Raw genomic sequence first — 118740 nt, 5'->3', positions numbered from 1 at the left:
ATAATTTGCACTAACAAAGGAAGTATAGTCAATTTTTCCTTTCATGACAATTAATCTTTTTCAATAGCACTGATAAAACTACCAAATAATCTTTAAGGCCATAAAGACACTTTTTGCCCATTTTTAAACAATATATATTTTTAAGCTTTGAAAGGTTAAATTAAATTATATGGTAAAAAGATTTCAATTTAGCCTTTTATTTACATATTTTACACTATTTTCTTTACAATATGGCAAATTTGTTTCTTAAATAGCTGTACATCACATGTAGATTTTATTTTACACTTGATCTTAATCTAAAATAGAAACGTAAAAAAATACAAGTACACTGTCAGTAAAAAAATAAAACAAATGAATTCATTTTACTTGAGGTATTTAAAATATGACGACACTACATTTATCAAAGCAGTGCTTTAAGAGCCTTATTGTAAATTGTGATAAACAATAAGTAGGCTAACAATGGATTGCTTTGACCTGTAATGCTTTAGGACAGATCAGAATACAGCTAAATGTATAAATCACACAAATACCTCATCCAGAAACATTTCCAGCATAATTCTTTTGTCGTAAAGAAATAAAAAATGTTCCACCTTTGCTAAAAGTAAGTTTCACTTCACAACACAGCCAAATAAGAAGACCATTAGCATTGTCATCGATCATGTATCAATCTATTTCTAAATATTTGATAACTTTGAATACTTTTGACTAAATTTAGTTAAGGAGCAAAGATAAATAATGTTCTACTTTAATAGTGGAAAGATCGCGATTGTATTCTATCTGAGCAAAGATAAATAATGTCTACTTTAATAGTGGAAAGATCGCGATTGTATTCTATCTGAGCACACAGGCGATCATGAGAGCACTGCAGTTCATTTGAAAAAAAAGCCTATTTAAAAGCTCACATATCTGTTTTAGCGATTTGCGTACATGAATGCGCTCTCGTGTTAAAATAAAGCACTCGCCGCATTTGCAGAAATGCGTAATTGCGCAATACCTCCATTCCCGCGCCGCCATTCAGAATGTATTAGAGGAGTGACAGGTCAGAGGCGAGTCGACTGGCTGTCGGAGAGCGAAACGTGTATGAAGATCATCAAATAGGCAGGAAATATGTCCGCGGTTTAATTACTCTGCTAGACATCTCTGTAGTGAAAACATCCGAGAAGCATTATTCCAACAAAACATTTGTTTTTAAGTTGTTTTTTCTGTCTCTGCGACACAGAAAGCCTTTGTCCCGCCCTTACGTTTCACGCAACTAGACAAGGTCGACTGTGATTGGCCACTTTTCATGTCAGTCAAATCACGCTTCAGAATCAATTCTTAAACTTCGGAAACTGATTTTCAGCAGCTTATGACACAATGCACTAAAATAAACATTCTAAGCACAGCGTTGTGATCGTACGCTTCACAAAACAGCCAATGCTGATCACATCAATGTTATATTACGCATTAAAGGATTAAAAGTGTTAATTGTTTCTTTCATTATTCAGCGATTCCTCCGCGTACCACTAGGAGGAAGCCCGCGTACCACTAGTGGTACGCGTACCACAGTTTGAGAACCACTGATCTATTTAATAGGTAGAAGAACATATTAAATAGATACTAATTCTTATTTATTAGATACTAGTACTTATTTATTAGATACTAGTGCTTATTTTAATAGTGAACTATAGTAACAATTATGTTGTTTCTAGTAACAAATTAAAACACTTTCCATTGATTTTCTATTGGGATATGTCATTGTGATATCAACTATTCACTTTTGACTAGTATGTATTCCAGCTGGGACTAGTACATATTTTTATGAATTAGTCCTTATTAATTAGATACTAGTTAAGTATTAGATACTATTACTTATGTATTAGGTACTAGTACTTTTTCCATTAGATACTAGTAGTACTTTTTAAATAGATACTGGTACCAATTCATTAGATACCAGTAACTAATAAACAATTACTATTACTAATCAATAACTACCAGTATCTATTTATTAGACACTAGTATCTTTCAAGGGTGTAGAATAAGCATGGACGGAGGGGACATGATGCCACCAATATCCACAGATTAAAATTTCCCCACCAATAATTTAATCACCTCCAAAATAAAATAATGCTTTGTAGAATTTTTCCAGTCAGGCTAACTGTGCAAGACTCAGGTGAGACGTGGACACAAGCAGCTACATTTCAAAGAAAATTGTCAGGTCAAGTTTGTTACTAGCTCTCTATAATAGTAACCAATTAATGAAAGGCTTATTTTGATTTTGGTCTCCACGGCGATTATGAAAAAACAACAATCGAGATAAAATGGTGTCAAATTAGGTCACCATCAAAAACAAAAGCAAATCTATACGCCCTTAGTGTCTTTTATAACTATTACTAGTAACAATTCATATTTTACTAGTCAGTTCTGCTTTTTAACAGTCTTATGTTATGACTAGTCTAAATGGAAAAGCAGAGTTCAATTAAACATTTTACTAGTAACATTTCAAACAAGTACTAGTATCTAATAAATGTGTACTAGTATCTTTTAAATAAGTTGTAGTATCTATTTCATAAGTATCTGTTTAATAAGTACTAGTATTTAATTAATAAGAACTATATCTATTAAATAGACACTAGTATCTTATGAATAAGTACTAGTATTTAATAGGTAGTAAAATCTAATGAATGAGTACTAGTATCTAATAAAAAGAACTAGTGTTTACTGCGTAAGCACTAGTGTATTTTTAAAAAGCACGAGTAACTAAAGAATAGGCACTACTAGTAAAATGAATAAGCACTAGTACTTATTGGAAAAGATATTAGTATCTAAAAATAAGTAGTAACGTGACAGTAGATACTAGTACGAGTTATAGATTAAATGTCAAAACGGCTTGCCATAAGCTGTTTTATCATTCGATATGTAAACCGTATGGCATCAGTTTTCAAGCTAGCATCTTTTTTTTAGATACTAATATCTTTTTTTTTATACTTAATCAGTATATACAGTGCTCAGCATATTTGAGTACACACCACATCTCTAATTTCAATTCACATATTCTATATGAAGCTTTACAACATTATATTTGTGCATTAGTCAGTGCTGAAGCCAAATCTGGAGCTAATCTAACAAAAATAACTTGCGATAATGATTAGGGGAAAAAATTAAATTAAATTTTGAAAAATAGCAAAAATCAGGAGAAACAAAAAAATATAAATAATTTGGTTGAAATATTTTGCATGAATGTAAATGTTTTATGTTTCCATTACTAAAGATGTTCTGTGACTAAAATTTTATTTTAATATACATATCTGTTTGATAAATCTGTTTTGTTTAAATGCACCAATATATATTATCCATATTTACTGAGAAATAAATAAAAATATTCATTTTCAAAATGGGCTGTACTCTTATATGCTGAGCACTGTTTTTATCACATACTAGTTCCTATTAAAGAGCCCATATTATGGGTTTTTGAAAATTCCCCTCCATGTAGTGTGTAACACAGCTCTAAGTGAAGTGAAGTATCCAGCTAAGGCTTAAATCTGTAAGAATACAGTGTTTAAAACTGTTGATTCATCTATAAAAGAGTCGAATCATAGTGCTTCAAACGAGTCGCCTTGATACCGACTCATTAGGTGTTTCGCCATGACGTACGAACGAAACAAAGTTTTTCACGTGCACGCGCAAACCCGGGAGATTTCAAACCTGAGGCCCCGCCCTCTGACGCAGTAACCCAGACACACACACACACACACACACCCACAAACACACGCACACCCACAAACACACGCACACAAACATGCCGGTCGATTGAAGTCACACTGCAGATGGATATTATATTGAGTCTCTACCCAAAGATGAAACATCAGCATTATAACCAAGCAGTTGGAAACTTCTGGAAGCTACATGCTACAAAGAATACTTCATCTGAGTTTGTTAAAGGAAGGATCAGTAAAGAGTAACTGATGGACGTCAGGATGGGTTTCTTCCTACATTTATCAAGTGTAAGTACGTGCGGTTAAAGTTGTTTCCTCGTTTACTCTAGCTTGCAAATGTATTTAGTTGTGATTTGTTACTTGTAACCGCGTGTACTGTATCAGGTTAACTGGATATTTTATCTTATCGCGTGCAAAGTCACGTTAAAAACGCGACGCGTGCTGTTTGTTTATGGAGCTCCGTGCTAGAGTTCTGCTCCCGCGATTTATTCGGAAATGTATTCCCGCGCCGCAGAAATCTGGCGCGGGGAGAGAGAGAGAGAGAGAGCGAACGAACGAACGAACGAGCTTTGTGTACTTTGTGCTGTGTGTGTTTTTTTATACAGACAGCTTGGCTGTCTGGACTGTATACTGGGTGATATTTGGTTGTGTTCTCCGCTCTAGCGGGACCGGGCGCGGCGGGCAGAAAACGGAGCGGGTTCTCAGGCTAAAACCTGGCGGGTGCGGGCTGAAGCGGGAGCGTTGTCATCCGGAGGTGTGTGTGTGTTTTTGTGTGTGTGTGGTATGGCGAGTACACGACTGTCTCCTTCGTTCGGTTATCCGTGGCACTATCCACTCGCCATAGTGTGGCAGCTAAAGTCCACGCCTACACTATCGAGCGTGTATGAACTGTGATTACTTTTTAAATTGCTGATTAGCTATTGGCCATTTCCCTCTCTGACTGAAGGCAGTCGACCAATCGCGACAGACTGTCATCGGCCCAATCAGCGCAGATTAGCTTCGCGCTAAGGAGGGGTTTGGGAACAAATGAATCACTGGACGATTCATACAGGAGTCGCTGGGATAATTAGATAAAAATAAATGCAGATTATAAGACCATGAAAGTGTTTTTTGACCTTGCATGCATATTAGACTGTTGTTGGAGACCCTTACAACCAAGATATGACCTTATTTCATGTATAATATGGGCTCTTTAAATAATGGCAAATTAAATATTAAACACTAGTACACCTATTCATCAGTTAAAGAATACTAAGTACATATTAATTATCTTCAAGTCTTGCAGATCAAATCTTCAAGGAATTGCCCTAATAGATGAGCTAACCACATCTAGTTTCAGTACACCAACCACAAACCTCTGAAAGGAGTATTAAAAGCTTTGAGACACATCCCATTATATTTATAGTCATTTTGTTGAAAATGCTGCTTTGACATAATTGACACAGTTAAAACAATATAGAATAAAAAAAATGACCTGACTAGCCTAAAACTGTGGTTATACAAATGCTAATCAATGCAACAAAAACACAACAACATGGTTACACTTTATAGGGTCATGATTATGACATATTATTTAAACTCAAACAATTGTTTAGTTGGATTGTGTGTTATAAAATCTAAAGTTGATAAGACATAATTTTATTACACTCTTGTAAATATCATCTGGCACATTGAAGACGTCAGCATAGATTAGAAGTCATTTTGGTGGCTTGAGAAAGCCAACATACTGTTTTACTACACAAACTTAATATTCTTCTTCTTCTGAGAATAATTTTTATATGCATCTCCTACTAGACTGTTCATACTACAATTACCAAACTCACTCCAAACCTCCAAACTGGTCGGACTCAGGTGGCTATGTCTTTTCCAACTGATCCGACTTCCGAAAACTGACCTGGAAAATTCAGGAAAGTCCCATTGACTTAACATTGGACCAAACTTTGAGACCTCATAACTTTGCGCCAGACTGCCATACAGACTTGGGGTTACACTCATTTAACTCAGACTACTCATCTGCCAATCACTGATGACATTTCAACTTACTAGTCTTACCCTAGCAACCACTTACAGCACCCTAGCAACTATCCCATAGACGTACATTGTAAAAAAAAAAACTGCCATTGACTACATTGGACATACTAACAACACACCAAATGACACTAACAATATACTAATCCATACTAAAAACATACTAATACTAGCATCATGCTAATTCATACTAAATTCATAGAAACAACATGCCAAGTTAAACTAAAACCTTGCTAACAATATGCTTATGTATGCTAAAAAAACATGTGAAAACGTATATGCTAACGTATATGTACTTGTCTATGCCAGCTGTTTCAAACTTCTTAAAAACCACTTCAATTATTTAAACTTTAAAACTACTTCAAACTTTCAGACTAGGCTCTCTCAACCCATCATACAGTTTGTCTACGAACTTTTCTTTTCTAGTTCAGTTTATTCTTTCTTGTATTACAAACACACAGTGTGATGTTTTATTGCTACATTGCCATGGTTTGATAAATTAACTTAATAATAAACCAGTGGAATGAATTAAATGCTCCACAAACATCTAGAGGAGGCTAAGATGTATTAAGGTTTGTTTTTCTCCAATTTCTCTAAAAATAACATTGACATTATAATCTGAAAAACATCATTAGCATGATGTAATTTCAATTCCAGGGGAATTCTACTCATGTCTGCACAAGTACCTGTTTAGAATCCATTTTGTACACTTTATTTTCCTGTTTTTACATCCAAGAGTGGAAAAAATATGAATGAATGAAAGCATTGAGAAGGGAAACAATGTGTTTTTCCAATACTTTCTTATTCGTTTATTTCTGGAAGTCACATTATAAATTTAATGACACATGCAATTTGAATGAACATGCCACTGCTTATTTAACCACCTGTATTTACAGTCTGATCATCATCAGCAAATGAATATAAATGTTTCGTCACATTTCAAAACAGGATCTTCTGCATGAAATACTTTGTTGATACGAGCAAAAATTCATACTGAACTTCTTGTTTTTACTTCCTGTTCATGAACCAACAATTATTTCTCGTAAAATATGTCAGACCACCATTATTTTCCTGTCACATTTTGGATACGTGGTCTTCATTTACTGGCCATTTAAAATATGAATAATAAAATCTTAGGCATTATCAGATCAAAAAAAAGAAAAGTTGCTCCCTTTTATTTAGGACATTTTCCATTTTAGCCACATGCTCTCCCATACTGGCCACTTTATTAGGTACAACTGTCCAACTGCTCATTAACGCAAAGTTCTAATCAGTCAATCACATGGCACCAACTCAATGCATTTAGTCAGGAAACTGAAGATACAATTTGCAAAGGCTCGCCAAAATTGGACAATGGAAGATTGGAAAAATGTTGCTTGGCCGATTGAGTCTTGACTTCTGCTGTGACATTAGGATGGCAGGGTCAGATTTTGGCGTCTACAACATGAAGCATGGATCTATCCTGCCTTGTATTAATAGTTCAGCGTGGTGGTGGTGTAATAGTGTGGAGGATATTTTCTTGGCACACTTTAGGCCCAATAGTACCAATTGAGCATTGTGTCAACGCCTAAGCCTACCTATCTTCCGATGGCTACTTTCAGCAGTATAATGCACCATGTCATGCAGAGCAAATCATCTTAGACTGTTTTTTTGAACATGACAATGAGTTCACTGTACTCAAATGGTCCTCACAGTCACCAGATCACAATCCAACTGAGCACCTGTCGGATGTGGTGGAACGTGAGATTCGCATCATGGATGCACAGCAAACTAAACTGCAGCAACTGTGTGCTGCTATCACTTCAATATGGACTAAAATCTCAGGAATATTTCCGGTACCCTGTTGAATCTATGCCACAAAGGATTAAGGCAGTTCTGAAGCCAAAAGGGGGTCCAACCCTGTACTAGTAAGGTGTACCCAATAAAGTGGCCGGTGAGTGTTTATAGCTATACGTTTAATTTATGAATGCTTGAAACAATATACAAGATATATATGTATTGTATAAATAAATGGTTCTTGCACATTATAGATTTGTGTGGTTTACCAATGCAATTAAAATCAGCAGCCAGTCAAACTTCAGAGGTGAAAGGTGATTTGCAGTGCGGCACAGCAATACAAAGACATGACCTGTGTATTATAAGAGTTTGAACATACTCAGATTCCAAGTGAGGTCAAGGAACCTGAACTTCCAATCTTCTTGAACCTATTTGCTGCAGCGATAGCTATGTAGTTTTTCTGTATAGAAGGAGAGCAAGAGAGCATTTAGTACTTTAAAACTGAGGACACAATGATCTGCCACTTTCTAAACACAGTGTTTTACCTTCCACAATCGCCTGGCCATGTATTTCTTGAGGAGAACCTGTGACTTGAGCACGATGTTACTGCTTTTGGCTTTCTCAAAGATGTTGTTGAGCCATGGGTGTTTGAGACACTGTGTGGCACTCATACGACCACTAAAAAGATGATGAATTAAAAACAAACACCTATAATCTTTCGAATATACAAAAGTCATACAAAATACAGTTGTTGTTTTAACTTGAGTGCCACTATATAGTCACTGTATGCGAATATTGTGTTCAACTAAACACAATTATGTGATTTTGGAGTGGCCAAGCGTTAAAATATGATGATGATGAACTTGTATTTTCATTTTACGTTACCTTCTTTCTCTGATCAGTAGGTTGGAAACAAAGTCCCGCGCGTCAGCAGACACGTGCTCAAAAGCGTCCTCGTCGAAGTACCTACATACATCCAAAAGGGGGCGCTGCTTCATAACACATTTTTAGATTGAAAGTTTTTCACATTTTTCATGAACACAAAAGATTTCAGATTAGATATTTCTTTGGCAGCACATTTCTCTCAAAGATAAAAAATATATATATTATAGTTCTGACTTTTCATTTCACAGTTATGAGGGGTTGTTTTAACTTGCATTTCTCAAGTAACCTTAATCGTAACCTACCAGTTCCCCATGAGCACATTATTGAGGGTCTGGCCGTCATCATCACCCAGAAAAGGAGAGAGGCCACTTAAACTAGAACAGAAAAAGAATATATACAGTTGAAGTAAGAATTATTAAATCCCCTTTGATTTTTCTTTACATATATATATATATACATATATATATATATATATATATATATATATATATATATATATATATATATATATATATATATATATATATATATATATATGTATATATATATATATATATATATATATACACCCAGTGATGTTAGGAGTTGCATAGGAGTTTTCACAGTGTCTGATAATATTCGTCTAGAATAAAAAGGGTTTTACATTTTTTTTTAAAACCATTTCAAGGTCAATATTATTAGCCCCTTTAAGCTATATATTTATTTTTTTGATAGTCTACAGAACAAACCATCATTATACAATAATTCGCCCAATTACCCTATTCTGCCTAGTTAACCTAATTAACCTAGTTACGCCTTTAAATGTCAATTTAAGCTGTATAGAAGTGTCTTGAAAAATATATAGTAAAATATTATTTACTGTCATCATGGCAAAGATAAAATAAATCAGTTATCAGAGATGAGTTATTAAAACTACTATGTTTCGAAATGTGTTGAAAAAAAAACTTCTCTCCCTTAAACAGAAATTGAGGAAAAAATATAAACAAGGCGGCTAATAATTCAGGGGGGGGGCTAATAATTCTGGCTTCAACTGTATATATTAGAAATTCAACAGTTTAGCTGACATGAATCTAACAGTGTAGCCCAAGTTTCAGTTTTGGTGGCTACCCAAATACTCCATTACACTGGTAATGCTTTAATTAGACAACACAGATGACAGAGTGACCCTGGATGCTGTTTAACTGCCCTTGTTTGATGTTATTGGACTCACTCCCAGTTCTTTTACCACACGTTACCACTGTTGGCCAATGTTTTTAACTAATTTGTATGACGTCATTGATAAAAATAACTGTACTTATAATGGGGATTTACTTTTGTATTTATTTGCAGAAAGCGATGTTGAATTAAAATGCAGTTAATGTTTAAAAAGTGTTAATTCCAGTACAGAATATTTTCATTAAAATCCTGACTTTTCCCCCTCACAATTGACTTGTTCTCCTTCACAATTTTGACTTTATCTCACAATTCTTACTTTTTGCTCACAATTGTGAATTTGTATCTCACAAATATTTCTCTTTCTTACTTTTTTCCTCACAATTATTTTTTCTCAAAATTCTTACTTTTCCCCCTTCACAATTCTAACTTTGCAAGGAAAAAGGGTGAGATACAATTATGTATTTGCATCTCACAATTCTACCTCTTACAATTCTTTTACCTCTCACAATTCTGACTTTGTATCTCACAAACCTTTTTATTTGCATTCTATCTTAAAATTCTGACTTGTTTCATTAAAAATTTGACTCTTACAATCAGGGGTACTGCTCGCCGATATGGGCCTTATGACATTTGGTGGGCTTGGGTGGTGCGTTTTGAGGACAAAAGTGAAGAGTCTTACTTTTCTCCTCACAATTCTTACTTTTTCCCCTTTGTGAGATACAATTTCATAATCGTATCTCACATTTGTACTTTTTCTCACAATTCTTACTTTCCATTCTTAAAATTCTTACTTTTTCTCAAACAATGGTTCCCCCTCAAAATTAAGACTATTTTCCCCTACAGTTCTGACTTTTTCCCCTCACAATTTTTACCTCTCACATTGCTTACTTTTTTCCCCTTACAACTCTTACTTTCTCTTCACAATTCTTACCTCTTTCTCACAATTCTGACAATTTTCCTTACAATTCTTACCCCTTTACTCACAATCCTAACCCCTTTCTGACACAATTTTTACCTTTTTTACAATCCTTACCTTTTTCTCTCACAATACTTACATTTTCCCTCAATTTTTACCCTTTTCCTCACCATTATTACTCCCCCCCCCCCTTAATAATTACCTTTTTTTCACAATTCTTGCTTTTTTCCCTAAAATTCTTACCTCTTTCTGTCAATTCTTACACCCCCCATCCCCCCCCCCCCCACACACACACACACTACTCTGACTATATCTTCAGTTTTGACTTTCTATCTTCTATCTGAAATTCTGACTTTTCCCCATACCAATTCTGACTTTGTATATCGCAACTTTGACCATATATTGAAATTACAACACAGAACGATGCAACATGAATTTGGTGTGATTTACAGCATGTAAGTGACGACTCCCAAAGTCCACATATCCGTAGGGAAGGAGACAAAATCAAAGTTCACAACCTCTGGAGCTAAAAACTCAGGCGTTCCAAATGAAACTTTGAGCTTCTCTCGTGGTTTATATCTGAAGAGGGACAAAGAGAAAAGTTAGTCAAAGCATAAAAATAAGCCTCGGCTATAATATTTGACTCCCAAGGGATTAACACATGCAAAAATACACGCTTGTCACTGGAAAAGTATGTAAGGCAAATGTCAGGCCAGTTAAAATGGCTGATGACAACACTAATCTTTGTTCGAACACATAAACCTGCACGGGTAAGAACAATATCATGGTATAAATCCCACCTCCTGGCTAGTCCAAAGTCGATAATTTTCACCTGATGGCTAGAGCGATTAACAAGGAGGATGTTCTCTGGCTGAAAAAGAAAGTGATAAACTGTTGGATCATCACCGCGTTTTAAAGCTGTCAGACAAAAAACAACTCTATGCAAACCATATTAGAGGTTTAAAGGTTCCATGAAATTAAAATAATGTTTTTTAGACGTTAGTATCATTAGTATTGTTAGTTTTTAAGGATATCTATTAGGTAGTGTGCTCCAAAACATTGACAAAATTTGCGTTCAGAAGATATAACACTGATATAAGCATGTAAAGTTTGTAGTTTGACACGTCTGCCTAAATGGATAAACAGTTTTATTTAAGTCACCTCATAGTTTAGTTTCTAATCAAATCTTGACCAATCAAATGCTCTCTCTGACATGCCCCGCCCACTTCAAGACGCTTCTCATTTGCGTTTCATTTGATGCACTTGATTTCAATCACTTTCACTGGCAAAAGAATTGATAAAACCAAAAGGCTATTGGCTGTTTTTTTAAGGGGAGGGGCTACATTGAGTCCCACCCTCTTTTCATGTTGTGGTTGAGATTATGTCAAACATCGAATAAAAGTGCATATTTCAAGGCACTTCACAGGACCTTTAAGGGTGTCCGAAAGGATGACTAATATGTGAGAAATATTTGAAAAGAAGCTGCAATCTGACAATCAAAGTACAAAAGTACAAAATAAAATCTACAAAACAGATTACCTAAAAGTGTTTATATAAATCATCAAATCTTCTGTCCAATCAAATGCTCTCTACTTTCTACTATTTGTCCCACCCCCTTCAAGATGCTATTGCTATATTAGCTTGAGCTCAACCACTCTCCCACATGCAGAGTGGTGATAAAAAAATAAATGCTATTGGCTGTTTCTTAAAAAGGAGGAGGAGCTACGTCCCACCCTGTCTTCATGTTTTTGTTCAAATTAAGTCAAACGTCAAACAAAAATGCAACTCAAAGCGCTTCCTGAGAACTTTAATAGAATTTTTTTGCACACCAATAGTGCGTTAAAATTGCGATATATTGACCTCCGAATTGCACTTTGAAAACAAAAATGACCACCTTATTAAGGTGTTGTTCCAAACTGAAGTGCTCAAAACTGGTCACTATTATGGGCCCTCCAGAATAAAGGATTTTGAAGGGTACAGCCGATGGACACTTGATCTTTTGCATAAGGACTTTTTTTTGCAATTTGTTTAAAAATGTACTTAAAGAGCCCCTTTTGTGGGTTTTTGAAAATGGCCTTCTATGCAGTGTGTAACACAGCTCTAAGTGAAAGATAACATCCAGCTGAGGCCAAATCTGAAAGTGCACCGTTTAAAACGATTGACTCTTTAACGAAATAGTCAACTTGGAGTTGAATAAATTAATCGGGTTCGGATCTTTTGCTTGAGCGCATTAATATGGTACATCACCAAATATGTGCCGGATCCGATAAAACATTCAGGCACTAGCAGAGCGCGGGGGTTCACAGGACTAATCATGACACGAAGATGACAATCACTGACAGATGGAGACTTAGCTGCTGGAAATAAACGGTTAAAGTACATTTTCACAACAACACCACAGTATAGCCAACCTATGCTGTGTTTGTTCCTGTCATCCAGCTGGAACTGTTTGGATTAATACTGAATGTGTGTCATTGTTATTACTTGGGGTTCGTGTTACGAATAGAGGAATAACCTGTTTAACTGCATTGCTTTATTGCACTCCTGCATTGGGCTCTCGCATATTCTGTGCTACTTCATACCTATGGTGGGCCTTTCTCTCTGTCTCGCACTGAACCCAGTCGACCAAACACAACAGACTGGGTCATAAGACACAGCAGATTAGCCTCACGCAAAGGAGAGGCACAAATGTTTTGCTGAACGAATCATATGGGAATCTTTAGGATAATTAGGCAAAAATAAATGCATATTTTTAGACAATGAAAGTATTTTTTTGACCTTGCATGCATATCAGACTGTTGTGGGAGACCCCTAAAACCAATATATAACCTTTTATAATGCACAAAAAGGGCTCTTTAAAAGGACAATAACAGGAAAAAAAAGATTATACACAGCGAACGAAATGAAAAAAAATAGAAAAGCAGTAAGACAAATCCATTTTAGGTGCAAATCAAAACAAATTACTCAGAAAATAAATTTCGGCTTTAAATTATGTTTTCTTTTACATTTTATTATTTATTAATGTTTTTTAATGCATAAACATTGTGACTCATTTTTATCCTAAAATGAGTAAAGCGCAGCAAAGTTATATGATAGAATAACAACTGGAGTTTGACTGTATAAATAAGTGCGTTCCAAAGAGAAGCTTTTTTTGTCTCCTACACCCTTCATAGCTGTCACTTCAGAGGGTAAACCCTTTAAAGGGATTAGGGCATAGAAATGAGCCCTTATGAATGGAACATAGCGTAAATCAAGCCAAGTTTAATTTAGAAATTATACTCTTAACGGAAAAATATACATATTGGTTAATTTACAACAGCTGAAAATGTGCTGTTTAGTCAAGTATATGATCTTCTTTTAATGGAAAATTAAACGGTTGTTCCAAAAATCACTGAACAACAAATTTCAAGACAATAAACATAATGGCTGCCCTAAATTTGCCTTGAGGTCTATTTATGACTGACATTTCCCTTCAACGTTATTGTCTAAAACAGCATATACCATAACTGCTTACTCTATAATCCCAGACAATCTGCATGAGAACAGAAGTCTAAATCTGACCCTTCCTGCTTTGCCTGTTACCTTAAGGTCCAGATGAAGCACGTACATCTGATGCATGTACTGAACGCCCTCACAGATCTGCTTCACAAACACCATCGCATCCACCTCCGTCAGCGGACTGCTTTCATCCACAATCCTCTCGAACAGCTCGCCTCCCTCCACACTACAGAAAACAAGACTATCAATAGGTTCATACTCCATGTAACGCTTGTATAAAGGGTTGCTTCTACTCACTATTCCAGGATGAGCACGACTTGATTCTTGACCTCGAAGGCCTCATAAAGCTGGAGGATGTTGGGGTGGCTCAGCTGGTTCATGACCTGCATCTCATTCAGTGCCATGTCCTGGTAAAAACAAGAGAACAGTCATATCATGTCCTGATCAGAAACTCAAAATGGTCCTTTCTTACTTAAAAGGATATATTTGGTCTTTTGTAATGGCTGTATATAAGAATAATGGCCATCAAATTACTGAAATATCTCAATTTAAATTATTTTTTCTATGTGTGATTTGATTGGATGGAAATCAAAAGACTGATTATTCTACTCAGCCAATCACCATAGAAAAGAAAAAATAAGGTAGTGACTGCAGGTGGAGTAAAGGGGTCAATACAGCACTAAAAATGTACTGGATTGAAAGTAAAAATACACATTCGTAAAACTACATGGTAAAGCACAATGCCTAAGAAATATTACTCAGTTACAGTAATTTCAGTATTTGTAATTTGTTACTTTACACTAGGGCTGCACAATATGTTGTTTCAGCATTGATATCGCACTGTATAAATCTGCAATGGTCACATCACAGTATTAGCAAAAGTTGGGATCATAGTTGATCAGCACCGCTGTTCAGAATATGTAATTTGTGGGCATCACAGTTTAATCTTAAAAAACATGGATTTTTAAGACCTGTGACTGTGCAAGATTTTAGCGAACATAAACCAAGTTGTTATGAAACGTATATAATGCAAAATTAATTAGGTTTCATTATATAGACTACAAATACTACACACTATACAGTGTTATTTTATTTATCACTAATGCATTATTGCACAAGGGTCACACCCGTACTCTTTATGAGAAGTGCCATGGGATTTGTAATGACCACCTAGAGTCAGGACCTCGGTTTAACATCTCATCTGAAAGATGGCGCTCACTGACAGTACAGTGTCCCTTTCACTATACTGGGGAATGAGGACTCAGCAGCTGCTCAGCCCGGCTAAGCCTCAGTGAGTAATCGGTCTTGGGCTGAAGGGTGATATGGCTGTGCTAATCTAATAATTAATTACTTGTGACTCTGGATCACAAAACCCATTTTATTTTGGAGTCGTATTTTTAGGGAATAACCACAACTACACGATATGGGTAAAAAATATTGATATTTGTGTATAGTAAAAATCTTTACAATATTAAATAAAGATTATGCTCCATGAAGAACTGTAAATTGATTGTGTGAACTGAATTGTAAAGATCATGTAAATGTCCTACTGTACATTAATTACAATTATTTTATGGTCAGTTATACAATATGAAGTACATTTTTGGTTGGTTACATGCATTAAGCACTTCACTTAGTCCAATTTAAAAGTTTTTAACTCTCGGATGTTCTATCCTAAGTAAACATACTTCAATGAAAAGCTTTAGTCACACTGGGCTTTTCCTCCCATAGCCTTCCATTTATACCCACGCGAATGCATCAGACCGGAAACGCAGGGTCATGCGTCAAGTTTCGCAGGTTGAAGCTTGGTGAACTCTGACCTGCGAAATCGCATCACTTGACTGCGTGAGACCAATCGAGGATCAAAACATGACCTCTCTGGACAAAAATTTAAAGCATGGAGCAATCGCTCACTTTTCTTAAATGTCTAATCAGCTAGTTTAATCCCGCCCCTTTTCGCAGCGCTGCACGACAGAAAATCGCATGCTCAAACTCTAATGTGACCGCAGCTTTATTCATTCAGCTCAATGATATATTAATCTCCATTTAGGCCCAGTCCCAATTCTATTTTTGTACCCCTACCCCTTGTCCCTTGAAACAGAGTGTGAAGGGGAAGGGCTTCAAAATTTACCCCTAAGCAATGGGACACCACTACAACACCTGCACACGTCATCATATGCCGTCGTGAGCTCTTGCTTCATATGAGATCGATGATGGCGACTACTGTAGTTATTCCAGTTGCGTTATTTTTTTAGAATTTAACTTCAGGAAATCACTGTAATATAATGTGTATATAACGACATAATGAAGCAACAAGATTGTAACTGTACTGTGAATTTACACCGTGGCCATATTCATCAATGTAAATACACGAAAACAACATTAACATTATAGCAGACACTGAAAATGTCATTCTCAGCCACTAGACTTTTATTTATTTTTTATTTTTTTAGGGGTTTTCACCTTTTTGGATAGGTCAATGAAGATTCATAGACAGGAAAGTGTGGAGAGCAGAGATAGGGGAAGGATCGGCAAAGGACCTCGAGCTGGGAATCGAACTTGGGTTGCCGCGAGCACCTGGGTGCTATGTGTTGACTCAGTAACCACTAGGCTATCAGTGCCAACAGCCACTATACTTTTCTGATAGGGGACTCGAGTGTTATTGAGTGTCAGATGTGAAAGTATGTTGTGGGACTGCAGAAGTTATTAGGATGATTATAGATAGCGAAATTTAGTGGTTTTTATTTTAGCGTTTTTTTTTTTTTTTACATTGACAGTAAAACATAAACGTGGTTATGAATGTACTAAAACATATGATTGTTTGTTGTAAAAATACATAATAATAACAAAAAATACTAATTTGTGCATCGCCTGACTTCTGTGTGCAGACATGCTGCCGTTGTAGATGGTGTATTTTGGGAAATTTTCTTACCCCTTGGTTTTGAGTGTGGTCCTAAAAAATCTTTGTTTTGAGGGCTATCTAGCCCTTCCCCTTAGCCCTACGCCTTCAAAATAAAGAAAATTGGGACACTCCTACCAGTCACGTGAACGGTAAGAGCTAAGGGGTAGAATTGGGATCGGGCTTTAAACACTTTGGCTTTGTGATCCAGTGTCGCATACACATTATGGTCTTGTTAGAAGATGAAAAACAATATTTGCTTCACTTTTAAATGGCCATAATGTTTTAGCTTATCAAAACATCACTAATGAAACTAGTGTACTCACTCTTTCTTTGGAATTTCTTGTGTTGATGATTTTGGCAGCGAGCCTCATCCCCGTTCTAGTCTCCGTACATTTATGCACCTTACCAAAGCGGCCACTAACAAAACAGATTATTAAAAGTTAAAAGATGCTAAATAAGTCATCTGAACTGACAAACGACTTATCAAAAGCTTTCATTATCTCACCCTCCAAGCACTTCTCTGGTGTGGATACTGAAGGTGTCACAGGGCGGAGGGCTAGACTTCAGCGCCACAAACCGGTGCGCAAAAGGAGCAGGCTGAGGTGAAACATCATCTGGAAAGAACCATAAGGACAATCATCTTACAGTGGGAATGTCGGGTCAGAGATGTTAATGGTGGTGAAATCAGAGCTTTAATGCTTGTGGTGCTGAACTGGAGCGGGAACAGCTGCAGGAGAGTGGACAGGACAGTAATGTGCCAGGGACAAAGGATTAGCGTATTCTAGATGCTTCAGATTTCTAAGGTCAGGCTATACTGGAGACATTGCTGTCACCTTTTTAACCTTTGAAAACAAATTTACACAACAGCAATTTGTCAATGTGTGCTTGTCTATTCTCTTATCTAGAAATACTTGACTGACATCAATTGACAAGTATTCTTCTGGGTTTTCCCACTTTAAGCTAAATATCAAATTCCCTGACTAAAAAATCTGAAAATCTAATGAATGGAAAAACAAGCTGCTGTTGTGCTTGTATATCAATAATGTAATATTAAAATGATATGGTAAAATATTCAAATTTTAGTTAATATTAACAATTTTGGTCTAGCTTGAAAATCATTTTGCATGACTTTAATACACACTCTGAGAACAACAATTGATCATTTACCTCAGATTGTGTTTTAACACAAGTTTTGGCTTCAAATCGACCACTTCAAACAGTGCAATAGAGTAAAGGAGAAAATGTTTTTGATAAGTAGGAACTCAAATTTAAAGCGACAAAAAATAATAATAATTCCTTATATTTATATAGCGCTTTTCTAGACATTGGCGATTTACACGTTGTTTTGGGGCAGAATCTCCTCATCCTCCACCAGTGTGTAGCATCCACCTGCAGGACGTGACAGCAGCCGTATTGCGCCAGACCGCACACCACACACCAACAGATTGGTGGAGAAGAGTGATGAAGCCAATTATAATATGGGGATGGTAAGGAGGCCATGATGGACAGAGGCCAGTGGGCAAATTTGGCCAGGATGCCGGGATTAACCACTATTCTTTTTTTTGAAGGACATTCTGGCTTTTTTATTCAAGAGAGTCAGGAACTCAGTCAGGTTTGATGCCTCATCCAAAGGACGGCGCTCACTGAGAAGTATAGAGTCCCCATCCCAATACTGGGGCATTAGGACCCACATAGACCCCAGGTTGAACACCCCCTGCTGGTCACACTAATACCACTTCCAGCAGCAAACTAGCTTTCCCTTGTGGTCTCCCATATTCCTGATATTCCATGATTAGGAATAAATAAATAAATAAATAAATAAATAAAATTAAGTCGCAAAAGTCAAAATAGGAGTAAAATGTTTAATTCAGTGTATAAGACATATTTATACAAGTTAAACAGCATATCTTGACTTTTACTCTGCTTCGCCGAATTAACTCATTTCTGGGATTTTGGAAAACTATGTTGAAATAACCAGGAATAAAAGACAATTGACTTGCTTTACAAATAATTTTATGACATTATATATACTGTATATATATCTGTATATATCTGATCATATTTTTTCTTCTGGAAAAAGTCTTATTTGTTTTATTTCGGCTAGAATACAAGCAGTTATTAATTTTTTAAACACCATTTTAAGGACAAAATTATTAGCCCTTTTAAGCTATTTTTTTTCTAGAGTCTACAGAACAAATCATCGTTATACAATAACTTGCCTATTTATCCTAACCTGCCTAGTTAACCTAATTAACCTAGTTAAGCCTTTAAGTGTCACTTGAAGCTGTATAGAAGTGTCTTGAAAAATATCTGTCATTATGGCAAAGATAAAATAAATCAGTTATTAGAGATGGGTTATTAAAACTATTATGTTTAAAAATGTGTTAAACAAATCTTCTCTCCGTCAAACAGAAATTGGGGGAAAAAATAAACAGGGGGTATAATAATTCTGACTTCAACTGTATATGTATAGATATTAATACCTCAAGGGTAGAAATTAGTACCTAAAAAGTTCAAAAGGGTTCCTCTTAAAATTTGAAGGTAGTTACGAATATTTACTTTTGAGGTACCAATATGGACCCTTCAAGTACAAATGTGTACCACCACCCCAGTGACAGCTCGAATACTTTATTTCTCAGAGTGTATGTATATGTGTGTGTGTGTGTGTGTGTGTGTGTATATATATATAATTTATTTATGTATTTTTTTACTATTATTTATTTACTTATTTTCAGTGTCATTCCATGATATTCCAGTGGAAACCCTCATCCTTGAACCTAAATTAATTTTCAAAATAGAGAGATCTGTTTTTCTTACTTACCTATAACTTTAAAACAGAGTTTAGGAGGGTTGCAGCTCTTTGTCTGTGCTGAATTCTTGTCTGTAGCTGGACTTATTTTAATCTGTATTCCACCTGATGTTAGCTTTGCTGCTCCAACAGTTTCAGTTGCTCTTTTTTTACTAGTCAGTGTTGATGTTACAGTGTGGACCAAATCTGCCTTTAATCCAGGGACCTGTAATCTGTACAAGATAAACAGGCAAGGGTCTACATTAAGGTTTCAAATATTGTCATTAAGAAAGCACAAGTTGGAATAAGAGCCAAAATGATTCATTCAGTGTGTCAGACATATTTATGTAAATATAAACTAACATACTTTGACTTATTGACATTATTCTGCTATGCAGAATTATCTTATTCTTGTGATTGTTTTAGTACTTCTGATTAATTTGCCTATGTGGAAATGACTAGGAATAACAAACGAGGGTAAACGATCAAACTACTTGCTTTGCAAACTATTTTATGATAATACATAAAAATAGAATATTATAATAAGAAAATACAAGTTTGTAAAATTACAGCTAAAAATCTGTGGAAATATACAAGACTGAAACTAATAACCCAGCAGGCACACAACAGATGTTAACATTAAGTTAGATTTACGCCATGACGTGACCAAAATTTGCATGACAAAAATTCAATGACTAGCCAGCATCTAAGGACAACGTTATTTTGACGTCCAATAATGACTTCAAATGAAGTTGATATTTGGTTCATTTTAGGTTGTGTTGGAATATTACAAAAACCCAAACAAACATCATAAACCAACACCATATTGACATCAAATACTGACATTTATCTGTCAGGTATGGAAACCAAAATACAATGTCTGATAGACGGAAACGTCCACACAACGTCAAGTTGTAACATCTTTAGACGTTAATATTTGCTTAATTTTAGATTGGATATTGAACACTGACATCGACCTGACGACAACCCAATATTCATTTCTAAACAAAATGCAACGTCGCCACAACGTTTGGGTAACAACATCAATTTGACATGCCTGCTGGAAAGCTTCCATTGGCTGCATCCCCTCTTATGTAAAAGAAAAAGGTCGATACACAAAGCAAGATATAAATTAATAAGTCCAATTCATTACTTTGCTCAGAAAATAATGCAGTTAAACAGGAAATTAAAGCATTATAGTTAACTTTTGTTTCGGCCAATTATTTTTAAGCACACTTGTACTATTATTGCTTAAAATAAATGCTATTTAGTTTTTCTTTTAGTTTTTAATAGTGTGCATATGCAAAATGGATGTTTTGTATATGTACAAGTGACAGTTTCATTTTTTTATGGCAATAAACATCTCTTAAATGATAAACAATATAATTCAATAACATTTACCAGTGTGTTCTGCCAAGGTAAATAAATGGACAATAATTGGACCATTGCTGGTTTTACCTCTGTAAAGAATTGGGGCAGCTGTGCACTTGTCTGAGGGAGGACGCCTCTTTTGTTGCAGTGGTAACACTCAAACCCACTGTTTTAGGTGGTTTGTGGGTTGGAGGAAACAATGCTGCATCTTGTGGTGTTGTTGTTTTTGTTGTGGGCATATTTACTGGTGTTTGTTCAGAGCGCTGTGCAGCAACTGATGGTGGCAGACTTGTTTGTGGATTTTTATGGGATGGTTTGAAGTCTTTAGGCACTTCCGATACAGTGAGTTTGGGGGTATTGTTGTTTACTAATGGTGGCGCTGCAGGAGTGACGGTTGTCTTGGGTAAGATATGATTTGCTGGGGTTACATTCACAAATTCAGTGCACGTCTGTCCAGTTGTGTTGGGAATAATCACAGCTGCTGCTACAGGAACTTTAATATTTGGTGGCGGCACTTTCCTGATTTCTTGGGCTTCTGTTTTTTGGGAAGCAACAGCTGGAGTTCTGATCGGTATCAGGACATGATTGTGGGTTGGTGGCATGCTCTTATTTTCAATCTTATTCATTTTCTGTGTTGGCTCGGACCTTTGGGTTATGCTGGATGTGCCGTTTTCCCTTTTAATTGGCAATGTAGGTTCAACTTTCACCTCTGTTGAATCTTTCTTGGCTTGATAGTCCTCTCTTCTTGTTCCATTGTTCTCGTTGACCTCTAGTAAAATACCTGCACAACAAAGACGCGTTTACCACAAACCTGTGAGTGAAATATTGTGGATGAAAACCAGTCAAGCAGTAGGAACTAAAGTCAGTGTATTTACATTCCACACACAGATGTTTTTAAAATGTAAGATGATCAGTGTTAAAAGTCTAAAAAAAACTTTAGAAATTTGATGTCAGCATGCTGTTTGATGATGTCAACATGAACAACAGAGAGTGAAAATGCCACATTTGAGACCACAATTATATATATGTAGATATGGTATGTTGGGATATACAGTTCAGGTAAAACAATTAGCCCTCCAATGAAATGTATATTCTTTTGCAAATATTTCCCAAGTGCTGTTTAATAAATACAAGATTCTCAAAGCATTTAAATAATGTAAGTTTTGATAACACATTTCTTTGTATTTGCCATGATGACAGTATATACCAGGGGTGGCCAACCCTGTTCCTGGAGAGCCAGCTTCCTGCAGATTTCAGTTGCTACCCATATTAAACACACCTAAACCAATTAATTAGGACCTGAACACCACGTGATAATTACAGGCAGGTGTGTTTGACATGGGTTGCAACTGAAATCTGCAGGAAGGTGGCTCTCCAGGAACAGGGTTGGCCACCCCTGGTATATACTGTGTTAATAGTAATGTTGCAATATAGTGGTATTCAGATTTAAGTGCGAGTTAAATGCTTAACAAGGCAAGTTAGGTTAATTAGGCAAGTAATTGGACAACAGTGGTTTCTTCTATAGCCAATCGAAAATAAATATTTCCTAAGGGGGCTAATAATATTGATTAATACCTAATTTTTTTTCTTTTATTGTAAAATCATTAAAAATATTGCAGTCAAACAGAAAACATATATTACTTAACATTTATATAATAGGAAATACTGGGAAAATGTCTTGCTCTGTTCAAGGAGCACTTGGAAAAAAGGAGAGCTAATAATTTTGTGCCAACTAGAATGCAAAATAATGTTTTTACATGAAGAATCTTGAAATTGTGTAAAAATGTAAATCTCTGTTGGCGCCGATATTCCAGTGGTTTGTTCCCATCCTGGCTTGTAAACCTTTGCTAATCCCATCCCCCTCTGTCTCCCATTTCATTTCCTGTCTCATCAAATAAAAGCAAAAAATTGAATCTTAAAAACATAAAGCTTCAAACCCTTTCCTTTAAACCCTCGTATTGACTATTGATTCTACATTCAGGTGATTTGTGCATCTCCCTGTCACTCAGCAACTCTTAACATGCTAACAAATGTTTCATTCAGATTTATCAAAATTGACCATGACAATCCTGTGGCAAAACCATGCAATCATTCATTTAAAATAATAGACTATTGTAATTACCTTTCTCTGAGGGCTTATTAAAAGCATGGGGCATCGTTTTACGGTCTCTGTCCAAACAAATGTAGACTTCCTCCTGTCAATAAGAAACAGTTGACAAACATATGAAGTACATGATAAATGTTAAAGCTATGAAAAAAAGAGAATCACAATGCTACGCAATTCTAACATGACAGGTAAGGTTTGCTAGGTGTTCAATATTATAGATACACATCAAATCAAGCATAGTTTTGGTATTTGTAGTTAAACTGTGGGTATTTAATTTGTGATAAATGCACAGATGAAATGTGGTTACTACACACTTAATAATAATAATAATAATAATAATAATAATAAAGCCTTGCATAAGGAAAAAACATGTAAAAAAAAACTATATATATATATATATATATATATATATATATATATATATATATATATATATATATGGGAAAATGCCTACACACAATTCCTTCATAATGTCACAAAACAAATCAGTTAACCTAACTTGCAAAATTAAGTGGACTGAAAGTAAAACAATCAAGTTGTCCTAATAAAAATGTTTTCAACTTATTTTAAGGAGAAAAAGTATATTTCTCCCAGTTGAAAAATATTATTATATCTTGGGAATATTGAAAATGAAACTCAAAATGAAAATTCACACACCACATGGGACAAAAAATACAGAATTTTTTCCAACAATCTTCAGTATTTCTTGCTTTGTGTTCAACTGAAGGTAAAAAAATAATTAAAATAGGTATGGAAAAAGTGGAGAACGAGTAAAAGATGACACAATTTTAGTTTTTTTTGCTTGAACGATCCAATTAAAAAAAAAAAAGAACTGACTTCTGTGTGGAGTTTGCATGTTCTACCCATGATGGTGTGGGTTTACTTCTGGTGCTCCAGTTTCCCCCACAAGTCCAAAGACAGGTGAATTGAGTAAGTTAAATATATTAGATAATAATAAGAAAATGAATTAATAACAGACAATGTAGTCAGAAAATTCTTATTTGGTTTAAAAAAATAACCAAGCAGTAACCATATAGAGGGCGAGGCAGTGGCGCAGTAGGTAGTGCTGTCGCCTCACAGCAAGAAGGTCACTTGTTCGAACCTCGGCTCAGTTGGCGTTTCTGTGTGGAGTTTGCATGTTCTCCCTGCCTTCGCATGGGTTTCCTCCGGGTGCTCCGGTTTCCCCCACAGTCCAAAGACATGCGGTACAGGTGAATTGGGTAGACTAAATTGTCTGTAGTGTATGAGTGTGTGTGTGAATGTTTCCCAGAGATGGGTTGCTGCTGGAAGGGCACCCACTGCGTGGCGACCCTGGATTAATAAAGGGACAAAGCCGACAAGAAAATGAATGAATGATAACCATATAGAAACACGGAGGTAACCTTTAATGTTTGCTTGGCAGTTTATAACCACCTGGCATAATGCATTAAGTACCACTGTTGATTTATTCTATATAGACCATTATAATATATTCATTTATTTTTCATCGGCTTAGTCCCTTTATTCACCACAGCAGAATGAACCGCCGACTTATCCAGCATATGTTTTACTCAGCAGTAGCCTTCTCATTTACGGCTTCTAAACTCTGGAATAGCCTTCCTGATAATGTATGAGGCTCAGACACACTCTCTCAATTCAAAACTAGATTAAAGACCTATCTTTTTAGTAAAGCATACATTCAGTGCATCACTTAGAGGTATGATACAGGAATGTGCTCCACACAGGTTTCTGCATCTTGTTTATATACACTATGAACAGCAACTACGCTAATCATTCTCTTTATTCTCTATTTCCACCTGGGGATAGTCATCCCGAGGCCCTCAGACCATGCAGCGCCACTGATTCGATCCAAGACCAGCAACAAGATGATCCCAAGGTTTCCATATCCTGGACCAGGCCGTATCCTGGGCAGCTGCTGTTGTGGTGATGGAGGAGTGGACAGCATGAGACTAATTCCTGTAACGCTCCAGGGACAGAAGAGTCTCCGCTGAGGTCCAGCTTCCAGCCTCCGGCGCTTAAACAGCAGCTCTGCACAAGACGTTTGGCCAGTGGAGAAATGGTCGTGCCAAACTGAGCCTGGTTTCTCTCAAGGTTTTTTAATTTTTCACTTTCGCCAATTGGTGAAATTTTTTCTTCGCCGCTGTCGCCACTGGCTTGCATGTTTCGGGATCTGTAGAGCTGCGCATTAATGGATTTGCTCTTCGGTGTTTGAACTCTTGGTAGTGATTATTAAACCACACTGAACTGAGCTAAACTGAACCGAACTTAAACTTTGAAAAATGAACTACAGTTTGTTTATGATGATCTTTTATGTGAAGTAAAAGCGCTATACAAATAAAGGTGAATTGAATAACCCTACTAGCTGTAACCCACTACTAGGAAACACACACGGACTCGTACACTATGGCCAATTAACCTTATTCAATTCTCTCATACTATGTCTTTGGACTTTGGGAGAAAGCCTTCACCATGCAAACATGGAAACTCCACACAGAAATGCCAATTGCCCCAGCCCGGCCTCAAACCAGCAACCTTCTTGTGTGAGGTGACAGTGCTAACCATTGAGCCACCCACTATTATGACATGTCAACCACATATGGTGTTAATTTCCAAACTTTCATGTAAACTAATGTAACACAAATAGTGATATGTGGTTGAGTAGACTTTAGTAGAAGTCTCTCTGCATCAGATTTGTCGCTTCTCACAGCTTTAATGGACATAATAGCTGTTAAAGGGAATTCACTAAAGTTTGAAATATACTCATTCGCCCACCCTTCATTTGTTACAAACCTGTTTAACTCACTTTCTTCTGTTGAACAGAAAATGTGACATTTTGAAAAGTGTTGGAAACCTGTAACCATTTTCCTCCGTGGTATTAATTTTTCCTGCTATGATAGTTAACAGTTTCTAACATTCTCTAACTTGTGTTAATTCTGAAGATAATTTGTGCCTCTGTTATAGACATAAGAGTTAATGCAACAGTTTCTAAGCAATCTTGGCTCTTGTCCCGGTTTCCACTGACCGCAGAGCTTCGAACAGGCAGTGATTTCCGTCTCTGAAGAGCCACTAAAGGCACAGACACTCTCTCGCACTGTCTGTCCTCCAGACCTTTCATATTTGAGAGAAAAGAACAGCATTTGGACACTTGAGACACTTTCAAATCATCTGAATGCAACTTGAATAATTCTCTCCTTCGTACCGCGTGTCAGATCCTCCAGAGCTACTCTCATTTCCATCACTTTCCTCTCTAGAGAGTCCAGGAGTCTGGTCTGGGTGGACAGCTGACTGGTCAGCGTCTCCTGCAGGGCACGGTGCTGTACACATGTCCCACACATGGAGCAACTTCTGGACGAGCCCAAAAGGAGCTGCTCCACCTTCAGCCGCAGGTCATCCACCTTGGCCTCCAGGGTTGTTGGGTTGGATGCAGGCACGGGGCATTTCATAGAGCCCTTGAGAGACATGAAAGTAAGGTTGTGCTAGAGAAAAAGAGAAAAATGAGCATTATCGACCAAAAAAAAAAAAAAAAAAAAAAAAAAAAAAGGACTTTTTGCTACATCTAAGCCATTTATTAGAAATATAAGTTGGTTTGGAGAGTTGCAGGCTAAAATGTGCATACCAGTTGAGGATAATTTAAACAGAAATTGAGCATTCACAGACAATAAGTTATGTAGACCTTCGAGCTTAAAGTTGTTAATATAAATCAATTAAAATTAAGAAATGGAGTAAAGACTTAAAAGTACTTAAAATTTAAGTAAACATATGAGCTTTTAAAAAGGTAATAAACTAATATAATGGACTATAATAACCTATAGTTGAATTAAAAAAATTGAGAAAACATTTTATTTTATTATTTTATTTGTCCTGCATAGTTTAGCTCCAACTTTCTTCAACACATTTACCTGGAAGTTTTAGTATACCTATAAAGACCTTGATTAGATGGCTCAGATGTGTTTAATTGGGGTTGGAACTAAAATATTCAGGACATCAGCCCTCCAGGACCAAGTTTGGGCAGCCCTGAATTAGACATTAGCCTCTTTAGCTTTTAAAGAAACATTTATTATTTAACATGATTTGAATTATAACACTGAATTAGTTATTATAATAATACATCTAACATTATTTAAAATGGACTGTACTATGTATTTAAAATAGTTGAGTACAAATGGATTAAACTTAAGCTAAAAGGCAACCATGAACTTTTGTAGTAGTATTAGTTACACTTTCTAAATTTGTGTCCATAAATTTGATAAACGGAATATTTCACACAAAAATCCTGTAGACTTCGTCTAACCAGGATGAATCCAACAAGTGTTGTTATATCACAAGCGAACGCAATAGAAAAATACTAAGACAATACAGACTTTGAAATGGAAACATTCTCTTATCCCTTACTCATGAAAACAAGTGTGGCTTGAATTCAGTCATAAGATTAGAACAATAGGGTCAAATGAAAAAAAAAAAAATAATAATAATAAATATATATATATATATATATATATATATATAGAGAGAGAGAGAGAGAGAGAGAGAGAATAAAATATGAAAAACGTCATAAAAATGAAAAAAAAAAAAACAAATAATTAACAAATGATCAATACAACATGATAATTATATAAATGACTAATGATCATGTGATAAAAAAAAATAATCAATACAAATGAAAAAACACAAATGAATTGTTTTCTTGAAACAGCACATGTTTTACTACATTGATTCTCAGATTCTTATATTTGTCCCTAAAAAATAAACACTGGTAGCTGGCACTTATTTTTTTTCCTAGTATGGAAAGTGATGGCTACTAGCAACCAACATTCTTCAAAGTATCTTCTTTTTCAGAAAATGAGGTGAATATCCCTTTAGAAGTACATTTATCTTGTGCAGCACAAACAATAACTAGCATGACACTATTTTCATGTCTTTCTCTAAACTCCAAAAACATTTTAAAATAAATTTGACACCCACCTGTAAAGATGTTGGTCCACACGGAGAATGCCAGCATAAACGTACGCGTTTTGTCTGCTAAGGATTTTGGACACGTTGATCTCTGGTGTTTTGTGGAAGCTCAGTAGCAGTCTGTCAGATTCCTCTTTTATCTCTGGTCACCAGAAATAGGCAGCACACAGAAGGGGACTCGCAAACAGTAAACTGATAATAGAGGCATGCAGAACTGTCCCAGGGGTGGAGAGCGGGCACAAAGTCTTTCCAAGACAAAAGCGTAGAGACGGCAATGCGTGAGCCGAATGAATGCGAGACAGACACGTCCCTCTAGCATCATCCATGCAGTGCCTTTAGTCATGTAGCTTTATTAGAACAAAAGTTGAGCCCTTTTAAGATGAAAACTCCAGGTGACTTGAAGTTCCCAATTATATCTTTATACAGGCTTTTGCTTCACAGGTCCACATCTATAGCTTTACATGGATACAAAGGGAGCAAAACAGAAAAGCTTTTCCCCGCATGATTATACAGTGTGGGAAATAAGTATTCAAGTTTTTCTCAAAAAAAAAAAAAAAAACTTCTCAGGGTGCTATTAACAATTTTCACCAGATGCTGATAACCAAAGATACAGTTGTGTAATAAAATGAAATGAGAGGACAAAAGTATTGAACACATGAAGGGAGGAATAGGAAGGCAGTGAATGCCCAACAGCAGCTGAAATATTTATGTAACTCTTCAGCAACCCACTGCCCTTGTCTTTGTAATTTAGTATTAGCTGCTTCAGTCCAATATCTATATTAGCAAGATGAAGATGAAACCAGGGTGGACATTTCAGCAAGACAATGATCCAAAAAAACAGTCAAGAAATCTGTCAAATACTTCCAGAGAAAGAAAATCAAGCTGAAGAATGACCCAGCCAAAACACCTGACTTGATTCCAACAGAAAACACAAACTAAGATCAGTTTGGATTGACAATGTATTTGAGATTTTTACACGTGCAATACTTATTTCCCCCACTGTATACATGACCATCACGTCCTCTCCTAGGGTCTGAAACAGTTAGGTCAAACAGCTGATCTCTCCCTGCATCTCCTTTTAAAAGCCAACTCTCCTCTAGGCAGAAAATAACCAACTACTTATTTCAGGCTTTTTTCTAGCACCTGCATGACTGATCTTAACTCGCATTCAGAAACTCATCATGCATAAGTGCACTTTAGAAAAACATTTGTCATTTTGTTGGACCACCATTACAAAAGTTATTCCATAGCAGTCATTTACTAAAGACATGATGTGTTTTCCAAGATTTATTCAGATAGGGAAGGGAAAGCTAAAAAGTACAAGGAAAGTTGAAAAGAAAGTTGAGCTGGGGCAGAAGTCTCACCCAACTATATAAAATGTTCACTGGAGCACTAAAAAGGTTTAATGCATTTGCCACAGACAGATAAAAACTCCTCTAAATATTCCCATAAAAAGACATTATAGAAAGATATAAAACAAGTCAAAACACAAGAAAACTGTACAATTAAGTCAACATAAGATGCATTTACATGCGGAAACGATCAGAAAAGTTTGGTGACTGGGGCACTGTGAGGGATACATCACTCTTTTTCAGCTCTACTGGTTTGTAGTGCCTGATTGGCTGGGCCTTGCACACCTTGTGGGGAAAAGAGAAATATTACATTTAAAAATAAATAAATTAAAACAAACAACAATAATAATAATAATAATAATAATTATCAATCGAATTTCTAATGCTCAACCTATTAATAACATTCATATTCTAGAATTTCAAATGTTCAACCTATGACTCTTCAGTGCTGGGAGAAAAAAAAATATAGAATTTCAAATTGTTCAAATTATTTTTGAATTTAAAATGTTCAACCCATGACTTTTCAGACCTGAGAAAAAATAATAATAATAAAATAAAATAAATAATAGAATTTCAAAATGTTCAACCTATGAATCTTCAGACCTGGTAAAAATAAAATAAATTTTTGAAATCAAATGTTAAACCTATAAAAAAATTTTAAATAATAGTAATTATTATTGATGAATTTCAGAATGTTCAAACTGTGACTATGGAAAAAAATATATATAATAAAAATTAAACATGGCTAAAAAGTTTCCAAAAGTGCTCATTCTGATTGAACACCCTTACCTGTTCCTGTCGCAGTCTTGCAATCTCCTCCTTTTCTTGCTGCTCTCGTTCTCTGGCACGCTCCTCCTCCATGCGAGCCCTAAGCGCTTCCCTCTCACTCAACTCCTTCTCAAACTCCAAGCGCTCCTTGGCTCTCCGCTCTGTTGCCAACTGAAAGCCCTCTGGGACTGCAGAATTAGTAGTATTGGCTTGAGAAAGTGCCAAATGTGAACAAAAGAGGACCATGTGAAATGGTCAGGTTGAGACAACAGTAGTGGTGAAAGTTGGAAGGAAGTGACAATTGTTTTTGCAGTTAGTTGTGTGCTTGGAGCAGGGGGGAAAAATAAGAGCCAGCAAGCCAGTTTCACACAGCAAGAAATTGTGGAAAAAAACAAAAAACAAAACCATACACCACATAAAACATGACATACCCAGGATGGAACGATTCTCCTTCTTTGGTACAAAAGGTTCTTTGTAGGATACAGTGTTTGGCCTCGCTTTAAAACATGCTGCTTCAGCCTGATGTTTCAACTCCTCTTTCATCTGAAGAAACAATGTAAAATAAGATCAAGTTAATACAGAGATTACAGTGTCAGGGTGCTTTCACAGCTAGACTTGTTTTGGAACCAGTCTCGTTTCCCCAGTTAGAGTGGTTTGTTTGGCATATGTGAATCCCGCAATTGCACTAGGATCTGCGCCAAAACAATCAGTCTGAGATCGCCTGAATGAGGTGGTTTCGGCACAATTGAAACAAACTCTGGAGCAGATAAATTGTAGTGAGAAAGCTATATGATCTAACGAACCAGGGTATAATCACAGTGCATTGTAGATGTTATAGGCATATATACAGCTATATGAAGAGAGAATTAAGAGTAGGGCGGGATGTCATTTCTATCGATAAATATGCACTTCATGTCAAATGCGAATGAAATGTGAAAGCAAGCTGAATTACCGAGCGCTGTTTATTAGTTAGGAAAGCGGACCGAAATGCAGTCTTGGTTTCTGTCATTTCTTTCTATAAATGTAAAGCCTATAATCCATAATTCTAGCCAATGTTTATGTATGATAAAGTCTTCTCTCAAATTTATATTTAGTGATAATGTCTGTGGGTGTGGGCGCAGCTTTTCGCTTATTTTAATTTATGGCAATAAGACTATATAAAGGATAGCGAGGAGTACTCCGTGAAATAAACCCTGAAACTCTGACTAATGTGAGGAGAGTTTACTCGCATGTCACTTGTTTTGGCTATTTGGTCTGTTTAGAAACTTTGCCGTGTAAAAGTGAACCGCACCAAGAACAAAAATAAGCATTGTAACAATTTTAATCCCCGTTTCAAAGCAAAAGAACATCGACCTACAGATGTGAAAGCACCATTAGAATAACTAGGAATGATTACAATTACTTTCCCCTTTTTCATTATTTTTTTAAATAGTTCTCCTTTCAAGTTGTTTAGGATCAGGGCCTACCAAGCGATTCAATGTAAATTTAAATGACCCCACTGGTCCTTCTATCAATTAAAGAAACGCTATGGACTAATGACAATCACCAAAACCAAACTTTCCTAAAAAGGTCACATTGGCAAGCGGTTTTGAACTTCTAAAACACTAAAATCAGTTTTGAAATTATTTTATACAAAAATCACATCACCAGTTTGTAGTTTGCATGATATTGGAAATGGTTTACATAGAAATATTTTTCCCCTTTGTGATATAAATTTCACCAGATGACTTAAATAGCTCTATTTGCAAAGTCATTATTTTAGATTGGTAAGATTTTAATGGAGTGAAATGTTTTTGTGCAACTTCCTAAATACATATAAGAAACAAACCAGTCATAAACATAAGAGCAAATATTAAAGTTAAAAGCAGTGCTTTATGGTTTTCTGGAGAGAGCAAAAGTATTCAGGTACAGAAATTGAATAATCAAATATAAAACATGGCATAGTTTATAAAAATAAATAATAATAATTTTACACAAGACTAAAAAGGCTTTAAACTCTCAAAATGCTCAGTCACAGGCTTTGAAAACAACATGCAATAATAACCTTTCACTCCATTATGGTTAAATTCTGCAGTTTCCACAAATTTCTTGCATTTTAACCTGTGATTTATTTCACACATAATATTGATATTCAAATGATATATTGTGCAGCTCTACTAATTTGCTTGAAGCACATTAAAGCCTTAGTTTTCTGCCATTGAGAAAGCTTGTTAATTAACAATAGGAGGGAAAAAAACAAAGGCTCGTTTCAACATTGATATAATATGGCTCGTCGTTCCTAGCAGAAAATATTATGAAGGCAATCAAATTTAGATGAAAAAAATCAAAACGCGGGGGGTGGCATTTGATTGATAATTACAAGTAAAAGCAATGCTAAAAAGCCACATGTCTGTGGTACAAGAGAGAGAAAAATAAATAAACACGCAACCAATAAAAATTACAATATACAAAGCAAAAAGGAAAGAAGGAAACCTTACCATCTGCTCCCAGCGTTCACTCCTTGCAGCCCCTCGTTCGTCAATCATCAGTTTAAAAGGAGCAGGTTTGGTGGCCTCCTGTACCTTTTTCTCAGGTAGATGCACTTCATGGAAGTCAGGAAGGGGTTGAGCCTTGAACTTTGGCACCTGAGGCAATAGGTGAGGCAGTGCAATTAGGCACAATTCAATTTCTGAAAGTCTTTATTGAACAGCCAATCCACAAAGAAAAATACCTCTTCGTTTCTCAGTTCCTCCAGTTTCTTTTCCTTCATCATCTTTCGTTCACGATCACGTTCCTCGAATGAGAACGGGCACATTTCTACCTGACTCTTGACTGGAGGTTTGGGCTGGAAGGGCAGGTAGTGGGGCACAGCTAAGGCCTTAATTGGAGCAGGAGGCTTTTCCTGAGGGTGCAAAAAAGTAATTAGACAAAAAGATTTCACCAAAGATGTGTGTTTTTGTTTTTTTAATAGCATGTTATTAACTTGCCTCTTCTTTTTTCTTTTCTATTCGCACACGATTTTTAAGAGCAAATGCTGGTGATTCTGGAACAGTTGGGTTTATCATTTTTTTCTCAGGGACTCCCTGCAAGTATTAAGAGGAACATGACAATCATAAAAAAGGGGACTCAAAACCTTAATACATCAAGAATGTTGAAACAACTGATACAAACCACAACTTCCTCCAGAATCCGGGTTGGCAGTGGTCGGGAATGGAATGTGTGGTCCTCTTTTTCCTCAGGTTTCTTACTGGTCTGTCTTTCCTGAAGTCTCTTCTCAATCTCCAAATGGAAGCCCTCAGGCTTAGTCTTTTCTTTACAAGCTGGCTTTTTAGGAACCAAAGCCCCTTCCAGTATCTTTCTGTTAAGTTCTAGAGCTTTGAACTTAAACCTAAGAGGAAATACGACAAGTTTGAACCATATTTATATTAAACATTTTACACAAAAGCCTCAGAGCAAAGCTTACTGCTGCAGTTTTTCCACTTCCTCGGCCTCCAGCTCTGCAGTGCTTTTCACCGTTGTGGGACGATGTCTCTGCTGAGTGAGTAGCTGTGGTGTTTTGGGATGTGTGATTTTTGACTTATCTGCCTTCAGAGGTGATGGCCCTGTATTACAAAAAAAAATAAAAAAATAAATAATACTAATAATAATAAAAAGACGCAAATATTGCCCATTTGAGTGAATAAAATAATGATCTGTAATCTAAAAAGTTTACCATTTTTATTACTGTCAAAACCTGTTAAAGCATGGAAGACCTACTGTAAAAAACGTTTCGTGTTACTACTCTGAAAAATAGATTCTACTGTACTGTAATTTGAAGACACGAGTTTCTATGCATACAAGATTATACTATTACTCTCCAGACAACTTTGCAGTTTAAATTATTCCGTAAAGAGACATTTTACAGCATCACAAGAAAGCAGTGCTGATATTCAAAGCCTCCAGAAACAAAATTTGAGAGTAGGCACACCTCTCTCCTGGCTCTGCCGACTGCGCAGATGATAGCGGGTGGGTGTGCGCTTCTGGAACTGCTCGACCTGTTGGGCCATTGGCACATAGACTCCAGTTTCATCATGCTTCCTCTTGCCTCTGGAGAGATTGAAGGGTTTGGGAATGGTGGTTCCCTTTGGAGCCTTCAACTACAGAACAACACAGAATTCACTTAAAATCATTAAGGAGATTTATAGAGAATCCAACATCCTAGTGATGCTACTTACCGGAGAAGATGGGTGCTTGCGAAGCTGAGAGGTGAAGGTGGTCTCCTTGTAAGAGTTGTCTACGGCTGAGACTCCATCCTTGTAGTTCTTCAGCCGGCTATCTGTGCGGAAGTTGAACTCTTTGGGAATGGTGGTAGAGAGCACTTGCTTCTTTACAAGCTGACCTTTATACAATTAGAAAAAAAAAACATTATTATTAATAACAATGACAATAATAAAACTTCAGTGTCGCAGTCCACAAAGTAGATCATTACTTGTGACTTACTTCCTGCCAGTGCGGCTCTGTAACTGGCCTCATTCTTGCGCCGTTGTTCAGCCACCTCTTTTTGCAGAGCTTCAATGCGCTCTAGCTCCTGCTGCTCTGTGCTTTTATGACTGAAATATAAAATGACAAGGATGTAATTCAAGAAAATCATATACACATACATACATTATATACAGTTGAAGTTAGAATTATTAGCTCCCCTGAATTATTAGCGCCCCTGTTTATTTTTTCCCCAATTTCTGTTTAATGGAGGGAAGATTGTTTCAGCACATTTCTAAGCATAATAGTTAATAACTCATCTCTAATAACAGATTTATTTTATCTTTGCCATAAAGACAGTAAATAATATTTTACTTGATATTTTTCAAGACACTTCTATACAGCTTAAAGTGACATTTAAAGGCTTAACAAGGTTAATAAGGTAAACTCGGCAGGTTGGGGTAATTAGTCAAGTTATTGTATAATGATGGTTTGTTCTGTAGACTATCGAAAAAAAATAGCTTAAAGGGGCTAAAACTGTCCCAAAAATGTTTTTTTTTTTAAATTACCTGCATTAATTCTAGCTGAAATAAAACAAACAAGACTTTCTCCAGAAGAAAAAAATATTATCAGACATACTGTGAACATTTCATTGCTCTGTTAAACATAATTTGGGAAATATTTAAAAAAGAAAATCAAAAGGGGCTAATAATTCTGACTTCAACCGTGTGTGTGTAGATAGACAGATAGAGAGACAGACAGATAAAGTCAATTTAGAATACACAAATTGACAGCAATGTATTAATGGCTACAGTGAATACATACACATCACCATAAAATATACATCAATATAGATCTAACACTAACGTTAAATAACTTAATTCCATGAATTCATTAGTCTTCATTGTCAGACTATTTATCAAATTATTGCAAATGGAGTTGGAGCTCAAGAAAAACTTTATATTATTGTTAAACCGTTGTGTGGTTAAATTGGATATAATTATTTTCAGGATCCTTTGATGAAGGGACCATTTAAAAAGCAAGACTTATTTGAAAAATGTACACAAATGTTAATACAATTACTGTAACTTTTGAACAACGTACTGAGTAGTATTGGAAGCAATATCAGTGGTCTTTGAAATGGCTGGTTTTGCCTTAAGTCGGACACTGCTTCTCACTCCAGCACCACTGCGTCGCATCGTTCTGGACGTAGAGCTTCTGTGAAGATTACCAACAACAAAAATATAAATATAAATACACATATACACACACACACACAAACAAACAGAGTTCAACCAATAATGAAAATTCTTCCATGATTCACTCAGTGTCAACTTGCTGCAAACCCATTTTAGTTTCTTCTGTTCAACACAAAGATATACTGAAAAATGTTGCAAAAAATAAAATAAGCAATGGAGTTCCATGTTAAGAAAATAAATAATAATGTCAATGCCTGCTTTGATAAAAATCATTTAAAAAATGCTAAAATGTAACCACTTGAGTAAATGGTAAAGAACTTTTCATTTTTGGAAGAGATACCCCTTTGGACTCGTTTCTGGTCTCTTGAGCAAGACCCCACATTAGCGTTTCACCGTGAACTCCAATAAATCACCAACTAGGTGGCCCCACTTCTTAGCAAATACTTTTCAGTTCATTTTACCTTCGGCGCTGATCAAATACTCTCCTTGAAGATGCAGCCAGTAAAACTCTATTCAGCAGAATAAAATGGCTAACTTACCACCATTCATTGGCAAAAAGAAAAAAAAATCTAAAACTATTTTTAAAGTCATACCGTCTTTTCTTGACAGAAGGAGGTGTTGTGACAATGGTGGGCTTTTCGTTTTTGGGCAAAGGTCGTTTAGACACCCTGGTGGAAAAAAATAAAAATGTATCAATAGGAAAATATGTAAAATCTATCAGTGGAGCTAGAAGAGATTAAAAGGTGAAAAAATACACTTGTTTAATACATGTCTTATTCGTTTTACCTGCGTGGCTGTGCAGGAACAGACTTGGGGCCCTGACCAGGAGCTCCAGTAGTTCTGCTGTTTCCCCATGATGTGACTATATTAGACGGGATGTCTGTAGAGGTACTTTCTGTGACATTAGAAGCAGAGCATGCATGAAACAGTCATTAAAAAAAAAAAAAAAATAAGATGCTCATCTTGCATGTCTGACTGAAGAAGAAGAGAGGAGAAAAAAAAAAAGTTTTTCCTGACCCGAGCTTGTCGGCTCTTGTCTGACCAGGGGAGACACCATAGCTTTGGGCTTGTTGGTATCAACAGGTTCATCAAAAGGTTTAGTCCGTAAAGGGGTGGTGAGCTGTTCCATAACACCACTTTCACTAGCCGCCTGCAAACCTAAAACAACATTTAACAAATGAACTTATTTCCCATACCAATTTCAGTATTTAAGTATGTATAGTTTGCTTCACTCAGTACACAGCAATATTTGTGAATGAACTGCTACAGTAACGTAATTTATACAAAAAGTATTGATTTTATTTTTGCACAAAATGTAATACGAGTGAAAAGTAATACGAGTACACATTTACAATGGGTCTTATGTTGCATTGATACATTTTGGCAATAGCCAAAACTATTCTACCAAATAACCAAACGATCAATTATAGATTTCTTTTATGTACAGAAAAAATCATAACATTAAGATTAATCATTAAGATTTAATTTTTTTTTTGGCAAATCTCCTACTGTAAATGTATCAAATCTCTTAGCTGCAGCTGCAATATGCATTGCTAACCACTTTAGATACACACACACCCCTTTAAAAAAGGCAATTTTCTCAGTATTTCAACCCCAATATTCCAGATGTTCAAAAAGTTGCATCTTATAGCCAAATATTGTCCTAACAAAATACAAATCACCAGAAAGGTTACTTATTCAGCTTCTAATGGATATGTAAAAATTATTTAAACAAAAAGACACTTATGACCAGATTTGTAGTGCAGTTACACATGCATACATTAAATACCACCATGTATTTTTACGGTACATGTTTTTACTGTAAGCATGTATGGCTACTAGAGCAAAACGACTCCCTTCATCTGAGAGAGATCCTATATATACACACACACACACACACACACACAGATATACATGTATGCATGTATGTATACATACACACACACACACACACTCTATCTTCCATCTATTAAATCATTAGCTTTGTAATGAAATTTGTTTTATTAAACTATTTCACTTAAGTGAACTGACAAACGACTGAAAAACACAATTATTTAAAGTATAGGAGCAATTATCTCTGGGGTGTCAAAACTCAAACGCACAATCATTATAAATATTGTGAAAATACTGCTGAAGCATGTCGTCAAAGGAAAAATAGTTTATTAATAGAAAAAAAATCACGTTGAAGTTTCTGTATGTAAACACTTGCCTAGAACAGGCATTTTACCCTACATAATGAACAAACAGACTGACCAAACCACTTGTCCGCATTATCCTGAGGGTCCAGGGCGAAATCATCTATGGACTCCAAAACATGCGTAGGGGCATCCCATGCGTATGAATAAGTTGAGCCCCCGTCCATATTCACACCGGATTAGTCTGGAAAATCATAAATTCAAAACTACTATAAACAACACGGTGCACAAAACAGAGCAGGAAAAAATAACAGAGGCGTCAATGTAACTTAGCGTGACTCAAGCACTGAAGTGCGCAAAATGGCAGTTAATGGCGGATCTCAGACTCAAGAGCTGCTGGCCTGCAACATCATCACTCACTTTTGGCCATTCATTTTCGCATATCAGATTAGTTTATAAACGATGTGCAAATATAGCGCCATCTAACAAAACGTTACGCTTTAATCTGTAATTAGTGCAAGCACCAACAAATGACAAAAATGTAAACAAAGATCTTTTAATGCGGACTAATCATAACAACAACTTGTTTATCTTGAGAAAGCAACAATTAAACAATAGTCTTTGACATGATCATTACAAATAAAAATATTCCGTTTACTTTAACAGCTTAATTTAACGTTAGCGTACAACGATCACGGCCCGATACCACTAACATTAACGTCAAGTCACATCAAAATAGTCGTTTAAAATGCAGCAGTTACATTCCAAGGAAATAACAAACTCCGTAAAGGCAAACAAACATTACTTACACTTCAATTCAATGCCTCCAGTCACCTTAAAATGACAAATAAATACAATAAACCGTTTAACCAGCAGACGCTCGTATATCTTACATCCACAAACAGCCCGATGCAAATGCTAGTTTAAATCTGGGTGCCGTTAGAACTGACTTTACAAATAAGCCAATCAGACTGCGTAACGAGGCGCATCTCGTTTCCTATTCGTTACGTGTTTGTGACGTTACAAAAAAGCAGTCACGTGATCAGCAGAGGCACATTCTTGCTAAAACAATAAAAGACCGAGCAGCATACCATAGACTGTAGATGCATACCAAAAGGACATTATAAATATTACATATATATCAGTTTCATATATTAATTAGAGATTAATAATTGACAGACACGCATTGTAGTTTCCGATTTGCGGCTAAAGCTTTATAGAAAGTGGCTTATTACATATACCAGTTCATATATTAATTAAAGATTATTTATTCACAGACACATTGCCATTTCTGATTTGTGGCCAATGTTTTATAGACAGTGGCTTAATACATATATACCAGTTTAATATAATTAGAGATTATTTACTGACAGACACACATTGAAGTTTCTCTTTTGTGGCTAAAGTTTTATAGACAGTGGCTTATTACATTTTTACCAGTTTTATATATTATTCATTCATTCGTTTTCTTTTCGGCTTAGTCACTTTATTAATCCAGGGTCGCCACAGCAAAATGAACCGCCAACTTATTCAGCACTTTTGTATGCAGCGGGTGCCCTTCCAGCCGCAACCCATCTCTGGGAAGTTTATATATTAATTAGAGATTATTTTATTGACAGACACACATTGACTTTATGTTCTGCTGCTAAAGCTTTATAAACAGTGGCTTATTACATTTATACCAGTTTAATATAATAATTATAGATTATTTATTGACAGACAAACATTGCTGTTTCTTTTTTGCAGCTTAAGCTTTATAAAAAGTGGCTTATTGAATTTATACCAGTTTTATTTATCAATAAGAGACTATTTATTGACATTGCAGTTTCTTATTGAATTTATACCAGTTTTATTTATCAATAAGAGATTATTTATCGACATTGCAGTTTCTTATTGAATTTATACCAGTTTTATTTATCAATAAGAGACTATTTATTGACATTGCAGTTTCTTATTGAATTTATACTAGTTTTATTTATCAATAAGAGATTATTTATCGACATTGCAGTTTCTTATTGAATTTATACCATTTTTATTTATCAATAAGAGATTATTTATTGACATTGCAGTTTCTTATTTGCGGCAAAAGCTTTATAGAAAGCTTTTCATATATTAGAATATTATAGAATTTCATATATTAATTGGAGATTATTTATTCACAGACACAAGTTGAAGTTAAGTGGCTTATTAAATTTATACCAGTTTTATATTAATTAGAGATTGTTCATTGACAGACACGGACAAAGCTTTTTGTAAAGTAGCCTTTTGTGATTACTTAATATTAAAAACAAAAAATCTCACCTTTAAACACATATAATGCATTATTTACAATTTCCTATTTATTTACCAATAATCCTCACTTAAAAATGAAGCAAACCCATAGCAGGATTCTAGCTTTAATGCTATTAGTGCAAATGAATAATCAGAACAGTGAATATGGACAGATAATGAGTGTCAAAATACTAACAAAAAATACAGTACGTCAAAATACATTTAATGCCAGTAGTTTTCAAGTTACTGCAAATTAAAAAAAAAAAAAAAACTTCATAGTGATATAATTGATAAAATGTGCAGGCAATAAAAAAATGACAAGGCAATAAAACTAAGATGCACGTTGTGAACTATATGCTCCATTGTAGTGAATCACATCTTCTGGATCATCACCTGGAATTTACCTAAAAATAAACAAGGCAGAGAAGTGGAGGGATGGAGAGAGACAAAAAAGAAACCATTAGTTGCTATTACTTTACTGTTAATTAGTACTTCAGTGTTGCTCACTTATAGATTAAGGTTGAATAGTACAGCAAATATAGTAATTCATTATATGGGAAATTCTACCAGAAATGTAAATTTTTACTTATAAAAATGTGGAAGGGCCCGACTTAAGCTTGTTGTCCTCAAAAAAATCATACAAAACAAGCACAAAATCATATAATTCAATGATACAACGCATCCTTGATCGCTGTCAGCTTCTCCTCTGTCAAATGATGTCACTTTTGAGTCACAGCCTTAAACATGTTTAAGCTTCTGTAAAGTTTAATGCAAATAAAACAGAACTGACAGAAACATGGGGACAATTGTAATATATATTTGTAGTATTATTTTGTTAAATTTATTTATAATTTCATGTTTTTAATCAATTGATGTGAATGATAACAACTTAATCTTGCTCTTCTGGAGTATTTTTTTTAAATAACAGTTTTTAGCATAACAAAGCTATTAAAGCTGAAGGTTGAGGACAAGGACAATGATGGGTTTGTACATTTGTAAAGTGTTTTTAATAAAGAACAAAAATCTGAGAACCAAGTGAATGACGCATTCCGTTACAGAACAACTCGCATAAATCAAGCTTCAATCCATTCTGGATATTTTATGTTTTGATTTCAGGGACAGATAATGTACGTTTCTGGTAGAATGTCCTGCATAAGTTTGTATATTTTTGCATTTGTAAACATTTTATTTGTGTCTTACAGGCAGGCATGACTGACACTTCCGCCGTGACGATACTTTTCACACCAATGTTTGAAAGTGCTCCTCGGACCAGTCCACAAGTGAAGGCTAAAAACTGCAGTCAAGACAAAAAAAGAAACTGAGAATAACCAGGAAAACTGAATATAGAGTATACAGACACTGATCCTCATATCTTTAAAGGGATAGTTCAACTATATATGAACATTTTCTGGTAATTTACTCACCCTCAAAGATGTAGTTATTTTCCTTACACAATATTAAAGAAGACTTTAAGCTGAAACAGTGTTCCTTAGTTTCAACTAAAATGCAAATCAACGACTCCTGAGTCTTATAAAGTGAAATAATCGGTCTGTGCTATGAAATTGAACACTAATTACAGTATTATTATTATTATTATCCATTCATTCGGCTTAGTCCCTTTATTAATCGGGGGTTGCCACAGTGGTCTTATCCAGCATGTGTTTTACACAGCTGATGTCTTTCCAGCTGCAACCCCAGTCCTGGGAAACATTCAAACATATTCATTCACACACATACACTACGGACAATTTAGTTTATTCAATTCACCAATAGTGCATGTCTTTGGACTGTGGGGTAAACCGGAGCACCTGGAGGAAACCCCAGCCAACACTGGGAGAACATGTAAACCTCACACAGAAATGCCAACTGGCCCAGCTGGGACTCGAACCAGTGACTTTCTTGCTGTGAGACGACAGTGATAAACACTGAGCCACTGTGTTGCCATTATTATTATTATTATTATTAACATCGGGTGACGCAGTAGCGCAATAGGTAGTGCTGTCGCCTCACAGCAAGAAGGTCGCTGGTTCGAGCCTTGGCTGGGTCAGTTGGAGTTTCTGTGTTGAGTTTGCATGTTCTCCCTGTGTTCGTGTGGGTTTTCTCTGGGTGCTCCGGTTTCCCCCACTACGTAGAACATGTGATGGATAAGTTGGTGGTTCCGCTGTGGCGACCTTGGATTAATAAAGGGACTAAGCCAAAAAGAAAATGAATGAATGAATATTATTATTTTTATTATTATTATTATTAATCCACAGCACTTAGTCCTGAGTGCATTCAAAATTCTGAAACACACGTATCCTATTGCAAAATGAACTTCAGCTAGTAAGCAGATGCTATTTGTCTACACAGACTGATCGTTTTGCTTTAAAATGGCTTAATGTTTCATCATGACCCACTGAAGATACTTTTGTTTTACCTGTATCTGTTTTTGAATTGTTATTGACTGCATTTTTATTAACACAAAAACAGTCGTTTAAGCTAAAAAAAACTTCTTTAATGTTCAACTGCAAAAGTCAGCTACATTTTAAATGAATAAATTAAGAGCAAATTTTCATTTTTTGGTGAACTGCCCCTTTAAGGTGTTTTCATTCAAATAAAACAAAATGTTGAAGATACTAAGTGCGCTCAGATCACATACTTGTGCGCTATTCTACACCATCTTGTAGTATAAATAGTGTAAGCAGTGCATTCACACTGAAATATCTAAAAAGAACAAAAGCAATTTAAATACCCAGTTATTTCCACTTATTTAACTGATAAAAAGAAGAGATGTAGTGGAAGTGGTGGAGCTGTTGGCCCCTAAGGTTGGATTACTTTATTTAATTTGAATTGTGCAAGCAAAATTACACAATGCAAGCGATTATGCTGCCTCCCAATGGTGAATGAGGTTATACACGTCAGGTTTATTTGGTAGTTTGTACATTATATGACAATTTGGTAGTTTTGTCAAATGGTTTGACAAATAATGGTCAGTACAAATATGTTAGTGTTCTATTTGGGTCAACACTAAACTCATACATTACATGGCCGAGTGTATAAGTGTGTATAAGTTAGGGCTGCACAATATTGGAAAACTCTGACATTGTGATATTTTGTTTTTCTGCAATAAATATTATATGGATAGAGTTTCATCAGGTGCCTTGAATAACTCGATTTAGAAAGTGCTCATTAATTCCAGAGATGTATAGTAACGAAGTAGAACTGCTTCACTACTGTACTTAAGTACTAAAAGGCAGTATCTGTACTTTACTGGAGTATTATTTTTTTGTCCTACTTCCACTTTTACTTAAGTACATATTTTCCATGAGTTTAATACTTTTACTCCGATAGATTTTTTATGTGCTGCATCGTTACTCGTTACTAGGGGTGTCAAAATGATTGATATCAGTTCAGTAATAGGTAAACCGGTTATTACGTGATGACGTCATTTATCTCCTATGCGCGATGTCGCAATACTATGGTGAAGGACGGAAGCGCGAGGACGAGGCGGCACAGCATATCAGCCGCTAGTTTACTATTAGGGAGAAATGTTGTAAAACTTCACCTCTGCCTATCTCTCGCTCTCTCACTTTGGACATTTGACCCGCTAGCCAGTTTGTAAGGTAACTTTTCCCCTCTTCTTAGCTGTTAAAGCTGTGGATCAAGACATGAGCATGCCTAATGTGCAAGTTTTCTCCACTGTGTCTTATTACCTGTGAAAAATCACGTATTTTCCCCGCAATGGGTGAACAGCGCTTATATTTCTAAAGCCCTTTCCGTTGAGGACAATAATCAATCATAGCCGTGTAAGACCCGCCTGTCAGCGCTCAAAAAGCAGGCGGGATAATATTGACATGAGTTTATTAGCTGTAAATGCTCGTGCTGTCTTCTGTGCATGAGTTTTGTTTGATACATCCAGAAAGAGTGTTTTCTTTGAGCAGGTCAAATTGAGGGCACAGTTCGTATATCTGACTGCTGTATTAAAGGACAAAATTGTATTACAAAAAACCCTTTAACTGTCACACCAAGACAAAAGCAATAGAATTTTTTTGATTGCATTTCTTAACTCCTAATGTTAACACTCGCTAGTTAACACAATAAGTGCATTTTTATTCAACACATCACATTATTTCTAAAATATCAGCCTCTACCAAATGGTTGAGATGTTGGTTTATGGTAAATGTACCAGAATTAATAAACATACTACAGAAAATATGAACTGTAAGACCAATTTAATTAAAAACATAATAAAAATAAATAAAAATTCATACTAAATCATAGCCATAAGCCATGCAATATTTCAGATTTTCATTTAACACAGTAATATGCACGTTTTCCTGTTTTTTTTTTTTAAATAAAATCTAAATCAAGTGAATTAGTGAAGCAGGATTTAGTTTGCTTGTTTAGTTTAGTTTCACGAGTGCTTCCAGAAGACAGAACTCCTGTTCATTGTGGTATTAACCAATCAAACTTCAAAACTCCCAAAGTGTGAGTGTGTCTTTGTGTGTGTGTGAGTGAGAGTAAATAATGTGTGCGTAAGAGAGAACAAAAGTGTGTGCGTCTGTGTGTGTGTGTGTGTGTGTAAGAGAAAGAGAGAGAGAGTGTAAAAACAATTGCAACCTATGTAATGTCCCCACAATTCACAAAAATGTGTGTGAGAGAGAGAACTGTGTGTGTGAGAGTGTATGAATGTGTGAGAGTGTGTACATTTAGGTGTGTGCAGGGCAGTGTGTGTGTGTGTGTGTGTGTGTGTGTGTGTGTGTGTGTGTGTGTGTGTGTGTGTGTGTGTGTGTGTGTGAGAGAGAGAGAGAGAGAGAGAGTATGTATGTGAGTGAACATGCTGAATTATCTCATCAGTGAACGCATTTTCTGGTAAAAGGGCCTGACGATGTGAGCTCTTGTACCATAGAAACTATTTATAGAGAAAAACAGTATCATAAACCATGTTTCTTTTCGTTCTGCTAAATCAAGTACCCCAAAAAAGATATTTAAAATAAACAAAATAATTAGTGTAATAATAACTACATTACACAATACTTGTACTTTTACTTCCAGTACTTGAGTAGTAAATTTTGAAATAAACTACTTGCAATACTTAAGTACAAAAAATGTTGAATACTTTTGTACTTCCACTTAAGTATGGTGCTTAAAGAGCACTTCTACTTCTACTCAAGTCAATTTTTGATAAAGCACTTGTACTTTTACTTAAGTATGGGTCTCTAGTACTTTATACATCTCTGATTAATTCAGATTGATTGTGATAGAATCATGCATAAAAATAATTAACTTAGGAATGTTGCTTTATGGTTTTGTATAACAGTATTCAGTTACAGAAAAAGGAAATTCATCGTCTTCATTGTATGAATAATACAACTAAATGTATCCTTATAAAAGTTACAACTGGTACAATTGATTCTGCCTAAATGCTTTAAACTCTCTTGAAATGTTCATACATTTCAAAAACACACTATGACTCCTGGACAACTATGAACCCAAATAAACATTGCATATCCAGCAATGTGGCTAATGCACATTGCGATATCGATGCTGAAATGATATAGTTTGCAGCCCTGGTATAAGTGTGTAGTATGTGATTTAGTAGTGGTTTATTTTAAAAAGTACATCTCAGGTTATGTTTATGTTTTCATTCATTCAATTTCTTATCAGCTTAGCACCCTTATTAATCCGGGATCGCCGCAGCAGAATGAACCGCCAACTTATCCAGCATGTTTTTACACAGCGGATGCCCTTTAAGCTGCAACCCATCTCTGGGAAACATCCACACACTTATTCATACACACACTCATACACTACGGACAATTTAGCCTACCCAATTCACCTATACAGCATCTTTGGACTGTGGGGGAAACCAGAGCACCCAGAGGGGTGCTCGCGAACGCAGGGAGAACATGCAAACTCCACACAGAAACGCCAACTGAGCCGAGCCGAGGTTCGAACCAGCAACCCAGCGACCTTCTTGCTGTGAGGCAACAGCGCTACCTACTGCGCCACTGCGTCACCTGTTTATGTTTTCATTCAATGTATTATTAAAGTTTATTGAAGATGTTTGTGCTGGTTACCTTCGGCGCATGTTCCAGATACTGTTTGCCAGCAGACAGTTGGGTCAGTAGGCGGAACTTGTTATCTTGTAGTACATAAATACCCTACAAACAATTTGCACAATTGATTGTGTCTGTATTAATCATGTTAATAAGCATTGTCAATAAGCTTCATGAATGTACTTAAAATAAAAACAATCTGAATTCCAATACTGTGCAAACCTGGTGGTTTGTTCTCAGGTTGTCAATCTGCTTCTTAAAAACACTGGTCCAGAAATCTTTGCAGATGAACTTCATAACGTCAAGCTCATCTTTAAAGCGTGGCGTGTCTTTGGTAAACCTGTAAACGAAATGATATATCAATAATAAATAATTATATAAAATAAATACATAAAATAACCAATAAAACTACTTCAAGTGTAATATCACAATACATAAGACTTATCCTAATAAATAAATGAAAATAACTGGTCTATTACATTTTCAGTAAACCAATTACAAACAACTCACATATATGAATAGAATATTTCAGTGACAGTCTGCACAACTACTAATAAAATTGCTTCAAAAGTAACACTATACATATATATATATATATATATATATATATATATATATATATATATATATATATATATATATATATATATATATATATAATTGACTTAATGATAAGATTTATCCTAATAAATAATTAAAAATAACAATTCGATTACATGTTTAGTAAGCTAATTGCAAACAACTCGCATAGTTTAGTATTTAAATACAGTGCTCAGCATAAATGACTACAGCCCATTTTGAAAAATTAAGATTTTTATCCATTTCTCACTTAATATTGGTAAAATAGTTTGGTGCATTTGGAAAAAAAAATAGATTTATATACTGAAATATTTATTAAAATAATATTTTAGTCATAGAGCATCTTTAGAAATAGAAAGATAATACATTTAAAATCGTGAAATATTGAAACAAAATGTTATAATTTATTTTGTTTCTCTTAAATTATGCTCTTTTTAATTTTTGTATTTAATTTTTTCCCCTAATATAAATTTGGATGTACTATTATTTGACCATTAACATAAGTTATTTTGTTAGATTAGCCCCAGGTTTGGCTTCAGTACTGACTAATCTAATGTATATGCAGAAATGTAGTATTGTAAAGCATCCTATAGAAAATATTAATTTAAAGGAGATATTTGTGAGGGCTGTAGTTGAACATTTCAGTGACATTTTGCACAACTACCAATAGACCTGCTTCAAGAGTAACAGCACAACATATATAATAAATTGACTTGAGGATACAATTTAGACCTATGAATGAAAAGATGTACCTCTCAATAAGTCCTTGTCCCACACGAAAGCCCATGTTCTCAAGTTTAGAAACACATCGTCCATTCTCCTGTTCACAGCAGTATATTGTATTAATTCTACATCCCCACACTTACAGTAATTTGTTTCATTATTGCTTGACGTTTACAGTTATATCATTAGGCTATTCTGTTGCACAGGTCTTACCGATTCCCCAGTTTCTGCACTGTTGACATACTGAATGATTTCACTGTGTAGGAACTGAAAAAGAGCCTCATCTGCCATCTCGAGCCAGTCCAGCCGATGCCCCACTGAAACTGACCGGCGACGAACAACGGCAGAACCAACCAATCCGACTACAGGTATAAATCAACTGCTGCTTCAATAAACAGACAGCTATTCATTGTGCGAATGTCATTATAGGTGAAATATTTTGCTAGTGTTTTCGATTGAAAGGAATGGTCCTTCTTTACATTGGTTCCACTTCCTGTTTGGATGACAGTTAGCTGTCCTTTCATATGCCTGACTGCAAGTTTGTTTATTTGGAAACGGATTTCTTTCGACGCAACGTGGAGATAAACGATAATAAAATCTTGCCGTTTTGTAGATGTAATCACTTTTCTTAAGTCAGAATCTGTAGTTAAATTAAGATTTCAAGACATAGAAACATTTTAAGATAATTTCTACAGTAGACGACCACAAGTCCCCTGTGTGTTTTTTTAGAAAATATATATATTTTACACATTAGGCAATTGCTGTCAATTGCTCAGAATTGATCAATATATTACATAAGGGACGTAACCATAGCCTAAGCAGTGACGAGGGCTGCAAATTAGCTTTATGTTATCTTTGTATAACAATTTCAAGTGTATTTTCCCTGTAAAATAAAAAAATCTGATAAAAAAATAAAAATAATTAAAACTTTCCAGCAATTATTCAAGTCAGTCAGTTATGAGTTAGCAAGTAATGCGAAATGAGTAATAAAAGATAACCATAACCTTTCGTTAAATAAATATTGTCCTATGTTTTGTGCCTTAATAACTTATATAATAAGTTTAAATTTTATGTTTTTAGTCGTGGTGCAACTTCAACAAACATAATTACAGTTTACAGTTTGCATCTAACTTAGCTGTATGCGATCCAAAAGTTTACATTCATATATCTTGTATATGTTATTTTTCATAGCCTAACATCACTCAGTCTATGTCTTGTATTTATATTTTAAGTTTTTATATCTAAAAAAAGTTTTAATAGCTTATTCGATGTAGTGTAGTCAACATGACAATACTTTTTATATTTAAATTGAATGTAATGATTGTGTAATATTCATAAAACAAGAAGCGATTCCCGTTGAGTAACAAAATAGGTGTAAATAAATGTTTGAATAACTAAAGGAAATGTTGTGTGTGATTAGTTTGCATCACTGGCAGCTAGCGCTCTGCAACTCTCACATGGTTGCCCACTGAAGCTACCTGGATGTCAGTACCTGGATGGGAGACCACATGAGAAAGCTAGGTTGCCGCTGGAAGTGGCGTTAGTGAGAACAGCAGGGGCGCTCAACCTGCGGTCTGTTTGTGTCCTAATGCCCCAGTATAGTGAAGGGGACACTACACTATCAGTGGATGCCGTCTTTCGAATGAGATGTTAAAAGACGTTGAAAATACTAGGATGTCCTTGAAACTCTGCCAAATTTGCCCACTGGCCTCCTAACCATCCCTATATCATAATTGGCTTCATCACTCTTCTCTGCACCAATCAGCTTGTGTGCGGTCTGGCGCAATATAGCGGCCGTAGCATCATTTAGGTGGATGCTGCACACTAGGGAGGATGAGGAGATTCCCCCAAAAAGTGTAACACGCTTTGAGTTTTTAGAAAAAAAAAAAAAAAATTTCACTTTATAAAATGTAAGGAATTTTATTATTATCAATAATATTTTCTATTATTTATATCATTATTATATAAAAAAAAACATTCTGTAACATTAAATATAGCATGGTGATTTATATTTACTTGAATATTTCTTGTAATAGACACGATAACCAATAAATGTCATTTTAGTGACTATTTTACTGAGAGTAATTATTAAAGCATGAAACACACCATGACTCAAAATCTACAAGATACTTTATTTCTTAATTCATCCTCAACATTGTTTCTTTCTGCATACGCCATCTCGCACTCACCCACTTCTGCTTTCAGAATGAAAACAAACAGTCCTCGGAACACAAAAATGCCAATGCTTGGAAATTTTAAAGATGTAAAGCACCTGTTTACTCGCGCTAAACAGCCTCTGAAACTTTACATTTCTCACTAAAGGTACAGTACAGCTGTGCACAGAGTGCATCTCACTGAGGTAGATCAGTCTGAGTCCAATACATCACAGTTGAGTTGAGTTGCCAGCTTCATTTGAGTTCGGCCAAAGAGGGAAATGCTCATGAACAAAATGTGATGAACAGAACAAACTCATCAAGTGAATTCAGTCCTTCGTTTGGCTTAAACAAAACGGACTTGACAACATACACCGTCAGTCACCTTTTAGGTCACTGATGAATGTAACACCGAGTCAAAACAATAGTGAGGCAGTGCTAAAATGCCATTCAAATTTACATGATATAACACTTTTTTTTTTCTGACAGTGCTCCTGGGTTTTGCTTGGAGAAGTACATGAAGTGCTTCAGCAATAGCAGGGCTTGTGCTAAGCTTATTTAGCCTGAAACTCCAAAACAATGAGCAAATTTCATAGTGTGAAATTTTTGCAAGTAAAATTATTTGTCCACTATACTTTCTATAGAGATTTTCAGGGCACACATATGATCTTTATCATTAAACAAAAACAAAAAAGTAGTTATATTTTACTTAGTTCCCATAATGGGAATTTGTCAGGATGGGTTATGTAATTTTATACAAATATTCACTAATCATTATGATTTTTCAATTCCAGAATAATCAATACTTTCTCTTCTCACTTACAAAATACTCTGGAATGAACGGAGAGAGATGGGGGATTTACAGGAGACGAGCGAGTCCTTTCATTAGCATTAAGGATGTGAACAACCAAAGCACCTACAAATTTTACCTAAAGGCTAAAATCAACACAAGCTAATGAATTAAATGCTAATTAATCTCCTGATTCTACAAATTTTCTGTAGAACTAACCCTAACTAAACCTGTAGAGCAACCTATAAAGAAAGAAAAACATCAAAAATGAGATCATGTTCTTCATGCTATTCGCATGAGGATTTGCTTCATTTCTTGTCAAACCACTGAATCCTTTTCATGACAAGATTCAGCTTAAAGAGGTAGGTTTTTTGTGTTGTGTGACCGTGAGCTGAGAGGTACATCTAAGACCACAGTTCAACTTGACTGGGTGTGGTGTGGACACATTTTTCGGCAGGTTTTTGGGCTAAAAACAGTTAAGTGTTGAAAAGTGAAGACCAGCTTACGCAAAAGTCACTTTCAAAGTTTTCTGTCGTCTGGCATACAGGTTCAGGGATTCAGGGTTAACCTCAATATGAACACAATCACACTATATCAAGTAAGTCAGTTGCTATTGATAACATACGAGTTGGTCTAGCTTGTTTCTGGTTGCAAGTTGAATCTCTACTACCATCAGGATTTGTAGGTAAGCGGAGTGAAAAAACAGCCTCTCTTCTAGTTTCAATATCTATAACAGAAACGCTCTTGAAGTTTGGGGTTTCTGCACATTTCCGTGACTTCCTAAAAACTGCACTTAAAACAAATGTAGACACTGAAGTGGTGATCAGTTCAATAGTATCTGGATGCAGGCTTGGCTTTGCCAGCTGAGACTGCATATCTCTGACCTGCAATGTCAGACACAATGCACTCAATGGAGCTAGTGAAGTCACCATGAGGGGTAAGGTTAGGGGTTGGGTGAGCGCATTAAAAAGCATTCTATGCTTTTTACCTGGGAACTAACCATTCATTGATAATCACTGTAACCTTAAATTCTATTACCATTTTAGTCTTATTAATGTACTTGAACATTTAGTGGACCTGTGAAGATCTCTAATGTGAACACTGTTTAGAGGCAACAGGAAGCAATCAAACTTTGGTTCAGGTTTAAAACGGAGTCATGTATGAAAGCACCCTTGTCAAATTCATTCATTTTCCTTCAGCTTAGTCATTTAAGGGTCGCCATAGCGGGAACTTGATAACTATTCCAGCATATGCACATTCTAGCTATTTACACAGCAGATGCCCTTCCGGTCACTGGGTAACATCCGTAAACTCTAACATTAATACACGGACCAATTTTGTTCATCCAATTTACCTTGTTATGCCTGAGCATATTGGTGGGTTGTCTTTTCTGTGCTGCTGTGTTTCTCTCTCTCTCTCCTGTCCTCTTTCCAAGTCGCCCTACTTGACTGAACGTGCCACAGGCATGCACTGTGGTTGGTGCTTGGAGAACACAGCATCTTTTAAAACGGAGACTGACGGATTTAGATCTTGAGCAGTGGGAGAAGGACAACTTTATTTAAGGTACCCTCCATCTTTCTTCTCTCCCCTCTTTGTAGTGACTGTGGTAACACCAATTTTGTACTATGAAGCAGTAAACTGAACACTGTAGGGGCTGAGTGCCATTTATTTTCAAGTGATTTTTCTCCTGTTTCTTGGTTTAAGGAGGAAGGGAAGTATTTGTAATTTATTTTCTGCATTTTTTTAATTCTATTAGACAAGTTATCTTCAGGGTGGACCACATACCGCATGTCTTCAGACGTAGGGGAAACTGAAGCACTTGGAGGAAACCCACTCGAACACGGGGAGATCATGCAAACTCCACACAGAAATGCCAATTGACCCATCCAGGGCTCAAACCAGAGACCTCTTTGCTGTGAGGTGACAGTACTAACCACTGAGCCACCATGTCGCCTCTACCCTCAGCAAATGCTTTGCAACATTTGCATGGCCTATCTCAGACAATATTATCAAACAGCTGAAATTTCATAAGTGACGATAAATGTGACCACACCTTCAGTCATTGAAGTGCCGTTGATAAAAAAATAAAAAAAGTGCTTCATTATACAACGGAGAGAACACTGAAACAGCATTATTTTCCTTCTTGACAAAAAATATTGAGGTATTTCTTTTCTAACCTTTCAGTATATGTTTCTTTTATCACTACAAAACAGTTACTCGGAAGACCCTCTAGGAAAATCCACAAAGTTAAAACTACTCTAAAAGCAAACCTCCATCTATTCTAGCGATCATCTTGTCTATTTCTACATTTGAAGACCTCGCATCCACTTCACTTTACCGTCTCCAGTTCATTACCTATATGCTACTTGGCAATGATGCAACGGGGCTTTTGTTTCGGACAGGTTGTTGGTAGTGGATCATTGCTGGAAGGCCTGATGGAATCGAGGTAGAGTGGGAGAGAAACCAGAGAGCTGGTTTAAGTGCCCTGCAGCCTGAGGCTCATGCAGTGACTGTGGCTGAAATGAGGTAAGAGGCCCAGAGAGCTGCGAGGTAGGGCTCGGGGACACGGCAGGGGCAGCCGAGGTGGTGGAGTATCCCAAAGGAGTGCTGTAAGGAGGCAGACCGAACGGCAGGAAGCCCAGCAGATGTGAAAGGTCCATGTTGGCAGAGCTGGCGGGCGGCTCGGCGGAGGTGAACGCGGAGTTCCTGAGGGTGAAATGCGCACTCTGACCTCCCAAACTCTCAGGAAGGAGGTCCCCGGGCCGGGAGACGGCAGTCGCCACAGCTGCCTGCGGAGGCATTGGCCCACACTGGAGTTCAGTCAGGAAGTTCTCCATCTCTGCTTTCAGATATGAGGTAGTGGAGCTGGGCTGATATCTGGGTGTCTGCTGGTACTGCTGCGGCGGAGGCTTGTTTGGCTCGAGGTAGCAGCCCATACCCACTGGGCTGGACAGGGGGCCAGACACCATCCCGTGATGATGGTGACTGACCCCTGAGGTAGATGCGCTCTGAAGGCCTTGCGAGTTGAACATTGCCATCGGAAATGCCTCAGTGACGTCCTTTGGAGATCCGACAGAGCACATGGTGGGACTGGGCTCTTCTTTAATGGGCAATGTTGGCAGGGCATCCAACTCTTGCGCGTGGCTCTTCTTCAGGTGTCGGGTGAGGTGATCCCGACGGCCAAAGCGTTGAGCACAACGTGGACAAAGGAAGTCCCGTCTGCCAGTGTGTACCACAGCATGGCGCCTCACATCCTTGCGGGTAAAGAAGCGTCGGCCGCACCGCTCGCATTGATGCTTCCTTTCTCGTACCACAGTCCCCGGAGGGGGCCGACCAGTGTGTGTGCTCAAGTGCTCCAGTAACGCCGGCATGCTCTCAAACACCTGGCGGCAGACCTTACAGGTGAGGTCACTGGAGGCAGAGGTGGCGTGTGTGGCCACGTGGCGTCTCAGACCCAGGCGAGTGTTGTAATGCTTCCCGCATTCCTCGCAGCGCAGCTCCTGCTTGTTGGGGTCGTGGGTCTGCAGGTGGCCGTTTAGCTGGTCTTTGCCATGGTACATTTTCTCATATATATGGGTCGCTTTCTAGGATTGTATCACTGTACATCTGGGAGAAGCCAAACATAATTAGTGGCTACAAGGACAGAAATAGAGAACAACCACATATGAGTGAAAAGTATTTCACAGGTACCTGAGAAGAAGCTCCGACAGGTGATTTTTCTTGTGAGTGAAGGTTGTTTTTTTGCATGTTCAAACTTCTGCAGACAACAGCACACAAATGCAGCAGTTAAGAATTGGTTTCCCAAAACAATTCATATTGGATTCATAAAAGGGATCATCCTCTAATTTATTAAGATTAAAAAAGCAATCAATAAATGAACATGCTCAAATTACATACCTATGAAATGTACAAATTAAGGATGTTTAAAATAACCAATTAACCGTTAACCAAACCAAAATGTCTTTTAATCGTTTAACTGATGATATATATATCATTTTATATATATATATATATATATATATATATATATATATATATATATATATATATATATATATATATTTCATTCTTTAATCAAATGAAAGCAGAGGCGGAGTTTCTGTTGATTAAATACATATTTTCTGTGGAGCAATTGATTTGAGGTAGCCTGCTATTTTTATTTGAAGAAGAAAAAAACAAACATATGACTGGACAAACAGCATATGAAGGATTCAGTTAGTGTTTTTGTTTTGTAACCTAAACCTATTATTCAAGTGAAAAATATCAAGAGCATGACTATTTATTTGAATACCTGTCAACCCTCCTGTTTTTCCTGGTATTGTCTTGTATTTTACAATTATATCCCGCAATAATCCCGTAAAAGTATTTTCCCATATTTCTACTGTATTTTCAATCAAAGGGTGGCAATGAAGATTAAAGAGTCAATCCTTCCTATAAGTAACCCATACCGCTGAACCACCAGGGATTGCTGCTTGCTCTCAAATGTGAAATTATTCTGTGCTTCAAGTTCATCTTTTATTTATATATATATATATATATATATATATATATATATATATATATATATATATATATATATATATATATATATATATATTTATTTATTTATATATATTTATTTATATATATAAAATGACGAAATTTTGCGATCTTCAAAACAGTTCATGTAAGCAGAGCTTGACTGTCAGACGCATTCCATATTGATAAATAGATGCTAAACTGTTTATTTGCAGCTTTTACTAATTTAAACTTTTTATTACATCCTTTGTAAATATTAATAATAATAGCAACAATAACAATAATAATGAAACAAATTACTGATCGTGTCAACTATTTATTCATATTTAGTAATCTGGGGAAACTTTTTTTTTTTTCGGTGACGAGGGTGCAGAGAGGAGAGCTTGGGTAAGCTTAGGGTCAGGTTAGGGTGGGGGTTATCCCATATTTTCAAATCCAATTGTTGACAGGTATGTTTTTTTTATTCTTTTTATTTAGTTTATTCTGTTTTTTCTATGCTGTTGGAAATGATGCAGGTGCTTAAAGATGTGCAGTTGTTCACGTGTTAAAATTAATCAGGAATTTTTTTTTTTTTTTGTGTCAGACACAAAATAGACATGTCAATTATTTTTATAATTAAACAATTTTATATTAATCTGACCAGTTAACCATTAATATTTGGTAAACGAGTAGCAATTGTCGATTGGCAAAATTCATCGAAATGAACATCCTTAGAACAAATCCAAAAAAACAAACCTAACTTTGAAGCTCCAGAGCCATAAACAAGTTTTATCTAACAAATCCAGTAACATATTTATGTCACGGTTCATTCCTTACTTTCAAAAATTATAATTAGATATGTGGCATAATCATTTACAAAAGTAGACTAGCACAACTACTATTCCTGCTAAATTTTAGCTAGGTATTTTGGCTTTTGGTACACAAGAAACAGACAGAAATATTAACCACATCATAGAAATTGTTCAATTTTTTAGGAGAGAGTTCAACTGAAAATGAAAATGCTTTACTCATCCTTAACTTGTTCAGCTTCTTTCTTCTGTTGAACACAAATAAAGGTATATTGAAGAATTTTGGAACAAACAGCCACTGACATCCATAGGAATGTTTGTTTGAACTAAGGATGTCAACGGCTGTTGCTTTCCTGTATATTCTTAAGAATATCTTCTTTAATGTTCAACAGAAGAAAAATTCAAAAAAGTTTTGAACCACTTGGAAAATGTTGACAAACATATATTTAAAGACTTTATAATTGTTTAACAAATATATATATATATTTTTTTTTAAAACTTGTAACAAGTACTTAATGGAAGAGCAGCACAGTCCGTAAACATCCCTTCCTGCCTCTGAATGGTAATAGATTTCAACACAAGAAACTTAAAAACACCCTGAAGGGACATCAATGATGACTAGTTAGTGACATTTATAAAGGGTTTGTTTACCTGTTTCAAGTCTCACAAAAGCACATTCATTATCTTGACAGACCTCCGGAAAACACATCTTCTTTATTTTTCCCTCCCTTTTAGACAACAGATAGACATCACTCATGCAATCTTTTCACATTTTTAATAAGCTATTCAAAGAAACTTATTTTAACATAACTTTTTATTATTTTTATGAATGTGCTTGAGCTTTTAGTTGGGAAATGTGCTGCCTTATGTATTATCTTTAATAGGATAACATTGCTATTAGGCATGGGACGATAACCGTTTTTAAGGTTTGAAAAAGTCAAGGTTTTAAAACCATCAAAATTTTTAAAATAAAATATATTGTGTTTAATAGGGAAAAAAGTAGTTTTTTACCCAGACATTGAAAATTTTAATTTAACTAGCTTCAATTATTACATTATTATAAAGCAGAGTACATTTGTTAGCTTTAATGTACTGTCAACTATTTATTTACTAATGTTAAAGATTACTAACCACTATAAATATATTGCTGTTAGTTTGTTAGCTAATACATGACCTAATGTTCACAAACAAGCATTGTTGTAAAGTGCTACCTATAGCAAAAATTATGAACTCTTTAACGTGTTCAAGCGTTTTAAAATCCTTGAATTTTAAAATCCCAAATGGCTTTTAATCTAGTAACTGTCCTACTAATTACGTAGAAACAATACATTTCAATGTCAATAATATTCAAAAACAATATATTATAGTAATATGGCATGAAAATATGAGACAAAAGTAAATGGTACACATATTATAAAATGTCATTGAATAAGAAATAAGTCTAAATACACTAAAAGCACCTGTTGATTTAGTATTTAGCCTCAATATGTTTTAGGGTCTGAAAATCTCTAAAGAGACAGAACATTGTGATTCAATTGTGTCACTTTAATAGTATTATATGAGGGTTGAGCATTGAATTGTGCTTTATAGGATATGTAGGTGGGACAAAATGTGCCTCAACTGTGCATTAGCATTACTTTTATCCAGCTAGAAACGCACAATTATTTTAATAATTAAACTATATCAAATAGTACATATTAATACAACAATTACAGCACAATTTTAGATAAATAGATCTGCTTATTTTTAAGTTTTTAATATTCAAAATCCAAATAGCTAACAAAATATTTTAGCTAACGTTATATGCTACTAATTACAGAAATAGCACAACTCCACGTTTCAACTAACATGACATGTAAATATGGAAATACATTTGCATTATACATACAGAAGTTATTGTTGCGTAATATATGAACAAATAAAAACACAAAACACACTATGAAGCTTGAAACTAACCGTTTCTGGTATTTTCTCATAGTTATCTGACTTTAGAAAGCATGTTGGTTTTGTAACGTGTTTACTTCTGACACGTTTCGGCTTCAAAATTCTGGCTAAGTTACACGTTTCGCTTCAGCAAACTTGCTCTCAAATTAAAGAGCTGTAAAACATTGCGATTAAAATTATAGAACCGACATTATTCGTTATAAAATAGCAAAAACAATCCATCCAAATTCCCATAACGTTAAACGTAAGTTATATTTAAAACAAACAAACACACTGAATACACAAACAGTGTTGCGCGCAGCTAATGTGTTTGCTCATGCACGCAACATTTGAGCCTCTTATGAGGGTGAATGGCAGACATTTATCTTCCCAAAAGCCTAAAAATACCATCCACGAAACTCTATGAGGGTTTCTAACGCGCGAGCATACCCGCAAACAGTCCACGCGGTCCTAAATTAACAATATAACATTTGCATAAAACAGTCTTGTGCTCACCACAAACTTTTGATCCCCGCAAAAGTTGCATTCAACGCGCATTCCTCCATTTTACATCTCGCAACGGTGCAAACGAAAAATTCGTTTCTAGGCCATACCGCGGTAAATTCTCCCGAACTGTTGGCAGAGGACAACTTATTTTTTGTTCAATAATGTGTGTATTTTTCGGGCCTGCTGTTTCTTTCCCTCTAAACACAGCAGCAGTTCTCGAGCCGACGGGCTCGTGCATTGTGGGAACATGACGTCAGAGCACTTTGGCCAACTTTCAGGGTGGGATTTCACTCTTATTTTTCAGCATTTAAACTAATAACACTCACCGGTTCTAAATTATGCAAATACATTAAAATATCACGTAGAATTAACATAAAAATATAATGATTTCATTCGTTAAGCCCAGCCTACCTAAGAGAGAAAATTAGTTTTTTGTTAAATCGCGTATATAAATAGCGATTTTATTTACAATAATAGTGTATTTTAGGAGGTATATTTTTTATGTTATCATTCGGCTGTTTACGAGGCTCAGTTTGTTGCATTAAAATCCTTTAAACGCGGGTGCAATAAAGTGTCAAAACAGCAGAACCTTTTCTGCGCCTTTAAGTATATTTGCATGACTAAAGGTTATGTTTGGCACAATTTCGTTTTTAATTTTAATATACATCACGAGTCATGCGTTTGTAGTGTTGTTTTCAATAAACGAGTGAGTTTGCAGTAATATTTGCACATGCGACATTCACATCCCGGAAAGTCTCGTCAGAAACTGCATGTGAGAAAGCGACGAGCAGACAAAACGATTGACCAACTATCTGCGTCCTAAAATTGTTTGTTAATCACGGTTAATTTTCCATTATTACTATGACAGAACCAAATAAAAAATATCCAAGTATGTTTTAGAAAATTAGCCTACTTTAGGCTTAAATAGACTTAGGCTATTATAAACTGATATATTCATATTCATAATTTGGATTAAAGAAATTGTTACTGTTAAATTATGTGAAAAGCTTTTGCAAAAAAGCACAATACAGCCTGAGAGAACGACTGATTTTATTAACAACCCAAAAAAGATATCTCATTTAGCATAAAAACTGCTATTAAAAGCTTGAATTAGATGTTCAATCAAAATCAATAGCTGCAATTTGTTTTTAAATTTTAATATATGAATTCAACATGTTTACCATTAAAACGACATTAGCCTATACTTTTGATTAAATGGATTTAAAATATTCAATTATTATTGTCCCTGTGTTAAACTTCTCTTGCTCAACGGTTTTAGAAACAGAATCAATGACAATTCTCAAAATAGGACATGCAATTTTTATTTTTTTAAAGATGTGAAACTCAAGCTTTCTAATAATAAAAAAAGACCTCCAACATTGAAATGTCTTAAATATCCAAAAAGGTTTAAAAATAAATAACAAAAACTGTTTAATGAAAGTTCAATTCAGCACCTTTTTTTCAGGTAACCTCAAAAGCTTTTTATAAACACATTTATTATATTATTACTCTGCATTAATGATACACCATACAGGTGCTTGTTTCAAAAACAAAGGCTCAATTTTACATATTGTGAAATGTGTCTAAATGTTCAGTGCAACCTTCTTCTATGCAATTTTCCCCCTTGTTTTAAAAGTGCATACTGTCAAATCTATACCTGATAAAGCTATTAGAGAAAGTCGAGTGTAATTGCAATACCTGTTTTTATTGTAATGGAGAGCTAAAAATGAGGGTATAAGTATGTATGCATTTTTCAGTCAGTATAACAGAAATAATATATCATTGTTGCCATATCATACCAGCACACTTGGTCAAGGCCTAAAATTAGTTTGAATTGTTTCCATCTCCACAATGGCAAAGCAAATTTAAGTTTTAGATCATGATGGGGGTTAGACTAACAACAATGAACAATGCTAAAACATCAAATTAAATCTAACCCGCTATGGCATGGTGTTCCCCCTATCACAAAAAGTCTTAATAATAAGTTGGTCACCAATGAAATTTGAGGTGGGTGTGGATTTGACCTGTCTTCTGAGGGCATAGGAGCAATTTTTGGGACCATAGCCTGCTTGAGCACACTACTGACAGAAAGTAAGATAGATTTCCCTTTTTAACATATAATATCTTTATAATTAAAATGTGTGTGATATGCATGGATATATGAATTATCCATATACTAAAATGTTTTTCATTTGTTGCCTCGGCAACATTGTGCTGTTAGACCATCAAGAGAATGCCAAGATTGTGCAAAGCAGTAATCAAAGCAAAACGTGGCTATACTTTCAAAAACCTAGAATATGATATTTTTCCAGTTGTTTCACACTTTTTTTGTTATGTATATAATTCCACATGTTAATTCATAGTTTGATGCCTTCAGTGTGAATCTACAATTTTCAGTCATGAAAATAAAGAAACTTTTTGAATGAGAAGGTGTGTCCAAACTTTTGGTCTGTACTGTATATATACACAGTTGAAGTCAGAATTCAACCCCAGAGAACATGAGTTTATTTTTCTTTTTTTAATATTTTCCAAATGATGTTTAACAGAGCAGGGAAATCTTCACAGTATGTCTGATAATATATTTTTCTCTGGATAAAATCTTATTTGTTTTTATTTTGGCTAGAATAAAAGCAGTTTTTAATTTTTTTAAGCCATTTTAAGGTCAAAATTATTAGCCCCTTTAAGCTATTTTTTTCGATAATCTACAGAACAAACCCTCATTATGTAATAACTCGCCTAATTACCCTAACCTGCCTAGTTAACCTTATTAACCTAGTTAAGCCTTTAAATGTCACTTTAAGCTGTACAGAAGTGTCTTGAAAAATATCAAGTAAAATATTATTTACTGTCATCATGGCAAAGATAAAATAAATCAGTTATTAGAAATGAGTTATTAAAACTAATATGCTTAGAAATGTGCTGAAACAATCTTCCCTCCATTAAACAGAAATTGGTGAAAAAAATAAACAGGGGCGCTAATAATTCAGGGGGGCTAATAATTCTGACTTCAACTGTATTTATAAATATGTATATTTTTTTCTTTACGGTTTACTACTTATACAGGAAATGGATGTTGAAACATTTTTTGGAGGTAAAGAACAAGATTAAGCAGTGAGGCTTGAACATTCACTGTAGCTATGTTTCCATTCAAAGATGCAAATTAAACTTGCAAAAAGCCACAGTTCTGCACAGTTTATCTTTAAACCTGATTAAACAAACCTGATTAACTGAGTTATTCAAGCTTGTTTGAAACCTACTGGTAAGAGTGTTGAAGCGGGATAGGAACTAAACTCTGCAGGTCTGCAGCCCTCCAGGAGCTAAGTTTGATGTGCATCTGAATTAAGCCCACTTGATGGTCATGGATACTCAGAAAGGGAGATACAGAGTACCAGGATGCAAGGGTGGGTGCACAAACTCTGTCCTGGAGGGCCAGTGTCCTGCAGAGTTTAGTTGCCAATCTGCCAATACGTTTCTAGTATAGCTAGTTAGAGCTGAAGTAGCTGTTTCAGGTGTGTCTGACTGGGCTTAGAGCTATACTCTGCAGGACACTGGCCCACCAGGAGCGAGTTTTGGCACCCCTGACCTAAAGCCAAGTGAAAAAAACGTGGCACCCTCCTTTGCTTCACAACCACCAACAACTGCTTTCTGAGATTCCCCAGTGAATAATACCATTGGTAAATACATTTACTCAGCACAATACACCATTTGTGTCTAGTTTTTGATGAAACATTACTTGTAGATTTGTTTATGTTAAATTAAAACTTTTTCTAATGCATTTATGGTTTGTTTTCACTTATAATCATATATTAAAAACCTTGGTGTTTCAGTGCTCTTATAGCATGTTGTTGCCCCGAGGCAACAAACACAATCTGGTGGCAGACGAGGGGGTGGGTTATGTAAAAAAAAAAAAAAATCACACATTATGATTGATTTATTACAAGAGACCCACAAGCACCCAAAAATTAGGGTGAAATATATTTTTTCCTCCTGAAACATAAATTCATATATTTAATGAAGTATTTAAGGGCAGAGCATAACCAGAAGATGTGTATGAATTAATGAAGATGTTTAACTTTGTTAAATTTTTTCCTACTTCAAAATTAAAAGGAAAAATGAACTTTAAAATGGACTCAAAGATTTATCCAAAAGTTTTTTATTCAGCTGCCACATTATGAAAAAGTACAACATATTTTACAAAATAGAAAACAAGCCAGTAAATCCACAGACTGCGTGATCCATATTCATTTTCAGAATGAGAGCAATTTCCAACACAACATTAACAAGCAAGCATGAAACACTTGAACGAGCTCTTACAGGTGTTGAAATCATGATTTGTTTGTGTACTTTCTTCCTGACAGACCAGATATAGACTAGGAACTGGCATGGTGAATTGTTCATTGTTCAGTTTTCAAATGGCAGACTTTTTTCTAGCACAGAGAACATGCCTTATTTCAGATGTGCAACATGAAATATATGTATCAGGTGGCAATTTGGATGAAACAGTGTTGGAAGTGAACACCGAAAGTCTATACAAGAAGTGCTGGAGAGCTGGCATCTGTTTGGCAGGAATATATCCAACAGCTCCAATCATAAACCCATCACTGAGGGAAATACGGCTGTGCCTGCAGAGGGAAAACGCACCACAACTTCATTAAACGACATCTGGCAAAATCGTGGACACTTTTTTTGTTTAAATATTACTGAATAAACGATTATAATAAATAAATAAACTCATACATTTTTGTTTGTTGTTCAAACTACTTAATATAAGCTGAAACAACACGATTGCTGAGATTTCGTTGGGACAACTTAAAGTTTTTATGTTCAATCCACTTAAATTAGTTAAATCTGTGCAGTTAACTGAATCGATTGGTGTTGGGACAATATGAATGAATTGTGTAGAGCCCTGCATTTTTTTTACAGTGAACGACTCTCACAAATACAAAATGAAAACTGAATTGTTTCTTTATGGACAATGATTTTAGAATGCACACCTTGCAACCCAAAGATCGCCGCAAGTGAGTAAATAAAACCGTCTGATGGCTCACTTTTGAGAAAGGTGCTTATTTTGTAGACAAGCTAAAACATTGTCTTGTTTTAATAAATAATATGTCAAAATTAAGCGAGTATTTCCCTAAAACAAGCAAAATTATCTGCCAATGGGGTGAACAAAATAATCTTATGCCAGAAGGAAAAAGATTTTTTGCTCACCCCACTGGCAGATTATTTAACTTGTTTAATAGAAAAACTCACTTCATTTCGACATTATGTCTTAAAACAAGATTATATGTTCTGCTTGTCTAGAAAATGCTTCTTGATTTAATAATGTTTAGCTATTTGGACTAAAAACAAGACAAAACATTATCTGCAGTGTTACCATCATCTTTTATAATACAAAGCATTTACAAATATTACAACATTTCATTTCATTTTCAAATATTAATCTTTACGTAACATATTTAAAGTAAAACTAAAACTAGCATGTGTTAATTGCACTACACAAACACACTTACCGGTTCACTGATTCAGCTTTGCACATTTTTCTTGCTAGCTTTTAATTGTATAGCGCAAGTCACATTTTTTAAGATAAAAAATATGACCTCCTTATTCATATAATAATGATTATAAATAAACATGAGCAACAACTATCATTATGTAAAGAAATCTCACTGCCATGTCAGTGATTCATACTTTTTGGGCTACCTTGACCATCTGCAGAATCGATGTCTGGAACTTTCCAGTCTAGCTTGCGTCCTTTCTCATAGAGAGCCTTGAGAACCTTCCGGAACTCCTCCTGTCCTCCATTATGGCTCAGCTCTAGGTACTTCCTGTACAACTGCAAAGCAGTCCGCGCATCTTCAATACTGTCATGAGTTTCACCCTGGATGTTCAAATCTAAACAAACAACCAAAAAAGCCACAAAACACTGAGACGCAGAAACTTACACTTCAGGTCAGGAGTTGAGGGAAAGTTTATAAGAGAAACCTACCAAGAAAATACCATGCAAGGAACCGCAGAGAGATCATTCGTTTCCTAGGCATGTGAAAGAGGTAGACAGTGTCGATCACCTGGTCTTTTGGGACCTAAAAAGTGAAGGTTTCAACATTTGTTTTTGCTGTAAACATATTAAATGATACTCTCACCAAACACTTTATTAGGTAACCTCTAGTAGTCAGCTGATCATTAACAAGAATATTGAATTAGCCAATCATACAACAGAAACTCAATGCAAATAAGCATACAGAACTGTGTAAAGGCACTGTATGCAATTTTTACCACTAGAGGGCACATATTCACAACAAACAAAGGCATATTTTGATAAAGTCGTCAATGCTTGTGAAATCATGTAAGTTCTCATCTTTATTACATCTTATAGGATTCCTCTGACGTAGTTGCTGATGAGAGAAGAGATTATATGGGGAGTAAACAGTGCTGTTTTATAAAACTAAATATATATTTAAGGTTATGTTGTAATGCTGCTCTGTGCAGTCTAATAATACACAAAACATATTAAAGCATGTTTATATAAAACTAAACTGGATATCCAGAATGTATGATGTCATAAGCATGGCGAAACAGTACACAGTCTGTGTTACAAGTTAAAATTGCTTCATTTACTGGATTTAAAGGGCCATGAAACCCCCTCCTTTCAGCAGGGTGTTTTCACACCTCTACTTTGAAAAAAGTCAGAAAAGTGGGCGTGTCCAGCTCTGTTTAGGGGGGAGTGTCGGAGGAAGAAAAGAGGCTTGGTATAGGAGTGTCTATTTGGGCGCGCTGAATTTCAGAGTCAAAACACACACCCACAGCGGACAATGTGACTGTGTTTACATGGACATCTGTAGTCGAATTATTTGCCAAATTATTAAATGGTGGACTTTAACTGCAGTTTGGCTCTTTCATTCAGGGAATTCATTAATGTCCCTCCCGACAAACGTGATATTTGATTCGAGGAACTGCTCTAAGCGTGTATTTTTCATGCAATGTTTGATACCGCACGGCGAATGAGAGAAAAAAAACTCAGCATTTCCCGGAAACTTAGATGCACACGGCAGGTAGCGTCAGAAAGCCGCGTGTGTTATTCCGGTCACAAAATCCAACATGAGGTTATAGTTTGGTTGTAACTGTTAGTGCTAACGCAATAGTTTGTTTGATACGAATAAAATACGAACTGAATAAACAAAGAGCACTGGTCGCTCACTTACCAAATCTGTAGAGACAGGACAATCACCAGCAACTAGAGCCGCGTCTTTATTTAGAGGAGACTACAAGCGAATCCGGATCTTAGCGTTTGCAGATGAGAACAGCTCTCAGGTAAACAATAATCCTCCTTAGGCACGTAAGTTATTGTTGTCGAGCGTCGCGTACACTGTTAATCCACACGTGACTCTGAGCTCTCACAGACAGAAAATGAAAACGCAACTTAACTTCAGCAAACTATAAAAGCAACACTTCACGCTTGTTTTGCCAATACAACGTGGCGTCTTTGCCGTCGACACTCTGACAGTAATGAATATTAATGAAGTTGCACAATAGAGCGCGCTGATTGGTTTGAACCAAGCCTTACTCATGCATTAATGCATCACACTGTAAGACGTAATAAGACACACTCTGGCACAGACGCCCAGTCTGCATGCTGGAATACAACGATATTATGTCATGGCCGTGACGCAGCTTCAAAAATTCGTTTCAAACCGGAAGTACGAATTTGCTTGAAATAACGCAAAAACAACCAATTTACACTTTTTAGTGAAATATAGGTGTCCTAATAGTGTTTTTAGCAGTGTGGGACACATATATGTCAACAGCTCAAAAAATGTGTTTTGGTGTTTAGTGACCCTTTAAACATCATTTGAAATACTAGGGATGATGTAAATAGACAAATCAGCGAAATATTTAACACCATTCTAGTGACCTTTGGATATTTTACTGAAATAAATCATACATAATGCACTTTTAAGGTTAATCTGAGCATTAAAATGGGAAATAAAGGGGTTTCATAAATTGTTGGTGCCAGAGAAGAATTAAGGCATTTCTTATGGCAAAAAGGAGGCTCAGCTCAGCATGTATATTAATTCACACAAATTGAACTCACCATCAGGTTTATGACCCGGAAATCCTTCTGTAAGCCGTGCCCGACAAAGCGAACACCAGTGTCAATGAGAAACCGCAATTTAAGATATGTGGATTTCAGAGTAGTCAGGTGTTTCGAGGAAATCTTTGCATCCAAATCTCCAGGTTTGATACCAGAATACTGGGTCAGATAGTCTACCACCTGTACATGCAAAAGGATTAAACCAGTAAGAAGCAGAAAGGTTTTTTTTCCAACACCTCAACATGCTTTCATGTTTTGATGAAGAAAAAACAAGCAAAAGTATAGAACTCACTAGTACAGTAATAGTTGTTCCTTAGTGATTCACCCTGAGTATACAGTGTTTTTAAAATGTGATGCTAACAGATCCTCCTAATACGGTTCTCACTTTATGAGGTCATAAAAAAAAACCTTGTCATTTCAAAACGTAATTTCCCAAAAGGTAATTTCTTGACCTGTTCCTGTGTAGATATGTAGTCATCAATGAACGGCACTCCTTCATTTTGTCCCTGGCCTCTCACACATGTGATACGAGCAACAGACATCTGGCTGGGTTTAATAGTGGACTTAGTTCCATCGCTGCGCAGTTCTGCCTCTTCCTGATTAGTTCAATGGTGAAATCATATGTCAAATGATGTCGAAGCTAACATAACATTTAAGCTGAAAGCACAGTGTTTCCCACATACCTGGTTGAGAGTGACAAATTCTGCATCCAATCCGACAAGGTCTCCAACCTGTGGCATTTCGCTCACCATGAGGGGTATGAAGGTGGCGTGACTCTTCCTCTGTTTTCGTGCTAAAGAAGCCTCCGTCAGCAGAACGCTTGCCTCGATAGGGTTCTTAACTATAAGAGGAAATAAGAAGATGGCAGAATGATTCAAAGGAATCATTTGAGTCAACCATTCAATGATTCTGTTATTAAGACAGTCACATACTGCGCAAATCAAACTTGGTGTGGTAGTTCCTCTTGATGTAATAAAGTACAGCAGGAACCTTCCAGTTCACATCAAACTGAACCGATTCAGCCTAATCAAGATATGAAATGACATGGAAAAAGATGTGAAATGATTTACAGTCACATTTTAAACAATTTCAGAGTAAATAAACTGTGGTATAAAGTATTTCGTAGATGTTTTTCAAAAGGGTTATGAGCTGCCTTTTTTGTATTTGCTATTTTGTTTGGCTCTTTGAGCTCCATTTATATTTTTACATAATAATATATCCTATTTAGACAGGCTAGTAAATTGAAAAATCCAGCATCAACTTGTGCCTTGTTGGTAACTGAATTTGATGTAATAAATTAAAGTTCTTAAGCCCAGCACACACCAACTTGAACTCAAAGAACAAGCAGTGACTTTGTTGTCACCTTGCGTTGGCTGTATCTGGTCCTGTCTAGAGCAAAAATATTTGCATGAACACACCAAACGGACAACAGCTGACTGAACAGGTCGCTGTCTCTAGATTTTCATTCACAGCAAAAAAAAAATGGTACTAGTGCTGCTCTATTTATGCACCATTTTCACAGAAGATTTCTGTTACCATAGAAGGGTTCGCTTGTGCAAATATGTCTGATAATAAATCAATATTGTTTTTGCAAATATTTAAGAAATGTGATGAAATGCAGCAGGCTTCTTTGTGTTTCTTTGTGCATGTTGCAGCATTAGTTTAGTTGCTTTACTTCAAGTTTTGTTTGTGCTTCCTGATTGATAGCTGAACAGCTAATCAGAGCACTCTCTTTTACCGACAGTCAAATCTGATTCTACATTATGAATCGAGAAAACTCCAACATGAGCCTAAAAAGAAGCGACTTGTGAAACACACAAAACATACTAGCCTGAAATTAATGGCCTGACACCCCTTTACTGTCACATTCTGAATCTTCATTAAAAATATGAGTTAATCAGTCTTTACCACACATGTCAACATTGGGATGTGATAATAAGTCCAAATGCACCAATCTATAATGACAAGCATTTAATTGCTTTCCTAACCGTTTATGCTTATAAGGGTTCCCATGATGACAGCAGGATAGAATGGTAAAATACGCGTGAATCTTAGAAAAAACAGGAGGGTTGACAGGTATGCTCTTCACTAATGTTGATCTAGATCAGGGATCACCAATCTCGGTCCTGGAGGGCTGGTGTCCCTGCAGGGTTTAGCTCCAATTTGCCTCAACACACCTGCCTGGATGTTTCAAGGATACCTAGCAAGACCTTGATTAGCTTGATCAGGTGTGTTTGATTAGGGTTGGAGCTAAAATCTGCAGGACACCGGCCCTCCAGGAACAAGTTTGGTGACCCCTGATCTAGACTAAAAATGACAAAATGTCTTTTTCTTGTAAGGTTGGCAGTTTGGCTTCAATATAGACCAACAAGAGAATTTCTTTTTCTTTTCTTTTTTCCACTTTAACCCATATACAGTATATGATAATAAACACTGCTGCATTGAAAAAAATACTTGAATACTTGTCTACAATTGTGCATAAGAATTTCTTTGTATATATATGTTTTCATAGACCTATGACCTTTCGTCAAAAGATCAACAGAATTTAGATTAATTAGATCAGCTCATGACCCCTTTAAACAGATTTGTGATATCTGGTGTTTTTACCTTATCAATGGGCTCAATCAGAAAATCATTGAACAGATACCACTGCTGGTGTGTAACTCCCTGAAAGCAAGATACAGAAAATTGAGTTTGTTTCTCATTTAAAGTATTTTTTCTGTGGGAGATTCAATATTTGCCCACCTCTTTGCGCTGATGATAAGTCTCGCCCACTTTGATGTGCGCCACCATGTTTCCTCCAGTCCGAGTGTCCTGGACATGCGACACAGTGACAAACAGATCGTAGATGGACACTCCTTCTGCCTCTTCACTTTCAGTCAGCTATGAAAAGGAACAAGACACGATAAATTTGAGCCAAAGTGATACAGTTGAAGAATTAATAGCCTTCCTGAATTACTAGCCTCCCTGCATATTTTCCCCAATTTCTGTTAAACAGAGAAAACATTTCTAAACATAATAGTTTTAATAATTCATTTGTAATAACTGATTTATTTTATCTTTGACCTGATGATAGTACATAATATTTTACTAGATATTTTCACGATAACAGTATTCAACTTAAAGAGAAATTTAAAGGCTTAACTACGTTATTTAAGCAAGTTAGGATAATAAGGCAAGTCATTTTAAAATGAGAGTTTGTTCTGTAGACAATTACTTAAGGGGGCTAATAATATTGACCTTAAAATGGTTTTAAAAAAATTAAAAACTGCTTTTATTCTAGCCAAAACAAAACAAATAAGACTTTCTCCAGAAGAAAAAAATATTATAGAAATACTGTAAAACATTCCTTGCTCTGTTAAACATAATTTAGGAAATATTTGAAAAATAAATAAAATTCACAAGAGGGCTAAGAATTTTGACTTCAACTATATGTGTCCCATGTTTAAAATATCTTGATGTGATTAATGAAAAAAAAAAAGTTGTGTCTCACCTCCTCTCCCTCAGTTAGGCTGGTGACCTCCAGGCCTTGAGCTTTACTGATGCACATCCTCAGACTGAGAGGAATCCACACATGCCTCATGTCTTCTGCTTGAGTGTCAAAGGTCAAGCCCTCCACATTGCACAGCTCTTCTCTGAAAGAAAAAAAAAAGATTTATTTTAATAAACTACATTTAAAGATGTTTATATGATATGGCTTTATATTATTATTAAGTGCAGGGCAAAGATAAACAGTGATTAATCAAATTCAAAATAAAAGTTAGTTTTTACATGCAGTTGAAGTCAGAATTATTAGCCCCCTTTTGATTTTTATTTTATTTTTTAAATATTTCCCAAATGATGTTTAACAGAGCAATGGCATTTTTACAGCATCTCTGATAATATTTTTTCTTCTGGAGAAAGTCTTATTTGCTTTATTTCGGCTAGAATAAAAGCAGTTATTAATTTTTTAAAAACCATTTTGGGACAAAATTATTAGCCCCTTTAAGCTATTTTTGTAAGATAGTCTACAGAACAAACCATCGATATACAATAACTTGCCTAATTACAATAACCTGCCTAGTTAACCTAATTAACCTTGTTAAGCCTTTAAATGTCACTTTAAGCTGTATAGAAGTGTCTTGTAAAATATCAAGTAAAATATTATTTTACTTTTATGCTTATGCTTAACAATTATGCTTAGAAATGCGCTGAAACAATCTTCCCTCCATTAAACAAAAATTGGGGAAAAAAATAAACAGGGGCGCTAATAATACAGGGGGGCTAATAATTCTGACTTCAACTGTAAATGCGTGTGTATTATATTTATTTATGTAGATGTGATAAAAACAAAACTATACAAAAAAAATTTGTTACATGAATATTTAATTGTATACTTAATTTACATCATATTATATTTAATATCAAAATATAAATAAACATGTAATCAACAATTATATGTCAAAATAAACTTGATGCGACTAACTGCAAATAATTTTTGCCCAGCACTAATTTTTATAATTGTTCAAAGTTATCTATCTATCTATCTATCTGTCTGTCTGTCTGTCTGTCTGTCTGTCTGTCTGTCTGTCTGTCTGTCTGTCTGTCTGTCTGTATGTATGTATGTATGTATGTATGTATGTATGTATGTATGTATGTATGTATGTATGTTTTAATTTTAAATGATTACTGATTTTAGAATGTGTGTAGTAGTTTTATTCATTTTTCATATTCACTTACTCCAAACACCATTCTGTGGGTAAAGGCTCTTTAGGTTTGGGAGGTTCGGCTGCTTCTTTCTTCAAAGCTTTGTTGAACACATACTATCAACAAAAAGAGTATCTCTGAGTTATTGACTGTGTGATTAGGCTTCTGCTGCTATTCAACTTACTTGTTGCAATGAATTGCTGAAGCTTTTATCAAGTTATACAGTATTATCACAATATAGACCGGATTAACATGTGAAACTGTTAATGTTTGAAAATAAACAACCAATTAAGTCTTAACAATCAATGAACACACCAATCTGAATATTCTAAAATACACTCTAAGGCTTTCAATGATAAACAGTTATTCACTTTAATTTGAAGAGATCATGATATCAATACCTCAGTCTGTGCCTTCCAGAATTCTGCCTCTTTCGCACTGTTCACCTCACAGTTTATCACCAGAACATCAGGCAGACAGCGAATGTTCCTGGTCTGCACCTAAACATAGATCACAACACATTATTTAGTGTTTACACTCCATTTACATACACTTTAAATCAAAACCTTAGGGTCAGTATGATTTTGGGTTTTTTATAGTCCAAATATCAAAAACGCTTAAATCAAGAAGCATTTTCTAAACAAGTAAAAGCATTGTCTTGTTTTCAGAAATAACAATTAAAAAATAAGTGAGTTTTTCCTTAAAAACAAGCTAAATATTCTACTAAAAACGTCGATTTCACTTTGAAATACGATTATTTTGCTGACCCTGTTGGAAAATTTATTTGCTTGTTTTACACGTTTTAAAGAAAACTCACTTAATTTTGACTACATTTTACTTGTCTAGAGAAGGTTTCCTGATTGAAGAATATTTAGATATTTGCACTAGAAACAACAAGACAAACACTCTAAGTAAGAAAAGTATTTTTTGCAGTGTGCAAGTTAAAGACTTACTGTTGGCTGGTACTTCTCACAGTTGTCACACCAGGCCTGTGTGCTCTGTTCCAGACAGATGCTCTTCCTCAGAATATCTACAAATTCATATTCCTCTATCTTCTTCTCTGTCCAAATGAAAAGAAAAAACAAAACAAAATCAATAAATTCAGTCAATTTACAGAACAAGAACTTTTAAGTGAAAGAAAAAAGGCCATATAGATGGATAAAGTTGGTCTATATAGATGGATCAATGAGTGAATAATGTGCGGTTTGGCGTTTCTGACCCAGAGAGCTCTGCTCGGGGTAATGCATGGTAAACAGCAGCGTCAATGAAGAGCGAACCGTCTCCTTTCCACAACAACACAGACTGCTGTTCTCCACTTCACAGCCAAACAACCGGCTAATCACAGACTCCCCTGAGGAGCTCAGCACACTGCTATTAGCACAAAACACAAATCGTCCTTATGTCAACTTATTACAGTCAAATCAGAGAGCTTAAGAGTGATTTCCACAGAAATTGGTTCTGCTTTAGGCATGAGTCCACACCTGCTGCTGGCTCCTCTGTACGCCTGCGGCCCTTCCTGCTCGAGCGTTTCCTGATGCAGCTGTGCAAGAATAAAACGGTTCCAGCTCTGGATTAGACGGCCCAGACGGGCTTTTCCAGTCTGCTCATCGGAGTCAGCCAGGATTAAACCCAGAGCAGATGCCTCGGGAATTGTCCGGAAAGCCCGGAGAAAATTACTGGCCTGGGGAAACAAACAAATGCTGTGTGTAGGTATAAATGTGATGCATTACTAATAATCATGATGCACACATCTGCAAACCGGAGATGAACTCTGATTGGACGAGAAGCTCTAGTGCACCTGACAGGGGTCTCCTCTGCTCAGGTCCAGCATGTGGAAGAGGAAGCCCAGCTCACAGGCCAGGCAGAACTCTTTCTGACACAGGTGATTCTGTACCAGACACCTGATGGGCTCCAGGAAGTACAAAACCTGCCCAGCACACACACATGCACGCACACAAAGAGAGAGAAAGAGAGAGAGAGAGAGAGAGAGAGAGAGAGAGACAGAAAGAGAGACAGAGAAAGAGAGAGTTAAGTATTATTAATAATCCAGAGGGCTAGAACTTAAAAGTGAAAGTCGTGCATTCACATAAATCTCACAGATACACACACACACACACACACACACACACACACATACAGTACCAGCCTCCTCACCCTTCACGTTTGTGTATTACTCCGCCCACATACAGCAACAAGCAGAAGAAACTCTACAGTTTGACAAATACTACTGCTGTTTTTTAAGTCGAGACTGTAGTTGTTAAGATTTCAACTATGCAGTTTATTTATAAGGATAGTGCCTTAAAGAGATTGTAAAATATTTACAATTTCTAAGAGACAGCGGTTACAGGACCGCTTAATAAGCCCTTAGAACAGGGGTCACCAAACTTGTTCTGGAGGGCCGGTGTTATGCAGATTTTATCTCCAATCCTAATCAAACTCACCTGAACAAGCCAATCAAGGTCTTATATGCATACTTGAAACACTCAGGCAGGTGTGTTGAGGCAAGTTGGAGCTAAACCCTGCAGGGACACCAGTCCTCCAGGACCGAGATTGGTGACCCCTGCCTTAGAAGATTAAAACAGCGCAGTTTCTAACTAGTCAATTTCTCTCTTATTTATTTTGCAGTGCTGTATTTATAAAGTATTAATTGTATTATATTGAGTGTGAGATGGGACCCACACATCAGGAATGTGTGTTGTGCTGGCAGAAAGAAGAACTGCCGGAATGTGTTTAGCGTTTTACCTTATTGCAAACACAATAGCAATCAGATATTTTTCAGGGTTAAATATTGTGATATCTAACAGAGAAATTATAGATTAATTGTAGATTATAATAATGTAGGGAGATATCTCTGTAGATGTATAGCATTTCATGTTAAAATGTCAGCAAAATCACCTGTTTTGTCATCACTTTAGACATTACGTTAGAGAATCATTCAAACACTACTGTAGCTTTAAAGTGATGTTGGTGAATTAGTAACGGCTTCTGCTGTTTTGACGTCAGCTGTAGATGTGAATGAATGGCGGAAGAAAGTTGTTCCTAAGGATTTTTAGACTCTCTGCGTTTGATTTTCTTTTCTATATACACGATTGTGCGTCAAACTGTTGTATAAACGCAATATCACACAAGTGCGATATGGCTGTATGTATGGTGAGACACTAAGCAGCGCACGCCTCCCACCAGTGCTGACATTCAGCCATATAGCATTGCTACTCGTGTGATATTGCTCATATATTAGTTTAGTTTATTTTATTTATAGTTTAGTTATAAATTTATTATTTATATATATAATAATCAATGTTTAAACCAGTTGTGTTGTTTATTAATTTAGTGAAAACTGAGACAAGCATATATACAAGTATAAAAAAAGACTATTAAGTATTTATTTAGAATGATTATATATGAATATATACAATTAGAATAAATATAAAAAGTGGTAGTAATTTTGTTGTTTTTGTAATTTTTTTAACAGTTTTTAAATGCCTGTACAGTTCTTACTGTATTTTATTTTAGTCTTAGAACAGTTAGATGAATAACTAGAGCCAGAGCAATTTTTGTTAAAACAATTCTTATAAATAAGATAAATATTTAAAGAAATAAGTTACAAACTCAGGTATGGGTTTGAGGACTGTGGAGTTGTAATATTTGTTTCATTCGATAAACTCTGATAACATTTCTTGTAACTTAGAGCTTTTTTCCCCAAAAATGTGTCTATAAAAGTACAATTTTTAGGACAACTGCTCAGACTAACAAATGTTTTAAAAACATTCCATGTGGGTGTGTGTGTGTGTTTATTTGTATATTTTTAAAGGCATAACTGTGTGTGTGTGTGTTTGATTGACTGAATGTGTGGATGTGTGTAGTTTCATATTTTTACCTGGATCATACAGTTACAGTAAGCGTTGGGTATGTGAGGCTCTAGACCAGCAAACAGAGTCCGATTATAGTGCTTAAAATCAAAGTCTTCCAGTCCCAGTTTGGAATATTTAATGGTCACCTGGCATAAAATATAAAAATTCTGTCACTTCAGAATGGTAGAATATTTCAGATGTAAATAACAAACATGACAATCACCACTGAGCCTCCAACACGACACTGTGATAAATGATTAATATTACTGCAGAATTAAACGAATACTACTGCAATAATAAACTAATGTGTTGCGTGCAACCACTTCCTTTACGCTTCCAAAAAAGGTTCAACATCATCTGATCTAAAAATAACTTGCACGCAAACACCTGTAATGTGCAAAATAGCTCTAGTGGTGTGTCATTATTTGGATGATGCGGAACAGGATTATGCACAACAATAGCTCATCACTACCTTCCTGTATTTCTTTGGCACCATGTAAAGATGTGGCTCCTCGTCTCGACCAATGGGAGACTCCGGCACCTGATTATAGCTGTCATAGTCAAGCTCGACATCTTTTATCTTATATGGAACCTGGCAAAAAAAAGAGGATCAAGATACTGGTTACACAGCATTACTGCACTGAAATGAATGACGCATCAACAAAAAATGACACAGCTACATTACTGTATGACATGACTTCCCTCTTACAGAATATAAAAAAACAATACTGATTAAGAGTATAGTGTTCATGCATGCTTAATTAGTGATGCTTTTTTAAAAATATTAAAGTTCTTCATGTTTAGGATATATACAAAGAACCAACTTCGTATTTATTCTTCATGCTTTTATCAGCACCAGCATGGATTACTGTAATGGACTCCTCACTGGCCTTCTCAAAAAGACAGTCAGAAAGTTGCAGCTCATCCAGAACTCTGCTGCCAGGATTTTGACCAGAACCAGAACATTAGAGCACATTACACCTGTCCTCAGGTCTTTACACTGGCTCCCTGTTACATTCAGAATAAATTTGAAAGTGTTATTCCTTGTCTGTAAATTACTTAATGGCCAAGGACCTCATTGCATTAGGGATATGCTCATTAAAAACAAACCTAACAGATCCCTCAAATCGTTAGGATCAAGTAAATTAGAAATTCCAGGAGTTCAGTGAAAGCAGGGTGAATCCGCTTTCAGCTACTGCACCCCCGGTGCTGCTGGAATCAGCTTCCAGAAATGATCAGATGTGCTTCCTCCAACATTAGTTAAATTCAAACCAAGACCTAAAACACATCTGTTTAGCTGTGCTTTTACTGAATGAGCACTGTGCTACGTCTGACAGATCACACTATTATGTCTTTCTTTCTTTTTTTACTCCTTTAAAACCTATTTTAACACATTTTAATCTGTTTTGAATAATTTTTTATTTGTTTTTATTTATTATTATATTTAATGGTATATTCTTATACCATTGTGTATGAAACTTGCCTTGCCATGTATTTTGAAAAATTACCTGGTTTCTGGGACGGGTTCTAGGATTTGGTGCGTATCCAATAAATCCCACAGTTTTCATTGTCCTCAGAATCTCTGGATCTACTGGAGGCGCTCGTCTGACAGTGAAACAAACACATCAACATCCATAAACATCCCCAATAAATGTCATTTGTTAAGAGAGTTACTGTGCAAAAACTGTGTAAAGAAAACTGGCATGGAAAAGAGATGCAAGAAAAATTACAATAAATGTACATCTCTACTAAATAAAAATACCAAAAGCAAATCACAATAGATTGAGCACATTTACAGAAATGTACTGCAGGGGGCAGTATTACACAATAAGCCTCAGACACACAGGTATGTGTAGAAATGAAATATGGAATGGATATATCGTGCACATTATGAAAATATGTATTTACGCATGAACAATCCAGATTTTTTTTTACAAAAATAGGCAGTACACAATAAAATTATAAATATATATATATATATATATATATATATATATATATATATATATATATATATATATATATATATATATATATATATATTTGTTTTTTTTTTACAAAATAGCAGTTTATCTAGTCACACTTTACAATAAGTTTCCATTATTTAATGTTTGTTAGTGTTTGAATGACCATTATTTGTACTACATCAATTAATCATCAAATCAGTTTAACATTCAATAAATATTTACATCCAAAATTGTGCCAAACATTAGCTAATGCACTGTGAGTTCATAAGAACTAACAATGGACAACTGTATTTTCATTAAGTAATTTAAAAGGGATAGTTCACACAAAAATAAAAACCACGTCATCCTGTACTCATTTTTATTCCAAGCAAGTTTGAGTTTCTTTCTTCTGTTTAACACAAAAGAAGATATTAGCGACGCTAATGGAAATGATGCGGAACTAATTTTTTCGCCACAGCTGCACATATAACCATTTAAGCTCAGTTGTACCTGGGGCTGGGTGCAATGAGGGCGGTGGGCCAGTCAGACAGCAGAGGCTCAGTGCTGGTGAGAGGCATTGGCAGAAGAGACAGAGGCATCAGCTCGTGGTTCCAGTCCATCTGCGGCAGTGAGTCCACCAGGCAGGGCAGCGCCAGCTCTGTGTCTCTAGAGTAGCTATTATAGGACACCTCGGGGGCGCTGGACCACAGATGCACACAGCCGCCCGAGTCCCCGAATGACAGAGCCTGCTTGCTGGAGGACACGTCAAAGCTCATCAGCAGCTGGCCCACTGTGTTGACGTGGAAGATATCAGCCAGGCTGGCCAGGCCGGTGGGCTCGCAGAACTGACACTGACCTGCAAGACATTGAAGTTCACATGAATCCAAACTAACCATGTTGATTTTGTTAGCTCACATTGCTAGTTTTGTTGTGAACATTTCATCTGTGCGTGTCATTAAGAAATTTTAATCGATTAAAATTGAAAGCTTAAACTGAAATGTAAAAATGCACTTCCTGTTTGTTTTCATTCAATTCTCAGATTATGTCTGTCTAAGGTAGTGGGCGTGGCTAACATACTTAACCACGCACCTCCAATTGTATGTTTTAGCAACAAACAGAAATGGTGAGGATGAGGTGTCTGCTAGGTTGTAAGAACACTCCTGAATTCCTTTTCCAGATCTTTCTCAGTGAAATGATTACTTTACTACATCCAATCAGCTTGAAATTAAAGAAACAAGCCACGCCCACTGTTTACTCATTTGATATTCCGTTTCTCTAGGAACTGCATCACAATATGAAAAAATGGAGCTTCACAGCTTCTAGTTCATGTGGACTTTAAATGTTCTTTTTTTCATACTATGACACATAAAAAGTGGGCATGGCTTGTTGTTTGTACCTCAAGATGATTGGATGTAGAAGTAAGCATTTCACTCAGAAAGATCAGGAAAAGGGTTTCAGGTGAGTTCTTACAAACTAACAGGCACTTCCTCCTCACCATTTCTGTATGCTGCCATAGCCACGTCAAAACTGAAAGTTGAAGGGGCGTGGTTAAGTATGTTAGCCACACCCCAATACCGCAGACAGAAATCTGAAGTTTTTTTTATTGAAAACAAACAGGAAGTGCGCTTTCAGATTTCAATTAAAGATTTAAATGGCAAACTATTTTCTAAATGACATGCACAGATTAATTGTTCACTACAAAACTATAGGGATGTAAGCTAGCAAAATCAATATGGTTAATTTTGATTTCATATGTACTTTAAAGAGAGCATACAGTACTACGTTTCTTCAGAATTTTGTCTGTGAAGTTTCCACTCAAAATACCCCATGAATCATTTTTTATAGCTTTAAAAATTGCCCTTATTCGGGTTTGAAAACGCGTATGTTTTGTGTGTTCTTTTTAATTGCAAATGAGCTGCTGCTTTCCAAAGGAGGGAAGAGCCTATGGGTGATATTCATTCTGACACTCTCAAAACAACAAAACGAGTAAATCTCACATCCCCAAATGCTAGAAATGACCAAGTCAGAATTATTAGCCCCCTTGTTCATTTTCTTCCCCAATTTCTGTTTAACAAAGAGAAGATTTTTTTCAACACATTTCTAAACATAATAGTTTTATTAACTCATTTCTAATAACTGATTTATTTTTATCTTTGCCATAATGACAGTAAATAATATTTGACTAGATATTTTTCAAGACCATACAGCTTAAAGTGACATTTAAAGGCTTAACTAGGTTAATTAGGTTAACTAGGCAGGTTAGGGTAATTAGGCAAGTTATTGTATAACAATGGTTTGCTCTGTAATAAAAAGCTGAAATAAAACAAATAAGACATTCTCCTGAAGAAAAAATATTATCAGACATGCTTTGAAATTTTCCTTGCTCTGTTAAACATAATTTGGGAAAGATTTAAAAAAAGAAAAAAAAAATCAAAGGGGGGCTAAAAATTCTGACTTCAACCGTATATATCATCAGTTAATGGTATTAAATCATGTTTGAATGTCTTAATAATTACTTTTTATTTCAGTCAAAGTATGTTTACATTTCCTACTATTTTGGTTAATTTTCAGTTCATTTTAATTCAAGGCAAAAAAAACAGTATTCAGTATTACGGTTTTAATTTGACTTATTTGACTCAAATTTCACTTAAATGTAACGTAGTTTAAGATCTATGACATCATAGATTTGTATGTGAGGACAATGTTACAAACTTTTGTTATCAGTTACTTTATTTTTTGTGATTAGAGCTTCATTTGTACTTAAAAAGTTCTCTTTAAAAGACTCTTTTTTTTTCAGAACTCGCAAACAGAATTTAAAATATATGTTTTAAAGCGAGGAAATTGCAATGCACGGCTGGACCGTTGTTCGGCACATTCAGCAAAATCACTTCACGTGACCTACCAAGTAAAAATGTGGACAATATGAGAAGAGCCAAAGCAGAAATGAAAATAAGGTAGAACTTTTACATCCAGTATAGACATGTCAGAAGAAGCCACAAAAAATATCCTCATATAATAATAGTGAGCTTCTGAAAAATTTGATTAAGCAACGACTGAAGACGGAAGAAGAATGCTATAGAATAAACAGGCAAGCTCCGAATAAAAATCCCCAAACACAAATACTATCCCACATACAGTTAAACCAAATATTATTCAGACACCTCTTTAAGATTTCTCACATTATCAGAGTTAATTTGCTATAGTTTCAAAAATAGGACCAAATTATGACAAGAAATTACAGCTAAACTAGAAATTAGAGCTAAATTATCCTGTTATTGTCAGATGACTTTTTGATAGATACAGTTTGTAATGGATTACAATCATCTATAAGACAATATTTACACAAAAAATCCCTTTTGCTTTTGTTCAGTCAGTTTTCTTACCGGTATGAACAAATGTTGGTTATAATATGTCACTTTTTATACTTCTGTTATCCTCTCCTACTTAAGAAAACAATAGTATTTTGCAAAAGATACAAAAAAAAATATTGTGTTTGGTGTCTAAATGTTGTGTTTAATGTCATTTTTGACTGTATTTTTCATGAAGATTCTTCTTTATGTCATTACATTACAACTTTAACAGTCTCTTTCAGTTATAATAGCTGGATAAACATCACTTCAGACAGAGACACATGTGCATCATACCTGTTTGTGAAATGATGGCCAGGCGGGAGGTGTATGTGGGGATAAAGCGGAGGAATAGGGGGTCCACGTGGACCTGCAATGGGGTGACGGCCCTCATCATGCGCAGATCGTACACCATGAGGAACCGATCACAGGACAGCCCGTTCAGACCGCGACTTGAGAAACCACATGCCGCTAACAGGTTACCGTGAATGTCGAAATCAGACAGGCTGCCGGAGAATGCATCAAACTCGTGCTCCATTTTAAACGTGCGCAGATCACGAAGAGACACCTACAACAAACAATGCACAAATGACCATTAAGAGATTCTTTTACAATGATTACAATACACTTTAAATATTACGGTAACACAGTAAAGGGTATCAATATTTTTTACGTACTTTGAAAAAACATAGGTAAGAGGAAGCATTCATAATCTATAGATTGACGTAAGAGACAACTAAATGGAAGAATAGATGCTAATTTCTTTTGTATATGCTGTGATATTTTTCTAGTTATTTTGGAAGATGCTGGAATTCAGCTGGAGTGCTAATTAAAGGCTTTACTAGATTACTAGGTTAACTGGGCTGGTTGGGTTAATTAGGCAAGTTATTGGGTAATGGTATTTTGTTCTGCAGTCAATTGAAAAACTCCAAACTTCCAGCCAAACTAAAAGAAACAAGACTTTCTCCAGAAGAAAAATTTAAGAAAATACTGTGATCATTGCCTCGCTCTAACATCACTTGATTCTTTCATTTTGCCTTCAACTGTTTACTTTTGTGAAAATAAAATGTCACAATATGGTCAAATAATATATTCAAGTATTAATGAAGCAACATACTTATGTATGTACCTGCACTAGTGATATTAATTTTATTTTATTTTAAATGATTAAAAGCTTCTTGCTGACAAATGGGTGAAACCCGTCCTTTGAAGGATAATGAAGAAGTAAATTAAATTAAAGGAAAATAAATCAATATTTTATGGGTGAACTGTGATCCTTAACATGTCATCAAATTAAAGGCTTTACTAGATTACTAAAATAATGAGGCAGGTTAGGGTATTTAAGTAAGCTATTGGTTAAGTGTTTTTTTCTGTAGCCATTTGGGGGGAAATGGGCTGAAATAAAAACCTTAAAAATTTTATTTTTTAATGTAAAACTGCTTTTATTCCAGTCGAACTAAAAGAAATAACACTTTTTCCAGTGGAAAAAAAATAATAGGAAATACTGTGAAAATTACCTTGCTCTGTTCAACATAATTTGAGAAATATTTTTAAAAAATTAATAGTAAAAATTCCTCCTCTAACCTCACTTAATTCATTTATTTTGCCTTCGAATATTGGGTCAAATAATATGTTTATGTATAAATGAAGGAACATACTTATTCTGAACTGTGCTAGTGGTCGTATTAACTTTTTTAGCATTACATTTTAAGTTATTAAAAGCTTTTTAAAGACAAATTGCTAAAAAGGATAGTTTAAAAGTAAAAAAAAAATTTTTAAAGGAAAATAAATTTGTGTTTTAGGATGAACTGTGATCCTTAAATACAGTGTTTACAGTGTCATAAAATAATCTTTGCTCTAAATATGCCTGGTAAGATTTTTTTACAATATAAACTATGGATGCATCTTGAGTAAATAATGGTAAAACTAGCATCATAACATGTTTTTTTGGCTCAGAAGAAAATGTAATTTAATAGGACATATTGTGATATAGGAAAAGTCTTGGGAAATGACAGTAACTTCGGTTACTAATGAAAGACCTTAATCTTTTTGCATGATTTTAATGAACGTGATGTTTTAGCTGACGTGGTGAGACAGATGAATCCATGCACGAAAAAGCTCTTCCTCTTAATTTTGTGGACAAGATGAAAATTCCAGCCACCGGCTAGTCTGAGCTGAGAAAACGAGGATTGTGTAAATAAACAAAAGGAAAAAGCCCATATGTATTATACCTGTGTTTACAGCTGAAGTGTAGGCAGCACATTCCCACATGAGCTAAGGGCAAAACTTTTTATACACCACATCCCTCTATTCTGTGGGAAAAGCGAAAGGAGGAAACTATTTGTTCCACATCCATTTTCGCTCAGCTGCTGCACTCACCTTGCCAGATGTGTGACCACAAAAGAAGAAACGACTAGTTTGTCTCATGATGGCGACACCAGGCACTTCAACAGTAAACTAGAGTGACAGCAATAAAGAAATTAGAAAAGAAGTGCAAAAACATGCAGAAAAATTACCCTGTTACTGGATGAATAAACACATGCTATCTAACGGCAATTCGTAACTTTTTGATTTAGTGGCTAATTCGTATGAATTCGTACAATCTCATTTGTCCAAATTAGTATGATTTACTCATCCCCCAATGATGGTTGGGTTTAAGGACGGGGTTTGGTACCATGCATCCTTTTAAAAATGGTAAATTTTTGTATGAATTAGCCACTAAACTGACAAAACCTACAATAGTTACGTTTCCTCGTGAGATCAGGCTGATATACCATACATTTTGTATTTACAAGAAATGTGTACTGTGCATTTATTAAGTATTATATATAAAGTATATATTAAGTATATACATAAAATGCACAAATCGAGCTGCAACCCATCAGTGGGAAACCATAAATTAAACATAATAAACAATTAAACCATAAATAAATATAGATAAATGTTAAAATGTTAAACACACAAATGACATTTATTGCATTTTAAATAATTCTTTTTTATCTTTTTTTAAAACAACAACAACAACAACAACAACAGTATTTATAAAACAAAAACAGCAGGCATCTTACTTTTTGAGTTTCCTGCACTGTGGTGAGGTCCAGTTCAGCCACATAGTTCTGCAGGCCTCCCATTAACAAGGTGTTATTTTCCGTAAGAATCAAGCTGTGCATGTCAGCACCCTCCTCCATTCTGAAAACAAAATGCACGAATAAACACTCACACACTGGCAAACACAAGAACATAAAACCTTGTATTGCACTAGACACAGTGTATGCCTGCATTTTATAACATTATGCTCAGAGCTCTGAGATTATACCTGCATTCATGTGATAAATGTACACTACATGACAAAAGTCTTGTCGTTGATCCCAGTTGTAAGAGCAACAAATAATAACTTGACTTCTAGTTGATCATTTGGAAAAGTGCAGAAGATCGATTTTTCTGATGAATCATCTGTTGAACTGCATCCCATTACATTCAGTATGAGGACACGCAAGAGATCTGCAGAGTGGATGGCAACACCAACGGCCTGAGGTATCAAGGTATCATTAGTGCTGCCCTTTACATTACAAACCACAGGAGAAGGCAAATTCTTCAGCAAGACTTTGGTCTAAGCAAAGTCAGACCTTACTGTCCTAATAAAATAATTAAAAATCAAAGCATGATCATAATTTATTTTGGTAAAATAAGTGTAATCTAGAGGCCTTTGTCTTTCATTTAAGCCACTTCTGAAATCAAATGATCAACTAGAAGTCAAGTTATTATTCGTTGTTCCTAAAACTTGGATAAGTGACAAGACTTTAGTCAGGTAGTGTACACTGCAAAAGTTGAACATGGCTTTAATGGAAAAGACTTATAAAAGTGTTACAATAAAATTACAATAAAAAGTTCTATACTAAAAAAGAACAATAACAATTTCCTAAAACTCTCTGCCTGACACTTAAAAATTACTATGACATTTTTGTTGAAATAACTATAATTGATTTTACGTTACCTCCTTAGTTATACACATTACAGCTTAATAATGTTAACATAATTTTCATTGCTTTACTTTAGTGCAGGGGTGCCCAAACTTTTTCATAGAAAAGGCCAAAAACCAAATATCATTGAGAGCCTTGGGCCTATACATATATAATAATATAATATATAATATAATATACCAAACTATGATGATTGATATGATAAATATTCATATATAAATATTAAATATAAAGATGATTGATAAATATACCAAACTACTTTACTTTAAAGTTATTAGAAATTATTATAATTAGAAAGACAGCACTTTGAATCGTAATAACTAATGGAGTATAACTTTTTTTAATGATAACTTATTGCAATAAAAACATAAACGATCACATTTAAAACACAGGGGAGTTCAATGCTGAAAACACTACTAGACAAGCAGAATCTGCCTTTACTATGATTTGCTCAAAGTCTCTGCATTGTCCTTTATCTATCAGGTGACATTATACACATTATAAACTAAATTACAACATTTAATTTCAGCTACCTTTTTGGTAGCTAAACAATAAAACACAAACAAATAAAAGATTACATTAAATTTGAAATGAATATCCAACTATCATTCTCCCTCTCTTCTCTGATGGGATGGTGGGACAAAATAAATAATACCATGGGCCAACACTGGCTGGCGGGTCCTAGTTTGGGCATCTCTGCTTTAGTGCCATGTGTGTTAACAAGACATGTTTAGTAGTACATATTAGTATGTTTTTCAGCATGCGGAAATGCTGTTTGTGATGATTTTGGTTCATTTGACTTCCTCATCATCACCTAGAATTGTTTTTGTCTCTGTATTACAGCTGTGCAATGCAAGTATTAATACTTCAATAGCCTCATATATTACCAGTGCATATGTTAATGAATTAAAAGTAGTTCATCGTAATTTAAAAGACGCGGTTACCTAATTTTCCAGTTTTTTAAATGTAAATTGTATGCATTTACTATAGGTGTGCAACTCACGGATAATCAAACATGATAAAACCTCCTCGTGTGAGGCATCTGAGGTTGTTTTTGGTCAGAAACAGCACCCCCGTGTCCATACTCTGGATATGGCGAATGTCGTCAGTCATGTGCACCTGGAAAGACGAGTAGCGGCCCATTGTCGGCCCAAAGAAGGAACTCGCGTGTCCCTGTTACGAAACAGGAAAGAACAAAAGCAAACACACCCAAAGTCAGTAATGCAGCTCCTACTCACGAATAAAGTGACATCACCTCAATGTGGAAGTACATCAGAGATGATGCGGCAGACCACTTTCAAAACCACAGCTGGATTTTTGGAGCGATAATAAACTTTAGCCTTAAATCTTCCAACTTCAATAGAAGCATTTATTCATTCATGCAGAATTTTTGGAGAAAATACTACTGAGGGAGATTGCTTGATTTTATAGCTCTGAGAGTGTACAGATGATACACACTGCATGATTAATAAAGATTTTGTTTAATAATGTTTTAGAAAGAAGTCTCACCTGGGTGCTTTTATTTCATGGAAAGTATGATGAAAAAAATTTGTTTTTGAAATAATATCATTTAAAAGAGCTATTTTTTATTTTAATATATGGTAACACTTTACAATAAGGTGCATTAGTAAATGCATTTACTAACATGAACTAATCATGAACAACACATGTGCAGCATTTATTAATCATAATTGAACATTTACTAATGCATTATTAATATCCAAACTCATGCTTGTTAACATTAGTTAATGCACCGTGAGTTAACATGAACTCACAATGAACAACTGAATTTTCAAAACTAACGTAAATAACATGAACAAATACTGTAGTAAATGTATCGTTCATGTTAGTAAATGCATTAAGTAACATTAACTAATGAACCTTATTGTAAAGTGTGACCGAATATATTTTAGGATGTAGTTTATTCCTGTTATGGAAAGCTGAATTGCCAGTCCTCAGTTTCCTTACAGAATCAATATAATGTGTGAATTTTGTGTTTATTAAACTTTTTTTGGAAAAAAAAATCTTGATTTGTTTATATTCAAATGTTTAGAGTGAGTGTAATAGTTTAATATAAAACAAACTTTTAGCTAAGACTGATCATAAGTGACTGAATAGATATTTTATAAAATTGCAAAGCTAAAAGACTACTATTAGAATTAAATATAACAAGCACCATTATTAAAGTGACGGTTCACCCAAAAATGAAAATTTAGTGTTAACCTACTCTCAATTAGGCCATTCAAGATGCAGGAAACAATGTTTAAATTATTTAAGGGATTAATCATTTCACTTCATGAGACCTTTATGTATCATCAGCAGTCACTTTTTTCTGTATATATATATATATTACTCTTTCAAAAAAGATTTTTTATTTTTCTACTGAAGAAGAAAAAAAGCTTAAATCATGTACAGCCTAGCAGTTCCCCCTTCTTATCAGTGATGAGTGTTTGATTTTTTTTAACATGGAAATGATTCTGTTCACAATAAAAAAGCCAGAAAAAATACAGAAAGTCTGAAGCCCTTTTCTATTTTTTTTTCAAGGAGACACCTATATCTTAATTTTTTCCTCTGCATGAAGTTGAAGCCAGAATTATTACCCCCTCTTTAAACTTTATTTCTTTTGAAAATATTTTCCAAATGATGTTTAACAGAGCAAGGAATTTTTCACAGTATGTCTGATAATATTTCTTCTTCTGGAGAAAGTCTTTTTATTTGGCTAGAATAAAATTTACAGTTTTAATAAAAAAAAAAAAAAACATTCTAAGGTCAATATTATTAGCTCCTTTAAGCTTAATTTTTTCGATAGTCTACAGAACAAACCATCGTTATACAAAACTTGCCTAATTACCCAAACCTGCATAGTTAACCTAATTAACCTAGTTAAGCCTTTAAATGTCACTTTAAGCTGTATGAAAGTGTCTTGAAAAATATCTAGTCAAATATTATTTACTGTCATCATGACAAAGATAAAAGAAATCAGTTATTAGAAACGAGTTATTAAAACTAATATGATTAGAAATGTGTTGAAAAAATCTTCTCTCTGTTAAACAAAAATAGGGGCTAATGTTATCTTATGCATGTATGTGTTTATGTATATATGTGATATTTAACCTTATTATTTCTATACTTATTTGGTGTATAATTATGTTTTCCTGAAAATTACATGTTTGGTGAAGTGTATCAGTGCCTGATTTTTATGGCATTTTATGCATATATGTATGAATATTATTTCTTATTGTATTTAAAGTGTTATTTTTTGTCTGACCTAAGATGAACCCAATAAAGCAAATGATAAAAAAAAATTATATATATATATATATATATATATATATATATATATATATATATATATATATATATATATATATATATATATATATATATATATATATTAGTATTATCATTCAATTATTATTAATGTAATAATAATAGTAATATTAATAATGATAATAATAATAATTAATATTAGAGTGACTTTGTAAGGATCATGTGACTGAAGAATGGAGTAATGAAGCTGAAAATTCCTCTTTAAAATCACTGGAATAAATTATTAAATTAATTGATAAACTACTTTTAAACAGTTATTTTATAGTGCAATAACATTTCACAATTTGTACTGTATTTTTAATTAAATAAATGCAGCCTTGGTGAGCAGGAGAGGCTTATTTTAAAACATTTCAAAATCTGAGAGCTAGTAAAAGCTCACTTCACTTCAAATTACCAACAAATTTACCTTTTTGTGTAAACCATCTCTTTAAAACTGAGCACTTATAATGATTAATTCATAAAAAAATGATAATTACTTCAGCATCATCTGAAGGCCTAAAATTCTGCTTTGCCATCACAAAAATAAATAAATATTTTTTTAAAGTTTGAAAAAAGAAACAGTACACTTAAATTATAAAATAGATTTTACGTTACATAATGTATTTTTGATCAAATAATTGCTTTGATGAGCATAACACACTTCCAAACACCCCAAAATAATCGTAGCATTCTAAACAATCATGCAGCAGTGTAAAAACAGTAATGAATGTGTCTCTTCACCCGGTGGTTCCCCATCCAGAGCAACTCCTCCTGCAAGTCGAAGTGTGTGGCTGTCACAGGGATCCCGACTTCAGCTGCCACGCTGTGCAACTCCGAGTACATGCCCTCCACTATGTGCACAGACTCGGACACAGCCAGCCCATCGGGGTCGATCTCCACACCCTGCAGTAGCGCCGGGTCGAGCCGCGGGTCCAGGGAAGAGTCCAGACCGGGCTCCAGGCCACCATGCAGGCCAGGCGCATAATCGCCCAAACCCGGGTCCAGACCCTCGAAGTTCATCATGAGGACGGTGCTGATGGGGTACAAAAAAAAATTGTGAAATTAAGTAATTTAGGTCCCTTATATATATATTTTCCTGTTTGTATGCTTTCACATGAGTATTCCCAACACATCAACCAAAAGTATTTATTTACTGATCATTTTACTGTCCTTATTTTTCCTCATAAATGATTGGTTTCATGGCCAGTTTCACTGCTCTGTTTCCAGTTCCTTCTTAAAATATGGACATAAGCTTAGTATTTTTTTTATTCTTCCATACTTTTGGATTAAGATACATAATATACACATATATCTTTACATAATTAAATTGTTCTTGCTTGTTTTATAATTAATTTACAAGATAATTTTTATTAATATACATTTTACTAATACTTCTGCTGTTTGTTTTATCAGTAAAGTAATTATTGAAAACTGAATGTTTCTAGAAATGTTATTAGCATGAAACATCACAGCAGTTAATTAAAACTACATATGCCGGCAACTAGCTCTCTGCAGCTCTCACATAGTCGCCCACTGAAGCTAAGCAGGGCTGCGCCTGGTCAGTACCTGGATGGGAGACCACATGGGAAAGCTAGGTTGCTGCTGGAAGTGGTGTTAGTGAAAACAGCAGGGGGAGCTCAACCTTGCGGCCTGTGTGGGTCCTAATGCGCAGTATATTGCTAGGTACTCTATACTGCTCAGTGAGTGCCGCAGTGAAATGTTAAACCTGATTCTCTGTGGTCAATAAAAATCCCAGGATGTCCTTTGAAAAAGAGTAGGGCAGGGGTGGCCATGTTCCTGTGTTCCTGGACAGCCACTTTCCTGCAGATTTCGGTTGCTACCCATATCAAAAACACCAGAACCAATTAGTTACTACCTGAACACCACGTAATAATTACTGGCAGGTGTGTTTGATAAGGGTTGCAACTGAAATCTGCAGGAAGCTGGCTCTCCAGGAACAGGGTTGGCCACCCCTGGAGTAGGGGTTTAATCCTGACCAAATTTGACCACTGGCCTCCTAACCATCCCCATATTGTAATTAGCTTCATCCCTCTGTTTCCTCTCCACCACTCAGCTGGTTGTGTTATCCAGGTGGATGCTGCACACTGGTGGTGGATGAGGAGATCCCCCCCCAAAAAAAGTGTGGCTTTGGCTTTGAGTGTCCAGAAAAGCGCTATATAAAAGGAATTATTTTTATTATCATTACATGCACAAAAAGGTTCAGTTTCTATGGATTTATGAGTTTATATATATATATATATATATATATATATATATATATATATATATATATATATATATATACACACACACACACACACACACACACACACACACACACACACACACACACACACATACATACACACACAAATTAAATATATATATATATATATATATATATATATATATATATATATATATATATATATATATATATATATATATATATGAACATAATCTTACCTGACTGGAAGAAGTGCCATCCATAGTTTACTCAAACATATGTGTTTAACACAACAAATAAATAAACATATTGTGGGGGTGAAATGGACATTTTCTTTATTGAACTGTTCTAAATGATAACAATTGAAGGAAATGTTATCTGACCTCCAAATAATGAAATAACTATAAAGATTTTACTCAAAATCATAACTTATAAATCCAGAGAAACTGAAAGAACTGACAAATGGTTTCTCAATTTGCGTGAGAATTTTCAAGCTGTCATAGAGACTTCATAGCAGCTTCTTAAACCCACTGAGCTGCCAAGCATATATCTTTATATCTTTAGTTTAGCCTAACAAGAGACTAGACGACAACAACACTGATTTAGGTAACGTTAGACAGCTCTTTTTTTGAAACACAATCAAACTTCCCTGCTTGTTAACTAATCCACGTAAACAAGCTGGAAGTTATATAATCAATGTTTGTAATAGTGTCTATGTGCACTACAAGATAATTATGGTACAATATAAATTGGCCTGCATGACATTATTCTATAAACTGGCGTGCATGACATTTTCCTGTGCATATGACGACTGGCACTTGTGTACGGTTTCATTTAGCTTTCGACAGCATTTCAGAAAGAGTATTACAAGTGCTTCTTTTAATATTTGTACAAGATAAATCATACCTTTAGACTATAGTTATCCTCGTATCCATATGCTCATGCTACTCGCTTCATTCAAAACAAAAACAACCGCGCACTTCCGGGTAAGCCCAATCTGCTTCCGGTATCCTCAACCGGCGCTTTAACTGTGTCACAGATGAAATATTTAAACATCTGTCAGTCATTTAGTCTTTGAAACATTTAATTTAGTAAATAATCTATATTTAATTCTTTAAAAACGTCTTATTTTTTCACAAAAAAGCAGTATAACTTAATGTTGTAACTTAATGGTGTGACCCAAAGACAAGAGGGCATTTCTTAATACAATTTACTTTAGTTTATCGTCTAATTACACAAACAAAATATAAATCAATAAAATAAAAATGCCTGATATGGAAAAATTCCAAGGCTATAGGTATTTATTAATGAATTACTACTTTTTTTTACAGTCTATGAGTAGTGTAGTTCAGGGCTGTGGCCGGCCTGGTGAAAGGGATGGTTCTTTTTTCTCAAAAAGTGGACCTTTTTGCAGTTACAGGCCTCATTTAGGCTCGATTTCAGCTGAAATAGCTTGTCGGGTGGTCATAATACCAAAAAGTACATTTGAAAATTCATGGATAACATCAATAGCCAAATTATTATTGAAATTCATTTTAATATTGGTCACTTTTATTGCGTCAAACCTATTCATTGGTAATTTTTTGTTTCAAGAATAAGGTCCAAGATTTAGAATAAAAGTTACTTGTAGAATATTTTCTCTATTTAAAAACAATACAGTAGCAAAAGATGACTTCACTTACGTCAGATTGTATGTTTTACTGCACAGCTGGATGTTGAACTCGTGAAAAATAATTGTGTGCATTGGACAAAACTGATTAACTGAAGTCACACTGAAGCGACAGCCAACAGAGGATTTCACTTGGTCATAAAACCTTTTTCAATTGCTTATTTTCACTATTTATGATGGCATAGCAATCAAAATAGGACAAATGAGCTCATGTATGGGGAAAAACTATAGACGTTTGTCAGTGAGGGGTGGGTCTTTAGAATCACCCAAACCCCCCTGGCTATGGGCCTGTAGTAGCTTCAGAAGAAACAAGATAAAAAAAAATCCACAGTATAATGTCAGCAGCTTATCAGTCACAAATGGTTCATATTCATGGGAGAAATTCTGTGTGTGATCTGCATGCTTTGCTCTCACTTCCTCATTGATAAGTCCTCGAATTGGGGAAACTCTCTCATTCAGGATTCTAAGAAAAGTGGTTTGGTTTATATAGCTGTGGAAGTTCTATAATTTCTATTGCCCTTAATGAAAGAATTGTTTTCAATGAATTTCTGAATGAGAGAATCTACAAGAGGTTTACCTCCCCAAATTCTCGTGAATGTCGATTGTGCTGTGCTGAGAAAATTCCTGTAATTGTGTACTGATGATGTACTGATGACTCTAATTAAAGCAAAGTAGAGGTGCGCTCCAAAAAATACCTTGTTTTACAAGTCAGCTATTACATTTGTGTTTTTGGTACTCTCCAGATCCATGCTTTATTTTCATAAGTCATAAATGATTGGTAATCATGTCAAAATTCATACAACAATACCCATCACGTTGCCGTGCAGTAGTTCAGCATTGATTCTGTTTATTACATGACACATCATTACATCATCTAACTTCCTGTATCACTTTTGCTATGCCTTTTTTGTGGATCAAAAGTTTGTGTATCTGTTTATACAATGGACAGGTTCAGCTCATCCTTTTGTGTTTCAAAGTAAATAGGAAGCTGTGGACTAAAAGTAATTGTTAGAATATCAATCAGCAATCACACGAGTTTTTGTCTTAATATGCACCGTAGGAAATTAAGGGTTGGATGTCTTTTTTTTTTACTCAGAAAGCTAATTAGATTTAAACCAAATGTAATGTAGCCTAATTGTGATATAAACTCATTAAGTACACCTTACTAGTACCGGGTTGGACCCCCGTTTGCCTTCAGAACTGCCTTAATCCTTCATGGTGTAGATTTAACAAGGTACTGGAAATATTCCTCTGAGATTTTGGTTCATATTGACATGATATCATCACGCAGTTGCTGCAGATTTGTCAGCTGCACATCCATAATGCGAATCTCTTGTTTCACCACATCCCAAAGGTATCGATTCAATTCAATTCAATTCAGCTTTATTTGTATAGCGCTTTTACAATGTAGATTGTGTCAAAGCAGCTTCACATAAATGGTCATAGTAATTGGAACAGTGTGGTTCAGGTTTTAGTGTTTAAGTTCAGTTCAGTTCAGTTTAGCTCTGTTCAGTGTGATTTAATCATTACTGAGAGTTCAAACACTGAAGAGCAAATTCATCGATGCGTAGCTCTACCAATCCTGAACCATGCGAGGCAGTGGCGACAGCGGAGAGGGAAAAAAAACTTCACCTGATGGGAGTGAAGAAAAAAAACCTTGAGAGAACCAGACTCAGTTGGGCACGACCATTTTAATTTCTCCGCTGGCCAAAAGTCTTGTGCAGAACTTCATTCGCCGTGGTTTATGCTGGAAGATGGCCTCAATGAAGACTCGTCTGTCCCTGGAGCGTCGCTGGAATCAGACTCATGTTCTCCACTCCCCACGACCATCAGCGCAGCAGCAGCTCAGGATATGGCCTGGTCCCGGATATGGAATCCTTGGGATAATCATGTCGCTGGTCTTGGATCCAATCAGTGACTCCGCCTAATCTGAGGACCTCGGGATGAGTATCCCCAGGTGAAAATAGAGAATAAAGAGAATAATTAGCGTAGCTGCTGTTCATAGTGTATATAAGCAAGCTGTAGAAGCCAGTGTGGAACCCGCTAGGTGATGCACTGAGTGTATGCTTTACTAAACAGATAGGTCTTTAATCTAGTTTTGAACTGGGAGAGTGTGTCTGAGCCTCGGACATTACCAGGAAGGCTATTCCAGAGTGTAGGAGCCATGAAAGAGAAGGCTCGACCTCCTTTACTTGATTTTGCTATTCTAGGTACTACCAGAAGCCCTGAATTTTGAGATCTTAAGGAGCGAGTTGGTTCGTAGCGAGACAGAAGGTTGGTTAGATAAACAGGAGCTAGATTATTTAGAGCTTTATAGGTGAGAAGTAATATTTTAAATTCAATACGAAATTTAACAGGCAGCCAGTGTAAGGAGGATAAAATTGGGGTTATATGATCATATTTTCTAGACCTGGTCAGAACTCTGGCTGCTGCATTTTGCACTAATTGAAGTTTGTTAATAGAGGATGCTGGGCAGCCAGCAAATAGAGCATTACAGTAATCCAGTCTCGAAGTCATAAAAGCATGGACTAGCTTTTCTGCATCTGAGATGGATAGCATATTTCGTAATTTAGCGATATTTCTCAGATGAAAGAAGGCAGTTTTTGTGACATGGGATATATGGTTTTTAAAAGTTAGATTGCTGTCTAATATGACACCCAGATCTTTTATAGTAGAGCTAAAGCTAACTTTGTATCCCTCTAATTGTAAATTGAGTTGCGAGATCTGCTGTGTGCAAGATTTAGGCCCAATAAGTAATAATTCTGTTTTGTCTGAGTTTAAGAGAAGAAAATTGTTGGTCATCCAGTCTTTGATGTCTTTGATACACTCAGTTAGTTTAGAAAGTTCAGACGTCTCGTCAGGTTTAGTGGAAATATATAATTGAGTATCATCTGCATAGCAGTGAAAGCTGATCCCATGTCTTCTAATAATGTCTCCCATAGGTAGCATGTAAATTGTAAACAGTAAAGGGCCTAAAACTGATCCTTGAGGCACCCCATACTTTACTGGGCAGATTTGTGAAGGCTGTCCATTAAGATTTACAAACTGGTAGCGGTCAGTTAAGTATGACTTAAACCATTGTATAGCCTGTCCCTGGACACCTGTAGACTTTAAGCGATTTATGAGGATATTGTGGTCAATGGTATCAAATGCCGCACTAAGATCGAGTAAAACTAATAGCGAGACGCACCCTCGGTCAGCAGCTAAGAGTAAATCGTTGGTTATTTTCACTAAGGCGGTTTCTGTACTGTGGTGAGCCCTGAAACCTGACTGAAACACTTCAAAAATATTGTTCGTCTGCAGAAAAGAGCATAATTGAGTGGAAACAACTTTTTCTAGTATTTTAGACATAAATGGAAGATTTGAAATAGGCCTATAGTTAGCTAAGTTGTTGGTGTCTAGTTGCGGTTTCTTAATAATAGGCTTAATAACAGCTAGCTTGTAAGAGTTTGGAACATGGCCTATAGATAAAGAAGAGTTGATAATGTTAAGAAGAGGTTCTCCTATAGCAGGTAGCAGCTCTTTCAGTAATTTTGTTGGAATTGAGTCCAGCATACACGTAGCTGGTTTAGAGCTATTTATAATTTTCACTAACTCTTCATGTTCTATGATTTTGAAGCAGTGTAGGTTATTATTATGATTTAATGAAATATTTACAGGATTTGGAGTATAAGCCGGTGCAGAAAGTTTGGCATCTCCTATTTTCTGTCTAAAGCCTTCTATTTTATTACTGAAAAAATTCATGAAGTCATCACTACTAATTTGCGGTGGAGTAGTTTGTTCCAAGGATGACCGATTATTTGCTAATTTAGAGATGGTGTTAAATAAAAATCTAGGATTGTTATGATTATTTTCTATCAGTTTGCGCAGGTGCTCGGTCCTGGCAGATTTTAGAGCCCTCCTATAGCTGGACATACTGTCTTTGTACGCAATTCTAAAGACCTCTAAATTAGTTTTTTTCCATTTACGTTCCAGGGCGCGGGTTGCTGTTTTGAGCGCACGAGTATGACTATTATACCATGGTATAGTTTTAATCTCTCTAGCCTTTTTTAATTTTATGGGTGCCACAGTATTTAGTGTGCTAGTAAAGATGGCATCCATACTGCTGGTTACTACATCAAGATCATTTGAGTTTGCGGGTGCATTACGAAATAGAGAGAGATCAGGTAAGTTATTTATAAATTCATCTTTAGTTGACGGAACAATAGTTCTACTAGGGCGGAGTATTGGAGCGGGTTTGCTGATTTCAGGTAAACATAGCTTATTTAGTAAGAGGTAGTGATCTGTAATATCATCACTTTGTGGTATAATGTCTACGTCAATAACCTCGATTCCATAAGACAGAATTAGATCTAATGTATGCTTTAAGCGATGGGTTGGACCCACAACGTTTTGCTTTATCCCAAGTGAGTGTATTAAATCCATAAACGCGAGCCCTAATGTATCATTAGCGTCATCTATGTGGATGTTAAAGTCACCTACAATTAGCATTTTATCAGTTTTGACTAGTAAGTCAGAAATAAAATCAGAAAATTCTTTTAGAAATTTGACATAGGGTCCTGGGGGTCTATATATGGTGATTAAAGCGAGAGATAACATAGGTTTTTGTATAGTATCTGGAAGCTGAACATTAAGCGATAATACTTCAAAGGAGCTAAACATAAGTCCGTTTCTCTGTTTAATATTAAGGAAATCACTAAAGATTGATGCAACTCCACCACCACGACCAGTTTGACGAGCCTCATGTTTATATAAGAATCCTGGAGGAGTTGCTTCATTTAAGCTAATATAGTCATTTTGTTTCAGCCAGGTTTCAGTGAGACAGAGTGCATTAAGATTGTTTTCTGTTATTATTTCATTAATGATAAGTGCTTTAGGTGCAAGTGACCTGATGTTTAGGAGACCAAGTTTTACGAAATTTGTATTTTCACTTTCTACTGGTTTTTCTGGTTTGATTCTTACTAGATTTTTCCTGGAGCACACAGTACGTTTATTTCTTAATCTAATAATACGAGGAACAGACACAGTCTCTATAGGATTCGCCAGATATGCGTTACTGATGTTTAGGTGGGGTGAACAAGAGTCTAGGTGGCTATAGTGTGAATTTTGTGAATTTTTACCTGCTAGTCAGATGGTGCGAAGTAGTCTGGAGATGTTGTCCGACAGGAGTTCAGCTCCGGCTCGACTGGGGTGCAGGCCGTCAGGACGGAAGAGCCTAGGACGCTCCCAGAAAAGATTCCAGTTATTAGCAAAGAGCAATTTCTGTTCTTTACACCATGTTATTAGCCATTCATTCAAAGCTAAAAGTCTACTGAACCTTTCATTTCCTCGGCGGTAGGTAGGAAGCGGCCCAGAAACGATGATCTGCGTGGCGGGCGAGGTGCGTCGAACCGTCTCGATCAGGCTCCTGAAGTCCTTCTTCAGGATCTCCGACTGCCGGAGCCCGGTGTCGTTTGTCCCCACGTGGAGGACAACGGCACCAGGGCTCTCGGCAGCGCCCAGGATGGTTGGAATCTGTGTAGAAATATTTTTCACACGGGCACCAGGAAAGCAGAAAGTACGTACTTTATTACCTTTTGAGGAGGCGGCACGGACGTGACGAACGATCGAGTCACCGATGATGGCCACATCGGGACCCGACTCGCGGAGAGGGGAGAAGCGGTTCTCCGTGGAGATCTCGAACACAGGCGGAGACGTTCTGCCCCGGGATCTGGGAAGCACCTTGCGCGGCTGCACCCAGGCGCCGTGGTAGCCGGGTGTCGGCGTGAACGACGCCTGGCTGAGCCGCGCCCCGGGTGCGCTGGGCCTGGACAGAGAAGGACGCGGGGTTGAGGTAGAGGGAATGATGTGGTTGTAATTTCCACGTACCTTAGGTGATGAGACGGCCTTAGCATTAGGTACGGCTAGAAGCCGTTCCCGTAGCCGCGACCGCCTTACCACCAGCGCGCGGATCTGGGACTCCACTTCTTCCAGCTCCAGCTCCAACGCCTCCATCGATGCTTCTCCGTTTTTAAAGCAGCTTTGTTTGTATAAATGTATTAAGGGTTTGGTCACCCTAAGTAGGAGAGACAAATACTTAGCGAATGAGGAAGAATTTAATGATTAAGATTTAAATTGCGAGTAAATAGCAAGTCCAAACTTCAAGCACACAGTGTGTGACCGAACGGAGACAGTGACGCCGGTGACGTCGGACTGAGTTCAGGTGACTGTGGAGGCCATTTGCGTACAGTGAATTTATTGTCATGTTCAAGAAACCAGTCTGAGATTGTTTAAACTTTATGACATGGTCTGTTATCCTGCTTGAAGTAGCCATCAGAAGATGGCTACACTGTGGTCATAAGGGAATGGACATGGTCAGCAACAATACTCAGGTAGGCTGTGGCATTGACACGATGCTCAATTGGTACTAATGGGCCCAAAGTGTGCCAAGAAAATATTCCCACCATTACACCACTACCAGCCTGAACTGTTGATAGAAGGCAGGATGGATCCATGCGTACATGTTGTTGATGCCAAATTATAACCGGACAATCCGAATGTCGCAGCAGAAATCGAGACTCATCAGACCAGGCAATCATTTCTCAATCTTCTCTTGTCCAATTTTGGTGAGTCTGTGGGAATTGTAGCCTCAGTTTCCTATTCTTAGCTGACAGGAGTGGCACCCGATGTGCTCTTTAGCTACTGTATCCCATCTGCCTCAAGGTTGGACGTGTTGTGTATTCAGAGATGCTCTTCTGCATACCTCGGTTGTAACGAGTGGTTATTTGAGTTACAGTTGCCTTTCTATAAGCTCGAACCAGTCTGGCCATTATCCTCTTACCTCTGGTATCAAGGCTTTTGCGCCCACAGAACTGCCGCTCACTGGGAATTTTCTCTTTTTTGGACCATTCTCTGTAAACCCTGGAAATGGTTGTGTGTGAAAATCCCAGTAGATCAGCAGTTTCTGAAATACTCAGACCAGCCTGTCTGGCACCAACAACCATGCCACGTTTAAAGTCACTTAAATCATCTTTCTTCCCCATTCTTATACTTGCTTTGAACTGCAGCAGATCGTCTTGACCATGTCCACATGCCTAAATGCATTGAGTTGCTGCCATTGGCTCATTAGAATTTTGCGTCAACGAGCAGTTGGACGGGTGTCCCTAATAAAGTGGCCTGTGAGTGTATGTTATACATACTATTTAAGACTATAAAAGTTTGAGAAGAGAGGAAAATGTATATTTCAGTGGATTTTATATTCCTTTATGCTGTGCAATCTTGATAGGTTCACCCATAATCTTAGTCTTTAAACATGAAAAAATAGGTAGAATGCGATAGTTTTCACCTAAAAAAATCCTAATGCAGTTTTTTTTTAAAGAAAAAACTAAATTTCACACCTCTTTGTGATAATGTATCTTTTATAGTCTTAAAAACATTGTTAAATGATTATTAAATGCTATGTTATTTGAATTATTTTGTCACTAAAATTCAAACCAGGTTTTATTAAAGGTTCAGGACACCCTGAAGAACTTTTTTTTATATATTAACAGATTTGTGCGTGTTGAGCATCAGTTAAGACAATGTTAGCATCTGTCAGCTTTAATTGTGGGGAAAACTGGATAATTTTGAGCTTTTGTCAGCTAATTTCAGCTACCGGGTTTAAAATGATTTTTGGGGAGGGATCAAAATCAGCGACGTAGCGAAGTACCGCAAGTGCAATGATGACGCGTCGGTTTCTCGTTATTATTCAAAGCGGAGTTTTCTTATCCTATGAGAAGAGCCGCCTGCTTAATTATTCATGAGAGCACGACAGCACATGCTTTCCGAGGGCAAGGCAGACGCAGACGCGCAGTAGCCGTTTATGAAGGCTCGTATGTGTTTGTTTCCATGATCCCCCTGCTGAAAAATCCAGCTTAAACCAGCCTAGGCTGGTTGGCTGGTTTTAGCTGGTCAACCAGGCTGGTTTTAGAGGGGTTTTGGCCACTTCCAGGCTGGTTTCCAGCCATTTCCAGCCTGGTTTTAGCTGGTCAGGCTGGAAAATGACCAGCTAAATCCAGCTAAAACCAGCTTGACCAGCCTAGCCAGGCTGGGAGCCCAGCCAAAACCAACTATGTCCAGCTTAAACCTGGCAGAGTCAAGCCCGACCTGTGAGACACGGCACAGTATTTAGCCGTTCATGAAGGCTCATATGCGTTTGTTTCCATGATACACGGGGTTTGTTGCATGTTTTTTTCTCCGCGATCATGTCAGGGCCGATCATACAGCAAAGCTGTGTGTGTGATGCAAGCATTTTGTCGGGAGAGCAGCAAGAGAATTGGAGAATGGCGGATGTTGTCTTGTGTCAGGAGTTCATTCACATTCAGACACATCGCCGTGCTGCTGTGTTTGCCTAAATCCTCTGATTACCAGCAGGACTAATGGTTAAAATAGACAGGTCAGGAGACCTGCTCCACTGAGTCTGCATTTAGATCTATGATTCAGACCCGGGGATTGAGGGAGAAGTCCTCATTTATAGTGTTTTTATGAACACGATTATCTTTATAATGATATAAATTGTGGTTGCTTGTATATGAAATTATGAATAACAAATGTAGCAGGACATTAAATTACTGTTTATTTCTTTGCATTTTAACTTTGTAAACTATAAATTCATGCGTCTCCTCACGGTTGGTCTCATTTTGTGAGCTAACTGACATCAACAGTTCTTCGCTCCCCTTCTCCCCTGCTGGCCACGCCCACTCCTGCCCGATGCTCGCGGAGCTCCACGCCTTTTCTGAAGTAGACTTTAACCGAAATTGGGGGGTGTTATGGCCCTTTAATTTGCCAACAGGCAGTTTTTAAATAATTTAAAACCAAATATAATGAGATCACTTCATATTTTATACATTTTAAAGTTTAGTTATTTCATTTTACATCTGTTAACTTTTAAACCAAATAGGCAATTCAGTTTTCACTAAATAACTTAAAACATTAAAGTAGACACAATAGCCTACTACTTGCATTTCCTATGTGCTTTCTTTGTAGGCTATATAAAATCTAATTTGTAACAGAGATTTTTAGTGACAACAAATTTTTTCTAACATAAATATATATTTAAATTTGTTAAACGAATGGTTCTAATTCATCACCTAAAAATAAAAACAGACTAATCAATTGTATTATAGGCTACATGGATTCACATGGATCATGAAATTGATCTGGAAGGGCGCGATGGCGAGCAAAGAGATCATGCGATGACCACCGTGACATTTCACACTACTATCCCCACGTTTTGAAACTCCAAGAGTTTGGGAATTTTGGAATTCCCCAATTTATTTCATGAGGAATTCGCACGTGTGATGAACCTGTGAAGAAACATGAATGTACATTTCACACTCAATTCTGGAGCAATTCTCAATTCATATGGAGCTAACACATCATAAAGTCCTCCTATGAATCTATAAATATCTCATTAAGATTTGTTCAAGTATTGTGTTGAACATCTTGTAGACGTTTGAGGAACAAAACATTTTTTTAATGAAAGCGAAACTTAAATGCATTAATTATGAGTCTACCTGTCGCGGGAAAATCCTACGATTCTCCACACCCACTGCTGTAGAGTTATAAGCAAGTGGGAAAGCCTTTGCAATCAGATTGCCCTTTAAACACTGCAGAAGAAAGAATAAACCATAACAGCAACACGGAGAATATTTGTCAGCATGAATCCATCACCATTATTAATCCTTTGCGTTGTGTTTTCGGCGTGGTCCAGCGCGAATGGAGCTCCGACGGGCGCACATGCAGAGGTGAATTTCAGGGAGTGCAAAAGACTCTCCATCCACCTCGTAGAGATGGCGAGAGATTTATATAACAAGGTACGTTCTTGAAGGATGATAAAATCGTTCATTTTCGGTTGTTGTTATTTTATAGATGCATTCTCAAGATGTTGGTTTTATTAAAGGATTGTTATGCTCTCTGCAGGTTGAGTCTCCAAAAATGACAAGCGTCATTACCGACCTGCCAGTGACTATAAGACCGAATGACACATGTGACCCTCAGAGCCTTCAAAGCAACAAAAAGGTAAATAACAGAGATTATATTGAGAATTTGTTACACTTTACGTGAAGGTCTCATTTGTTAACAAACTAAAGTACGTTTAGGATATACAATGTTCATTAATATTTGTTAATAAAACAGTCACACACTGGCCTAGTTTACAGTACATACAGAAATAAAGGTACACGAGCTGTCACTGGGGTGGTACCTTTCAAGGGTCCATATTGGAACATCAAAAGTATATTTTAGTACCTACAAATTTTAAGAGGAACAATTTTGTACTTTTAGGTACTTATATTTACCATTGAGGTATTAATATGGACCTTTTAGGTACAAATTTGTAAAAGGTTTAAAAAGGTACCACCCCAGTGACAGCTTGCGTACCTTTATTTCTGAGAGTGTACACATGTACATTTACATTTTAAATATTAGACTTTTTGATCTTAAAAATAATAAATGAGTGACAATAACATTAAAGGTTGTTATATGAGTATCAGTTCATCTAATGTGGGTAAACAAATGAAAACCACACTCTAACAACAATGCTAGCCTACCAAAAAAAAAAAAAAGTTTCAAATTGATAGCCTAACATAAAATATTTGGTAACTGATTTAAATCATTTCTAAAAAAAAACATTTTCCTATATGTGTAGAAGATTTTAAAATTTAAATAAACTTTTAAAAATGTAAATAATAATTTGCAGAATGAAAAAAAACTTCATTTAACTTTCTTTGATGCAAATAAAGAAGTATCTTTCATATTTATCGATCAGATATTTTATAGCACAAGTCCGGCTTAAACAAAATCATCTTTATGTTGACCAATGTTCTAATTTTCACCTGTCCTTTGTATTTCAGACTTGTCAGTCAAGAATCATTCTGGCTCTGAAAAATTACAGCAGAATCTTTCACAAAGATGGCATCTTCAATAAATCAGCTTGCAGTAAATGGAGAGTAAATGCCGAACAGATCGCCAATGTTACTGGCCACCTCCTGAAAGTGCTTAAGGTGTGTGTTTTTCCATATTTTCTTTTATTATAGTGTCTAGACACCTGCCAGTTTTCATTAAGCAAGAGACAAAAAAGTAATTCCCAGAATCTGTAGCATTTCATAAATGTAAATGTAATCCTGTCACACTTTTAATTTCATTATTACCCTTGTTTGATGATCAGGAATCGGCAGTGCATGCTCCTTGGACTGCAGAAGACTGGAATGACGACTTCTTGTGTCGGGACAGCGTGGAAAGACTCTACTCCTTCTCCATCATATCTGCACGTGTGTTCTCATACCTGGCTTCTCCAGTGACTCCTGGAGTTAACCTAAAACAGTGTTAGACTGCTAGAAAATACATGTTATTTGTGATCATGTTGATCAAAATGTTCAAACAGCCTTTGCTGCTTCTACAAGGTTCTCATGTGTAATAAAAAGCATGGATTTATTAACAACTTAAAGTTGTGTTAACATTAAGAATATGATAATATATTTATTTATTGTTCTTATTTATTATTGTATTTATTGTTCAATGATTTTATATAACTTCAGAGAAGGTGTGTCATTTATAACCAATAAATCTATGAGCAAGCATTTCAGAGTTTGTCCTTCATTCATGTGCATTGTTCGTTTGCGGCAACAACAAAATGAAAAACTAACAAGTAAGCAAATCACCTTTACTACTAGTATTAATGGACAAGGAAATGGCCGGGTTAATGTTGCCAAATTTCCCAGTCTGTATTCAACAGCTCTATGTAATAGGAGAGGGAAGATGTGATTTCCATAAACATTCATACTACGCTTTTTTTTACGATGACAAGAAGCTTCCTGCAAAAAAATATGTCCCAAGCTCAAGAGATGCTGTCACCGCTCAGTGTGTATTGTCTTGATAAGGATGATGTCAGCAGAACAAAAGGGAACTCCGTTTACCATCAGGACTATAGCAAAGACAGAGGTGGCATTATTGACATTAAGCTACTTTGACAGTAAATATTATAAAACAATAATTTGGACAAATAATAAAGCGCAGACATCATCTTTTCTGACACTACTGGTAAATTGTTTAATATGGTGTCATTTATTATTATAATTTTTTTTTTTGTGGTAGTACTGTGTGAAGTTTTCCTGTGGTCACAGTGTGGAGGAAGTAGGACTGTTGCCACTACCAGTGAATCTGTAAAAAGTCTAGATATCTGATCTGATAAGGTCACTCTCTTGAAATATTTGAAATACAGACAGCATATTTAAAAAGTTAAATGTTTAATTTGTCAAATGAAGAGCCGCAAAATGAGGACACAACTTAATATAACAGTGGGCTTTAGTAGAAACACATGAGGATCAAATATCCAGTATAATATGTATTAAGTAATAATATAATAAAGAAAGTATTGAATAAAATAATATTGAGGTTTGATTTCTACAATTTTAAGTCAAATATATTATTGAATACACTGATAATACACTGAATGCATCTGCTGAGATATTATATTATAAATTATACATCCCCTAAAAACTTGCTGAGACATCTCTAAAAACCCTTACACAAAATAACACAGTTTTATTAAAAACATATTAAACAAACTAGTTTTATTAAAAATCAAATACATCATTTGATATATTTAAATAGATTATCCAGTCAAATACCTTAAAACTACTTTAAAACACTATTTTAAAAATGTTAAAAATATTTTTAATGTGATTTAATTTAATTTATTTATATTGTCAAATAATAAATAAATAAAAATAATAAAATAAATACAAAGTATTCATCTAAATATTGTATATAAATTTGTAAAATGCAGAGCAACAAAATCTGTACAACTGAATATATAAAGCAAGCTTTACTAGAAAAGCACTATGATGATCAAATATACAGTAAAATATGTGGTAAGTAATAGTGTAGTATAGAAAAGTATTGAATAAAATAATATTGAGGTTAGATTTTTACAATTTTAATTCAAATAATTTATTGAATGCACTGAATATAATACACTGAATGCATCTGCTCAGAAATTATATTATAAAGTATACATTTCCTATAAACTGGCTGAGACATGTCTCATAAAACCCTTACTTGAACCAGTGACCTTCTTGTTGTGAGGCGATCGTGCTACCCACTGCGCCACCATGACACCCAAATATTTTTATATAAATAAAATAAAATAAATACAAAGTCTTCATATAAATACAACCAGATTATTTGAAAAAAATTTAAATGTTTCATTTGTGAACAAAATGAGCATGCATTTTAAACCTGAATATAACTTGCAAGCTTAGAAATGCATGATTATAAAATATACTGTACAATGTACAAACTAGCCGAGTTAAATCCCATAAAACCCTTATACAAAATAACCTAGTTCTATACATGTATTAAAAATAAAATACATATATAATTTCATTTAGGGGCGACACAGTGGCTCAGTGGTTAGCACAGTCGCCTGACAGCAAGAAGGTCCCAGCTGGGCTAGTTGACATTTGTGTGTGGAGTTTGCATGTTCGCGTGGGTTTCCACCAGGTGCTCTGTTTTCCCCCACAGTCCAAAGACATGCGCTGTAGGTGAATTGGGTGAGCTAAATTGACCGTAGTGAATGTGTGTGAATGAGTGTGTATGGATGTTTCCCAGTACTGGGTTGCAGCTAGAAGGGCATCCGCTGTGTAAAACATATGCCGGAATAGTTGGAGGTTTATTCTGCTGTGGTGACCCCTGATGAATGAAGGGACTAAGCCAAAGGAAAATGAATTAATAAATAAATAATTTAATTTGATATAATTTTACATATTTATTTGATCCCAAATACCTAAATTCTATTTTTAAACACTATTTAAAAAATGATTTTTAAATGTGGATTAATTTTTTATAATTATTAATTTTTACAACAATTTAATAAAAAAAGTTTATCTTATCAAATAATAAAAATATACTTAAAGTAATACAAACAATTAAATAAAATATACAAAGTATTTATCTAAATATATTTATTTAATTCCTTACAAGATAAATTACACGAAATAAAAACCGAATTTTAAATTTAACAACCAACTGAAATAAAGCTTAATGTAATAATATTAATTCAAATTAAAGTACCAATATAATAAATTAAATAATGTTTGGGTAATGAAAATATAGACTCTTTATTTTATCAAATACGTAAAAATATACATGAAACAATAAACAATTATAATAAAAGTATTCATATAAATGCATTTATTTAATTTCTTCGTGATGAAAATATTACACGAAATTAAACCAAATTTTAAATAACGACCAAATAAAATAAAGCATAATGTAATAAAATAAAATAAAAAATGAAATGTTATGTTATGAATTAAATAAGATGAAGGTAATAAAATTCGATTTAATTCCAAAAATTTGTTAAATAAATACATGTTAATAAATTTTATCATAAAATGTCCATATAACAACCAAATACAATGAAGTATAACATAATAAAATAAATAAAATTGTGTGTTTGTAAAATAACAAAGTTAAATCCTCGTGGCGTAAACGAGGCATCAGGTCAGGGGGGGGCGAAGAGAGTCTAGGGCTGTGTTTCAAAACCGCTTCCTCTAGATCCCGTCACTATCACGTGCCCGCTTTCTAGTGCGCGTTCGCGATGCTGTCTACCCAGGCAGCTCAGTAGTTTTTCAAACACCGCCGCAGACGCTTTATTTCCTGGTTACTTCGCAAGGTGGGTGGCTGTCATATGACAACATTAGTTCTTTATTTACACCACTTAAACGCGCTAATAGCTTGTATTTTGGGCTGTTTTCATTGCATGCTTCATTTGTTTTTACTTCAGACGTGACTCTTTAATGGCGCACTTTCTTCGGCTTTTATTAGCAGCGACTGAACTATTAATGAATCCACTAGCCTGATGGCTAGCAGTGCTCAGATGACAAACCAGCATCAATAACACGCATTAAGACCCCGCAGATTATATATTACTAGACATATCTAAATAACAGTGAGCAGAAGTGGTCGTCGAGGAAAGTAAATGTGCTGTAATTGTGTTCACTCATGTAACTTGGTTTGAGGAGTGTGGTGTCAGTCAAAGGGCATCCTTATTTGTTTTTTTAATGGCTTCGGGTTTTTGCATGAAGGATATCACGATCCTATTTAACACTTGGTGAATAAGTTCAAATCTAACAATAATACGGATATAATAATATGTTAATTATTCATATTATTAATAAGAATATGTTCATGTTGTCAGTTTAATACAGAAACATTTAATTTGTTCTAGGATTGTCATTATGTTGTACAATTTTGGGAAACATATTGACTCATTTAGTAATGATAATATGTAACATGATATATTTGTTACGTTGTCATATATGTCATTTTCTTTTGGCTTAGTCCCTTTATTCATCAGGGGTTGCCACAGCGGAATGAACCTCCAACTTATCCAGCATATGTTTTACACAGCAGATGCCCTTTTAGCTGCAACCCAGTACTGGGAAACATCCATACACACTTGTTCACACACATACACTACGGCCAGTTTAGTTTATTCAATTCACCTATAGCACATGTCTTTGGACTGTGGGGTTAAACCAGAGCGCTCGGAGAAAACCCACACGATCACAGGGCGAACATGCAAACTCCACACAGAAATGCCAACTGACCCAGCTGGGACTCAGTGACCAGCGACCTTCTTGTTGTGAGGCAACAGTCAGTGCTAACCACTGAGCTACCGTGCCACCCCTTTGAATGATTTATTTTTATTTATTATGGATCTGTTCTACTTATAGAAATGCTTGTTTGGTTATAAATCTTATTTATTTTCTTTGTAAATTCTTTTTTTTATAATTCTTTTTTTAGGAGTTTTTCACCTTTATTATGACAGGATAGTAGAGAACTCAGACAGGAAAGCATTGGGAGCAGAGAGAGGGGAATGATCAGCAAAGGACCTCGAGCTGGGAATCGAACTCGGGTAGCCGTAGCACGTTGGTGCTATATGTCAGCGCACAGTAACACTAGGCTACTGGTGCCAACATTTTCTTTGTAAATTCTATATCCACAAATCTAAATCTACTGATTCCAACCCATATTTTTCATTCATTCATTCATTCATTCATTCATTCATTCATTTTCTTGTTGGCTTAGTCCCTTTATTAATCCAGGGTTGCCACAGCGGAATGAACCGCCAACTTATCCAGCAAGTTTTTTACGCAGCGGATGCCCTTCCAGCCGCAACCCATCTCTGGGAAACCATATTTTTCATTTTTTTCTTATTTTTTTGCAAGAATTTAGTCATTATTTAAATTCATTTTCATTATCTGAAAATAAGGAACCAGAGCTATAGGGCTGTGTGATTAGTCAATTCGCAATCGCAGTTTTAAATGTTGCGATTAGCTAATCGTAAGGGGCTGAGATATGGAACATATATGTATTATTTATTTTCCCCGCCCAGAGCAAATGTGTGACTGCCGTCTGTGTGCGACAGTCTTACTAGCTAATTGAGTGAGCTCACTTTTGTTCTGCCCAATCAGAATTGCGCAACTGAACTATGCAGAACAGCCACAATAAAAAAGAAACAGGAAAGCGTGGACAATTAGGATGAAGGCGTCTGCTGCTTCAGAAGCAATAATAGACAAATATCAAAGGAAAACAGCATGTCTGTAATATGGGAATATTTTAGTTTCCAAAAGTCGCAGACATCGAACAAAAACAGTTCATTTTCATGAACTGTTGCAGAATTGTTGCCACGGCTTACAGATTATTGAGCTGAAGCTTGACTACTAAATTAAAGCGCAAATCAAATCGCAATATCTGTCAGAAAAATCGCACTTAGATGTTTTCTCCAAATCGCACAGCCCTACAGAGCGATGTCATTTTGTAAGGACTTTAATAATTAAAAAAAAAGAAGGATCTCACGACTGTTGTTTTCATGCAGGATGAATGTGGGCGTTGCTCACAGCGAGGTGAACCCGAACACGCGGGTGATGAACAGCCGGGGAATCTGGCTGGCCTACCTGCTGCTCACCACCGCCCTGCATGTGGTGCTGCTCAGCATCCCGTTTCTCAGCGTGCCGGTGGTCTGGACGCTCACCAATATCATTCACAACCTGGTCAGTGCAGGCGAGAAATCATTCTAGTGGTGTGTCTCTTTAAAAACAAAAACATGAAAGAGATTGTGACAGAATGATTGACTACCCTTTTATTATGTTTGAAGCTGTTTTTGCCCCATTGACTTCCAGTATAACCACATTTTTTGATTGCAAAGCTATGATGCCACATATTCATGCATTCTTGATTGTTGGGGGTTTTCGAAGTTGGGAAGAGATCATCTTAACGGTTGTTCATCAGTTAGCAGCTTTAACCCTTTAGATACCTTTTAGGCAACCCTTTACCTTTTAGGCATGTGCAAAATAGTTTCTGGCATTTATATGGAGTTCTATGGAGTAAAACAGCATATTGTAAATACACTTACTATGTTCTGAGAGCTGTGGTGCTTATCTTTTATTTTCTCAAACATATCTAGGTAAGTATGCATATGTCGCTCTTACACACAGACACACAAACACACACACACACACACATTATACTTCATATGAAAGCCAGAAACGAAGCATTTATTTTGCTCTGTAACTGATGATCAACAGTAAAAATCACAAATTGTTTCTCTTTCCAACAGGAAAAACCACGGATAGTCAAGAATGCATGATTATTTGGTGTCATGGCTTTGCAATCAAAAAATGTCGTAATATTGGAAGTCAATGGAGCAAAAAACGGCATGAACATAAAGGGTAGTCAATTTATGTGTTGTTGAATTGCAAGGCCATTTTTCTATAACATTAATTTAGGTGTACTAGTTTTTGGAGTGTTATCATAAGTTATTTTCTTAGATAAGCTCCATGTTTGACTTCAGTACTGACTAATCTAATGAGTATGCACAAATATATTATTGTATATTAAAAATAAACATTTTAAAGAGAGATTTGTGAGGGGTGTACTTATATATGCTGAGCACTGTATGTGTCAAAATAAGGTTTGTCACCAAAATCATTCCTTTTGCTGAAACACAGTAAAAGTTGTGGCCAAATAAAGCCTCAAAATGACCCCAAAGTGAATGAAAACATCCGTGTCAGCACACAAGGGATAATTAAAAACGACAGTGTCAGAATTCAATTTTTTCTCCCTTAATTGAGGTATAAACTCCAACTTACTGTTTCATTTTTCATTCCATGGCAGAAACAACAAAACAGAATTGAGAAATGTAAACTCATATTATTATATTTTTTTAAATAAAAGCAGAATTAAGAGAAGAAACTAAATAATTTTCCAAGACAGAGTTTAAAAATCTGACATGTAAACTCAATAACTCAAGTCAAGATTTTGAGATGTATCCTCCTAATTTAAGGAAACAAGTTGGAATTGTTATATATAAACTGAAATGTCAGAATTGGGAAATGAAAACTTGCAATTCCCAGGAAAAGTCAGGCAAAATTGTGCAATGTAAAGAATTCCAAAGGAGAAAAGAAAAAGTCTAATTGATTTTGACATTTAAACTTAAAGGAAATTGCAAAATGTAAAACTCAGAATTGTAAAATGTGAAAATTCTGACAAAAAAAGTCAGTATTGTGGGATGTAAACCCAGAGTTCCACAAATTTTTTTAGGGGAGATTTTTAGTTTGAACTCATTATTCCCATGAAAAGTTGCCAGATGTAAACTCCTAATTCCTAGAGGGAAAAAATTATATAATGTTCATTCAGATTTCCGTGCAATAAAAATAGAAATTGCAAAAAATAAACTCCAAAAATTGCCTTAAATATCCAGTCACAGTCCTAAAAGAAGTCCAAAATGTGCAATAAAAAATTACAATTTAGAGAAGAAGACTTGTGAGATGGAAGCTTAGTTTTATGAAAATTAAACTCAGAACTCCACGGTAGAGATCTGTGCGGGACTAAATTTTTTATCCGAATTTCGCAAGGTTTTATTAAACACCCAACCGCTCCCGAAGTATATTCAGTCTTTGTTCACCCGCTTCCCGCCCCGCCCCGTTTGCTTCCCGACCTGACCGTTCCCGCTAAATTTAGATCTGGTTTCCAAAATCTCACATTAAAATTGGGTACTACCAAAAGAAAGAGATATCAGATAAAAGTGTAGGGTGTGCAAGGATTGTAGGCTAAATGTCAGTTTTGTTTGCCCCTTTGTGATGAGACATGAGTGCGGAGTGATGTGTGGTGAGGTTTATGGCTGGTGAGGCCCTCTTTCAAAGTCAGATTTACAAAAAAATCCACTCAATATATTTGCCAACTACTGATTGTGTTTCATATATCATATCAGCATTATTTCTATACACAAAGCAGGTACATATTGGGCCAAGGAATAATGTAAAATGAATAGCGATTAAATATGCCTCCAGCTGAATGCTACAGTCCAGACAGCCTATAAGAAGCGACACACAGCACCACAGTGGATGCGCACACTCTCTCTCTCTCTCTTTATATATATCTTGGGAGCGCTATATTGTTAGACCACCCGCTCCCGTTCAAATTATACCAGTTACCGACTGCAACTACGTTTTATTCAGAAATTTATTTGCAGACCTCTACTCCACAGGAGAAATATCGCAATTGCTAAACAAAAAGACTTTCTAATAAAAAAAAGATTTCTAATAAAAAAAGATTTCTAATAAAAAATTCAGTATTGTAAAATTAAAAACAGGAAAAAAGAAGAGTTAGTTGTGTGTTAACCTTTATCTCTCATCTCATGTCATGTCTTTGCTGTCCAGGCGATGTATCTGTTTTTACACACAGTCAAAGGCACACCGTTTGAAACACCAGACCAAGGCAAAGCACGTTTGCTCACACACTGGGAACAGATGGACTACGGCATTCAGTTCACAGCATCCAGAAAGTTCCTCACCATCTCACCTATTGTACTGTGAGTCATAATCTATTTGTTCATTAAATTGTAGAAACTGCAACACATTAATTTATTATGCTATTGATACATGATACAGTCAGAATTATTAGACCGCTTGTATTTTTTTCCCCCAATTTCTGTTTAACAGAGAGAAGATTTTTTCAACACATTTCTAAATATAATAGTTTTAATAACTCATCTCTAATAACTGATTTATTTTATCTTTGCCATGATGATAATGAAATAATATTTGACTAGATATTTTTCAAGACACTTCTATACAGCTTAAAGTGAAATTTAAAGGCTTAACTAGGTTAATTAGGTTAATTAGGCAGGTTAGGGTAAATAGGCAAGTTATTGTATAATGATGGTTTGTTCTGTAGACTAAGGGGCTAATAATTTTGTCCCTAAAGTTGTGTTTGAAAAATTAAAAACTGCTTTTATTCTAGCCGAAATAAAAACAAATAAAACTTTTTCCAGAAAAAAAAATATTATCAGACATATGGTGAAAATTTTCTTGCTCTGTTAAACATCATTTGCAAAATATTTAAAAAAGAAGAAAAAAAATCAAAGGGGGCTAATCATTCTGACCTCACCTGTACAGTTAAAGTCAAAATTACCAGCCCTCTTGTTCAATTTTTCCCTTTTTAAAAAATATTTTCCAAATGATGTTTAACAGAGCAAGGAAATTTTCACAGTATGCCTGATAACATTTTTTTCTTCTGGAGAAAGTCTTATTTGTTTTATTTTGGCTAGATTAAAAGCAGTTTTTCCTTTTTTAAAAACCATTTAAGGTCAAAATTATTAGCTCCTTTAAGCAATATATATTTAGATTGTCTACAGAACAAACTATAATTATATAATGACTTGCCTAATTACCCTAACCTGCCTAGTTACCCTGATTAAGCCTTTAAATGTCACTTTAAGCTGTATAGAAGTGTCTTGAAAAACATCTAGTTAAATATTGTGTACTGCCATCAAGTCAAAGATAAAAGAAATCAGTAATTAGAAATGAGTTATTGAAACTATTATGCTTAGAAATGTGTTGCTTCCCATTAAAAACATTTGGGAAGAATAAACAGGAGGCTCATAAGCCTGTATATATTTTATAATACTTTAATTAAGATCTGTTTTTTTTTTAAATATAGGTACATCTTGGCTAGCTTCTACACCAAATATGACACCACCCACTTCCTAGTCAACACAGGCTCGCTACTAAGTGTCCTCCTTCCCAAGTTGCCTCAGTTTCATGGAGTTCGTCTGTTTGGTATAAATAAATACTGATGAGACACTTCAGCACTCTCATGGAGGGAATATAGCATTATGGAGATGAGATGACTGAAGTTACTTTACTCTCCATATGATGCTTCTTTGGGCCCGAAAGGCCTTTAAGGAACCAAATCTGCACTGGACTCAAGTACACTATTTAAAAAAAGGCCTTCCACGCTCAGGTTCATTCAATCTGTGGCATTTTTTTTTTTTTAATCCTGTCTTATGTCTGATTTTTTTTCTGGTTAATAATGGTTAAATAAGGGTTTCTTAAATTCATCACATTCAAGGATGCTATTGACTGCATCAGACAATGTGCCAGTTATCATCATCATCATCATCATCCGCTGATGTTCAATTTTATTAAGGTCACTTTTCATAAACCCACATGATCGTGCATAACTATATTCAGACAGGTTTCTTTTGCATCAGTGTTCTGGTTTATATTACACAGGCAGCCACAGTAAATAAGATGCGTCTGATCATAAAAACAAAACAATAGGTTGTTTAGATTTTAATTTGAATTGTGTCCGTTGCATTTTTCATTTCATTTGCTCCGAAGCTGCAAAACAGCAATCTGTGATCAAGTGAATGTGAATCTGCTTTCTCTTAAGTTTATTGCTAAAGCTGTAATGAGTTGATTATCCTGTATTTATTTTCTTTTCATGACACATTCCAATCTGAAGTAATTGCCAAGGTGAAAGTTTATTATTATTATTAATGCTATTATTATTATATATACTTTTAACATGTCTGCATGGGTCATGTTTGTTTGCTATACAAAAGTGAAAGTATGTACCGTGGGGAACACAAGTCCACATTAATATAGAAGTTAAAGCTGGATATAAGTTGAAAGTTTTAGTTTTTTTTTTACACATTTGAAAATAAAGAAATATTAAAATGTATAATAATAAATATTCTTCACTTTTCCATTTTTTAAGGAAGTAAGCTGGCCGTTTTAGTACGTACTCCTTGCTAGAACCAGTTGGACCTCTTTTGTCTTCAGAATTGTCTTAATTCTTTGTGGCACAGATTCAAGAACATATTTACATAAGCTGTGCATACATTTCTGTGCATTATATCAGCTGCACAACCCTGTTGTGAATCTCCCGTCCCATAACAGCTCAAAGCTGCTCTATTGGATTGAGATTGTCGTAGTTGCCGGCGTTTTCATTTATCAACGACAAATCAGACGGGAGGTTTTGAAGACAAGAAAATAGACTTTATTAACACATAATAAAGCAGAGAAAGTGGAGAGCAGACCTCGGAGCAATCTGACGTCTCTCCTGGACAGTTCCTGCAGTGTCTGTGTTCTTCACAATCTTCATACAGATTTTTTTTACCCCACCTCTAGGTGTCTCGTTTTAACTTCTGACCATCTTTGGATGAGTTTTTACTTTCAGGTGGCTTTTTTTTTCAGGTGGCTCTTAGCCCGCTAGCTAAGCAACTGTTTTCACATCAGAGATGTCACTTCATAGATGCAACTTCTTCTAAGTGTTTACATACATTCAGGGTTCATACAGTCATGGAAAAACTGGAAAAGTCATGGGATTTTGACATGGCATTTTCCAGGCCTAGAAAAATTGAGGAAAAACAGAAAAACCCACAAGGTTTTGGAAAAGTCATGGTAATTACATTTACATTTGGCAGATATTTTTGCCAAAAGCGACTTAAGCTGCGGTCACACTAGATCTTGTGCTTGCAAAATTCAGTTTTACGACGCTGTGAAAAGGGGCGGGGTTAAACAATATGATTTGACGTTAATAAAAGCGAGCGATTGCTCCTTATTTTAAATGATCTTCTATTGGTCTAACGCAATCACCTGATGTGATTTCACAGGTTAGAATTCACCAAGCTTGAACTTTCGAATGCAGTGAAATGCGAAACTTGTTGCACGTGCTTGCGTTTCTGGTCTGCTGCATTCGCATGCCTAGGAAGTCTAGAGTGAAAAGTGCAGTGTGATCACGGCTTTACAATAGAAGTAGTTTTACCTACTATTATTAGTTTAACAAACTATTAACATCATCTAAATTTAGTTTGACAAATATCTGTATACTGGAATGGAGGTAAGTTGTTTTTACTTCTTTTCTTTTCCTGGCCAAAAACATGCTCTCACATTATTTATTAGTGCTTGATAAGCATCATCTATTTCACATACATCTAAAAAATAAATTGAAACTATCATATGCTGTAATAAATCTAAACGTTTCTTATGATTTACCACGTATACGTAGACATTAAATGAAACATTGTCATAAAAATTGACTTGAAAGTCCTGGAAAAGTCATGGATATTTTATAGTAAAAATATGTATGAACCCTGCACATTGTCATGATGGTATAATCTTGATAATATGTTAGTCACTCTCCTGAATGCCTTTCACAGATACAGCTTCATATGTGTGCGTTTTACATATGCAACCAATGTTTTACATATAAAGTCATTCTCCAGCAGCTCCTCACAATGGTGACCTCACACATTACTCAGCATGACAGCCATCCTACACACATCACCAAGAAAGGTGACCTTTCTTCTCAAAATACATCACCAGTTGTTGCCCTTTTTCCTCAAAATACATGTCTACACATCTCTAGATGGTTAAATAGGTTGACATGTTTACTACACATTTTAAAAGAATAAAAAAATCTTCGAGATCTAGTGATTGTGGAGGTCATTTAGGTAAAGTTAACTTAATGTTAGTGAAACCAGTTACAGGAACTAACCGTCACACAATCATACTGTGGTCATAAAGACATGGCCTGCTACAAGACTCGGATATTCTTTGTGGCATTTAAAGGGACAGTTCACACAAAAATGAACATGTTCTCGCCATCAAGTGGTTCCAAACCTTTGAGTTTCTTCACGCTTCTGTTGAACACAAAATAAGATATTTTGAAGAAAGCTGAAGCAATTGACAGCTAAAGGAGAAGTGTCTTGCAATGGGTACAGGTTTACAAAATGTTTTAAATATCTTCTCTTGTGTTTGACAGAAGAAACAAGCTCTTAAATGTTTAAAAGAAGTAAAGGTTGAGTAAATGATGATAGAATTTTCTTTTTTTTTGGGGTGAACAGTGTGGTCATTGTCTTATAAAAATGGACTTATGTCTTATGGTCCTTAAGTGCACTACACCACCAACAGTAGGAACCATAGCAACTTAGGGCAGGATATTCATGCTTGAATATTGTTTATTCCAAATTAAGACCCTACTATCCAAATGTAGGAGCAAACATATACTAAGGTAAACTTTTATAAACTGTAGCCTCAGCCTTATGTCGCGTGAAAATGTAACTATTTTACGTTTTGTCAGTTAAGAGGCTAATTCGAATGAATTCCAGTTCAGTCATACGAAAACGTATGATTTTTAAAAAGGAAGCATGGCAGCCAACCCCAACCCTAAACCCAACCTTCATTGGGGGATAAGCAAATCGTGCTAAATTGTATGAATGAGATCATACGATTTTTCTATACAAATTAGTCAAACTAAATCAAAAAGTTAAGAATAGCTATGAGATAGCTTTGGTAGCCTCTGTTTTCTGTTCTTATCTGATAGAAGTGCTAACTAAAATCTATACGCCGCCAGGTGTTAAAGACATGTCTTATAGTTGCTGTCAATGGTGTCGTGGAGAGTGCAGACACATGCACTTCGGTGTTTACGGCCATCCGAGTTGGATTCCCGCCTTGGGTCCTATGCCGATCCTTCCCCTCTCTCTGCTTCCCACACTTTCCTATAAATTCTCGACTGTCCTATCTAGTAAAGGTGAAAACCCTGAAAAACTTCCTTGTTAAATTTTCAGTGAATTAAATTGATCTATTTATTTAAATGACATCAAATTTATTTAGACAACGTATTTAAGTTTTTAGTGTTTTGATGGATATTAAATGTATTCTGACATACAGTGACCTGATTATTTCAGATGTTGCTAGCTCAGACTATTTAAACTATGCATCCAATTTTACTTTACTTTTAGGCTATGTGAATATAAACACCTATTTTACATGAAAACTGTGTCGTGACCACTTACGATATCCATCGCTGCGCTAGATCTGCAGGTTTACACTGTTGAATGATTCTTGCAGATACTGATTGGCACGATTTATGCATGAACCCCTATATAATGGTAAATCTACCAATAACTAAATGCACTACAGAATGTTACGTTTACACAAATAACATGTAAATGCATCAGCCTTTTACATGGCAATACTCACTACTCTTGAGTACTTTTGAAAGGTCTTTTTACTTGAGTAATTTTACAAAAGATACTTTTACTCTACTTGCACTACATTTTAGGCAAGTAATGGTACTTTTACTTAAGTATGATTTTTTTAGTACTCTTTCCATCACTGTCTATTATTTTAATTATTATTATTATTATTTAGGATACAGATGCAAAACTATTTCTCACTATTAAAGGTCTGACTCCCGTACATCCTTCAGGGGGGGATCAAGCATTAATTGGGGGGTCAATTCCCCCCAAATGTCCCTGTAATTCGCACCCTGCTAGGGACTAAAACATGCAGGACACAGACCCTCCATGACAGAGCTTGGGCACCCCTGCATATTGACCGTGCTTTCTGTGCTCAGAGGAACTCTATAAAAAACACTTTGTGTCTGTTAAAAGGTGCTTTATAACTACATTTAGTTAATTACTTATATGGTAAGTAACTAAGTAACACAACCAGGACAATATTAAAGGAATAATCCACCAAAAAATTCTGTCATAATTTAATCTCCCTTTGCTCGTTAAAAACTCACACCCGTAGCCAGAAAGGGTTGGGGTTTTTTCTGAAAAGGTGGACCTATTTGCAGTAATTCGCCCCATTTTCTATTCAATTATGAGGTTCAAATACTAAATTTTAGTGACATTTTAGGCACTAATCTTTTCTGGATTGGCTTGTCAGATGGTCATAACCAAACTTTTTGATGCTACAAAAATATTCTCTCTAATTTTGTACAAGCGCTTACCATACAATTTTACCATAAAGTGTACAAATGTGCATTTAAATTGTATGTAATTAATTTTATTAATAATGTTATGATTAGAATAAAAATATTAGTGAAATTAAAAAATATATATAAATTTTTAAAATACAAACTTATTATCATCCTATATTTAACAACAAACAAGAAATATGTTGTTTTAAATGAAAAACAGGCAAATAACAAATTGGCCAGCTCATTTCCTCAGTCAAAATTTGTCCATTTGAATATTTATAAATTTAATCTCTTAAAGCCTTCTTTGATCAGTTATTTTCACAATTTATATTGGCATAATGTAAAAAATAGGACAAGTGAGCTCATATAGTGGCCAAATTCTACACTTTTTTAGTGAGGGGTGGGTCTTTCCACTTGAGAGTAACCAAAGTCCCTTTAAAAAAAAGTAACTCAAATATTAATATATATATTTTTTTTAAGTATGCGTTTCTTTACTCGTTACATGGATAAACGACAATGAGCGTAATTGATTCCTGAACGTCTCAAGTTCTTACTCTCTCTGTATTTTTTCTTCTGTTGACAATGTATGTATTCAGTCTTTGGAGTAATTAATAAATGTAAACATTTCTGTGTGAACTATCCCTTTAAACTCAGGGAGAACTGCGTAAAGTTGCATCACGTCGCATGTAAATCCTCCGAAGCGGTCATAATATTACAAAATCAATCCAACCGCATGCAGATGAAGGTGGGAATCCTCACTCCTGACCTCTCGGATGATAACAAACCGCACAGGTGAACAGGAAAAAGGTGCGACACGAGGAAGCTCGGCCACACAGGGTCGTTCTGTCTCGGTCTGAGGAATATGAGCGCGCACATTTGGATAAGTTGTGAAGGAGTAGCGGGGGAAATTCGTCAGTTTTACATGTCACACGCCCACACCAGGACGGGGCAAGCCCAGCGCCTGCGATCGGATGATAGTCGGTCGGGAATTCCCACCTACAGGCTCAGGTGTCTCCCAAGCGCAAACTAACTGCATTTCAGGGAAGAGGTAGGAGGAGGGGAATAGCGTCCTCGGCCCACTTTCGCCACCTATTTGCCTAGCCTGAGTAACACGTTCTGTCTCTTTACCACGAAAGCGTATGCAAATAGTCGTATAGCTCGATGCTTTGGACTACTGAGGAATTATGAGAGATGCCCCGGGACCACCACCGGTGATGATGTCACCGCTGGAATGCAAACAGCATTTGCATGAGTTGCAGAGGAAGAACAACTAGGAAGGGTAAATGCCTTTTT

The 118740-nt window shown here is 35.7% G+C and overlaps 8 protein-coding genes across 26 annotated transcripts; 2 read left to right on the top strand and 6 right to left on the bottom strand.

Annotated features, from left to right (window-relative positions):
* Positions 1 to 6506: 6506 nt before the first annotated feature.
* Positions 6507 to 28310, bottom strand: mylk2 (myosin light chain kinase 2). 2 transcript variants are annotated; one of them, NM_001423712.1, is given in 16 exon segments: positions 6507 to 7959; positions 8045 to 8177; positions 8385 to 8465; positions 8687 to 8758; positions 10906 to 11034; positions 11256 to 11326; positions 14038 to 14179; positions 14251 to 14360; positions 17179 to 17272; positions 17361 to 17469; positions 19677 to 19876; positions 21102 to 21795; positions 23137 to 23209; positions 26144 to 26229; positions 26321 to 26597; positions 28084 to 28310. In NM_001423712.1, coding segments are annotated over 15 exon segments (2337 nt in total). In that variant the 5' UTR covers positions 26583 to 26597; positions 28084 to 28310; the 3' UTR covers positions 6507 to 7878.
* Positions 28311 to 29346: 1036 nt separating this feature from the next.
* tpx2 (TPX2 microtubule nucleation factor) lies at positions 29347 to 38907 on the bottom strand. Of its 4 annotated transcripts, none has more exons than XM_087305011.1 (18): positions 38775 to 38896; positions 38084 to 38209; positions 36848 to 36988; positions 36617 to 36725; positions 36424 to 36498; positions 36292 to 36339; positions 35736 to 35849; positions 34653 to 34762; positions 34388 to 34551; positions 34141 to 34309; positions 33637 to 33775; positions 33345 to 33561; positions 33161 to 33256; positions 32905 to 33075; positions 32672 to 32818; positions 30626 to 30737; positions 30216 to 30403; positions 29347 to 29711 (listed from the first exon to the last, which is right to left on the bottom strand). In XM_087305011.1, exons 2-18 carry the CDS (start codon positions 38190 to 38192, stop codon positions 29601 to 29603), a joined length of 2220 nt encoding a protein of 739 aa, XP_087161137.1. In that variant the 5' UTR covers positions 38193 to 38209; positions 38775 to 38896; the 3' UTR covers positions 29347 to 29600.
* A 1438-nt stretch (positions 38908 to 40345) lies between these two features.
* trappc6b (trafficking protein particle complex subunit 6B) lies at positions 40346 to 48071 on the bottom strand. 5 transcript variants are annotated; one of them, XR_015522790.1, is made up of 8 exons: positions 47790 to 48071; positions 47606 to 47673; positions 46497 to 46614; positions 46216 to 46379; positions 45449 to 45931; positions 42509 to 43400; positions 41437 to 42044; positions 40346 to 40640 (listed from the first exon to the last, which is right to left on the bottom strand). XR_015522790.1 is itself a non-coding variant. In NM_001006029.1 (6 exon segments), coding segments are annotated over 6 exon segments (474 nt in total). In that variant the 5' UTR covers positions 47868 to 48071; the 3' UTR covers positions 40346 to 40608.
* A 1617-nt stretch (positions 48072 to 49688) lies between these two features.
* On the bottom strand, positions 49689 to 58494 carry plagx (pleiomorphic adenoma gene X). Of its 4 annotated transcripts, NM_001444045.1 has the most exon segments (5): positions 49689 to 51382; positions 51667 to 54125; positions 54210 to 54276; positions 56477 to 56553; positions 58265 to 58494. In NM_001444045.1, a coding segment is annotated over 1 exon segment (1143 nt). In that variant the 5' UTR covers positions 54080 to 54125; positions 54210 to 54276; positions 56477 to 56553; positions 58265 to 58494; the 3' UTR covers positions 49689 to 51382; positions 51667 to 52936.
* A 3898-nt stretch (positions 58495 to 62392) lies between these two features.
* On the bottom strand, positions 62393 to 90692 carry pan2 (poly(A) specific ribonuclease subunit PAN2). 5 transcript variants are annotated; one of them, XM_087307472.1, is made up of 26 exons: positions 90600 to 90692; positions 88208 to 88499; positions 85161 to 85330; positions 83246 to 83366; positions 82557 to 82634; positions 78351 to 80745; positions 77341 to 78077; positions 76393 to 76489; positions 75357 to 75476; positions 74911 to 75030; positions 72832 to 72960; positions 72515 to 72714; positions 72253 to 72404; positions 71987 to 72093; positions 71435 to 71533; positions 71067 to 71149; positions 69841 to 69982; positions 69093 to 69230; positions 68955 to 69014; positions 67280 to 67370; positions 67031 to 67188; positions 66800 to 66943; positions 66348 to 66527; positions 64245 to 64338; positions 63959 to 64150; positions 62393 to 62877 (listed from the first exon to the last, which is right to left on the bottom strand). In XM_087307472.1, exons 7-26 carry the CDS (start codon positions 77724 to 77726, stop codon positions 62843 to 62845), a joined length of 2727 nt encoding a protein of 908 aa, XP_087163598.1. In that variant the 5' UTR covers positions 77727 to 78077; positions 78351 to 80745; positions 82557 to 82634; positions 83246 to 83366; positions 85161 to 85330; positions 88208 to 88499; positions 90600 to 90692; the 3' UTR covers positions 62393 to 62842. The 5 variants fall into 5 exon arrangements, with proteins under 5 accessions (XP_087163598.1, XP_087163594.1, XP_087163596.1 ...); XM_087307468.1 differs by having other exon boundaries at positions 63947 to 64150; positions 77341 to 77686; positions 80475 to 80745; XM_087307470.1 differs by having other exon boundaries at positions 77341 to 77686; positions 80475 to 80745.
* A 1496-nt stretch (positions 90693 to 92188) lies between these two features.
* LOC147838254 (uncharacterized) lies at positions 92189 to 97551 on the bottom strand. Of its 3 annotated transcripts, XM_088651678.1 has the most exons (4): positions 97300 to 97551; positions 96936 to 97168; positions 96680 to 96876; positions 93035 to 96577 (listed from the first exon to the last, which is right to left on the bottom strand). In XM_088651678.1, exons 2-4 carry the CDS (start codon positions 96990 to 96992, stop codon positions 96490 to 96492), a joined length of 342 nt encoding a protein of 113 aa, XP_088507804.1. In that variant the 5' UTR covers positions 96993 to 97168; positions 97300 to 97551; the 3' UTR covers positions 93035 to 96489. The 3 variants fall into 3 exon arrangements, with proteins under 3 accessions (XP_088507802.1, XP_088507804.1, XP_088507803.1); XM_088651677.1 differs by lacking the exon at positions 97300 to 97551 and having other exon boundaries at positions 96936 to 97291; XM_088651676.1 differs by lacking the exon at positions 97300 to 97551 and having other exon boundaries at positions 92189 to 96876; positions 96936 to 97291.
* A 2463-nt stretch (positions 97552 to 100014) lies between these two features.
* LOC147831325 (uncharacterized) lies at positions 100015 to 102959 on the top strand. The gene is made up of 4 exons (XM_087307474.1): positions 100015 to 101195; positions 101302 to 101400; positions 102234 to 102383; positions 102548 to 102959. The coding sequence occupies exons 1-4, from the start codon at positions 101040 to 101042 to the stop codon at positions 102707 to 102709; spliced, it is 567 nt and encodes a 188-aa protein (XP_087163600.1). The 5' UTR covers positions 100015 to 101039; the 3' UTR covers positions 102710 to 102959.
* A 3090-nt stretch (positions 102960 to 106049) lies between these two features.
* On the top strand, positions 106050 to 113425 carry ormdl2 (ORMDL sphingolipid biosynthesis regulator 2). Of its 2 annotated transcripts, none has more exon segments than NM_001040048.1 (4): positions 106050 to 106057; positions 108266 to 108440; positions 111108 to 111259; positions 112390 to 113415. In NM_001040048.1, coding segments are annotated over 3 exon segments (462 nt in total). In that variant the 5' UTR covers positions 106050 to 106057; position 108266; the 3' UTR covers positions 112526 to 113415.
* Positions 113426 to 118740: the final 5315 nt, after the last annotated feature.

This window comes from Danio rerio, chromosome 23, assembly GCF_052040795.2.
Source record: "Danio rerio strain M-AB ecotype USA chromosome 23, GRCz13ab, whole genome shotgun sequence".
Classification (NCBI taxonomy): Eukaryota; Metazoa; Chordata; class Actinopteri; order Cypriniformes; family Danionidae; genus Danio; species Danio rerio.
This window is presented reverse-complemented; position numbering and strand designations above follow the sequence as displayed.

Bases quoted from the DNA above. Each gene is read 5' to 3' on its own strand.
- ormdl2 (XM_087306166.1), top strand. From the start codon at position 108,267: ATGAATGTGGGCGTTGCTCACAGCGAGGTGAACCCGAACACGCGGGTG. The intron at 108,441-111,107 runs GTCAGTGCAGGC...TTTGCTGTCCAG, and splicing joins CCAATATCATTCACAACCTG to GCGATGTATCTGTTTTTACA. The intron at 111,260-112,389 runs GTGAGTCATAAT...TTTTAAATATAG, and splicing joins ACCATCTCACCTATTGTACT to GTACATCTTGGCTAGCTTCT.
- pan2 (XM_087307468.1), bottom strand. From the start codon at position 88,489: ATGATGAACTTCGAGGGTCTGGACCCGGGTTTGGGCGATTATGCGCCT. The intron at 75,031-75,356 runs GTAGTGATGAGC...ATTTTATGCCAG, and splicing joins TGCCAAAGAAATACAGGAAG to GTGACCATTAAATATTCCAA. The intron at 67,371-68,954 runs GTAAAAACACCA...TATCTTGATTAG, and splicing joins TGATTGAGCCCATTGATAAG to GCTGAATCGGTTCAGTTTGA.
- plagx (XM_087306165.1), bottom strand. From the start codon at position 54,079: ATGTACCATGGCAAAGACCAGCTAAACGGCCACCTGCAGACCCACGAC.
- mylk2 (XM_087305830.2), bottom strand. From the start codon at position 26,564: ATGAAATGCCCCGTGCCTGCATCCAACCCAACAACCCTGGAGGCCAAG. The intron at 11,327-14,037 runs GTAACAGGCAAA...TTTCTTTTTCAG, and splicing joins TGCTTCATCTGGACCTTAAG to CCAGAGAACATCCTCCTTGT. The intron at 8,759-10,905 runs GTAAATCACACC...TTTCTGTTCTAG, and splicing joins GGAGTCGTCACTTACATGCT to TTTAAGTGGCCTCTCTCCTT.
- tpx2 (XM_087305011.1), bottom strand. From the start codon at position 38,192: ATGGACGGGGGCTCAACTTATTCATACGCATGGGATGCCCCTACGCAT. The intron at 36,989-38,083 runs GTCAGTCTGTTT...ATGTTGTTTTAG, and splicing joins TAATGCGGACAAGTGGTTTG to GTTTGCAGGCGGCTAGTGAA. The intron at 32,819-32,904 runs GTATTTTTCTTT...CTATTGCCTCAG, and splicing joins AGGAACTGAGAAACGAAGAG to GTGCCAAAGTTCAAGGCTCA.
- LOC147831325 (XM_087307474.1), top strand. From the start codon at position 101,040: ATGAATCCATCACCATTATTAATCCTTTGCGTTGTGTTTTCGGCGTGG. The intron at 101,196-101,301 runs GTACGTTCTTGA...TGCTCTCTGCAG, and splicing joins CGAGAGATTTATATAACAAG to GTTGAGTCTCCAAAAATGAC. The intron at 102,384-102,547 runs GTGTGTGTTTTT...TTTGATGATCAG, and splicing joins ACCTCCTGAAAGTGCTTAAG to GAATCGGCAGTGCATGCTCC.
- LOC147838254 (XM_088651676.1), bottom strand. From the start codon at position 97,256: ATGCTAAGGCCGTCTCATCACCTAAGGTACGTGGAAATTACAACCACA. The intron at 96,877-96,935 runs GTAATAAAGTAC...ATTTCTACACAG, and splicing joins CCGTGCCGCCTCCTCAAAAG to ATTCCAACCATCCTGGGCGC.